At 43.9% G+C, this 121896-nt stretch overlaps 1 protein-coding gene and 1 long non-coding RNA gene across 2 annotated transcripts; one reads left to right on the top strand and one right to left on the bottom strand.

Annotated features, from left to right (window-relative positions):
- Window positions 1-340: 340 nt before the first annotated feature.
- MTMR7 (myotubularin related protein 7) lies at window positions 341-79681 on the bottom strand. Its single transcript, XM_036250271.1, has 14 exons — window positions 79606-79681; window positions 54336-54458; window positions 53082-53244; window positions 45640-45797; window positions 38242-38370; window positions 31744-31878; window positions 21240-21372; window positions 12083-12192; window positions 10661-10786; window positions 8884-8933; window positions 6293-6493; window positions 4933-5073; window positions 3412-3538; window positions 341-1043 (listed from the first exon to the last, which is right to left on the bottom strand). Exons 1-14 carry the CDS (start codon window positions 79627-79629, stop codon window positions 681-683), a joined length of 1983 nt encoding a protein of 660 aa, XP_036106164.1. The 5' UTR covers window positions 79630-79681; the 3' UTR covers window positions 341-680.
- Window positions 31043-53860, top strand: LOC118622779. The gene is made up of 4 exons (XR_004958132.1): window positions 31043-31137; window positions 34203-34395; window positions 37301-37477; window positions 53753-53860. It is a non-coding gene; the product is annotated as an uncharacterized LOC118622779 (long non-coding RNA).
- Window positions 79682-121896: the final 42215 nt, after the last annotated feature.

Genomic DNA, 121896 nt, shown 5'->3' with positions numbered 1-121896 from the left:
GCATTTTTTAAATGGTATGGAGAAATAAAAGATGCCCGAAAAAGGCAACAAAATTATTATAACAATTCAAAATATATTATCTAAGGAAAAGTTAAAGAGATCATGAAACCTGAAAGATAAGCAATTACAAAGCTCCTGGGTTACAGAAATATATCTATTAACCAAAAAGGGTGCATTTCAACAATGTCCTCTGTTACTAGAAATAGTTATGACAAAGTCAGGAAGGGAAGTAGCGTCAAATGTTTAAGGAAACAAAAGATGCACCAGGAAGTGAAATGAGGGGGAAGACTGAAGATGGTATCGGGGTATCAGGGTGTGGCAAGGGGTCTGCACTTGGAGCAGATGCATGCTGTGACGAGGAAGTTTGTGTTGATAACCTCAGGTGATGCTCGAGGTCATCGCTCTGCAGTGAATAAAACTTCCATAGTCTAGAACGATTTCTGAAATGGGATCATTTCCTTAATTTTTATTTGACAAAAGAAATGGCTACTTCCTGTTCTTCGACGTCTTAAGTCTTAAGAAACGATGAGTTGGACTTTTTCCCCATTTTCATTGCTATATTTTATAATTGTCAATATCATGTATCATTTCTTGAGTTATTTTTAATCTTAAATTGCACTGTTCCCTTATTTTTGGAAAGTGTTTCTGGCGTGTCCTTTGTTTGGAAGTCCAAAGGGAGGTCAGGCCGTGAGAAACACGGCTTCATCAGAGTCCCGATCCTTGCCGCTGTCTTCGCTGGGGGCACACTCGCCACCACTGGGGGACCGGCAGCTCAGGTCCTCCACCCCCGACTCCTGGTCGCTGTTGGCCGACAGGTCTGGATCCGAGCTTTTCAGATTGTCCTGGGTTAGGATCAGCGCCGAGTCTTCGTCGCCTTGGGAAGGGGTCCTGGACGGGAATGACCTGGCGTTCCCGCTGTAGTCCTGGGGGGTGTTGGCTGCGCTGTTGTTGCAGGTGGAAAACCCTGAGTGTTTGCTGGGTTCGCTCGGCTTGCTCTTCACTTCAGAGCAGTTGGACTGGACTTTCTGGATTTTTTCCAGTCTCTAAAAAGGAAACAACAATTTCCAGGAAAAATCAAATAATTTACCTTTTTTACATATGCATTCCTTTAGTAATCATTACCTTCCAGCTAGGTATAATGTTAAAACGTGATTTAGCCCTGGCCAGTTTGGCTCAGCGGTTAGAGCGTCGGTCTGCGGTCCGGAGAGACCCGGGTTCGGTTCCCGCTAAGGGCACGTACTTCGGTTGCAGTTTGTCCCCGGCCCTGGTTGGTCGTGCGGGTGGCAGCCACTCGATGTGTCCCTTCACGTCGATGTTTCTCTCTCTCTCTCTCCCTTCCTCTCTCTCCCTCCCACTCTATCTGTACAAAAAATGGAAAAATATCCTCGGGTGAGGATGAAAAAAAAAACAAAAAAAAAACGTGATTTAGATGGGCTTGGGTTCAAAGGTAGATTGTATGACCTTGGACAAAATGATTAGTTTCTTCACCTCTAATATAAGAATGGTAATACCTGCCTTAGCATAGGTTTTCTATAAAATGCAAAAATCGTGAATAACCTAGGCACAGCCCCAGGCGCTCTCCTTTCTGTACCTAGATGGATTTACAGAGCGATTTCATCCTATGAACTCAAAATGCATAGTTTTAAAATCAGGAATAAGGTGTTACCTAATTTTTTTACCTGAGATATAAGTCACCATAAACTTCGCCCTTTTAAAGTATACAAGCCAGTAGTTTTTAGTATGTTCACAAGGTTATGCAACAATTGGCCACTAATTCCAAACATTTTCATCCCTGAAGAAAACCCTACACTCATTAGCAGTGGCTCCCCAAACCCCTCTCCCACAGTTCCTGGCAATCTCTTAGCTACTTCCTGTGTCTGTGAATCTGCCTAGTCTGGGTGTTTCATGTAAGTGGAATCATACAATATGAGACCTTTTGTGTCTGGCTTCTTTCACTTAGCTTATGTTCTCAGGGTTCATCCACACCGTAGCATGTACCACATCCCCTTTTATGGCAGACTAACGTTCTGATGTGTAAATATCCCACATTTTGTTTATCTGTTGATCAGATGATGGACATTTGGGTTATGCAAAATACATTTTACCAGATTTCATCCTTCAGTGTGGGCTGGGGAGGTATTATAAGTCATATGTACCAAGTATTGATCTTCGTTCGGAAAGCATTCATGTGAAGTTGTGTGCAGAGGTACTGTGCTGGCAGTATGAGCGAGATAAACACGGACCCAGCCATAGGGACATTGTAGGAATTCGGAAGAGGCCAACGTCATTTCAGAGGGCGGGGTCATATGGTTGGAGGGAAGAGACCAGGGTAAGCTTCAGGGAGGAAGGAGCCCTTTAACAGGACTGAAGGAGGTCAGCGTGGACATGCTGGTGATGGTTAGAGCGTCTGGCAGGAGGGAGTGAGAAGAAAAACACGAAGAAGTGTCACTTGTGTACAAGAAGCAGAGAACGGTTAAACTGGAGCAAGGGGAACAGTGGAGAAGTTTAAAGGTAGGTTAGACTGGAGTGGGGACATTTCACATGCCAGGCGGAGGAATTTTGTCTTTGTTATAAGGAAAAAAGAGCAAAGGTTTTAAGTACTTTTAGAGGATTAAGTAATTTTTTTGTTTGTAGCATTTTAACAAAAGAATACTGGAATAGATTGATAGAATCCTCAGCTTTTCATAAAGCTTGGATGTCTTTAGGAAGGGTAAATAAAACTGGCCCAGTCAGCCCGGGCGGGTTTGGCTCAGCAGTTGGAGCATCGGCCCACAGACCAGAGAGTCCTGGGTTCGGTTCCCGCTGAGGGCATGTGCCTCGGTTGCAGTTTGGCCCCACCCCGGTTTGGGTCGTGTGGGTGGCATCCACTTGATGTGTCTCTCTCACATCGATGTTTCTCTCTCTCCTCCTCCCTCTTTCCCTCCTGCTCTATCTAAGAATAAAGGCAAAAATGTCCTCGGGTGAGGATAAAAAAAAAACTGGCCCAGTGATGACATGAGTGGACTATGAATGGCCAAGCTGTTTTCGCAGCTCTGAATTTCTCAAAGCCTAAGTTGTACCTCCTATTACTTCTCTATACATGTAGTTCAAGGTCTCAGCCCTGGTGACAGGTCACAGAATGGCACTCGAACATCTCCACCAGACTCTCTAGGCTCAGAGCCCAGGCATCAGGATTGTTTATATCATTATGCAATTACTCTTTAAAATGAAGAGTAAGTTTTTACTACAAGTACATATATCTGACTTTGTTCTTTCAGGTCGAATACCATTGCAGTTGGCCCTCATTTATCGTGGTTAATCAGTTCCAGACTCTACCACGATAAATGAATTTCCACAAAGTAGGATTCTTTATTTATACAGTTGTCCCTTGCCGCTTGGACTTCCGTGGCGAGGGACGACTGTGTGTCTTACCTCTTCCAGGGCCTCTAGTTCTTCCTCCAGCTGCTGGGTTTCCTCCTTCACTGCCATGAGGTAGTCTGTGACCGACTGTCGGGGCTGCAGTCCCTTCTCAAAGCGGTTGTACATTCCACTCCAGAACCTGGAAGGGAGGCAGAGCCTCGTGACACTGCTGGGTCACACCGAACTCACGCGCCCAGGTCCTGTCAGGTGTCTTCAGTCCCGCAGCCCCACAGCCCTGACAGTAACCAAGTGCACGTTCTGGGCTCAGAAAGCCGCTGACTTAAGGTAGTGACTTCATGTTGATGTTTTCTTTCTCTTGGGTCAATAAACTTCTTTCAGGGAGAGTAAATTCATGAATTTGTATATGTGGTACTGAATTAAAAGGCCTATAATTTTTTAAATAGATTGGAGCACCACATGTTACCATTTTATTTTTTCTATTTTTTGGTTTAAGAAAATGGCTCTTTGTTTGGAAGTAAACTTGGAAAATTTGTAATTGTATAAACATTTACAATCTTTCAGCTCCAAAGGGAATCTTTTAAATTTGAGGGTTTAGCTTGTTTTATCACAACCACCAAAAATTTGCATTTGCATTTGCAATGAACCCTCCCTTTTTTATCCTACACAACAATGCAAACGAGAGTTTGCATTTCCACAGGGATACCCATAGGTCCACACTTTACTTAGGAAGTACTCAGAGACAGTCATTCGTTGTCTTGTCCACAGTTCCTGACTGGACCCTCTATGACACATGTGCGGCTGGCTGTTCATACGAAGTTAATTCCAGCTGAATGCAGTGTGAGCAGCTCTCAAAACTGCTGTTTTACACAAAAAATGGAGGCATTTTTTTTAGTCTGAAAGAATTGATATCCTGCTATAAAATTCTGGGTAAATGATTAGTTTGGAATAATTCGGAATAAAATCTATAGAGGAATAAAAGCCGTAAAGTGAGTGTTGGGTGTGGGAAGAGAGAAGGAGTGGTTTCTCAGTCTATTCTGTGAATCTGCCTTTGTGTTGACCCCCGAGTCATCCTTCTGTAGCATACAGGCCTAGAGAAGGCAGCAAGAGACAAAAGATAATACCCAGTACTTACTAGTAGAATCAGTAGGATGCCACCCTTCTCTCCTCACCCACTCTACACAGTCTTAAGTAATTTATTTCCACGGGAAAATAGTTCCACTAGGACTTGATTCAGCAGAGAAAAGGTAAACAATGTTGTGATCGCTAAACTTGTGAGTCCACATTTAACTTAAAATTGGTTTATTCAGTCCGTTTTTCCTTCCCTCCCTCTTTCACTTTTAAATGAATTGGAACTTACATTTCAAAGATATCATCATTACAGAACTTCTAAGATAATTCCTTATTTAGGGGGAAAGTCTAGGGAGAGGAGACTGGCAGAAAACCAGGTCAGACATTGAAGCCACCCTCCTTTGGAGTATTCTGTGTCCCAGAGGCCTTGAAGCTCAGTGTTTCTTAGAAACGCCCAGGATCTGAGTTCATGACCATCCCGAGCACAGTCCGAGGTGTACGTACTTGTACATGAAGTTGCATGGCGCTGTGGGCAGACGAAGGGTCCCCTGGGTCTGGCTGGGGTCAGCTCTGAAGAGAGGGTTTTTGTAGTCAGCCCGATTCTTCCACAGGTGAGCCCATAAAGAGTATGTTCTTTCTTGAATTCTGTGGTCAAGAAAAGAAGCCTGAAAGGACCTATCTTGGTTCTTGTAAATAGTAGAATGTGTAATATCAAAGCTGGAAAGGGACCAGTAATTGTCATCTGAATATCTCGTGTCCGTTTCTGCAGCAGGGACATTTGCACACTCTGTCTTTGTGGTTGAACACAAGAACACTAATAATCTCAGCGCCTCTGTACTGGCTTCAACAAGATGTTTAATTCCGGAGTGTGAGATAGAACTGCTGTGTAATTTGGGGTTTTGTTTTTTACTGTAAATAGTCTTAAACTTTTATTATTTGCCAAGTATTATTTAAATGCTTCATATGTTTTCTCTCATTTAACCCTCACTGAATTTCTCTGAAATATGCCTGTTTTACAAATGGAAACTGAGGGTGACGGGGATTTGTATCCGACAGTCACATGCTAGTGAGTGGAACAGCCAAGAGTCAAACCAAAACAAATGCCACTAAATTAGCTGGTGTGTCCCAACGAAGCACAGAGCTGTCCAGGGAACGGGCAAGCTTGAGGGTCGCTGCTTCTAAATGACTACCAGCTGTCAGGAACCAGCTTGACAGTCCTGGGAGAAAACAAGCTAGTATCCACTAGAAAAAAGTCCTTTTCTTCTGTTCAGAAAGTGTAAAACTAGTGGAGTCCATTGGCTGTGAATTGACCGTTTCCAAAATTAAATCTGGTATTATATGGACCACTGCTAAAATCATATTAATTTATAAAAATTTCAGAGATGTTCTCTCACTTGCAGTTCATAAGTCACTTTGCTGTTTTTAAGTTTTTGACTTTATAATTTATTTAAAGTCCAAATTTCATCTACTTTTTTCCCCCATCTGGATAAAGGCAATACAGTTTTAATCTGAATAAAAGAGTGGCTTGAGTTTGCTTTCCCAGTGACATTTATATAATAACAGGTCCACCAGTGACATCTGCTTCCTTTTAAACGCAAAAATCGCCTTCTTCGACCCCAGGAAGTTTCCTTTCGATAGTAGTGTGTCACGTCTGCCAGTTCGTCTGGACATCAGGAGGAAACGGAAATGGGTGTACCTGTCTTTGTCAGTTGATATATTTATGAAGTGATGTCAGGAAAAAGAAAGAACATTAATCTGTCAGTATAGGTGTGAGTTTAAAAGGGTCTTCAGAATTATGAAAGGGCATCTGAAATTCTCAGTCACAAAATTACTTTAGATAAAAATTAAGTACCAAAACACTTACTTGAGTTCTCGTCTCTCCTTTTGGCTGTTACATAGGAAGTTTCCAAACTGGCAGGAATAGATGTGATGTTGAATGTGAATCAGAAACCGCTCATTGAACTCAAACGCACAGGGAAACTGTTCCATTAACTGCCAGACACACTCAATGAACTGGTCGATGACTGGAGAGATCTCCTTCGGGTCGCCGTCCAGGTTGCCGTATCTGCAGTGTCAGAGCATTTGCATGGCCAGTTTGTTTTTTTATTAGAAAGCTATAAATGCAAAAGCAATCATAAAAGCAACTCTTATTCCCAAGTAAATTTTACCTTATAAATCCAAAATGCAAAGAAGTGAAAAAAAAAAAACAACTTAAAATTCCAATCTCAAGAGAAACTTTGTAGTGAAGGTTTGGGTCAAGAAGGGACATATTCATGTTATAGCTACAAAAGAAAGTGTACTGCTAAAGATAAAATTAAAGGGAACTTCCCATGGACAAAGAGTGTTTTTTAATTCAAATTTTGTAAGTACATTAGACCTTCTGAAATATATCTTCACTTGGTTTTCTTTAGTGTCTAGAGAGTGAAGAAATATCTAAAAAACATTAGCATTTTTAACTTTTGCATTGTTTTGAGGGGTAGGAATAAGAAAGACAGCTTTAAAAAAATTGTGGTTTTCGAAGTTTCTAGGGATAGTTTCATTTCTAGAGCAGTATTATAACTTGCCATATAATTTATTTCCACAGATTCTAATATACCTTGATATCTCATAACTGTTTTTCGAGAGTAAGTCAGAGAATCTTGAAACAACGTTCAAGAGTGGGTTAGAATCTAAATGAAGACTGCCTAGTCCCTTACCCTGTCACGTGAGTTTTAGAAAGAAGACAAAAGGGGTCATTTGGCTGCCATCAAGTGTAAAGAATCCAGAACCTCATCTCAGCAATGGATACAGCTTGAGGACTAGAAATGAGCAAGGATCAGTTTAGGCGTTTTTCCAAGAGTGGACACATTAGAAATTGTCTGGAAACTTCTTAAAAGTTTCAGTTATGCTCACCTTTAAAAAAAAAAAAAGTTGCCTAATAATACTTTTTCCTTATAAAATAATTATCCAGCTAGTCTTCAGCCATTTCCATATTCTTTCTGTCCATATGTCCTCCATCTTGGAGATTCTAACTGTCCAGTAGATACAGTCAATAGGGCACCAAAACTGAAAATAACAACGATCTTAAGAAGGTTAACTTGTTTGGGGGCTTTAATTCTCTAGTAAAATGGAATTATTGCGCTTTCCTGGAAATGTAATTCATTATTAAAATAGAATTCCACAAAAGCACAGAATCAATGCTAAATACAAAAACTGCAAAAATAAACATGGGCAGTTCCATGAGCTTTATTTCAGGAGAACATATGGAAACAGTCAAAAATATCTATCAAGCCCTGGCTGGTGTGTGTGGCTCAGTCGGGTGATGTCCCATACATCTAAAGGTTTCGGGTTCCATCCCAGGTCTGGGCGCATACAAGACAACCAGCTGATATCTGTCTCCCTCCCTCCCTCTCCCCCCACTTCCCCTCTCTAAAATTAACAAGCATGTCTTCAGGTGAGTATAAAAAATTTTTTTTAATGTTTTTAAAAATGTCTATCAAGCCCTGACCAGTTTAGCTCAACGGTTAGAGCGTCGGCCTGCAGACCAATGAGTCATGGGTTCAATTCCAGTCAAGGACACGTACCTCGGTTATAGTTCATCCCCAGCCCTGTTCAGGGTCGTGTGGGAGGCAACCAGTCAATGTGTCCCTCTCACACCAATGTTAGTCTCTCTCTCCCACTCTCTCCCTCCCTCACTCTATCTGAAGATAAACAGAAAAATATCCTCGGGTGAGGATTTAACAAAAAGAAAAATGTCTATCAAAATATGTATCTAAATTATTAGCATACTGCCTAAATTTAAATTCTAGCACCAAAGGACTAGAGTACATCAGCTACAACATTTAACATTCAGAGATCAGAAAACACCAGAACACAAGTCACCAGGTATTATCATTAACACTAACAAAATGAGGCTGGTATCTCCAAACAAAACAATAGCTTCTGTTTACTGAAAGCCTAATATATGGGCCAGGCAAGGAGTTAGACTAGTTACATAAATGTTTTTTAAAACCCCTGCTATAGGGAGGGTAGTCCCATTTCACAGACACGAGGCCAATGTCAGAGGGGACGGACGCCCAAGGCCACACAGCTAGTAAATGCCACCACCTGGGGTTGGAGCTGGGTCGGTCTGGCTCCACAGCCTGGGCCACTGTGGTGGCGACGTCGCCTATGACAGATGCCTCAGGACGGCCTGCACTGACCCCTCTGTGGACACTCGGACTTCACGGCACGACACAGCTCGCAGCTGCGCTTCAAGAACGGGATGATGTAGTAAGTTGTTAACATGGATTCCTACCAAGAGTATTCAGAACTGTATCTATGACACCGTGTGTACAACAAAATTCTAACTTTCTGAGTAAGATACACAAAGACACTTTTTAGAAATAAAGGTATTTCCCCCCAGTTAATCGAGAACTTAAACAGATTTTTTAAATCCTAAACATTTGAAACTAAAGATTTTAAAATATTTCTTACCTGTGATTAAACTTATGGCCAAAGGATATCCAGTCCTTTTCAATTAATACCTACACAAGAAAGAATATAAATATCATGGAGAGAGCACACCAGGAAAAATAAGAGACCACAACCAATAATGTTGAAGGATCAGGGGTTCTTGGAGCAGAGGTCAGTTTCGGGGGCGGCCTGCAAGGGAGCGAGCTCCCGTTATCCACCATGCAGAGATGTGTGTCAGAAGGGCAAGTGGGAACGGATATGTGACAGTGTTACTGTACCCCCACTGAGTGCTTTCTACGAGGCTGTTCATATTGCTTGATCGACTTTCACTGTAGGACAGGTATTACCAGCCTCGTTTTACAGAGGGGGGACCACGGAGGTCGGATCCTGGCCTAAGCTCATGCTACTGGGGAGAGCCCCCACCTCATCGCCCGGCCCCACACCACACCCTGTCTCTTAACCACCGTGACCCGCCCCTCAGCACAAGGTCAAACACCAGCCTTTCGAACAGAAACAATTAGGAAGGAATGTTTTCCGGTGAACTTTAACTTGACTGCACTTCAGAAGAACCCTAAAATCCAGTGGTCTGTACTAAACATTAGAAGAATTCTGAAACATCGGGGGCGCAGTCAGAGTTTCAGTCCTGCTTTGGTGTTTACTCATTTCATATTGTCTTTGACGTGACATGAAAAAAATGTTTAATAATAAAAAAAATGATGGAAAAAATGTTTAATAATACAAATAATCCCTTCAATGATACCAGCGCTCTAAACTGGCCAGAGGTTTCCCCCCAGAAAACGGAGTGTTTAACGGGACAGCGTCTGAGCCAGTGGTAAAGGCGGGGTGAAGGGGAGGCCCCCTGGTGGTGTGCACGACTGGAATCCCTCTGTGTCCAAAAGAGAGCGAAGGGATCCAGCCGCCAGCCCCAGGCCAGGGAGGGCTCAGACGCACAGCACTCAAGTCTCGGTGCGGTCCCAGGTCACTGGAAGTTCTCTGACACTCCGAAAGGAAAAGCCCGAGAGAGGAAACCTGCCTCGTCCTCCTGCCCAGCGTTCCAGCTACCACTGGATAAAGGTCTTCCAGCGGGGAGAGCCCACTTGGGCCGCCTGCCGGCATCTCTCCCTGGCCCGGGGTCAGGGCCAATCATGGCCGAGAGGCAGGAACCAGCTCTCTCTGTCTCAGGAGGCCCCGCAGGCATTTTGAGAATCCAGCTTGGCCAAAGCTGCTCCATTCCAGACAACTGCACACATTCCGCAGTTGAAAGCAACTTGTCACATTTTGATACCTAAAAGGTGCAGAATCTGCGAGGATGTACCCCTAGTTTCAGCAAAGACGACAAAAACACTGAAATGTTCAATATTATTATCCAGAGTTGTAAAGGATTACTTTTAAAAAGCTGTTAGTGGAAGTTCTTCCTCTCAAGGACTTTTTGCATGCTCGATATAGAAGGTTGTTTCCAATTTTTTTTCTAAAGTGTTTTTTTTTTTTTTTTTACATATTCACGCTATCTCAAACTTGAAATACCTACGAGCAAATGCTGTGTAAAATTCAAAGTGGAAACTACTGAATGTATTTTATATTTCCCCCTTCACAGTTAATAGCATTGGTTTTCATTGGTTCCAGCATCTCAGAAATTCACCCCTTCACTCCAAGCCTATTTCACCTTCCCCCCTTTAACTCATCTTGCTGATCTACTAAGAGAAGAACAGTGTCGATGAGGGACACACACGAAAAGTTGCCGATAGCTCGTTCAGGGCCCTGCGGGGAAGGCCGGGGGAAGGCCGGGCAGCCGCCTCACCATGAAGCCCTTCAGGGTCCGGTAGTGCGGGTCCAGCAGGAGGCTGGCCACGGAGCACACCTGCGCTGTCCTGTCCCAGCCGTCGGAACAGTGCACAAGCACACTCGCCCCTTCCTCTTCGACTGCCTGAAAAAGGGTCAGCAAGAATCCACCGAGAATGGCCATGAACACGGAAAGTCTCATCAGAACCAGGTTCGGATTTATACTTGCAGAAACAGACAACAAACAAAACCAACAGCTGCGCACTCAGTGCTCATGCCCCGTCTGATCAGGGCAGAGTCAAGGTCTGGTGCGGGTAGCGAAAGCTTTCTCCCCACTGCATCCAGAAGTGACCGCGTGGCCACCACTACTAAGCATATTTACTGCGTAACAGGTACCACTTGCTGTGCAAACATCTCCATGACACATCTCTCAGCCCACCTTCACCCCCTCCCCCGCCGGGGTTTCCACCTAAGCCTTCCCCACATTGAAATTCTGGGGCTCCTACTAGCATTTGCCATTTTCTAAAACAAGAAATGGTAAAACTACGAAATTAGAGATAAAAGGATAAGAGCCAAGTAATGGATCCAGGGTTGGGAATGGGGAGAAAACAAAGGTAAAAATTATAGCAGCAAGTCTCCGCTACGAAAAGAATTTTTGTTTGCAAATGAGCGTGCAAAATTTTAGCTCAGCAGCTGGACGGGAAACAGACTGGAAAACGGAGGTTTTGTCCGCACTCGTCACTACCTGAGCTACTGAGTCAGCCTCGGCCCCCGCACCACAATGAGCTCTGGGAGGAGACTCAGTCCACACTGCGTCCTCAGCACCTGGGAGGTGCGGGCGCTGCGGAAGTATTTGTTGAATAAATGAAGTGTCTAATAAAGGGGTGCATACCATGTCATAAGCAAAAACATGGTTGTCTTTAGGTATAAATCTAAGCGGATTTTATATTTAAGAATAAAAACCGCTGAACCACCAAACGGTGCATCCAAACACAGTTGTATGAAAGCTGCAGCAAGAGCCTTCCTGTGGCCGAACGGAACCTACCTGCCAGGTCCGGGAACATGCCTTTTGCTTCTGCCATCACCAAAAAGGACCGTTTACTTAGATAAAAGCCTCAGGCCTCCATCCCTGAAGTGACCTATATTTGGATGTAGTCTCCTGCAGAAAAGTCTTCCCTCCATCTAGGACCAAGCCTAACTGCAGAGAATATTCTATAACTATTTTACCACTTGGCCACTTTGCTGCCATAACTGTCAACTGAGCACTGACCTCTCTTCACAAAGTCTCGTCTTCAGAGGGCAAACCTGGTGGAGGTCTGCAGAGCAGCTCCCCACTCGGGTGGCCCAGCTGGGCAGCCGATGCAGAGGAGACGAGTCTCCACTCTGGAGTCAGGGTGTGCTGGCTGCTCTGCCCTTTGCTCCTTTCCTCGCAACCACATACCTTGGCAATGAAGATTCCTGCATCCATGATGGCCTTAATGTGCCTTAACCAGCCAGAGTTCTCCAGTCCCCACAGGAAGTCACTCATGGAGGGAGACTTCAGTTCACACACTGCAAGATAAGTCGTGTTATGTAAGTAAAATAAAGGCACTCTCGTTGTACATGGGATCATATTTGCAGGTAGTCTTCACTGTAGTATTTCTTCATTTTCTGGAAGACTTAACATCTGGATAAATGCCTCAGCTAACTACATGTGGTTCTGTTCAACCATTTCAGGTAAGGTTCTATCTTTGGTCACTCAACCCATGAAAACTGACGCTCCGAGATGTTAAAAATGTTAAAACACACAGTAACCAAATGGAAGGAGAGCACAAGTATTCTGAAAAGCAAGTCTAGAGATTTTGCCGTGGCTACCTTGATGGCTTATCAAGAAATAACAACAATAATAAAATTTAGAGTGCTTACTAGATGCCACACACTCTTCTAAGTGCTTTATATTAACTTTTAAATCTTCATTACAATCACATGAAGAAGGTACTATTATTATCTTCATTTGATAAAAGTGGAAACCAATGCATAAGAGAAGTAACTTGTCCAAGGTCACCAAGCTGACGAGTGACACTGGGATGCGGTCTGGCTGCAGGTTCGTGCACCGAAGCAGCGCTTCTCAGTCTCAGTTATGTGCTTTTTCATAATTCACACTTGGCCAGTCAGAATGCTCCACGGCTCCCGCACATGTGCAGCTTCGAGGTTATGCATTTTATCACTTTCTCACTTAGCATTGCATAGTCCAGTGTCCTAACCACTTGTCACACGTGGCTGTTGGGCACTTGAAATGTGGTAAGTCTGAACTGAGAGAGCCTATCTCAAATTTCAGACTTTGAATGCAAAAACAGAATGTAGAATGTGTGCTGAGTTTTCATACTGATTACATGTTGGAAAGGATGCAAAAATAGAATGTAGAACGTCTTGCTGAGTTTTCATACTGATTACATGTCGAAACTATAATTTTGGATATACTAGGTTAAATACAATGTATTATTGAATTAATTCACCCTTTTCTTTTTACTTTCTTTAATGTGTCCCCTAGGAAATGTAAAATTACAAACGTCGCCCGCACTTGGGACGTGGGAACTGTTCTCCGGGACAGCGGATCCCGATTGCTCGCGGAGGACGTGCCTGGTGAGCCGTGTTCCGGCGCGTGCCCCCCAGGAACTGTTAAAACGATGCACCTCTCGGGCACCCTGAGTAACGTACTGTCATAAGATGGACGGTGTGGGAAAGGGCGCGCTTGTCTTTTGTAAGGTGGCAAGGGGGCGATTAGGAAGGGGAGGTGGCAAGGAGACAGACACCAGGACTGACTAAGGCAGGTCACAGTTCTGGGAGGAATTCACAGAGAAGTCGATGCTCGGAGCAGACCCCAGAAAGCCTCGGCGATCTGCCTTTGACCTGCCCCTGAGCTCGGGGGTGCACCCCTCCGAAGACAGACCTCTGAATCTGCCAGCGCCCAGTTAAAAGTAAGCAACCCCTGCCCCAGCCTGCCCCTCGGTCTGTCCTGGTGACAGAGCCGAGCAGTACCACCGGGGCCCTCTGAGTGGCAGGCTGGCCTCTGCCTGTCACACAGCCCAGGGGAGGCATGGGAAATTCCAGCACCTTCTGTGAGTTCTCGCCACTCCCCGGGCGCCTGCTGCTTGGCCTTTCTGCCTAACCCCAGGCCATGACCCAAGTGTTCACTTAATCCTAAAGTATACACATTCCACCACGTACAGTCTCCGGACTCCACTGATGCTTCCAATCTTCACGGGGAATGTTCTCTTGCAAACAGTCTTTTCACCAGCAGGCCAACTCTTCCGGTTGTTATGATAGGGCTTAGGGTGAGTCAGCGAAAAGACCAGGGAGCCTGAGGGATATCTTGGCATCTAAACTCTCAGCTCAGCCCAAGAACAAATGATCCTTTTCACCTTTTCTTCCCCACAAGGCAGGGAAATGACAGCAAGTTAAAAATAAAGCACCAGGCTTTGCATCACCGGTGCCAAAAGCAAGACCGGAATGATGGCTGGAGAACAGCCCTAAACCGGCCTGCCAGGGGGAACCTTCCAGCACAGGGAAAGCTCAGGCCCCAGGCCGCCCCGGAACGGCTCCTGGTTGAACATTTCTGCCTCAGGAGCATTACGCTGCACCTAACCTCACCAGGTTTGCAGGCAAGGTCACTGCTTTGCGAGCCCCGCCCCCGTTGTCTGGGGTGTTAAAAGCAAACAGTGCTACAGATGATTAATACACAGGGACAGATGGGGGTGCACTGGAGACTGGGACAATCAGTGCTGAAGTTTTTAAATACAAAACTGGTGGGTGTGTTTGGATAAACTCAGGATAAGGCAGAAACACTGATTTGTTCACTCTTGTTGCCAAACCCAAACCAATATTTACAAAGCATTTTGCTGAACGAAGTTCATTTCAGCTGACATCAGAGGCCTGTGCCACGGATTACAGAGCTGCACTAACTAACCAGCAGTTTAATGCCTAGGGCGAGTAGTGTTTTACAAAACAGGGCAACTTACCCCATAAACATATATAAATGACACTAGCATATATATGTAATCATGGAAACCAAGGAAATAAGAAGTTGACTTGGAAGAAAGTGAGCCTCAGATGATCTTCCTTGAGTGTTTCCCGCACCGATCTCACCTCTTCCTCTGGGGTTGTTGGGTGGGTGCCAGTGAGGGCGCAGGGACAATCTTCTTGAACCCCAGGGGACTGGTCTTGTCTCCTAAGATCTGAAGTTGACATGTACACGGCCCTGCCTTAGTTATCAGACCTGACACACAGCCGAGTTCTGCTAAGTGAGTTTTATTCCTTGATTTTGGAATCAATCCCCATGAAGTGGTCTTCGAAGAACTGGCAAAATGATAGTGACCTCCCTTCACTGAACATCCTGGCCAGTGAAACCATTCAGAGGACTTCATTATGGCTGAAAAATGGAAATGTGTGCTTAAGCCTGGTCACAGCCTCCCCTCCCCTTTCACTTGGCCACCGTGGTGGCAGGAGAAACTTCCGAGCCCTGCGGTGAGCTGTATTCAGTTCGTTAATGTTAGTGGTGCTCTTGTCCCTGCCTGTCTCAACAAACACAGGCCCTCTTTATAGGGAACTTTTGATGATGATTCTTTAAAACAATACCGGCTTGGCCCGTGACGCTGTTCTTTGGAACCGCTGTACAAGAATGCCACGAAGGCCGTTTTTGCATCACCTTGTTTCCTCTTAAAGGCTGACGATCATGTAAAACGGTAAGGCGCAATCAAGGCCGCGTTCTGCATACATTTGTTAGCATTGCCTGCGTCAGTAGCATAGAAAACAGTGTCCGCAAACACACACATGCACAAATGTGTGTGTCCAGAGACTAACAAACACGTGTGTGTATAAATGCATGCACCCACACAGGTTCCAATAAAACTAATGACCTCTGGCCTAAAGAAAATCAAGCAGCAGTTTCACCAAAGAATTTTCTATTGGCATTTATTAGCTTTGCAAGTGAATTTTGAGTCTAAAGACCCAACCTTCAGCAAACAAATTTTAAAATGTATGTGCCAATTTATATTACATTTGCCACGTGTAAGGCCCGGAACTTGGTTTTCTCTCAAACTCCCACATACAGTAGAAACTGTGATCTCACTTTAGAGAGGAGCAAAGGGCTCCACCATGGGTGGCCAGCAAGGACACTGGGATAGTAATCTAGTTCCCGGACTCCAATGTCCATATTATTCTCTCTACAGATAGAGTCTTAATCAGACTGAGCAGGATGAACAGGAACTGAAGTAAAGGTGGGGCTTATGGAGTGTCAGAGTCCGAACAGGACATGTCAAACAGATGGCAATGAGGACGTCCAGCCTGGGAGACAGTGCTGAGAGGCTAGGGAGTCGGGCGGATATAAAATACCAGCGGCAGCCACTGGAGAGAAGGCCCAGGAATCATGAAAGATGAAGATGTTGGCAGCGAGTAGCTGACGTGGAGACATGAGCAGCGTGTGCCACAGCAGGTGGGGACTCATTCCACACTAATCACATCAGCAAGGATGCTGCCAGGGCCAACACGCTCATCACATCTCAGACTCTGGTCCCTGGCCAGCAAACACAAAGCTGCTAAATCCCAACCACCACCTTATGGAAAAACAGCTCACCTTGCCACTAAAATTAATCATGTCTATCTTTAGTTTCATGGGAGACACTTTCTTCTATAAGCTCTCCTTTCATAAATATCCCAGTTATCCAAAACTAACTGTCATGATGAACAAAATATGAAACAATTTATATGAGGGTGTACATTTTTAAATTCATCTTTGAATGGTCCTGGTGAACAGCAAGATAAAGCAGAATTAGGATAAAAACAGCCACTGTTCCCTCATTAAATCACTTTGTTTTGTCCTGTGCTCTCCTTTGATAATGTCACCCAGAGCTGAATTTTGCAGCTTTGACATGCAGTTAAGACTTTCAACCACCCCTCTTACCCTGGGACGGCCCTCAGTGACGTTGCTAAGCCAACAGCACCTTCTCCTCCTGCCATGATTGTTGCTCTATATCAAAACCAGTTACTTCGCTTTGCGTTAATGAATGAAGCGGTTTTTCTATTCAATGCCTAACGTATAGACTCTCAATAACTGTCTGACAAACGGGTGAACGTCTGAAATAACTCTGTTAGCTCCTATGGACTCACTATAAGCAGGTATTGTGCCTGATCCTCTACCTGAATTATCTACCACATAGGGTATTATCTACTCCCAATTTTCAAATTGGAAAGTATGATTTAAGAAGGTTTACTAAGTCATCCATGGTGACACAGCCAGTAAATAACTGAGCTGGAATCCATTCCCCAGCACACATACCCATCGGGTCATGCTCATTCCTCTGTCCCTTAGTGCTTAAGGTATTATTGTCTTCATTAGCTGATACCACACAGCACTCATCAGCCACACTCTACATCTTCTTACACTACCACAGACAAAGGACACACTCTTGGTCCATTTCTTTCCTCCGAAGACCATGCTCTGGTAACTAGTGAAACCTGACAGGACACTCATTAAAAAGCCTGTAACTGTTATTGCTATGTGAAGCTATCTAGTTCCACTCTGGTGGAAAGAAACCCATGCCATGTCGCTAAATTTGTACGGTAATGACCAGAATTTCAGCCAGGTCTTATTGGCTGTCTTATATGTAATAGGTCAGTACTCTGAGGAAATTAACAATGGTAAAAAGTCAAAATATGGAGAACTTATTATAAACGAGTAACTCTTCTGTAGCCTTTCATGAGCACATATCTGGTAGAATCTCACAGTATAAACTTGTAGACAATGTAACAGGAAACACTGTAAAATGAAAAACTTAAATATGAATTCTCTATAATGGGTTGAACTCTTCCATTTCTTCCAGGTAGAATTAGCCATCACCTCGCAAAGACAGAGATGAGGAAGAAAGTGTCAAACAAAAAGGACATTTGAACTGATTAGCCACAACAATGACTCTCTGAGCAGAGAGCGATGTGTCATGGAAACCATGAAGCTGGGTGTAAGGGACTGTTCCCTTCTAGACCTGGTGTGCCCAAGTCAAGTTAGCAGGGAGACCAGAGGAGCTGCATGACCATAACTCCCACTGCAGGGACACCTCCCACGACAAACCGGACATTCTCTGCCTTCAACCATCCCTTCTACAACCAAGGAATGTTCTGAGTAATCGGGCCCCAGAACCTCCACACACAAGCACAGATCAGATACGATCGCTGGGGCCACAAAATGACCTCCATGGTCAATGCCCACAATTCCGGGGCGTAAGACAAACATGGTTCCAGTGTGGGGGCCGCTGCTTGGTCCCTTCACTGCAGGACTGCCCAGCCTGCGGGGGACACTGGCCGTGCTGCAGTGGGAGCCGCTCCAGCTGGCCGCGCCCGGCTGATGGTGCCTGGAAAACAACCTGCCGAGGAAACGCCCACGAGGCCTGGCCTGTGGCTCAGTAGACTGTTCTTCATGAAGTTGCTGCGCGGACTCGGACCCCACCACGAAGCAAGCACTTCCGTGCCTTGCACACTTTGCTGCTCTGCCCCACGACTCGCATAAAGGAACTGAGGAAAGTCACCTGTAAGAAGGCACAGGGCCTAGCAAACACTTGCCTGGCTGGATTGGTCTACGGCCCATTAGCTCACCCATTGTCCTCAGTGCTTACTTTAAAGTGCAGCATTGCTTCCCAAGAGCAGAACGCACGCGACGCTGGAAAGCACTTGATGGTTTGCAAGGAAACTTTTTAATAAGTCTGTGAGTTAGACTGTTGATATACTGCTTCTACTGCTTCACAAATACAGGAAAGGGGGTCTGTTCGTATTTACTCCGAGATTAAGGTAAGAACCCAAACAGAGATCCTCAGACCCTTAGGTCAAGCTCCCTTCTACCCAACCGCTCTCTGGAGAGGCCCAAAGCCAAACGGTAAAGAGGATGGCATCTGGATTCATACTGACTAGGTGGAAATCGGTTCTACCCCTTACTGTTGTGAGTTTGCACAAATTTCTTAGCCTCTTTGCCTCAATTTCCTCATCTGTAAAATGGGAATATTAAGAATAGCTACACCATGATTGCAATGAAGATTACTTCAATACATATATCTTAACATATTATGAGAATATAAAAACATCTTAAAATAGTAAAACAGATTAAGCATTACATTGCTCCATAAATGTAACACTATCACGTAGGGTGCTTATTTGTTACAAATATCGTAACAACAAATCGCCGAGGACCACTGGCACGCAATGGGAAGTACTAGGCTCTACTTCTGCTTTGCTATGTCATTCTAGGAAGAAAGTGTTTTTTAAAAGTGGCATAAAAGTTGTTTTTAAGTGCAATATACCATACTCTGTAGCCAGAGAGAGGCATGCCTTGAAAAAATAGCCTGCCGTGCTGTGGACAGCACTGGAGGACACCTGGCAGCAGCCTCTGGACCTGCGGGTGGCCCCCAGCTGACAGCCACCGTGCTCAGGCCCTCTTCTGAACTCTGCCCACATCCCGAGCAAGCCTGGAAGCAGACTCCCCCATCCCAGCATCCAGATGACGGTGCAGCCCGGCCGACACCTTAATGCTGCAGCCTTGTAAGACCCTGGGCAGAGGCTCCCTGGATCCCATGTATAAGATACATACCCAGACTCCTGACTCACGGAGCTGAGAGATGATGTGTACTGGGTTTTTTGTTTGTTTTCAGTGTAATATACCAACCATAGAGAGTATTTTATAAATAAAGAAGCAAGAAGAAAAAATTGGACAGTTATCCTTCCATGCTAATCTGATTATTTCTGGCCATTCTCTCCTAGTCTTTCTTCATGAGTATGATTTACCATAGTAGATCGAAGCGTCTGTACAAGGACGGCCGTCTGAAGGAGGACAGGCCTCGGAAGGTGGGCTGATTGCATCACCTCATCAGCTGAGGCTCCAGTGGTTTATAATTTACTCGGTGAAAACAGAGGCAAACATTGGTCAGTCCCCTGACAGGCACCCAGAGAGCTGTCCTTGCGCTGGCACTGACAGAACTGGAGAAGCGATGCAGGACCGCGGTAACTTGTTCCAGAAGGACTCGCTCAGCGGGCACGTCCTTCAGAGTCAGCCCCTGGGCATGAGGGCAGGAGAAATGGTCCCTGATAAGAAACCAAACGCAGGCTAATCTTAAAATGAAAGCCAAAGTGATGCTCTACACACTCCTGGGAGCCACTTTCTGCATAGGAGATGTGCGTTCTCCAGGGTCAGCTTGTGAAATTATTACTAAATGAAAAGTAGAGAGAATAGCAACCTCGATGCTTCTAAGAAAGATGAACACTCTTCACTGGCAGGACCAAGCAAGCCCAATGTTTCAAGCCCCCAAAGCACAGGGACAGCCAAACTGCCTAGGGCACTCTCCAGGGTTTGGGAAGCTCAGACAGGCATGCCAGAGCCTCCTCGCCACGACCTGACCTGGGCGAATTTCCCGAAATGCCCGTGGAAGTCGGAGACGGAGATGGTCTGGGCCCATGATGTCTTCAGCTGCAGAAAGAGATTTCTTCTAACCACTCAAATGCTCCAGGTTCAAGCGTCTGCACCCAGGGCATCAAATTGGAGATTCACAGCTGTCACAGAGGGAAGGGCCCTAGAAATCAGTCAGCTCAACCTTCTCATTCTACAGCAAGTAACAGAGCCCCGAGATGGTTCAGTTTCACGGCTGAGACGCCCCGAGGAACCCAGGAGAGAGGATGGAGACTAGGCCTGTCTGCGCCCCTCGGTCTCTCCCGCCCCTCCATCCGGCTCTCGCTGCGGCCTGTTCTGACCAGGCAGAGAACCGCCTAAGGAACTGACAGCAAGCGTGCATCCTGGGAAAAGTCACGCAGCACCTCCTTTGTCCCTCTTCACCCCAGCCCCCCGTCCTGTTCAGACAGCCACGGCCTGCACTCAGCGCCACCTCCCCGGGCTGACCGCCTCCGCAGGTCCCCGGACACACGTCCTCCTCGTTCCTGCAGTTCGGTTCCCACGAGCCCCAGGAGTCCTTGGCCATTACACTCACGGGGAGCATGAGCAGTAAATGAAGCTGGTTTTGCCTGAAATGCAGTATATTTCTGCTAATCAGCTTACAGCTTGTTTGGCCACATGAACAATTCCTCTGTGCTACATAATCCATCACTGTCGAGTCCTTCGCCGTGTGGCGGTGTGAGGCCCCGGTGCGCGTGACTGTGGGGTGCTCTGCTGTGGGCCTCGGCCAGGTCTCCTGAGGGGCGGGACCACGCCCCCTGCCCCCTCCCGACGGCCCTCGGCCACTCGGATTCAGCTTATGAACCTCATCTCCATGCAAGAGCAGCGGGTTGTCGCTGTGCCTCTAGGATTGCTTTATGTGGCTCAAACTGGTAGTCGAGGGAGGGTGCCTGGCTGCTGACCAGGTCCCAGGGACACAAAACTAAGACAAAGGCTGTGGAATGTTGGAGGAGTCACTGCAATATGCTAGTCTTCCCAAAGCATCCCCTGGAGGTAAACAGCATCATTGTAAAAACAAAACAAAACACACACACACACACACACAATTTTAACATCAAAAAGACTGTCCTATTCTGTATTGGCATTAAAACATTTAACTGCATTTTTAAAAATGTTGTGTGCACAGGAAGTGGTTTACCTTCCAGCATTTTCTGCAGACTGTTCCTCATGACATGGATGTTCTCTATCCCGATAAACTGGAACTTGATGTTGGAATAATTGTCTTCATTCTCGTAGCCTTTCCCAGCAGCACGGTTGGCCATGGCATTCAGCTGCAGGGGTCGGCAAAACAGAGCAGTCACCGGTGACATTCAGGACATGAAACCACAGCACGTGCTGTGGTTATCCCTACAAACTTGCAAAAGGACGTGCACAGTTATAACATGTTTTCCATCACTGGGGCACTGTACTGAGCTGTGTGGCTCCAGACGCCGTCCTCAGCTTGATTTTGACAACAAATTTGTTGACATGGGGAACATATTCTGAGCTGGGGAGCCGCAGTCTATGGATAAACCCTCTGGAGACACCTCTTGCAGTTCCCTGTCCCAAACTCCAAAGAAAACATGTCAGAACCAACCTGCCCAATTTAATACCAAACATTATCATCTGTAGATTGGTAGAAGAATCTCAGCAGACACAGGAAACGTATTAAATACAGACTCTGCCCTTGTCCTGCGTAACTAAAATCAGGAAGGGGACAGTCTTGCCTTAGCTCAGAAATACAGAGAATTCTAGGAATCTCTGTATTTCTGAGCTATTTGACCTGGAAAACAGTCACTGGCCGTTGTCTTCCTCTGTCCACAAAGGACAGGGGTTGTCCCAGGCACAGAACTGACACCAGGGACTCATCACCAGAAAAAATATCAATTTTTAGGACCACAATGCAGGACTGAGAGGATTTTAATAAATACTTTTCAAAAAGCTAAGCTAAGGCTAAAAAGTTAAGTAAAAAAAACATACATATTCTTTGATTATGAGACCCTAACACAATGAAAAGTATCAGCACATAAAGATAGATGTCCAAGAATGTTTATTGCAACTTTTTTTATAACAGCAAAATGCTGAAAACCTATGAGTATCTCAACAGGGCAATGACTAGATAAATTCATGCCCTGGCTACTAATAGGACCGAGAAAAACACACATTATGTAAGTATGTATATATGTTGCATGTATGTACCTACCTACCTACTATCTATCTACTGACAGACAGACAGACTTGGAATTGGCCCACAACATCAAGTGAAAAGAGTAGGCTACAAAATAATTCTGCAATGATGCCATTTGTGGTCAAACCAGCCAACCTACGGATATGTGCTTGTGTTTCCGCATGTCTGATGAGTAAACGGTATGGGAGACTGTACCAATTTGGCACGAGCTATAGCAGAAAGACAGGTGGCAGGTGATGGGGGCACCAGCAATACTACTTTAGGGACTCCTGTGGTCCTTGTTACAAAGATGAGATACTAGGTTTAGAATTTAAATGACGAAGTAAAATGTTTTAGAAGTGAGACATAAACCAAACAGCCACGTGGGGCTCCGGCCGGCAGACACGTCACATTTCCACAGCGGCCCTGCTCCGTGACGGCTCGTGACATCAGCTAGGTCACGTCAGTTTCTCAGGACCCCTTTTCCAGTGTACAAAAGAGTGTCACCTTCCTCCCAGTCATGCTATAAGAACAAAGGGCTTAGCCTTCATCAAGAAAAAATATTATAATAATTCTATTTTTAAAATATGTTTCTTTTTTTTAATCTCAGGAGAGGAAGGGAGAAGGAGAGGGAGCTGGAAACATGGATGAGAGAGAGGCATCGACAGGCTGCCTCCTGCACACCCCCTCCTGGGGATCAGCGAGCCCACCATCAGAGCATGTGCCCTGACCAGAACCCAATCAGTGACCTCCTGGTGCATGGGATGATGCTCAACCAACTAAGCCACACTGGCCAGGTTAAAATAATACTTTTTTAAAAATCCTCACCTGAGGATATTTTGCCATTAATTTTTAGGCAGAGGAGAAAGGGGAGACGGAGAGAGAGAGAGAGAGAGAGAGAAATATCGATGTGAGAGAGACACACAGATTGGTTGCCTCCTGCACCACCCTGACCAGGGCCGGGGATAGAACAAACCTGAAACAGAGGTACGGGCCCTTGACTGGAAATTGAACCCGAGACTCTTCAGTCTGTGGGTCGATGCTCTAACCACTGAGCCAAACTGGCCAGGGCAAATAATGCCATTTTTAAAACAACTTAACATTCATACTTTAAAATGTTTAAATATTTTAATTGTTTAAAATGTTTAAGTAAATTATCTTTAGATATTATTATTAAGAAACTTACTATTATATTACTACTTTGTATGAATATGTTTCAAAACTGTTCACTTCTCCTTTACAACAAGCTTCATAAAATAAAATGATTACTAGGATGATTGTAAGTATCCTCCTGTTACCTGAACTGTAGTTTTATTCTCTATCTTGAATAATTTAAGTTAAACCTACTCACCTCATGTTGCAGAGATACTCTTTTTAAACAGTGCAATGAATAAACCCAAAATACTATTATTATTATTATTATTGTTATTATCTATAGTTAGGAGTCTGTTCACATTTTTACATAGTCAATTACCTATAACCTGGGAGAATGTGCTGGTAGTCTTGAAAAGCAAAGAAGCAACATCAGATGGCACATTGAACGTCACTGGCACTTCTCAGAGTGCACAGGAGGTGGCACTATGTACCCTACCATCCAAAGTGTACTTTCTCAAGGTCTCCACATATTTCCAAGGACCTAACATGATAATGTGGCAAATATTAAGCAGGAAATACAGTTTTAAAATACATAAAAATTGAAGAAGTTATCCTGGACCTACTACATAATGTATATATATTATATAGAGATTCAAATGAAGTGTCCCTTATATAACAAAACACTATTAGTAAATTTAATTTGGTCCCGTCCTTTTGGCTGAGAATTTCATTTCACAACCAGAGGCAAAGCTATTCATTTCACTTCCTAAAAACCCCCAAGTAGATACAACAACGAAGGTAACAACATTCCCAGTTCCATTTATGCGTAAGAAACACTACAGACAAATGAAAAGTGGAACTGGATAAAAGTGCCGTTTCTAACCCCAGATCACTCTGCTGCTTGGTAATCTCAGCATCTTTGGTTGCAGAAAAGCGTATCAATGAAACAAAAGAAACCTACTCATCCCTCAACAAACACTTAATGAACACCTACTGTGTGCCAGGCACGGAGCACAGTAAAAAGACGAGTAAGAAGCGGTTCCTACCACCATGAGCTTATCACCGGGCGTGGCAGGGCAGCTCATAGCACCAAACAGCAGGCCTGGGCAGCAGCTGAGTGACCGGAGGCCGTGGCAGCTCCATGTGGCCTAGGGGGTCGGGGGAACGTTTCATGAAAGAAGGAGGACTTGAGCCAGACTGGAATAACGTGGAAGGATGGAGAGAACAGGAAGGGCATTCCAGATAAAACAGGGAGGACGAGAGGAGGCGGGGGTGAGCCACCAGGAGCAGCGGGGCAGGAGGTGCATGCGTGGTGGCAATACAAGAGAAGCTGGGAGATCAGAGACCACCAGCAGGCCTGGGCCACACATTTAGATGTTGTCTGTGGCACTGGAGAGCAACGGACGGGTTCTCAGCAGAACTAACGGCACAACTGGAGTGTCATCGTCCATGATGTGGAAGACACGATGGCGGAGGACACAATGGAAGGGGTGGAGGACACAATGGAAGGGGTGGAGGACACAATGGAAGGAGTAGAGGACACAGTGGAAGGGGCGGAGAACACAATGGAAGGGGTGGAGGACACAATGGAAGGAGTAGAGGACACAGTGGAAGGGGCGGAGGACACAATGGAAGGGGTGGAGGACACAATGGAAGGAGTAGAGGACACAGTGGAAGGGGCGGAGGACACAGTGGAAGGGGCGGAGGACACAATGGAAGGGGTGGGGTGGAGGACACAATGGAAGGGGTGGAGGACACAATGGAAGGAGTAGAGGACACAGTGGAAGGGGCGGAGGACACAATGGAAGGAGTAGAGGACACAGTGGAAGGGGCGGAGGACACAATGGAAGGGGTGGAGGACACAATGGAAGGAGTAGAGGACACAGTGGAAGGGGCGGAGGACACAATGGAAGGAGTAGAGGACACAGTGGAAGGGGCGGAGGACACAATGGAAGGAGTAGAGGACACAGTGGAAGGGGCGGAGGACACAATGGAAGGGGTGGAGGACACAATGGAAGGAGTAGAGGACACAGTGGAAGGGGCGGAGGACACAGTGGAAGGGGCGGAGGACACAATGGAAGGGGTGGGGTGGAGGACACAATGGAAGGGGTGGAGGACACAATGGAAGGAGTAGAGGACACAGTGGAAGGGGCGGAGGACACAATGGAAGGAGTAGAGGACACAGTGGAAGGGGCGGAGGACACAATGGAAGGGGTGGAGGACACAATGGAAGGAGTAGAGGACACAATGGAAGGGGTGGAGGACACAGTGGAAGGGGCGGAGGACACAATGGAAGGGGTGGAGGACACAATGGAAGGAGTAGAGGACACAGTGGAAGGGGTGGAGGACACAAGCTTCGCCAGGCGCTGTCGTTCTTGTTTACGTCCCCGACTGGGCACAGGACAGGCACTTGGTGAAGATTTATTGACTGGCTAACCCCCAAGAAAATATCTGAATAATGAAATGACGTTGACAGGTGAACAGTCTAAAAGTCTGAAGAAATCGAATCAGATTCCTCCCCTAACCCTAAGCCAACCAATCAAACATCGAAACCATGAAAACTTCGTCAACAATCGTCTGCTATCAAGTTAAAGGTCAGCCTGGTCACTCTCTGAGTGTTGGAGCCTCAGGTTTCAGCAGAGTACATTCTACACCTGAATAATAACAAGCCTATCTTCAGCGGTTGGGAAATGAGAATGGAAGTTGACCTTGGCAGGAGGGGGACTGGGCCACCTCTTAGCACAGGGTGTCAAATGATAGTCCTTTTCTCTCCCTCCCTCCATAACTGCTGCAATGAAGAACCTTAAACTGTAAGATAAACATGGAAATAGAAGATGATTTTATTTCTTGCAACCACGGTCCGTACCTGTGCTGGTCCAAACCCCCCTTTCCTACCTACTAAGGACATTGTAAGTGGAACGGAGCTAGGACACCACCACCCAGCGGGGTCAAACTCCAGTCCCACGTATGATGCAAAATAATCTTTCCCTCCCTACAGGCTATTTGGACTGGTGAGGGGTCTGCTCTGACCCCCCCCCCCCTTTTCTTCTTTCTTCTGCGCTCTGCCTGTGTCCTGGGAAAGGGGATCAGGGAGCAGCCATACGAGGTACACATATCACTCTACAGCTGGACAGCACGGCCACTCTCCCCCGGCAGTCATGGCTTTTGTGGTGAACACTTACTGACCACCACTGCCCCCTGGCTGAGAGGCCCAATGCTGACTCTCCTGGGCGCCCGGGGGCAGGAGGCACACAGGTCCCTGACGGGCTATCCGAGTTGACCTGAGCCTGTTCCACCCCCCTCGGTATTGCTCCCCAGCATGTAACCCACAGTCACTGCGGCGGGAGCCTCCCCTGGGCGAGCCCTCGGGGGAGGGGTACCAGCCTGACAGCGCATGTACAGGTGCAGCCCCCTTCCTCGGGGTTCACCTGACCCACGACGAAGTCCTTCCTCCTCGTCCCACTGAGAAGAGCAGACTGCTCCACCAGCGTCTGCCCAGTTCCCTCTCCCCTGCTCACTGCCACAGTGGCCATCAGTAAGGACACTCCATGCCCCCCAGAAAATGAGGGCCTAGCTTCTCCTCTTTGGGGACCTCACCGTTTCCAACTGATTCTCTTAGATCCCACCTCACAGGACTCAGTGAATAGAAACCACCTAATTACTGATTCCAGAGAAATGAGAAAAACGTCCAACGCACCACCCTATTACACAACTAAAAAATCACTCGGATGACAGAGAGAAACGATAACCACGAGCTGTCTTTGAAGGGGGTCGGGAGGCTGAGCATCGGAGGCAGGAGCCTGCGCCCCTCCCCCCTTCTCATATGGCTGCCCCTTCCTCCCGGGGTGCTGGCGTCAGTGCAGCCCAGAGCCCTTCCTGTCCTCCAGTCTCGGCCTGGTTTTGGATGAGCTCGGGGTTGGTTCTTCAGCTCAGAATCTCCAACTTCGTCGGGTACGTGCTCAGAGGGTGACCCTCCTGCGCCTGACAGTGGCCCCCAGGCTCCTCCGGAGAATTCTGTGGGCAGACAGCACCGTGGAAGAACAGGGGCCCGGGCCTGGGATCTGGGCTCTGCCTTGAACTGGGTGACCTCGTGTGAATTACTGAACCTTTCTAAATCTAAGACCTTAAGCATAAGAACACCTCCTAATTTGCAAGATTATTATAAGAATTAAATGAGAATGAGCCTGCCCTGGCTGGTTTGGCTCAGCGGTTAGAGCGTCGGCCTGCGGCTCAGAGAGACCCGGGTTCGGTTCCCGCTAAGGGCATGTACCTCGGTTGCAGTTTGTCCCCACCCCTGGTTGGTCGTGTGGGTGGCAGCCACTCGATGTGTCCCTTTCACGTCAATGTTTCTCTCTCTCTCTTCCCCTCTCTCCCTCCCACTCTATCTGAACAACAACAACAAAAAAAAATGGAAAAAATGTCCTCGGGTGAGGATAAAAAAAAAAAAATGAGAATGAGCCTGGCATTTACAAGCTCAGCAAAGTCCCACAAGTTGATGATGAAGTTATGATCAAGGCTGAGATAATATGATCATCTCTCACTTTATGATTCACAACTATGGCATCAACTCTATTTCATATTTTCCTAATGCTCTAAATCCTGCAGTAATAGATGACCTGTTGAATGGATATAGTTCTGTTGAATGGATATTCAGTACATGCTGAGGACCTCATCGCCTTTACCCTACCCCTAAGATTTTAATGTCAACAAGTAATTCAGCAGGTTTTCATCTGAACAGGCAGCATCTGGGGTGAGCCTTGCTCCAAGGACAAGAATGACCCAGGTTGCCTCCTAACCCTTTCTCTGTTTAATTAAAACTGTGAGCAACCTGGGCAGGATCCCATTAGCCACTGCCCACCACCTATAACAGACGCGGACTCCATCTCTGGGCAACCGGTGGAGTCTAACACTCTGGAACCAAGATCAACAGACATGATCTGTAAAAGCATGAGCGCTCTCAGCAAACAGTTGCAACCTCGTGTGGAGGGCGTGTGTGGGCAGGCAAACACGAGGAGAGGGCACCCCTGCCCATGATATCAATTTTCTTTAATGGATCAGCACGAAACTTCTTATCGCGGAGAGTAAACACACTCAGTGCTAAATATACTCTTCCAATCAAATACTTGGGATTAATTTATCTTAAATCTGGCATATGCCCCGCTCAACAGCTGCCACATTTCCTGGAAGGTTTACATAACATAGAATACACTCGGCTCCCTGGCCCTTAAATTAGCAGGCGAAGCTGCTTGCCTGTGTTTAAATCTGGGAAAACAGGAGGGGAGAGGGCATCCCAGCTGAGGAGAGCCCCTCTCTTCCTTCTCTGTTCTCATCTCGTCTTCGGTATAGCTGTCTGAGAAGCAGGCCTCCACGAACCCTCTCCTGACCATCCGGGAATCAGAACAGCTCCACTTAACTTTCACAAAAGGCACGATGATCAGGAGGGAAAGCAGTCAGGGTGAGAAGGACGGGGTCAGAGCAAAAGGAACCAGAAAGAAAGGCACAAATCGAAGGAAAGCAGGAAGTCAGAGAGCTTCTGGCATCCGTGGGTGAAAATCATCAAGCAGAGAACCTGTTTTAACGGGGTCTGAAGCACGTACCTACAGGTAGTGCTTTGAGAACTTATCTGAGAAGAAGGAATCCTCTCCACAGAGTCTGCTGGAACGTGGTCTGTGACACCTTCTCATCACTAATCACGCCCACGGCTCACCCACACCCACCCCACAGCCGCCTCCCATCAGCGGCACTGGGAACTTCTCTGAGGTCAAGGGTATGAGTACGCCCCTGATCCGACTCTAGGAGGACATCAAATTAAGTGACCCAGACCATGAATCACAACACTTGATGACATGAGACTCAAGGAAGCAGTGAAAATCACCAGGGTCTGAGGGTCTACACAATGGACGGTGTCCAGTTCTCACAATTTCTCGTATCACCCACGAGTACAGACTATGTCTATAATTACCTACTCTTTCATTTATTTATTTATTTTCTATTTTTTTAGAGAGAGAGAGAAACACTGACATGAGAGAGACACATCGATCGGCCACCTCCTGCACACCCCCTACTGGGGATGGAGCCTGCAACCAGGCATGTGCCCTGACTGGGAATCAAACTAGGCCCTCTCAGTCCATGGGACGATGCTCAAGCCACTGAGCCTCACCAGCCGAGCTATCATTACCTACTCTTAACACCAGTATATACTTTTAAATGATGGGCTTCTGGTCATATTTACTCTTTCCTGTTCTACTACGACTTACGTCCTTCTGTTCTTTTTTAACATTGCTCGTTGACATACGCTCAATTCATCCATTTAGTGTACAACTCAACGGTGTTTGGTATATTCACAGAATGATGCCACCGCCACCACAACCTATTTTTAGAACATTTTAATCATCCCAAAAAGAAACACTCTATCCAGGAGCTGTCACCATTTCCTCCTGTGTCCTAGCCCTAGGCATCCACCAATGTACCCTCTGTCACTACAGATCTGTCTGTTCTGAACATTTCATATGAACAGAATCATACAGTGTGTGACCCCTGTGACTGTTATCACTTAGGATAACATTTTCAAGGTTCATCCACGTTGTAGCATGTATCAGTACTTCCTTGATATACCCAAATAATATCCCATTGCATGGATATACTACATTTTATGAATCTCTTCTCAGATGAACATTTGATTGTTTCTGTTTTGGGCAATTATTAATAATGAATACATATTCATGTACAAGTTTTTATTTGGACATTATGTTTTGATTTCTGTTGAGTTAGGAGTGGAATTACTGAGTCATGTAGGAACTACATTTAAGGTCACTGTGTTCTGTTAGCCTTTTATCATTACAAAATTTTTCAAACTATAGTTTATAAAGTAAAGGTTTCTTAAATTCCTCCCTCATCCCAAAGGGAAAACCATGGTATTTAACAGTTCGATATATATACCCTCACATTTTTTTCAACGCATAGGACAATATATAATTTTTATAATGTAATAATTAATACATACATGGGATTACATTATACATATTTTCCCACTTTTCACTCTTATTGCTTAATAGTCTATCTTGGCCACCTTTCCATACCCATCTGGAGCGATACAGCTGCATGTACCTCTTTCTCATCAGTCATGGGTCAAGGTATATTTTCATTATTGGCAAGAAATTATACTGCCAAATATATTGATTAAGGGCCATTTTGATCTGTATACTTCATGCACATATATGTGATTTCGTTTCCATGTATTCATAGCATATCCCTCTGAGGACTCCATTTGTTGACTGGTTTACAGAAAGCGGATCAATGGAGTGAAATTGGGAATTGTCTTGGACCCAACGCTAACTACAGTTAAAATGTACAGCTGCCTGCAAGGTACGTGTGAGGCGGATCTGGCTGGCACCTCAATGCCGAGATCCATTATTCCCTGTTGGTTGTTTTATTAAACTATAAAGTAGTTATATGAATACCTGCATAATTATAAAATAATGTTTTCAAACGAGAGACAAATAGAAAGTTCTTACCTCCCCCAATCCTCTCTTCTCTATGGAATTTTAATAGGTTGGTGTTTATCCTTCTAGTTTTCTATTTTAAGAGAAATTTTTATATATCTATCATTTGTCTTTATTTTGTTTTTTGCAAAAACACAATAGTATACATATTATTCTGTGGCTTTTCTTAACATTATATTTTGTAAATCTTCCCTAGATAAAGATTATTACAAGCTGAATTTGAAATTGTATAGCTGAACACCTCACAAACATTGAACTGCGGAAACTCTATAGCAAATTTCATATTGTTGGAGGTAAGTTTATTTTATTTTATTGTATTTTTTATTGAGTTTATTGGGGTGACATGGGTTAATAAAATTACAGAGGTTTCAGGTGTACAATTCTGCAGTGCATCATCTGTATATTGTATTGTATGTTCACAACCCCAGGTCAAGTCTCCTCCATCACCATTTATTCCCCCTTTACCCTCCTCTACCTCCCCACCCCCTCTGGTAAGCACCATAGTGTTGTCTGTGTCTATGAGGTTTTTGTTTGTTTTTGCTTAAACCCTTCACCAAGAAAATGTCATTTCAGAAACAAACCAAACAGTAATTTGATATATTTAGGAGCACAGTCTCTAAAATGAAACCGCAGCTATGTGGTGCGTGCACGGTGTACCCGGCACAGTGCTAGAAGCAAGGGAACGAGCAGTACCGGTGTCCTCGGGAGCGCAGGTCGCCCAGGTCGCCCAGGTGCAGCCCTGCAGAGTGGCCACGTGCTGACCGCGCAGAGGGGACGCATCCCTTCACGGAGGCAGCGACCTGAGCGGGGAAGGCAGCCCACGTCGCTCTGCCTCGGTCCAGTCTCAGGACTCAGGGAAGCAAAGGCAGGCATCAGAATGCTGAACCGGCGACACTTACCTTAGGCCGAGTGTCGACGACGTAAATGAAGTCGCTTCCTGGGTTGGCTTTCCTGATGGCCTGGAGCATCTGCTCGTCCTCCAGGCACCGGGCACTGAAGCCGGACAGGGGCTGGCTGCTCCGGCAGATGGAGGCCTGAGGGGAGAGGCCATGGCAACACAGAGGGTCAGGCCACGTGCACCGAGCCGGCAGGGACCCACTAGCTAGCTGCCCAACAGGACCCCTGGGTGCACGCGTGCCCCTACCCGGGAAATTGGAATGTGCAAGGATGTTCAGATAAGACCCAAATTAGGACATTTAAAGCCATTTAAATCACCTACTTTCCTTTTCGCTGATGTTGATTCATTTTCCTGCTGAAGGTAGAAATCTAAAGTAAATAGTTCTGCTCCTAAAATGTATAGGATACTACTAACAGCAAGACTAGTAAATATATATATATATATATATATATATATATATATATATATTTTTTTTTTAAGATGCTTTCTGTCATATTTTACTAGCCCGTTTAGAAACATCACAAATACCCCAAATCAAGCTGAATCCCCAATGTCACTGTGAGGAAAGCCCACGCCCGAGGCATGGGCACCCGAGGGCGGCAGGCACACACCTAGGCTGACCCACGCGCGTTAGAAACAAGGGGTTTCTTTGGACCCAATCTGCATTCTATTCTGCAACTTCCCTGTTCCGAAACTCTAACAGTATGTTGTACTGTTAGACAAGACAGACAACAGCATGAACACTTCCCCGCGTTATTAACAGGCGAGTATAGGAACAACCTCACAGCTAAAAAACGTATACTTCTGTGGCCAAGTACCTTTTATGGATTTAGATTTTATTTTAATATTTACGTTAAACTCAAACCACCAAGTACAATCAACACCGGAATGACTCAAAGAATCTGCATGGAGGGCGCGAGCCCGGGGGCGCGGGCCGGCAGTGAAGCTCGGTGGGAAGGGAGAGCCCTCCTGCTCTGTGCGGGCTCAGCCGGGCACCTTTCTGCCAACAGTCCTGGCAGAGCCTGGGCCGGGCTGCACTGCAGGGCTCTCTCCAGGAAAAGATCCCAGCTGAGTCCAAGCACAGCTTAACTGTCCCCAGCGCTCAACCCAGGACAGGTCAGCTAGGGTTTCATTTCTGCATGAGAAGGCGAGCTCTGGCCCCGCATTAGAGAAGGCAGGGATGTTTCTCATTAGCTACACCAGCCTTGGGCCGAGGACCTTGTGACAGGACGGAGCAGCCCAGAGCAGCTGGCCACAGAAGCGGGCCGCTGTCTGAGGGTTCGGCCCGTTCTGTCACAGAGAGGGGAGCCGGCGGAATGGCTCCAGGATCTCGGGCCTGCAGTCAGGGGCAGAATTCAGGAGGGCAGGGCAGGGCAGGGTGACAAGGCAAGTGAGGGACTAGCAGAGTTGCTCCAGGCTTAATTCTTGATCCTTGGCAGCAAAAGTCCAACTGCCCCGTGGAGGAGAAAAGGACCCGAGGGTCTGAACATGGGTGAGAGGACAGCCTGGGAGGGGGAGGGCCAGGAGAAAAGCAAACTGAGGGTCGGGACCCAACAGGGCTGGAAACAAAAGGCAAGCTCTGCCCAGTGGATGGACAGCCGGTCCCCGCACCTGGTTCTCAGGGAGCTTCGCGCTCCGTCTGCGGCCTGGCCCTGCTCACCCTCAGAGGGACGGGGCTGCCCTGCTCCGAGGGGATTCTGGCTGCAGAGAACCCGAGCTGGGTTTATCTGATGCTGGATCCAGGTCAGAACGACTATGCAGGACAGCTACCACCGGGCAATTTCTCAGATGCCATCAGAAGAGTTGGATGGGGAAGGGAGCATAGTTAACAGATGAGAATTTGTCTGGAATGCACACAGCACACCTAAACTCACTTAGCTAGTGGGGCTGTAGTGACGAAATGAAGCCAGTAAGTGACAACTATTACCAACTACCTTTAACCTGAGAACCACTAGTTTTGGGGGTTTTTTTCCAATTTTTATTAATTTATTTTTGTTACAGATGTTTCTCCTTTTTCCTCCCTAGACATCCTCCTCCCCATCCTGCCGACCCCCCCCCCCAGCATTGCTGTCTGTGTCCACTGGTTGTGCATATATGCTTATACGTCCTTTGTTTTTAGTTTATCTTTATTGTTGAAAGTGTTACAGATGTTCCCCCTTTTACCCCCAGTCACTCCCTTCTCCTCCCACCGCCGGACCCCGCAGCCTTCACCACCCCGTTGTCTGTCCACTGGTCATGCACACGTGCATATACGTTCTCTGGTGTATCTCTTCCCGCCTCCCCTCCCTGCCTCCCTGCCTCTGGATCCATTTGTCCGTCAGTTTATTTTGAGAACAGCTAGTTTTAAGTGAAGGGGTAAGTCAGAACAGAGTTATACTATGAAATGTGGTCAATAAATTAAAGCAGATCTATTAGACTACATTTTAATATTTCACATTGCATTTTCTTAACACTCTAAAGACAGGCTCCGAATCGAATTCTCACTGACTGACTGCCCGCATGTGGTTGTCGACTTGTGCAGGGCAGGGAGGAGCCTCGAAGGCCTCTGTCCACCCTGCGATACCCCGACAGCCCGAGTGTGGAGGGAACACTGTGACCTGGCAGTTCTTCCTGATAAAACTCCTCACGGTAAACTGTCGTGGGAGCCGCTCGTGTAAGTGCTACCAATTATCCAGAGCCAGCATTTTGAAGTGTTTACTATGTGGTGCGCATTATTACAAAAACTGTTTGCATTCTTCTTTAATCTTCCCTTCTGCCATATACGGTAAGATCTGTTCTGTAGATGAGGCAACCAAGGCACAGAGAGGTGATGTAACCTGCTTAAGGTCACACAGCTGGTATCTGGGGAAGCTGGGAAAGGAACCCAGGGAAGAAAATTTCCTGATCCTGGATTATTAACCACAATAATACAGCGCCACAAACAGAAATAAATCAGGAGACATGACAGGGAATTAAGATGCCACATTCAAGAAGACTTGGCTTTTAATGCCAGGATTTGCTCACTTGCTTTAGGACCTTGGTTTGTTTACCTACCATTTCAGAACTTTGGTTTTCTCATCTATGATACCGGGACAATAATACCCAAACTACTGGATGTGGTGAGGTCTAAAACATGCCTAGAACTATACCTAACACATAGATTTCAATAATTTACTATATTGTCTGTATTTTTCTAAGGAAATTGCCTCTTTGGAAATCTTGCAGAGTTTGGTTTCCCAGAGATCTGTACTATGGTTTTGGGAAACCATGTTATTAACCAAAACTGCTCTGTTAAAAGCAGTTTTAAACGTTTAATAAGACATAACAAAGGACACAGTAATTCTAATGGCTTGTAAATAAACACCCCAGCCTTCCAAACACAAGTGAGCTTTGTATGTCGCTCGCCATGATCTACAAAGCCGCCAATAATGTGATGTCCGAAGGAAGTTCTGGATAGCACGACATGATCTGCGTGGTTAAGGCCTAAACTGAAGAGCATGTGCTGCCTTGACATCGGGTAAAACCCTCGTTTTACCTCCAAGGACTAACAGCGAGTCCCCCACACTGTGCTCTCCTGGATAAAGATTCTTCTCCCACAGACCAGGCACAGTTCCTGCTCATCCCAGGCAGAGGGTTTTGGTTCCCTGCCAGCCCGTGGAGTTCCTCAGACAAGCCAATCACATCCTTCCGGGGGACCCAGGGGTCACCTCATCCACGAGGTACTAGAAGGCCTGCCTTCCAGGATCCCTGTGGTTCTCAGTCTGCTCCTGAGAGCGGCTCAGCGGCCCTGCCTGGTGGGCAGTGTCCTCCACCCCGGGCAGTGAGTACGAGTAACTGATACACTGCCCAGTGCCGGTGCCACGTGCTCAGCCGTCCCACTAACGCTGCGGTGGGATTCCTAACCTCACCGAAATGTGAACAGGAAGTGATTAAAATACAACGTATGATCAAAGCTGACCTCAAGAGAATCATGCTCCACCAGCAGGGGCATTGATTTCAAGAAGACTTCTGGTTCATGAAATGATGTGCCGTTTCGGCTTCTCTTAATCTAATCATCACCCACTACCCAACACTAGTCATCTTACCATCAAAACCCTCAGTGTGCCTTTGGTAACCCAGAGATAGGTGGGGGAAAGTATTTTAACTAAAAAACATGCTATTCTTATTCACAAGTATAAGTTCTGTTGGGGCAGGAATACCTACGCAAATGCCTGAAATCACAACATGGAAGAAAGAAAACCCAGCAAATGTATGTCACGTGTACCTGTTTACTTTCTGTGGAAGACTGCCTGGTTCAGGTGTGTTCTACTGAGCACTGACCACAAAGGAACACTGCTTTGACATGTCACGCGTCTTCCCGTGAACCACAGAAATCCACCTTCAGTGATAATATTTCCCTTTGTAAAAATCCCTAGTCATAGCAGAAGCATTTACGTAATTAACCTTGATAGTAAAACCTACACATTTTTATAAAACACAAATGTGATCATTATTCCACCTGCAGTATAGATTCTTGTCCATGGGGAGGAGAGCGGGGATGTGTGCTCATTAAGTAATTCCGGGGAAACCCAGAGCATTCAGCAATGAAACACATCTCTGCTCTGTACTTGTGGGAAGAGCTGAAACTTCAAGTACTGGCTGCTTCCAATTTGTTTAATGCAGGAAATCGACGACTTTAGACTAGAACCGACTGCGGTGTGAGTTCACTTGCAGGCCTGGGTGTCAGATAAAGAAAAGCACACGAGGGCATCCGTGGGGTGACAAGGGGCTAAGGTGGCAGGTGGAGAAGCTGAGCTCTGCGGCCTAACTGCTAAAAACCCGATCCTATTCTGAGACATCACACACTTGCCCTTTACCATCCTCACACACACAAGAAAACCCTTCTCAAGACAGAACACATGAGGCAGGACAGCACTCTGTGCACCCCACCTCCTCACAAGGAGAGAATCGGACCCCTTCTCTTCATCCACGGGCGCTACGAGGAGGTAAACGCTGCCGGCGTTCTCGTTTCAAGTACAACGGCATGAAATTCCCTAGTCATCTATCATTTTTTTAAAAAGAGGGAGTTCACATCTTCCTTTGCCTCTCACCAGTGCTCCAGTTCTGTGTAGGTTGACATCTATTTGGAGTCAAGTAATACAGACATTAATAAAGTGTTTGCCTTCTTCAGACCCCGTTTCAGAGCATAAGTGTGTCTGGCCTTTCAACGAACCGGACTTGAAGCTAAATGGAGGTTTGCCTTTGAGGCAGGCCACACCGAGGCCTTTGCTCTCTCGGAGGTTGAAGGAAATTTGGAAGCCTTCTTTTAGACTCTGACACAGACACTGCCCTGCTCCCTGCCTGCAGGTGCACGTGTGCCAGACACACTCACACACCTGCTGGAACTGTCTGTGGCCTCCCCTGGCGCTGAACCCAAAGCCACATTATCTAGCTGGAAACCCAACTTTTGCACCTGGCTAAAGTCAAATAGTGAAGATCATTCTTGTCTTCCCAAACGTGTTTTCTTGTCCTCCGCAGAAATGAAACTACAGTTTTTAATTGTTCACATAAGACTGTATTTTCTCATTTATCCTGCGCAGTTCTGACCCATGGATGTGAGCAAAAGTGTCGTGTGAGTTTCAGAAACCTTCCCCAAAAAGCCGTGAACGCACCACGTGGAGGCGATGGCTGGTACTAACGTCTTCCCCACACCACGCAAGGAGGGCCACGCCTAGGATGGCAGACCGGACACGTGCAAGGGGCTTGGGTCCCGACAGGTGAGTGATGGGCCAGGCCACCAGGCCTGGACTGCCCACCTTTGGAGTTTTATGTGAGAAAAAATATAGTTCTGTCCTGTTTAAGCCACTGTTGTGTGGTTCTGTTAGTGGCAGACAAACCTAATTCTATAGGTCTGTCTCCATAAACAGAGATTTCTTATGCGGAGGATACTCCAAAAATGCCATTAAAAGAAAGGAGGAACCCTGGCCGGTTTTGCTCAGTGGTTAGAGCATCAGCCTGCAGACCAAAGAGTCACGGGTTCGATTCCGGTCAAGGGCACGGACCTCGGTTGCAATTCTTCCCTGGCCCTGGTCAAAGTCGTGCAGGAGGCAGCCACTCAAAATGCCCCTTTCATGTCAGTTTCTCTCTCCCTCTTCCTCTCTCTCCCTGCCACTCGATCTGAACAAAAATGGGGGAAAAAAATGTCCCCAGGTAAGGATTTTAAAAAAAAGAAAGGAGGAAGAAGGTGCCATGGATTTGGGGGGCTTTCCAAAAGTAGGCACAGCAAAGGATCTATGCGAACAGGCAGAGTGCCTCCCCACCACTCACCTGGACGGTTAAGTTTACCTATCTTCTGACTCTGTCGCATTACTCTGTCGTCAACTGCGTGCAAAAGGTCAACTTCTCCACGAGCGAAGGTTCGAGCACGCGGCGCTGTCGTACACACAGCAACACCCACCCGTCTCTCGGAAGGACCGCGCGCGCAGAGGACTGCTAGGAAAGCGGCGCACGAGCCAGGCCACACCGAAGCCTCGGCACTTACGTGGTTGTCTCTGCGGTAGTAAGAGAGGGCAGGAAACCGCCGTCTGCTCCGGAACTTGGAACTCCCCAGTATGATGTGCGCCGTGGCCGCTCTGGGAACGTACAGTTCGGTGGGGTAAGAATCACAGACCTGCCACGGAAAACACGGCGACGTTCAGGCTCTGCGACCTGCCACAGGAAGTGCCCTTCACCAGGCTTACAGGTGGCAAGGCCACGTTTTCGTAACCAAGTCCCGCAGGAGGCTATTTTGAGGAAAACCAAAGCCACTTCAAAAAAATGAAGGGCTGCTGAGTCTATGAAATCAGATGAGATACTCCTGAAACCCTGCCTTGCACACTGTCCTTTCTAAGGGCTCCCTGTGGGAGGCAAGACAGTGGCAAATGAGCAGTTCTTTCAGCAAAAAGGGACACGTCGCGGTCCTGCATCCTGGTTGCATCCCGTCCCCGAAATGCCAGCACCACCAGCAGAGTCCCCAGGTCTCCTTTCTGTCCCCGGCACACACTGTGTGCACGCCTGCCTCTGAGCCCTCCTTGGATACTCCTTCCCTCGACCTCCCCAAACCTCACCCAAATCCACCTCCTTCAGGCCGCCTCCTGTGAATTTCTGGATCCGACTTCCTACCACGCAATACAAAAGCTTTATTTTTGTTTCCCATGTGTCAATTTTACACGTGGTAGAAATCATCCGCGGTCACCCTGCACCCCTGGCAGTGATTCCCGCAGCGCAAACTGCCACCTTAAAATGATCTTGCAGTTTAGTCGGAAATCAGCACTTCAGAACCTGGCTCTGACCTGCCCACTTCATGACCTTCAGGAAGTCAAACTACACTGAGCACTTTGGTTTCTGATCTCTAAAACGGATATGATACAGAAACAGTATCCCCCAGAGCTGGTATAAGGATGAAATCAGGTAACTCCGTGACCAAGGGCTTTATAAACCATTAGGTCGGACATAGTGTTAGTGGTGGCAACAGTAACAGCAGATTTGTTGCCAGACACATTTTGCTTTGACATCAGTCCGTCTCTTTGCAGTATGAAGACAGTGCAGATGGCAGTTCCCCGGGCTTCACTGGAGCCCAGGAAAGTCAAGCATCTTCTTGGGTGTTTCAAGAGGATTCCTCGAGCCAGTAAAGCAACAGTGGAAATGCTTTATCTGCATGTCCTCTGTCCATCGTCACCCACCTTCCACTCTGGACAGATGGACTAAAGGGAATAAAAAGCCACCCTAAGTGAGATTCAAGCCTGCGAGCTCATACAGTCTCCGTGACGATGCCCCCTGTGCCCGCATGTCTCTGTCACCAGACTGGCGAACATCGAGCAGGAGGAAAAAAAGGGTCTGAAATGTAATTTCAGCAGTTCTGTGAAAGACGTTTTAGGGAAGATTCCCAGACTTTAATGTGGGCTCTGGCACGGATGCTCTGGAGGAAAACCCCGTTTCAAGAACAGATGGCCCAGCCCACTTGGACCCAGACAGCTTTTACTGGGACCTCGGCCACAAGACTTCCTTCCCTGTGCAGAGCTGGTGTCTGACCCTCCCTTAGTCAGTGAGCAAAGACATTACGACACAGACCACACCTGCTTGTCTGAGGATCTAGAGACATGTAGTCATTGCATCTGACCAACAATATTTTCTTAAAATAAGTTTTGAAAGGGAAATTGGTAAGTTTTCAGTAAGTTGGGAATTACCTACTTTCTTCCTTACAACAACACTGAAGAATTGCAAAGTTTTTATGATTACATGAAATAAGAACAAGGAAGTGATGGGTGAGATGCCTCAGCATGCCTACTGCATCCAGCCTGTCTGAGTAGCAAGAGGGGAGCTAGGAGCTCCGGAGCTTCTGCCAGGGCCTGATGCCCAGCATGGGCCAGGGCCGGCCCTGATGTGCACCGTACCTGGGAAGGCACCCAGAGAGAAGACAGATACCCAGAGCCCACTCCCCTTGATACCCTCAGCCCCGCCCTACTTAGGGACCCGACTGATGGCCATCCACTCAGGGTCTTCTTTCTTCACAAGGAGAGGAAGCTCCTGGACTCTCTCTCCAGAGTGGGAAGAGGCAGACCTCTGCGGGCCGGGTACGGGGACCAGAGGCTCAACAACAGTGGTCAGGCTTGCACCAGCCTCATGGCTCCCCTCCAAGAACATAGATAGCACTGCCCGTCACGGGCGCTTGCTCTCCTGCACTGGGTCTGGGGGGAGACTCCACGGGTCTGAGCTTGGATATGGGGCATTCCGACAAGCACTTGCATCGGAAGCTCTGACTGAAGCCAAAACACCTTTGGAAAAAAGTCAGACCCAAGGTGCCAGTTCACTCGGGTTTAAAGATAGAGCTTCCTAACCAAGCTGGGGAGAGTACATGTTTCCTTTGTTCATGAAAGCAGTGCTTTTCGGTGGAAATTAAAACAACACGCCTGGATGGCACTGACTACCGTCATTGTTGCAATGAGCTCACACAGACATAGTCAAAATTCTGAAAACGAATAATGCACTGCAGTCTATGCTACCAAATTCTGAAACTATCAGTGCAGCTCCCGAAACTCTGTCGGGCTTGGAAAATCACACACAAATTAGGAGAGATTATGAGAAGTTCAGAAAAATGGAAAATGGTTTTCTTTTTAATTTTCTTTACACTGACTGCCTTGGCCAATGAAAGTGGATTCAGTTAAAAGGCTTCCCGCACAATTTTTTTTTTTTATTAATAAGGAAATGATTTTCTTTGTCCCCTACCACATTAATTAGTACCACATTAATTAGTACCACATTAACTACTGCCTGGAGTGCTGCACGTCTTCGCTGGCCTTGCCGAGGGGTCTTTTTGGTCATTCTTTCACTCACCAGACACGTGTTACTGAATACTTACCATGTGCCTACAGTATGTCAGGTGCTAGGGCAGTAACAAATACAAGTGTTGTTGATTTCAAGGCCTGACCTTTGTTGGCCTGATTGTCACCTTCCAGTAAATGTATTTTCCATGGCAAGACAAGATCCATCTGAGATGCCACCAAGGCATCTTAATCAGATCTCTGTATTTACTGAGGATGAATCACTCAATTGAGTACTTTTTTTTAAAATCCTCACCTAAGGATGTTTTTCTATTTATCTTCAGATAGTGTGGGAGGGAGGGAGGGAGGATTGAAGGGAGGGAGGGGGAGACAGAGAGAGAGGGAAGCATCCATGCGAGAGGGACACACTGATTGGCTGCCACCCACACAACCCCGACCAAGGCGAGGACAAACCGCAACCGAGGTGCGTGCCCTTGACCAGAATCGAACCCGCGACTCCTTGGTCCATGGGTTGATGCTTTAATCGCTGAGCCAAACTGGCCAGGGCTCAATGGAGCACTTTGAGGTAAGAGTTGGTTGTCAGGAACTGAGATGTATCTACTGAGATGTATTTCTTCTTCAACATATAGGACCTAAAATTTATTTCAAGAAATTTATGATGTAATAGGAAGAAGAAGAAGAATATGAGCAGCATTAAATGATTTATATATAAATAAAATAATAACACATAAAACATAGCTGTAGAGAACTAAAATAAACAAGATTTTTTTTTAATTACTATTTTAGATTATACTTTAAATTTTACTCTGAGAAATAAATTAAAATTTTAACCTAGTTAGTACTGAATGTCAATTATGTTATTTATATAAAGATAATTTCAGCAGTTGGGTACAAAAGAAAGTCTTACTTTAGAGAGTTAGACTACCATTCACAGTGTCTCATAAACAAAACCGGGGCAATATTATGATGATAGGGATGATGATGACAATAATGATAGCCTGCCCGAGACCTTGTGAACAGAAAGCGGCCGAATGGGTTCTGGAAGCTGTCCCTGTGTCTGTGTGAGGTGCCATTTCCACCTTGGCAACAGCCTCCTCGCCATCGATGATACCTCCAGCTCCAACGACCTCAAAGAATTTGTGAAAAGAGATAACTCTTGTAAAAGAAGGAAGAAAAGAGTAAACATTTTCTCAACCATGAGTTTAAAAGCCAAAGTAATGGCCTGGCCAGTGTGGCTCAGTGGTTGAGCATTGACCCATGAACCAGGAGGTCACTGGTTCAACTCCCGGTCAGGGCACATGCCCAGGTTGTGGGCCCGATCCCCAGTGGGGGGCATGCAGGAGGCGGCCAAGTGATGTTCTCTCTCATCAATGGAGCATTAGTCAAATATTTTTGAAAGAAGCAACTGTTTTATATTTCTAAATTGGTAATAAATAAAGGTACATCATTTCCCCCCAATTTCAATGATATTTGTAAAATCAGAAAATTCCCTGGGTTTTCACCTTTTCTGTTTCAACACAATGGTGTGTTGTTAGTTTTGGTTTGCTGTGTGCTGCTGTTAAAAAGCAGTGCTAAGTCACTCATGTTTTGCAGTCCCTACGGTGTAGGACTTAAGTGACTAAATCTGAGTCACGTTTGTGGTGCTAATTCCAGAGGAAAATCTCATTGAAAATAGGAAGAACCTGGGTTCCCAAGAAAATATTATTCCACAAAATTTTCTTCCTTACCCAAGGGTGTGTCATATTAAAAAAGAAAATAAAATAAAAAAGAACTTTCAATTCCAATTTTCTTTGGTAACCTTGGGTTTTCCTCTTTTTCATTTCAAGGCTAAAAATTCACTGCCGAGGTTGGCTTCAGCATGAGACCAGCTCTCTGGTCACAGTAGCCAGATACTTTATAATAATTAAAACAACAAGGCCCCAAACGTCTACTTACAGTGTAAGGTTCTGGTTGTTAGATTTAAGTGTAATTATGAAGAAAATTCAGTATCATGAAATCATCCATTCTATCCCAACTAATTTATACATTTGAGACATTCTGAAGAATAATCTAGAAGGACCTGCACTATGGAATATCAAGATTTATTACAGAACTATAACAACCATAATAAATAAAAATGTAATTATTGAAACTATACAGTGCCAAACTGTATTATTAATAAAAAGACAGATATTTTTAAAAGACAATATACTAAACCCTGGCCAGTTTGGCTCAGCGGTTAGAGCATTGGCCCACGGACCGGAGAGGCCCGGGTTCGGTTCCCGCTAGGGGCATGTACCTCGGATGCAGTTTTCCCCGGCCCCAGTTGGGGTTGTGTGGGTGGCAGCCACTTGGTGTGTCTCTCTCGTATCCATGTTTCTTCTCTTCCCTCTCTCCCTCCCGCTTTATCTCAAGATAAATAGAAAAATGTCCTCGGGTGAGGATAAAAAAAAAAAGACAATATACTAAAACACAAGCCAAATAGGAAAGATTGACAACTCAAAACTTCTGAGGATCAAAAGATACGTAGGAACAGTAGAGAAATCTCTTCTGAGAGGAGATAGTTACAACAGCTCTACCTGCTAACAGATTATTATCTAGAATATACGAAGAACTTCTACAAATCAATAAGAAAAAGACAACCTTGTTGAAAGAAGGATCAAATATAAGACAAGGCAATTCACAGGAAGAGTCGACTTGAATCGCCCATGAACACAAGCCCAGACTTGCTAGTGATGAGGGGGTGCAAAAAAAGCCACACTGAGACCCACTGTACACCAATCAGATTGGCACTGTTTTCTAATTTAACTGTATGATTAGTTAATAAACTCATATGGTTATAAAAATGAGGAATCAAAATATCTAATAATTGGGAATACTTAAGTATATTATGGTACATTCATTTGATAAAATGTTATATGGTCATTTGACCGACTGATATGCACGCTATGTAGCAATATAGAAAGGATGAAGAAAATAATCAGGATTCAAAATATGTAACCAGAAATGGCCAATTAACAGGAGGTAAGATATAACTGGTCAGTCAGCACATACAAAGCTACAAATTAAGAAATCAGAGCATGCATATGAAATTAAAATGAGAAATCACTTGTCTCAGTATCAAGTTGTCGAAAGAATTTTTAAGACACGAACTCTTTCCTGGTTAGGGCACCAAGAATCAAGCATTCTCACACACAGCGCTGAGAATGTCTAGAAACTGGCACCGCCTTTCTGCAGTTTTTTGACAATATGCCCAAAAATGCGTATAAACCTCTTGACCTAGAAATTCCAGCTGTAGGAGGCTCTCTTTAAAAAGGGATTTTTTAATGTGGCAAAGATATAGTTACCAGAATGTTCTCACTATGTTATTTAAAATAATGATAAATAATAATCTAAATGTCTACAGAGTGGAACTAGGTAGACTGACTGTGATATAGTCATATGAGGTAATACGGTACAATGTTTAAACAATATAAAATATATTTATTGGCAGGAAAATATGGTATGCCATGCAAAAAAAGGCAGAACACAGCCATGTGTAGCATGATTCCATTTTGTTGTGTGTATTTGAATGGTTCTGTTTCCTCTTCCGTTTCCAATTTAAACAATGAAATACATTACTTACATAAAAAAGTTATTCAACTATGCAGAAGAGAAAAACATCTGAAGGCAAATTTTTAAACTTAATTGAAGAATGTTAGGGCAATAGGACGGTGAGTGTGTTCTCTCTCTCTCTCTCTATTAGATATGTTTTTATTGACTTTTTAGAGAGAGAAGAAGGGAAAGAGAGAGAGAAACATCGACTGGCCACCTCCCACACGCCCCCTACTGGGAATGGAGCCTGCAACCCGGGCATGTGCCCGGACCGGGAACCAAACCGGGACTGCTCAGTCCATGGATGACACTCAATCCACTGAGCCACATCTGCCAGGCTCTTTTTTTTTTTTGGTAAATTCTCTGCAACGTTCTTGCATGACTTTTATTACTTAAAATACGTTTTTTAAATGAATAGGGAGAGCAGTGCGGTGACTGTGGGGGGAAGTGGAGGTGGAAGAGAGCAAAGAGGGGATAAATGGTGATGGAAAAAATAAAATAAAAAATAAAGATGACCAGGGAAACCAGCACTGATTTGTACCCATCATTAGGGAGGACATGGGCTCGATTCTGCCTCTGCTGCTTCCCTTCCTCTCCGTCGTCCCTTCTGCAAGTGGAGACGCCTTTCTCCACAGTTCTCCAGGGAAGGCTCTCGTGACCTTGTGTACCAATCAAGAGTTCATGAGTACAGAGCAGAGCCGGTGCCAAACTGCCATCAGTGTCTCTGTGGCTTCCCCACTCGTCACTCGCTGCACTATAAAAAGACTTGATGGGAGCAGAGGTCCCGGCCGGCTCTCCCACCACATGGCTTGGCCAGTTTCCATCTCCCCCCGTTAGGCAAGAGTGTGGAAGGGATGGTCTCCCAGGTCCCCTTGTTCCAACTTCCTGATTCTAGAAGCAGGTAGGAAATATGGCCAGCAGCAACCGAGGAAGACGTAGAAGTCCATACATTTGTACCTATAAAGAGCTACCAAAACGAAGGGGCTCGGGCAAGGGGCGGGCGAGGCTGTGTGAAACCATGACTGCTCGCTACTGCCCCCACTTACTCTGTAGTCTCTGTTCACATCGCTGAGCTGCCAGTGGTCGTTAGGGAGGCCCATGCGCTTGTACTCCTCACTGAGATCGAGCAGCAGCCAGCCTTGCTCTCTTTCTTCTTTATCCAGCTTGGGGTTGAATGAAAAGCAGTATAACTCCTCATATTTAACTGCAAGAAAAGGGAGAATAAGGCCTCATCAAGTTTAGTCAAAGCCAGAACCGAATCTCTCTAAACCTCTCTGTCGGGCTGGAGCACACCGAGAGGCCAGCCCAGCTCCTCACCCGGGGGGCCCGGGAACACCCACCTCCTCCCAGCAAGGGCAGGAAGACCCGGGACCAGCGGACTCAACTCTGCAGGAGCTTCTCCCGTGTTAGAAACAAGGCTTTCTCCACTGCGCGCTTTCTTTGGAAAGCAAATACACTTTCCAGACCTCATGAAATGTAAAGCATGAATATTAATTAAGAGTGCTTGCATTCATTAGCCGTCAAGTTTATGTCTATGGAGCTTGGGTTTGGGAGGGGCTCTGGGCAGGGGGATGCCCAGGCCGCTGCCACACTTTGAGTCTCACAGTATAAAAAAAGAAAACGGCTGGAGCGCTGTGGGATGTATTTATATGTTTGCACAGAAAACATCTGAACTTTTTATGACCACATAAATGTCATGATTGTACTGCTCATACAATATTTATAGGATTCATTAAAAAAATATCAGTTCACAGTCTGGACCCCGGTCAAGAGGGGCCAGTTGAAGGATGTAAAATGAAATTCTTTCAGTTCTGCCGGGATTGTCTTTGCCTTCTATGCCTGCGAGGAGACCATCCGCCCTCCCCCAGGAAGATCTGGGACTGGTTTTCTCGCTGGTTTCCTGTGTCTCGGGCAGTACCTAGGCCAGCGCTATCCAACAGAAACAAACAGGCCGAGCACATCATTTACAATGTCCCTGTAGCCATTTTCTCTGGCGATGAAAAGGAACAATGATTAATTGTTTCTAATATAATTTTACTAATACAATTTATTTAACCCAATATATCCAAAATATTATCATTTCCACATATACCTAATGTAGAGCGTATTGACTGGTATTTGTACATGTTGTTTGGTACTGTCTTTGAATCCCATGTGTGTTGCACACTCGCCAGCACAGCTCAGTTCCTTCCGGCCACACGCCAGCCAAGCTCGCACAGCCAGGGGCTGCCATGCTGGATGGTGCAGCTCCAAGCACTTCTGGTGATGATAAATCAGGGCTGACAACTCACCAAACCAGACTTGTTCTAATTAGTGCATTAACCCATTTAGTAGGCACCACGATGGGTCTCATCTTACAGGGGGAATCTGAGGCATTGCTGAGGGAGGGTGAGGAATGTTCCCAGGATCACACAGCCAGTCGCTGGGGCGTCTGCACTTGCATCAGGCAATCTGGCTGTTCACCCCATGCTCGTAATCACCCCACACACGACTCCACCAAAGCACATCCTTCTCTCTCCTGCCCAGATGGACACTTTTGTATCTTGTTTTTCCTTGTTCCATATCCTTAAGCATCCTGTTTTTCTCTAATAGATGTCTTTCCCCTCACAGTTTTCTTCGGTCTCACATATGCTCCTCAGTCTGCTGAAGCACTCGGTGTGGACAGTGGAATGCTCCCAAACATGTGTATCCTGAGGCCCTGTAAACAATCTCACACCAACACACAGGCAGCCCGAGATCAAAGCTCGGTGTCCAGTGCAGTGTGATTACTGCAGAGATAACTCATTTACAAAGGAGAAGAAAGACAGGGTTCGTATTTGAACTGCCAGACTTTTCATTAGATGTGCCCTCTTTCTTGGAAAAATGAAGTCTAAAGACCGTGGTGTTTTACTGAGAGAAGCTACGTTCTGTTTCAGTCCCTCCTGATGTCCTATCTCTACATTCAAACTTTAGAATCCGGGTGATTTCAGCAAATGAGAAAATCCACACACACAGACATGCACCCACAAACACAGAGTAGACACCTTCAGGGATAAGTGTTACTTGCAATCTTAGCAGATAGAGCAGACGGCATATAGAATTGAGGTTCTGTTCTGGGAACAGTGGGCTTGGTACTGACACGCCTTTCCCATCTCTAAGTACTATTTTCATGAGTCAGGTTTCCGATGTCATCATGCCGACCGCAAATGCAACTGGGTGAAGATGCCAGAAGAATCTCTGAGAAAGACTCAGTTCCCTGCGTGAAAGCAGAGCTGAGGATAAGGAGTAATATGGAAGTTAAGGTCCCTTTGTTAAACACTTACAAATAGGTTTAAAGGCAGAAGAATCACAGTCTATGACTACTGATAGTGTTCTGTCATTGGCAGGAGGCAAGGAAACTGCATACATTACAGCAAGAATAACTTGTAAGGGGCATTAAGATCACTCTTGAATTGGGAGACATCAGAATGGATTTCCAGGGGAATTCTGAAATTGCTGCTTTCAGTTATTTTTAAGGAAAAGGGTGATCAACCACCCCTCTGGCCGACTTTAAATTCTACACCAGGGCAGACACCTCCGTCTCTGCCAAAGCACAGGCAGCTTCTCCCCAGAGGCGCGCCCAGGAGAAGCCTGCAGCGAGGACGGCCACTCCACTCGGGGAAGTTACAAAGCACCACTAACACTGTCATAAATGTGACAAATATTTCTCATTCACAACATTCTGTTCCCCTCCCCTCCACCTCCTGCAAAATACCACAGACTGTTGAGTAAGTTAAAAAACAAGAGCAGATCTCCAGCCTTTACAGACTCTGAACTGAGAAGAAATATCTGTCTGCTTGGGGAAGGTCAAATCCCTGGTTTGTCACCGCTCTTCACACAGATGTGCTAAGTACTCCAAGGGCTTTTCCCATCACCACGTCTGGGCCACCCGTCCAACATGAAATGTCTTCGTCTGCTGGATGGCAGGTGTCCGCAGGGGGGCAGGAGGGCCTCGGGCCAGGCCCGGCGCCAGGAGGACACGGCCCCTCGGGAAGCAGACACTCAGCGCCTCGGCCTGGACTAAACCGAACGGGCAGCTCTAATGGGGAACTTTTTTCAGGGAGAGTTAAGTGTCAATGATTCTCTATGGATTGCGTTGACCTATTTAAATCATACAATTGCTAAACAAAGGCAGACTTGAAGGTTTTTCTGTCTAGTCAGAAAGAAAGATGGCAGTTTCTCAAATACCACATTCAGTTCAGAATGAACAGCACTCGGGCCATGTTTCTAGAAAAGCCGAATCCGCGTCTCAGGACTCAGGAGGCACAACAAGCACCGCTGCTCATCTGGAACACAGGCGGCACGTGGGCCTGCGGGCACGTCCACGCCCACGCTCCCACCGCCTTGGTCAGCAGACCCCCCTGCCCCCTGTCCCCCTGTCCCCCCGCCCCCTGGAACCGCCAAGCCTGCAGATGGCCTGTCTGCACCCAACCTCAGCTTCTTCCCTCCCACAAGGAAGGAAGAGGCGCTCATTCCCCCGAATCAGAGCCGGTGTACAACAAAGCACGTAGGGAAGAGAGAAAACTAACCCAGCTCGTTCCCCAAGTAGCAGGCTAACAGTTATGAAAACAGAATATTCAGGGGAAAAAATATGGAGACAGTTTCCTCTTATTATAGACTAACTGGGAGGAAAAACAGTAATTTAATATTAAAAATCAAAGGGTAACTTGTAACAATCAATGTAAACACTGAACAATACAATTACATTATTGATTGTTTCCCTTAGACAATTAAAAAAAAAATTGAAAGGAAAAACAAACATGAGTCAGCATCAGCTGAATGGGAAGGGCTGTGAGGGAAGGGAAAAATCATCAGAAGGACAGAAATGTGGGTATTTTAGAACCAAAAGTAACAATTGAAAGCTAAATTGCTCCGGATGGTCTGCTTAATTTGGGCAACTTAAAATAAATGAACTTGAAAACCTTTTAAAAACGGGTTAGAAGATAACACAGCTATTATTGGACTTTTGCATACTTAAAAACAATGAGACCTTTCCTATTTATATTCAACAAACAAGTGTTCAAATTAAACATTCAGAGCGAGGAAGCTAACAAGTAGGGGAAAAGACCCAGTGGACTCAGAGATTAGGATCATCAATGAAAAGGAATTACCATGGTAAACAGTGTTTACAGTAAATACTGCTTACGCCACAGCAGCTGGGACAGACAAAAAACTGTATCAGGCAAATGGCACTGTATCGATGATGTGATTGTAAAAGTCATAATGAACAGCAGAAGAAATGGGGGACTTAGATAACATGAAAAAATAGTTTAGTGAAAATGGGGAAATAAAAGAGATGGTTTAACCGTTAAAGGGCCCACAAACAGAGAGAGGGAAAGATACTGGAGAAAAAGTAACAGCAGGAAGCAGAGGGAGGGGAAGGAGAGAACGGGGGAATGGAAGCCCTCGGAGATATTAACTGGGCTCATTTCATCAGAGCAGTGCACAGCCTGATGAGTACTTTGGATCGAACTTATCTTCTCATTTGGGCCACACCATTATTTATTTTTATCCTCACCCGAGGACATTTTTTGTTTTTTGTTCAGATAGAGTGGGAGAGAGAGAGAAACATCTAAGTGAAAGGGACACATCGAGTGGTTGCCTCCCGCACGAGCCAACCAGGGCCGGGGACAAACTGCAACGGAGTTGGTCTCTCTGGACCGCAGGCCAACGCTCTAACCGCTGAGCCAAACCGGCCAGGGCTGGCTACACCATTATTTTAACCTAAGCTATTTGTTTCTTATGAATCAAGGAACTTACTGAATTTGGCTACATTATTATTATTTTTTTATCCTCACCCGAGGACATTTTTCCATTTTTTGTACAGATAGAGTGGGAGGAAGAGAGAGGAAGAGAGAGAGAGAGAGAGAAACATCGATGCGAAAGGGACACATCGAGTGGCTGCCACCCGCACGACCAACCAGGGCCGGGGACAAACTGCAACCGAGGTACATGCCCTTAGCGGGAACCGAACCCGGGTCTCTCCAGACCACAGGCCGATGCTCTAACCGCTGAGCCAAACTGGCCAGGGCGGCTACATTATTTTTTTACTGCGATCTTTTTATAGTCCAAGACCAAATTCTTACCCATCTTAATTCATAAAAAAGGCAAACCAATGAAATCTTGTCAATTTTTTTTAGTCATTAGATTTACCCGTATTCCAGAAAACCTAATTCAGAGAAGAGAAAATCTAGAGAGCTTTGCAAATATCCCCTTCGTAGGCTTTTGACTTAAATGTTCTCCCAAACATTTCTTCTTTTGTAAAAAAGAAAAGAATATATAAAAAATAAATTGCCCTGATCAGGACCTTGTGGTGAACTGTGTCCAAAAGGGAAACTGAAAATATGTGATTTGTGTTGGTGACTAAGTACAGAGCTATACTGTACCACTAGAATTCAAAGTATACCACACACACACACACACACACACACACACCTCTTCTGATTTATCTGGAGGAGGCTGAAGGTGTATTTTGTGAAAGATCCTTCGATGCTTCTGATAAGCCATCCTTACCCTCAGCCGAGACCCTCTCCACCATTCCCCATCTCCACCCAGATTCAACACCCTGCTTCCAAGGCTATAGGCTGCAATCTGTCTTAATTTTGGCATTGCCTTTAAACTTAAACTCTGAAACTGCTTGGGTTCTATTTCATCTCTCTGTGTTTTATGTAAACTATCATTTCTAATTCCAATATTTCAAAATCTTCCTGGCTTTTTTTTTTTTATCCTCACCTGAGGACAGTTTTCCGTCTTTAGCTCAGATAGAGTGGGAAGGAGGGAGGGAGGGAGAGAGAGAAACATTGATGTGAAAGGGACACATCGAGTGGTTGCTACCCGCACGACCCATCCAGGGCCGGGGACAAACTGCAACCGAGGTATCTGCCCTTAGCGGGAACCAAACCCGGGCCTCTCTGGACCGCAGGCCGTCACTCTAACTGCTGAGCCAAACTGGCCAGGGCAAAATCTTGCTGGCTTTTTAAAACCGTTTAAGATAATGTCTTTAATTCAATTCGTTACTATGGTTTCCTTTTTTGCTCTCTGGCTGTGTCTAATACCTAACTCTCAAAACTTCATTTTTAAGAAAAAGTGGGTATTTTTAAAATAAGGGGAACACAGTGATTTTCCTCCCTGGGGACCTCACAACGTGAGTTCTGGCTTTGCCCTCGTCAGGGGCCAGAGCGCTCACCACCCCTCCCAGTTCCCCAGGCTGTTCCTAACTCCCAGTGATCCGGTCAGAGCACACTCACTGTGCAGTACACCCATCAATCAGCGACACAGAAACTGCTGGCCACACTGTCCTCACATGTTCAGCTGCATGCAACCTAACGTACATCTTCCCAGACCTCTGTTCCAATTATAGTGCTGCCCCCAGAAGTTCAAGTGCTTCTCTGGCTAACTCTGCAGTTCTTTTCGACGCAGTAAAATGGAAAAGCTTCAACCAGCTGCCTTCAAAGAGCAGCAAAGAAAGTCAACATCATCACATTCTGACAGCTCCCTGGCACCGTTTTCATTACCTAACTGTAGCTCTTAGCTGTCTACAGATGATGTGGTCATAGATAAGAAACTGAGGACTCCACCCGATGCCTTGAAGAGTTTATAATCATGCCTCTTGTCCTGAATCACAAAGCATTTAGCAAAGTAACGGTAAGCCCATATCCTATTTCCTTACTAATGAATTCTGGGTACCGCTACCATGGATATGACTTTTATATAAATGACCTTTTTTCACTGTATTCTCCCAAGAAACTTAGACATGTATTTCTTTTCTGCAAAAGAACCCATAGCTCACACAGGCCACACAGGGAGACAACAAACACTTCTGTTGAAGTGCGTAACAGGCTAGAAATCTGAAGCCCCACGATGGTGGATGGAAAAGGAGAGTAATGAGACCGCATGCTTCCCAAAGCAACCAAGCCGCCTTCCCAGGACACTTAAGGAGATTCTGTTTAGGGGATTCAACAGATCCATACTCTGAATATTCACTGATGCTAACAAAGCTTTAGTTATACCAACCTTGGGAAACATACATCACTATTCAAAAGCAACAGACACCAAACCATAAAAGCCCAACCATGGGGAAAACTGCATTCTAATTGTTTAATATAAATGTTTTCCATACGAGACAATTTGCCGGTTTGGCCTTAGGCCTCCATCAAGGTTACTTGATTATCACAGTATCAGGAGGGCATAATTTTAAGATGACTTCACCCTGAAAGGAAAACACACACACTTATAACCCCCCCGACATAAACTGAATACTAAGAATAAAGAAAGGTTCATACAGGAGACGACCCAGGGAGAGATCCTCAAAGGCAAGGACAGTCATTCAGATGTCTCCGCCTCATCCGAGGCCTGGGGTGTGATTCCTGAGACACTGCATAATGCTCAAGCACTAACTACATTTCTTGAATGTGATTTGTGAATTTCTTGCAAGTGGGTCCACATGAAACGCCACGTCCCGCGGCCCTACCTGGCCTCGCGAGGCGCAGCAGAGAGATGTACACATCGTGGCAGTCTCTCTCCTGGGGGATGATGACTTGTAGCAGCTGAAAGTTCTTGCAACGAATAAGCAGATGGCATCCAGTAGCAGTTGTTGCCTGTTTTTCAATGGTGGAAATCTGGCTGTGGAGAATCTACAACCAAAAGTTAACGGGGATAAGCTAGGCACACATGACTGACGAACACGACAGGGAGCGACACGGCTCTCTGAGCCACGCAGAGCCGGCAGCACGCCCCGCCTTCACACAATAAGAACTGAGATGTTTTGGGAAAGACCCCACTGTCTAAATTCACCATTTTATTTTTCAAATGCCGAGCTTTCTGATACCCAGGCTCATTATTTGAACTACTCAGCGTACTTGTTTGTACAAGTGCAGGGAAGGGAACATTTTGGTGGTCAAATAGTGATTGCAGTTAATAGCTAAAATGAAATAAGGTCATGAGAAGTTAGTAAAGGAAATCTTGCAATCAACAAAAGTTAGAGACGACGCCACCGGGAGGGGCCACCACGCTTCTGAATTCCACATGGGAGGCTCAAGTTCAATAGCAACGTGCACTGTGTTCTACGCTGTTGGGGGTCAGGCGGCCTGCAGAGGATATTTATTTGAAAGGAAATCACGCTGACGGGCACTGTTGTTTCAGGAGGGTCTCTGCTCAGTCCTCAGCAGCAGCATCTCATCCTCTAAATCCCTGTCCGGTAAGCAGTACCTGCCACCTCCTGCCAAAACCTAACAGTATCCGTGGACACCGAAAAGGCCAACCTGCAACTCAGCAATTCTGGCTCCGGTCCTTACATCATGGTAAGTGGGCTGTATAAAATAATGGTCTCATAATTAAGAAGCAGAAACACCTGATGATAAGACTCCACCCTAGCTTTCCTTTTCTTTTTTTGTTTTTTACATTATCAGAAAACTGGAGACAACAGAATAAAAGGACTGTAACTGGGGTACGGACATTAAGGAATCTCTACTCAAAAGCTATGACCCAAACCATTTGTATCTCTGGCTATTTCTTGGTCTATCTTTGATGATGGTCAAATAATTAGTGTCAAAAATGAGTACGTAGATGAAGGAGATTTGACTCTGTAGAGAAAAAGGTGAAGTCCACATCCCCGGAACAGACCTCTGAATACCCAAATACCAAGAGCCCACCCAGCTCACCCAGGGACAAAAAAATGCACTTTTCACTTCAAAACAACGAAAAGCCCAAAATAAGGGATGCATACCCATGTTTCCTTTCTTGTGTCAGGCGCATTTTCCACGAATATGACATGAGTAGCCGTCAAATACAAAGTACCTAGGGCTGCTTTTTTGGAAGACATTCGATCTACCAAGCGCACATTCTCCACCTAGGAAAAGCAGTTCAACAGTTATGGTTAAAGTACCAGAGCCAGTGACGAAAACAAATAACAAGTAGGTAATCTTGTACTTAGTCCAAAATACAGTTTTGATCATTCTTCCAATACGAAAAACCAAAATTTGCCCCTTCAGTTAATCAGATCTCAGAATGAATCTGCATATCAAAAGATAAAAATTCACCAATTATTTAAATATAACCTTAAATGCACCACAAAAGATTTACAGACCCTCTTTTTTAAGGTTACCCTTTCTGTGTTTTATTTTTATTTTTAATATTTTTCCTTTATTGATTTGAGAGAGAGAGAGGAAGGGAGAGGGAGAGAGAGACAGAAACATTGATGAGAGAGAACATCGATGGGTCGCCTCCTGCACGCCCCCAGCTGGGGATCAGGCCCACAACCTGGGCATGTGCCCTGACTGGGAATTGAACCAGAGACCTCTTGGTGCATGGGTCAATGCTCAACCACTGAGCCACATTGGCCGGGCCCTTTCTGTGTTTTAAATAGGTCAGTGTTTTCATTTTACTGTAATTATATAATTCTAAGGCAGGAAGTGTGTGCATCCAAGTTCCAAGTTTACACAATAGCTGTGTATGAATTATTTTCTATTGAAAAGAAAATAATGTTCTTTCCTATGTGTTTCTCAGTTGTAGACATTGTCTCAAGGCTGTTTGCTCCCACATAAATGGAGCAGAAAATATAAACATATATCTGGGAGCAAAAAGTATCAGAGAAATGTTCTGCACGTTTACAAGGAAAACCTCCCAAATGAAGATGCTCTAATTTATAATCAAAACTCTCTAATAAATGGAATCTAATAAACGGAATTCTCACCACTGAGCTCATATGAACTGTTAGGAGAGCTTTCTTGGAAACAGTTTTTATCAAGCCAACATTTTCTTATGTGCAAAGCGATTTCAAGGGTGTGTGCATAGGGATCATTTCAATATGAAATGCAATGGGAATGACAAGACAATCCCCATAGGGCAAGTGAAAACTGAAGACAGACACTGGTTCATCTCTCATCCCTCAAGTCAGGATGGTTACTTGCTTCCATGAGGCAGCTTAGGGACTAGAGAATCATATTTGCTCCATTCTTTGGCCCGGTGTAGAAGCTGTAGTCCTTAAGTAATTGGAAAACCCAAGGCTATCAAATGCCCCAGGGAAGACCTAGGTGGGTATCCCACCTCATGACCACTCCTCAGGACAACTCCAAGGACAAACAGCACTCAGGACACCCATCACCTCAGTCCTCTGAGCCCTTAGAACCACACCAGCCTTCCCGGTCCCCTCCCACTTCTTCCCAATTTCCAAGGATCTAAGGAGATGAAGGAAGAACTAGGTATTTAAAATATTTTCTTTGGTCAGACCCTTTGCTCCAGGGTGGCTGCATAGCTCCTGAGGCCTTGTGAATGGCCATGATTCTTAAAAAGATGTTCATTTAAGAACCTATCAGCTTACAGTTTTAAAATGTCTTTCTTCTGTTACTGATATGCTCCACATTCTTTCCATGTGTGTTCATCCCTGGGTCTCGTTTGTAAATGGTCTTCATATCATTAGTTTACTTTCCTATTATGTGATCATCATTTCTTTCTTTCTTTTTTTTTTTTTTTTTTTTTGTGGTACATGCCCCTAGCGGGAACTAAACCCAGGACACTCTGGCCCACAGGTCAACACTCAACCGCTGAGCCAAACTGGCCAGGGCCATTTCTTATATATTCATCAGTATAGTTTATATAGTAAGGTTAGTAGCCAATCTCTTTTATTGGTTCTAATAATTTTTTCAATAGTCACTTGGATCTTCTGAGTAGAGAGGAGTATTTTCTATAATAATTTGTCTCTTCCTTTCCATTATTTATACCTCTTTCTCCCTTGTTTAGTGACATGAATTAGAGCCTTCAAAATAACAATGACAACTGTCAGTCCTGTGTGGCTTTTTGTTTGTTTTTTCATTAACAGCTTTATTGAGATATAATTCACATTCCATACAATTCACCCATTTAAAGGATACTATTCAATGGTTTTGAGTACATCCACAGCATTGTACATATCATCATTCACAAGCATTACCGCAATCCATTTCAAAACACTGTCATTGCCCTCACAATAAAAAACCTTGTACCCATTAGCAGTATCCCCGAACCACCTCACCACCAAGGTACTTATTGTTTCTATGGATTTGCCTATTCTGACCGTTTCCTATAAATGAAATATGTTGCACTTTATACCTGGTTTCTTTAACTTAGCATCATGTTCTCAATCTATGTTTTAATGCAAATTCATCCATTTGGAGAATGCATTAGCACTTCATTTTGTTTTACTGCCAAGTAATAGTCTATTATATGGATATACCACATTTTATTTGTCCATTTGTCAGTTGATAGACAGTTGGGTTGTTTTCACATTTTGGCTGTTGTGAATGTTGCTGCTATGAACATTTTTGTACAAGTGTTTATGAGGACATATGTTTTCATTTCTCTTAGGTGTAAATATATACGTAGAAATAGAATTGCTGGGTCAGATGGTAACTCTTTAACCTTTTCAGGAACTCCCAGACTGTTTTCCAAAGTGGCTGTACCATTTTATATTCCCACCACCAAGTATGGGTTGGTTCTACTTTTTCCACAGAGTTGCCAATACTTGTTATAGTCTCTTTTTGATTACAGCTATTCTACTAGATATGAGAGAGTATTTTGTTGTGATTTTGATTTGCATTTCCCTGATGATTAATGATGTTGAGTATCTTTTCATGTGCACCTTTATTTTTAATGGAAACATTCCCAATATTTCACCACTGAGTTTGATGTTGATATTTTTTTATCACATTGTGGAAGTGATCTATTTTTAGTTTACTAAGAGTTTTGAATTTTGAAAATCAGGAATAAACATTATGACATTTTAATAGTATTTGGATGTATATTTTGCTTTCTAATTTTAGTCCTATGTTATCAATAATAGCAATAGATGTCTTAATCTTCAAAGAAGTCCTAGATCTTGGTATATGACCAACTTGGAATTGGTGTATTGATGTTTTAATATTGCTTACATTTTGTCAGTGATAACTATTTCATTTTGTTTTCACTTGGTCTTTTTTTTTTCATCTATGCTTTTAAGAGAGACTGGCTATTGGTGCTACTTTTATTAGGTGAATTCATCATAGCTACGATTACATCAACTAATTAGAAAGAGTTCAACACACAAATTACTTATTTGAAACAAATACAGATACTTCTTTATACATAATTCTTTAATAATTCTTTCAATTTCTTACATGGTTATAAATCTATTCAATATTTCAATTTCTTACTAAATATGTTGACATCTATTTTATTTACAAATTATCTTCTAATTGCTGATTTTCAAATTCTTATGTTTTAATTCTTATCTGTAGGTAAATGTCTATCTCTTCTCTCACTCCTAATATTATAAATTACGTTCTTACTTTTCTGTGGTTAAGATAGGCAAAGATTTTTCTTCAAAGTAACCAGTCTTAGATTTATTAATTTAATAATTTTTCTCTTGCCTGGCTGGTGTGGCTCAGAGCGTCGACCCATGCACCAAGAGGTCACTGATTCGATTCCTAGTCAGGGCACACGCCCAGTTTGTGGTCCAAATCCCCACTGGGGGTCATGCAGGAGGCGGCCAATCAATGTTCTCTCTCTTCGATGTTTCTCTCTCTCTCTCTCCGTTTCTCTTCCTTTCTCTCTCAAACCAAGAAAAATATTTTTTTTAAAAAATAATAATTTTTCTTTTCTAATTGTTCATTTCTGCCCATGCTTCTTAATAAATGTTTCAACTTCCTTTCCTCAGGGATATCATGTGGTTTTTGTTCCTTTGTTCATTTCTAAACTCTCAGGTTTAATAGTCAGCTCATTAAGTTTTATTCTTTTTGTTTAGCAACAAAGTTTTAAGTCCAATAATTTTCCTCCAAGTAAATCTTTGGCTGCATGTTATGAATTTTGCTTTCAGAATTATCATTCTTAATTTCTAGATGGACTATAACTGGAGTTTTCATTTCTTCTTTGATCCAAAAGTTTTTAAGAAGTCTATTTTTCAATTCCCATGTGATTGGATAATTTTATTTAAACTTTTGTCATTAAACATTCTATTTTAAACTAACTACAACAAAGATATCATGAAAGAGTTGTGGGAAGAGAGAAGCAAGGGGATATATTATTCTTGGAACATGTCTACGGGAAGAAACTAATCTGCATGCTAAAATGTGCCTAACTAAATTAAGCAGAGCTCCAGGGGTGATGTACTAGTTAACAATATCTTAAAAAAATGACATGTAAACCATTTTCCCTGCACTTAGGACTAATGAAACAAAACTTTATTGAGATAATCATATTGAACATATGGTAATATTTTGAGACAAAAATATTTAGCATGAATTCTTCTCCCTATAGAAGTGAAGGAAGCTATACCACTTAGATTAGTTTTAGAAAACCTCAGTAGAGCTGAACAAGGATCTTAGATGGTGGTAGATCAGAATACTTGGTAAGATTTTTTTCCCCCATGTCTTCATGTTACCTCTGGAGACTGCTGCAGAAACATTACATTTCAAATTTTGGGAAGAGTTCTTACAGGTCCCACAGCTGTCAAAAGTAATTTTGAAGTAGAGGACGGGAAAAAGAGACAAAAATAAAAACAATTAGGGAAACGCCAACAGCATGATTTCCCACTGCTGTGTAACATCAAGAGAAATGGGTAATAAGAATGAAAATTCAGTCGTCTAAGAAATTCTGGGAAGATCAGGAGCCCTGCTCAGTTCCACCACATGGTTCACGTTAAGGTAGCCAGACATTCTTGACTGTGACTCTGGAGTCAGTCAACTCGAGATCAAACGCGATAAATCTCAAGAATTTTGCCACCATCTTGAAGACCCACTGGCTCAATAATTCTGCCTCATTGTTCAGCTAACTTAATTCTACCTCATTGACACATATAATAAGCTATATGGTAATAAAGCCTCTTTCATACTAGAAGAGAGAAGACCCTTAGAAAACTATCAGCTTCTCCAAAGTTATTGCAACTTAGTCGCATGTCCCTAGGAACACCATGCTTAAGACAGACTAGCTGTTCATACTCAGCAAACAGAACTCATCTAGGCAAAACAGGGGACAATTCCTGGGCGTACCTTTTTCACATTCTGACATTTCTGAAAATGCACCTCCTGATTACCATGGAAAGAAGCCATTGTGTCATTTCCTTGGCTGTGCTTTTGTCTGTCTTTGTGCAACATAAAATCTTGGTGCATCTTACAATCACTGATGTCCTAGATTTGCTGAAATGCAGTTAAGTCTGCAGTCATTGGCATATAAATGGCATCTGAAACCATCAGGCCAAAAGAGATTCCCTAGGGAGAGCATGTGGAGGGAGAAAAGAAGAGATGTGAGGAAATCTAATGTTTAAAGGTTGGATGAAAGAGAAAGAATCAGAAAAGCAAACAGTTAGGAGGAACACCAGGCGAGCATGATGTCAAGGGCAGTGTGCAGGGGCAGAGGTCTGAGAGAGAGGGAGTGTTTATGTCAAACTTTGCTGAGAGAAATATGAGGCAAGAATGCCCACGGAATTCAGTGACATGGAAGACGCTTACCAGGAGTGGACCTTAACCGGAGTGGTCCTGGGGCCACTGGCATCAGAAGCTGTAACAGCAGCTGGAGGAGCGAGCTCACGGGAGCTGAGAAAGGAGAGGTTCTAGGCCTGCAGAAGTGAGGCTGGAACTGGGCAGAAGCCAGAGGGGGACAGCCTGGCCACTCAGACTCCATCCCAAAGCAGCCAACAGCCAAAGCATACAAAGAGCTTTCCAGAAGCAACTGGCATGTCAAGACGTTTTCAAGAAAGAAGCCTATTAATGTTGCCAGTGAGCGGGCATCTCGAGTTGAGATACACATGGGGAAAAAATAACTCCCATTAGGAGAAATTTGTTTCGAAGGATAAGAAAAAGGAGATGAGGACCAGTGGGCAAGCATTTATCCTGCTTATGCTGAAGTCACCCCAATCCTAAGAAGCTTTCTCCTCCAGCTTAAAAAACTGGTCTTCTAAAAAAGTTTTGAGACTTGTTTATGTAATGTTCTAAGATTCAGAAATATAGAAGGAAGGAAATAAAATCACCCCTGGTCTCATAATTCAAACACAAACACTGTTCGTCTTCGGTGGAGTTTAGAAAACGTGTAGACCTCATTTTAAGCGTTGCTGGACTAGGCAGTGAAGGGCCGGGGCGATGCTCCCCGGGGAGGGGAGGAAGCGTCTAATCTCAGGCTTTTGCTTTAGGAACCTTTCCTTTGCCCCTGGATCTTCAGCAGATTGGGCTTTACACCTCAATGCCTTGATGAGCTGGGGAAGGCCGTGCAATTAAGGCGTGGGTTCTAATTCTGCACAGCTGTGTCGTGACAGAGGCGCACACATGTGCGAGAACAATCTATAACCTGAACCAATTCAGTGGAAGCAGATCCTGCCAGAGGAGACCATGAAAACACAAACCTCCAGGGGCCTTGGCAGGAATTCTGGGGCGAGAGTTGGACTTCCAAAGGGAATGGAATGGGGGTGTTCAAAATAGCTTTACCAAATTCTCATGGATCGGGCCAATCCCAGCTGTCATTTGGCTTATGTAAAAATGACCAAAATAATAAAACAATAACAAATATGTTTAGAGTACTGATCTATGCCATGACCTGTGCTACCACTTTGTATACCTGACCTCAGTGAACCCCACGATCACCCCAGGAGTGCGGTCCTTACACAATCCCCACTTCACCGTGATGCTTACAGGCCTGACAGATTTCCCCAGCCTGGAGCTAAGGTCTGCCTAACCCCAAAGCCCACGTAAACCAAGGCAGTGAGCACTGGTGGATGCCTCTGAGGTCACTGTTAGCCCTGCTATTATTCAAAATCAGTATGTTTAGGATAATCAATTAGCAATTATTTTAAGCAACGTTATGAGTGAAATTAGTATTTGAAAATAGAGTGCTTCAAGACAAAATCATACCGTAAAACTACATTCACAAACCACTCTCAGAACATGCTCTGAGATAAACCCAGACAGAAAGCCTGGGAATGGGGTACATGAGCCCAAAGGCCGGCCAGGGAGCCGGTCAGGATTCTCAGCACCGAGCACGCGAGGACACCAAGCATCCAATTCCATTCAACAAACGCCGGTGTGCAGCCTCGTGTTAGGGTCTGAGAGGAACAAAGGGTGAGAACGCGCAAGTCTCTGTCTGTCCTCGAAACTCTACAGACCCAGTGGAAAACACTGCCCCAGTTAACAGCCTTTTCATTCCCATCCCTGCTCGGCTGAGGTTAGATGGGGGGGAAAATAAAAAGTATGTTGGCTTTTCTAGGCCAAGACTGAAAAGCTTCCGTGAAAACCCCGGGCCCCACACAGCAACGCCAGGCCTGACACAGGGCCCTGGCTGCGGTTCTCACTTGCACCTAGAATCAGGAGGCCCCTGTGAATCACCGACACCCGGAGCCTCTGAGCCATTCCCAACAGGCCATCAACTGCAACCTTCACAGAATAGGGGCGTTTACTTGGTCCCCTGCAGGCCGAACACTGGACTGCTGACCACTGTGGGCTCCAGAATCGTCTCGGACCATCTGGAAAAGTAAAGCTGTTCTGCAGGACAGGAAGCCCAACATGCAGGGTAGGGTTACCTTGCAGAGAAGCAGAGGAGAAAAGCGTATGGCACCGGCCACTGGCTTCCCTTGGGCCGAAGGTGCTCAGTACCATACAAATGAGGCTGTTGGTCACTGTCGTTGGGGGGAGAGACCCTGAGGTTGCTGAACAGGGACAATCAAAAAGTCTGCGGCAGCCAAAACCTGAGACAAGTTTATGTTCGAATCTAAGAAAAGCAGCTAGATAAATAGTTTGTCGTGCTAAATTTGGTATCATGACATTTTCTAACTCTACCAACACAAAGAGTCAAGTACTTGTCTGAGTCAGGAGGCCTGGGCCCCGGTTCTGGTTCTGATTTGGAAACTGAACTGCTGGGCACAGGCAGCTGCATTACTGTCTCTGGGTTCCGATGTCCATAAAGGACCTGACCGGTACTTAATGCCTTTCTCCATTCGAACAGGCCACAGCTCTAACTCGGTGGTGCCGTGGAGAGGGGCATGAAGCACACAAAACTGCAACTGTGGAAACGCAACAATGACCTTCCCGAAACCCGCCCTCAGCAGTTCAGCCGCTCTGCAAGGTGGCTGGCCCACAGAGCCCTTGTCATTGCCCAAGGACAGGGCGCACCAGCCTCCGCTGAAACAGATGTGGCAGAGTCTCTGGGGGAGGCTCAGAGGCGGCACTGATACCCGGGTTCAGGCCAAGGAGCCCGCTGAACACGCCCGCCCCGGCACACCACCCCGTGAACACGCCCGCCCCGGCACACCACCCCGTGAAGCGTCTTATGCAGTGCTTGAGAGAGGGCTGCGGCTGCCCTTCCTCAACAAAGGACATCAGATTGCTTCTTTTTAAAAGTATTATATTTGATCTGGATGTTCATAAGACTCTTTAAGATAAAATCAAAACAGGATTATGTGAAAGGTGTGTGTACATCAGAACGCCAACCTGATTTCTGAAACCATAATATTTTAAAATCTATGTATCTAGCCATCCATCTATGATGATGATGATGATGATGATGATGATGATGATGATTACTGTACAATTTAATGATGCTATTCAGGCTATCTGGCCTACAGAGCAGTCTGGCTTTGCAGTGCCCACCCATCGAATTCCCACGCCACTGGTCAGAAGACGGCTAAGCAGCAAGGAGGACTCGTGCAGAAGCCAGACTGAGACCATCACAACAACGAGAAGCGAAGAGTAAAGGCAGAGTCCATCCTAAAATGTTCCGTTGTAAGCAGAACACATCATGGGCCACAAAATGAGCACAGCACACAAAATGGACATGAAAACGGCAGTTTAAAACACACAATCATTAACATAGGTCCATTTCACTATGCGTGATTGGAGCACCGTGACCAGGAGACAGTGGTGAGGGGCCCAGCTGGGCCTGGACGCTCCCAGGGAGGGCAGCCGCCCTGGGCACCCACCGTCTGGGCCTGGAGGCTGTCCCGGCTTTAAGCACACCCGCTGCCTTCCCCCGCCACCTAACTGCTGAGAATCACGATCAGGCCAACCCAGGGCTAATTTTTCAGAAAAGCTGATGCTAAAGGGAAGCACAGTTGTGGTAGATTCCTTTCAGTAAGGTCTCCATTGAGCAGACGGGAGGAAGAAGGAAGTGTAAGAATAAGAACAACACTACCTTTTACTGAGCAACTACTGAGTGTCGAGTACTGTACTAAGTGTTGGCCATACACTATTGATAACCCTCGCTGGAAGGTAGACATGGTCATCCCATTTTACAAATGATAAAATAGAAAAGGTCATGAAGAGTAAATCAATGCCCAAGGTCTCCCAGACAGAAAGGGGCGCAACCAGCTTTCAAACCAGGAGTGTCTGACCTCGGTATCTGCTTTCCTAGACCTCTCCTGAACTTGACCTCCTCAGTCCAGGCCTAATGCTGTAGAGTAAGGAAAGGCATCTTGGCTCAAAGCCTCTCCTCCGCTTTCCCTAAACCTTCCATTAGGGAGGAATATGGTTGACAAGGAAAAGGCTCTGGCGAAAGCTACAGTGTTGACAATTGGGTGGGGCATTTGAACCCCTGCCTGTTCACTCGTCTTGTCTGGAGGGGCAGAACCCCCACAACACCGAGGCCGGCCTGGAGGGCCTGGGTCCCCAGGTGGCCCCAGGACTGGCTGGCCCGTCTTGAAATGTGCACTGTTATATTTCAGGTCATAAAGTGCAATGACCAGAAGCACGGGGGGACCACCTGAGGAATCGAGTCTCACTTCTAACCAGTGATGCATGAGCAACTCGCAATCGCTTTATCATGGCAGATGCCCTGTGTCGCTAAGATGTTGTAAGCGGGAACCCACAGCTCCCGGACAATACACGATTCCACCTAGGGTAACTGCATGTGCCAGAGAAAATGGTACGTCTCAGGAGTTATTAATAAACAGTCATCACTGATAATCCACAAGAAAGACGTCAGAGATGTAATTCTGGAAAGATCACCTCCCATCTGTGACTTCATTTCCCGTTACAGCAGTAAAACCAGAAGAGTCAACAAAGATGGGCGACCCAATGACAGTTGCAAAGCACCTTGACACAGAAGAAGTGAGACAATAAAAAATTATTCAGAATATCAGAATTGTTATCATCTCTTACACTAGCAGGAAAACAAATCATTTGATTTTCCAATTTAAAAAGAAGCACTTTCACTTCTGTATTGTATATTTGAAAGTTGTTAAGAGAGGAGATCTTAAAAGTTCTCAAGAGAAAAGAAATTTACTAAGTGAAGTCATATATCTTAACTAAACTTTCTAGTTATTTTTACAATGTATACATATATCATATCATTATGTTGCACACACCTTAAGCTTACATAGCTCAGAAAAACTGAGAAAATAAAATCATGTTGTAAAATATTATATAATAAACTTGTTGCAAAAAAATTTAAGAATTAAAAGAAGTACCTTTTTTTCCTACTCACATAAAATTGCTTAAACAAATAAAAGTCACGACACTCAGGACTGGAACACCAATCCTCCCAAAAAGCAGTAATTTAATCTGTTTAAAACTATAAAACCAATGAAAGTATTTTCCCAGGACTGTTTATTCTGAGGTCAGATATTGAGGGAAGGGCAAAAATCACAAAGCCTGCTCCAAGAAAATGCCTGACGTGCAACCACAAGAAACACAAGACTCTGCCCTTCATAAAGCCCATAAAGTATCTCTGATATAACACAGAGACAAATGCTCGTGGGATACACACATTGGGACTGCATGAAAAGAATCCTATTTTCAAGCTGCCTGATAAATGAACTCTTTTAAAATGTATTCTGCCTTAAAGCTACATTTTTTTAAACACAAGATTCCTGTGAAAGACCCTATGAAAATTAAATAGCTGCCATCATCAGTTTAAGCCATTTCCATTTAATTAACTTATTCATTAGTGTTACTAATTTGCTGAGTGTCTACTCTGTACCAGGTACCCAGGCTATTTATCAAAAGGCTCCTAAGCAGTAACAGTGCCTACAGATTACCTGACTCTGCCACTACCTGCCGGGGTTCTTCTAGGAGCAAGAGGGAAATCTCAGCCTCATGTGGCCTGAGCCAAAGGGGTTTTATTGGAGTATAAATATCCAACAAGAGCAATGCTGCGCTGGCTTCAGACTCACTAGGGGTTCAACACACCCAGCTCCTCACCCTTGTCTCTCAGTCAGCCTAGCAAAGACTCAACGCATTTCACCAGGTCAATGCTTATCCTAAAATCAGTCAGTGTGGTCACAGGAAAGGCATGGTGGAGGGGCATGCCACACCGGAAACACAGGGACTCAGAGCAGAGCAGGTACAACCTCGCGGAGGGAGAACGGATGATGGCAGCCCAGCCCCGGCATGTCTACCGCAGTCTATCCCCGGGGCCGTCACCCAAGTAGTCATCCCACCACACACCTTCATCGCATCGCTCCCTAGTCAAGGCCTCGATGGCTCCCACTGCTGTTTATCAGGGCCTTCCACAACGTGGCCCTAACCCTAACCCCAACCCTGTTAGCAGGTTCCTTTTAATACCCCAAACCATGGCCAGTATCGTATGATAGATGCTACCTTCCAAAGACACGTTGATCCACCAGAATGTATATGTAGGAGGTGAATCCTTCATTCTGCTTCTTCCTCGATCAATATCTACTTAGCCGAGAGGGCCCACGTCGTCAGCCTTCCCTCCTCAAGCACCAACTTTGCTCTGGACGGAGCAGCTTCAGCCTGGACACCAGGAGGGGGAGGACTGAGATTCGGGAAGACTGAAACACAGTGGGAAACAGACTCCTAATCCGAGGGGTCCGGACAGACCAGGGGTAGATGTTGGCAGAAAAGTCCATCCTAGTCACCTTGATCTAGTTTTTCAGGTAAGGTGGAAAGGAAGGATGGGCTCATGCAGACTGCTTGGTTACGCCGACTGCACTGAAACTGCACGGAAAAGGACTGAGGACTCTGCAGCTGTGTGCCTGTCAGGAGGGTCTGCAGTGTGTCAGCGTCCCGAGTCTACACGTTTGCTGGAAAAGGTCAGTCCTTTCTCCACACAGGAAAACGGGGCACTCGGTGCACATTATTTCTGTACATTTTTGAGCCATCTACGTATCTCCGACTAATTCCAAAACATACGGTTATACTCTGTGGGAAATGTGAGCTTTGCAAAACTTGCTTTTCAAAGAAAAAACAATTAGTTCAATTTCCTAAACAGATAAAGATATTGTATCCAGCTTACGTCAAGGTGAAGAAAATACCTCGATGATCTCAGTCTTGAATGCCTATAAGTGGGCAGGTTGTTGCATTCTATCTACCTGTATAACTGTTCAAACAGGAGATGTGACTGTCACTGAACTAAACTTAAAAAAATTTCCTGAGAGGGAGAATAAAGCTAAAATGGTTAGTGACACGAAACCATGGCTGCTTATGAAATGAGAGCGCTAGGGATTCTTGGAAAAGGCAGAGCAGAGAAAGGGAGCCCATTTTTGCCCAGAGGACTCTATAAACACCATGCCAGCAGCCAACTGTCATAAATAGCAAGCCAGGCACTTGAGAGTTTTGTACGGGGCCCATGTAATTTATTTTGGTAGGTTGACCCTGGATGTGTAGGCTTCAAAGAACATGTGCTCTTGAACGAGCGGACAGTCCCAGGATTTATTTCAACACCACCTTAAAATAACCTCCACCAAAAATATCATTTCCAACCAGCACAAATAAGAGAAAAAGAGGAAGAAAGATGCTAAGAGGAAAACGAAGAGCAGATGCCGGGCCCACTGTGACCTAGAGAACAGACCTATGGAGCGACCTATTGAAGATAGCTGGTTGAAAAACAACAGTCATTCAAACAAATAAAATAGTACGGAAGAGTACGACCTTGCCAAGACTACAGAAAGTCAAAGGTGGATTTGCGGTGACGATCTCCCTGTAAAAGTACTCCTAAAATTCTAAAAACGTTCTGAGGTTGACATATTTTTGACAAAGGCAGCAACAGCAAAGTCGACACCGTCTACTTATATAGCTCTTTGGGAACGGTAAGAAAACATTTTCCTAAGGCCAGGTTGTGCCAAATGGAACTCACTGCTGGTCCAAGGAAAGGTCGAGACAGCCTGGGCACAGAGAACCAAGTCGCCTTCCCCGCCTCCCACCATCTTCTGGCAAGTCCCAGTGCCAGAGGACGGAGGGGCACAGCCCGCCCACGCAGGGCAAGGCCAGGTTCCAGGTCATTTACACATTCCCAGGCCTCACCCCCGGGCTCCAAGTCCCCGAGGACAGACTTCATAATTGGCACCACATTTTTCTCCTTCTCCTCTTGCCGGACAGCCGCCTGGAGCCCATCAGTTCCGTTCTGGGAAATGAGCAGAAAGCAGACACAAAGATGGGGCCTCTGGAGGCCCAGCAAGAAAGGCTGCACCACTGCCCGGTGGCGTGAGCCTGGGCCACGGGAACGCCGCGGACTGCGCTCGCCCAGCACGGCATGTTCCCCGGCCTCACGCCCGGGACGCCCCTCCATTGCCCCTTCCCCTGCCCACGGTGACGCGCTCTAGCCTCTGAACTGCGGCGACACCTCTGGTCATTAGACCTACTTCCCATGGATCCTCCACGGCCATTACATTCTGTTTACTGTACCACTCTACTTGTTCCCGAGAACACACAGGGCCAGCAAAAGTAGGTGTGCAGTTTGAGTACACGAAACCGAGTTTACTCTTGTATTATTATTTATTCACTACTGTATTATTTTCCATAGGAGCAACTGTAAACCTGCTCTAGGTTTCCTCTAGGAAGCACCAGCTCTCCTTTTCTTTGGTGTCTTGTTTTCCCTGCAGCACCATGAGAACGCTAGACCCACACGGACATGGGAACTTCCGTTAGAAGAAGGGAATAGGACAGAGTCCTCGACTCATTCATTGGCCTCCTCAAACAACAGACTGGAACAATGATTTCAGAGACGTAACAACCTTTATCTGTAGGATCTTTAAGGAAAGGATCTTTTTTACCTTTTTATCCTAATGCCTAGCACATGCCTGTGCTCAGGTCTCTGTCCAGTGAGTGACAATGGACCCCGCAATAGTAAAAACAAAGCAAATGAGGGCTCTGAGGTAGGAACACACATGATGACCCAGGACTGCTTCGTGATTGAGTTTGAATTTTTAGGCAAGAAGGTTAGGAATATTCCACTGTGGAAGAGGTTGCAAGTACAAGAAACAGAATTTAAAAATTGCATCTGCAAATGTGAAAACGAAACGCCATGTAACTAAAATGGACCGGAAACTTACTTTTTCTGTAGCTGGGGTACAGCACGCAGCTGCAGGGGGACAAACGGTCTCAGCAGCTGATGTGAACGCAGCCAGCAGGTAAAAATAAAAGCTGCACCATTAAACCAGATTAGAGGGTCTTGTGTGTGTGTGCGTTTCCCTTTGCCCTTTTAAATCCAATTAGTCTTCATGCTGGGTAGAGGTTTCCCAGTTGGTGTATAATCTGAGAAGTTTCGGGAAAGTTAGTTTATCTTTGCTCTAGGTCATAAGTTCCTTGTGTGGTTGCCATATACGAATACATAGCTCTTCATAAGTCTTTATTTGGGAATTTGAGACTCTTCAAGACACCAGTGTCCTGCCAGTGGAAGGGCACACTGTGGAGCTGACCTCGAGTCACTGTGCAAAACGTTTCTGCAGGCTGCCGGTGGCCCTCGGCTCTGTGAGAATCCTTGGGATTCAAGTTTTGGTGGCAAGGTTTTTAACTTTATAGCAAAACTAAAATTGTGGGGTTGGACCAAGTCCAAGTATACCATTCCTATTGAAAGCCATACTTATGTTTTCTTGCAAAATGCTTTTGAATTACTAAAATATTAGCATAACTATGTAAAAAAACTAGAGGAAAAAGAAGAAGAGCCAAGGCTGAAGATACTGAAGTGTGGACACATGTCACGTTACACCATGTCCTTGGTTCAGGGGATAGTCACTGTGCACCTCTCCGCTGTGCCAGGCCCTGCGTGTTCTGGGTGCTGGGGATTAGCTGTGGACAAGACAATGTCACTGCTCACACACGCTCTGCCTGGGGATGCATGGGCAGGGGGACAGGCAACAAACAATACACAAGTGTAAGAAAACAGGACAGACAGACACACGTGCCAGAGGTGCTGGGACGGAAGTGAAAGCAGGATGAGCAGCTGGGTGTGGAGGGGCATCGACACGTCCAGGGAAGTCGTCTGTAATAACATGACTGGCTCTTGTAAGAGAGAAGCAAAGTCAGTGACAGGCAGCCACGAGGAACTCTGGGGAAGGAGCATTCCGGGCAAAGGGAACAACACACGAAAGGCCCTGGGCCGGAACTGCTGGGACAAGTTCAAGCTCTATAAGGAGGTGGAACGTCTGATGAGCGTCTGTTGGGGGGGAGGAGGGCAGAATAAGAGACGAGGTGCCACAGGTAGCCAAAGCGATTCTAAACAATTGCAATATTATTTTATTTTTTTGTCGTTTAATTCTTTTCTACAATGTGAGTTCCGTGGAACTAGGAACCCGGTCTGTCTTGTTCACCATTGGATCCCCAGGGCCTAAAACAGGACCTGGCATCTAGGAAGCACTCAAGGGACATTTGCTGAAGGCTTAAGTACAAGAATAAATGTACGGATGGTGCATTGAATCTATCCACTTAGCTCGAGAAGGCAGAACCCTTTCCTCCAGTTGCCATGACTCAGGCTGGATGGACAGTCCACTGCGGTGTGCGCGTGAGTGTGCATGTGAGTGTGCGCGTGAGTGTGCGCCTGCACCTCCACACGTCAGTACCTTGAGCTTGGCCGCAGGCCCTGTGGAGTGACACTTCCTTTAAGAGCCTGGCGATACATGTATATCTCCGAGACTCTGATAAACAGAGTTTTAATAAGTGAAAAAGAAGAGAAAAGTAAACATACAATTTTTATAAAGTTGTCATAGCCTGCCACAAAATTTTAAGTGAGGGTTATTTTTAAACTATTTTAAATGGCTGTGGGAGGAAGGGTTGGGCTTATGTCCTGGGAAGTACTTCTACTCCCAAAGGCTTCAACTAGCTGTCCACCAGGGGAAAGGGCACTCGAAAAAAATAGTTCAGACTGTTTCTGGCCTAAGAAATATGAGACAAAATGAGCTTTTGGACTCTCTCTGAGTGCAATATAAGAACACAAAACTGAACCATCAGCTGGGACAAAGTCATGGAATCCTGAGTGTTTGGTCAAGAGGTTTAATTTCATGCATACTTCACAGCTTGTCCTGTTCAGAATGGAAAAACCAATAAAAATCAGGATGAGAAAATATATGTCCATCTGCACTGTGAAAACAAGCATGCCAGACACTGTTTTGATGAGACAGAAGTGATGACCAAAATGAATTGGTTAATGCTCTAAGTTCAATGGGAAATGTTGAAACTTGCTAATAAGTAGGTAAAGTAGACAAACACAGGAGGTTACAGTTACATGTCTTTCTCATTCTTCACCCAGGTCTCAAGGTGTACAATCCCTGCACTGGCTCTCATTTGGAAGCTTTAACTGTGGCACAAATGTTACCATGTTACTTTCACCCATTGAGACACACAAATTACCAAGTATTAGAGTGGAATAAGATATAAATAGATAATTTGAAAAGTAACAAAATGGTCAATAAACATATTGTTGAAAACACATCAACCTCACTAGTAATAAAAATATGATGAAATAACAAGATGTTATTCCCCCTTACATTAGCAAATGTTTTTAAAATAATAAAGCAATGGTACAATGAGAAAGACACTATACCGTGTTTCCAAAAATTGATACAACTTTTTGAAAAACCATTTGGCAACACAGATCAACCATAAAACTGTTCATCTCTGTGAAAGAGTAATTCCATTTCTGGATCTATCCTAAGGGAATAATCACATATGCAGATAATTAATAAACAAAATGTTGATCATAACATTGCAATGGCCTTCTGGGGAAATGGTTAATTTGATAATGATATTTCCATAGGATTAAAAAAAATCAGATAGTATTCTAAAAGCATGTTTTCAAAGATCACAATATAGTAAATTAAAAGAAGCATACTATAAAACTGAACTGGGTGGTCCTAAATCTCTAAACAAAAAGTTTGAGTAGCCCTTACCGGTGTGGCTCAGCGGCATGTCATCCCATGGACTGAGAGGTCCTGGTTTGATTCTGGGTCAGGGCACATGCCTGGGTTGTGGGCTTAATCCCCAGTAGGGGGCATGCAGGAGGCAGCTGATTGACGTATCTCTCGCACAATGATATTTCTCTCCCTTCCTCTCTCTCTAAAAAAAAAAAAAAAAATCAATAAAAACCTATTTTTTAAAAGTAATATACTTTTATAACCTAGGAACTATTTGTTAAAAGAAGATAAAAGAGAGAATGCTTAGTGCAGATGGTATAGTGGTGATGAATGACACAGAAAAAGCTAATCTTCTCATGCCTCTACTGAGCTCTCTCCATCACAGAGAAAACTTGCAAATGAGACCATTATTTTCAAATGGATGCCATGGAATTTTGTAATTACAAGATGGTGAGTTTGACATTAATACTAGGCAAGATTCTAAAATGGGTTTCTTTAATGGAATTTTGTATGACCCTAGAAAAAAAATCATCAATCAGCAGAAACATCAAGGATTCACTCTGTGATCACTGAAGACTAGTTCGTTTCTTTCTTTGAATAAGCTCATTGAAGAGGTGGTGGAGGACAAGTTCACCAGATGGTAAATGACATCAAGCTGAAAGAACTGGTACATCTGTTATTAGAATCAAGATGCTGGGAGATGAGGGCAAGCGGCCTTAGTCACCAAGAAGCCACATCTGCCTATCTAGTTTCTTCCCTGGATAAAATCACAGATGAGGTCATAGAGGGCAAGTTCATCAGTGAATGGTCCCAAACTGAGAGGAATAGCAGATGTGTATCAGGATCTAAAAACAGAGCTAGGGATTAAGCAATAAGCTAAACCCATGAGACAATATTCAACATAGATAAGTGCAAGATACCATCCTTCAATAAAAGAGCAGGGAAGACTTCCCAGCATAAAGTGTGGAGACAACTTCTGGGTTCTCTTCCACGGTAAGCTCACCAGAAGGCCACTGAGCCGGGACACGATGATATACACAATTAAAAAGTAATTACCAAACATTACTCTCCCAATTCAACCAAAACTAAAGTCATCCTGTGTTTCTGTAACCCACTGAGTAAAGTAAACAGGATGGTAAAGGGACTTAAAACCAAGGCACCGGGTGGTTGCCAGACAGGTGGTACTGAGCAAATGACTCAGGCAGGAGGAAAGGGTTCAGAAGATGCAGCATCAAACGAAATACTTGAAGGGCCATTTCCTGGAAGGAGGGTTGATGTATTGGACAATATCCCAAGGGACCAAGCTGGACCCAATTACTAAAAACTACAGTGAGACAGATGCTGACAATATAAGGAAAACGTAACTGTGAGACCTGTCCATGGTCATTAGGGACTGCCAAGGGACACAGTGAGTCTCCTGCATCAGAAGTATGAATCTCAGGGTAGCTGGGCACTTGGCTCAGAAGAAATTCAAACACGATTCTGGTCCATTCTCCCTCTGGATGCCTGAAACACCTCCATGTCTTCTCTGAGGAGTCAGCCCAACTCTGCTTAGACACCTCCAGTCCTTCAAGAGATAAACTAATTTCTCTTATACGAACACATATAATTGCCGGGGGGTGGGAAGGTACTTCTCTATATCAAGCAAAGACCTTCTCCTCTGCTCTTTGTTTCTTTTTTTTTTTTGTACAGATAGAGTGGGAGGGAGAGAGAGGAAGAGAAAGAGAGAGAGAGAGAAACATCGATGTGAAAGGGACACATCGAGTGGGATGTGAAAGGGACACATCGAGTGGCTGCCACCTGCACGACCAACCAGGGCCGGGGACAAACTGCAACCGAGGTACATGCCCTTAGTGGGAACCGAACCCGGGTCTCTCCGGACCGCAGGCCAACGCTATAACCGCTGAGCCAAACTGGCCAGGGCTCCTCTGCTCTTTGGAACTACAAAGAATTTGACTAAAACCTGGACCATATGAGAGGCTTTCAAATACTGAAAGATAGCATGCATTAAGGACCCTTATAAGGCTGTTCCTACTCTCAGTCATTCTACCCTGAGTAATATACATTAATAAAATTGTACCAGGGACTTTCATAAGGGCAAAAAACCCAAATCCCTATACTGGAAACAGATTAAGCAAACTATAGACAAATTAATAATATGCAATCATTAAAACAGTGAATAAATGGATGACTTCTGAATCTAAAATATATACGTACAAAACAATAGTGGACAAAAGTTCACTGAGAGAAAAAACACACTATTTATGACTATAAAAGGGCACATATTAGAAATTAGAAGTGAATTTGTAGTGATATAAGTATAACTGCATGCTCATTGGGTTTTCTCAAAAATTGTTTAACTGTATAACAATAAAAATCTGCATTCCCTTTTGATGTAAACCTATCTATTTGTGCCATTTAAATAAGTATTTCCAAAGACCTAGGTGCTGTATTCTACATAAATCATTCTATATTGTTAGATACATATGAAGAGGAAGAATTTAGTCATGTGATATATAAGCCCTGGCCAGGGGTTAGAGCATCAGCCTATAGACCAAAGGGGTGTGGGTTTAATTCCCGGTCAAGGGCATGTGCCTGGGTTGCTGGTTCCATCCACAGCCCTGGTTGGGGTCGTGCGGGAGGCAGCCAATCAATGTGACTCTCTCACATGTATGTTTCTCTCTCTCTCCCTCCTTCCCTTCCACTCTATCTAAAAATCAATGAAAAAATATCCTCAGGTTAGGATTAACAACAAAAACAACAACAACAACAAAAGATGTAATCACAATTTCCTCAAAAATTAAACATAGACTTTCTATATGACCCAGTAATTCCACTTCTAGGGATACACCTACAGGAGTTGAAAACTTACATTCACATAAAAAAACAAGTATAGCCCCGGCCAGTTTTGCTCAGTGGTTAGAGCGTCGGCCTGCGGTCCAGAGAGACCCGGGTTCGGTTCCCGCTAAGGGCACATACCTCGGTTGCAGTTTGTCCCCGGCTCTGGTTTGGTCGTGTGGGTGGCAACCACTCGATGTGTCCCTTTCACGTCAATGTTTCTGTCTCTCTCTTCCTCGCTCTCCCTCCCACTCTATCTGAACAAAAAATAAAAAAATGTCCTCAGGTGAGGATAAATAAATAAATAAAATATAAATATAAATAAATAAATAAACAAGTATATGAGTGTTCATAACAGCACTGTTCATAACAATCCAAAACTGTGAACAATTGAAATGCCCATCAGGTGATGAATAGATAAACAGAAGGCTGCATATCCAAGGAATGGAATATGATTCTACAGTAAAAAGGAGTAAATTACCAATACATGCTACTGGATGAACTTAGAAAAGATTATACTAAATGAAAGAAACAAGTCATCAAAGGCCACATAGTATATTATTAATATAAAATATCCAGACTGGCCCTGGCTGGTTTGGCTCAGCAGTTAGAGCGTCAGCCCATGGACCAATGAGTCACGGGTTTGATTCCGATCAAGGGCACGTACCTCGGGTGCAATTTGTCCCTGGCCCTGGTTGGGGTCGTACAGGAGGCAGCCACTCAATATGTCCCTTTCACGTCAATGTTTCTCTCTCCCTTCCTCCCACTCTATCTGAACAAAAATGAAAAAATGTCCTTGGGTGAGGATAAAAAAAAATAAATACCCAGCCTGGGCAAATCTACGAGACTGAAGGCAGACTAGGGGTTGTCCTGAGCAGGAGAATGCCATGAGCACGACGAGCAGGTGCTGGGTTTCTCCGGGAAGACAGCGGGGACTGCTGCACAACACGGCAAGTGGACTAACAAGCGCTGAACTGCACACTGTAAAAGGACTGAAATGGTGAATGCTATCTGAATTCTATCTCATTCAAACTATGTATCATCACAAAATGCATATCATTATAGATACACCATACATTTCACGTAACATATTGACCCTCACAGGTCCTGGCACTCGTCCGATTAGAAGATTCACAACACCGTACTTAGTCACGGGTACAATGCACACAGGGCCTGGATTACTACAGCAACACTGAAAATAGAACTGCTAGAACCGGGACCTATTCATCCCGTCCTTGATTCGAATGTTCCTTTACTTAGCGTGTGCTTGCTTGGTGCCAGCAGCTGGGTTAGGTGCTGAGGATACAGGGGTGAACAGGATATGATCCTCACCTTTGTGGGGCTCCTGGTTTAGCAGGGGAGATTGACATGAAACAAACCATCACTCAAATAGAGAACGTGTCCCCAGGCCCGTGATGTGAAGCACGGGGCTCTGCAGTAGGATGTAACAGGCAGATCTGATTTAGATGAGGAACTGGGCAGGAGCCTCTCGGAAGAAATTACACCCAATCTCAAAGGTGAGAGATTTCGCCAGGTGAAGAGAGGACGGAGTGTTCCCCTGACGAAAGGACAGTGCAAAAGTCCTGGGGCCGGAAAGAACCTGACATTTGAGAAACCCACGAGGCCAGTGGTGATCAGTGGGAAGTAAATAATGAGAAGACTGTCACAGAATGAGGCCAGGGAAATAAAAAGAGGTCTGTCCACACAAGGCCTAACAGTCCACTCTGGGGATTCTCACTTTATATCCTGGGTACAAGGGGAAGCCACCCAAGAATCTGAGCAGGGAAGTAATATAACCAACTTGAGTCAAAAAAGGCATCACCCAGGCTCCCTCCGTGGAGAAGGGAGTAGAGAAGAGAAAAAAACAAACCAACCAGGCCAGTTAGGAGGCAATTAGTCTAGTGGCCTCAGACTTGGGGGGGCGGGGGGGGAGGAAGAGAAGACATTTTTACGATCTGCTTTGAAAGGTCATCACATATTCCATTTTACAACTCAGATTTACACATTTGGAAAACATGTCTTCCAGAAAGACCAAAGTACAAAAAGTGGAGATTAGTTAGCCAGGCTCCTTGGACCCATTAACATCCCATCCAGTACCAAACCAAATCCTACAAACATGTCAGGCTTGCCCTAAACTTTTCATATAACTAAGTAGTACTTGAACCTAAATGATCCCTGCACGGTAGTCTCTTATCGGCAAGTTTTCAGAGTGGTTGAAAATGCCAGACAGTGAAGTTCACGACAATGAGTCCAGGTAATGCTTGGTGTCCTCACTTCAACCTAACTACAAACTAATTTGTCTCTGGAACACTGATTCTATACATCAGCGACTTTCAACTGGTGTGCCATAACAATTTTTAAAACACACAACAGCTGTTTAGTTAGGGACACTGACCTCTTTTCCCTTAGATTGTCAAATACAAAAATGACAACAGCTAACACAACAATAGCTATATGGTGTGCATGAATCAAAATTATACCTATTTTTTGTCAGATCAACAAAAATATATTTTTTGGTGTGTTGCCGAATTTTAGCAATTAGTTTAAATGAGATGAAAAAGGTTGAAAATTGCTGTCTAGAGGAATTGTTCTGGGAGAAACACCCTGCTTTGCATATGCTCTGTCAGAGCCTTCGGTTCAACACACACACCCAAGAAGAAACATGTGCAAAGCATTTCAGCTTGTTCAAGTGCGTCTGTCTCCTTAAGTTGAACTCCTGAGCCTGAAGCAGAACACAGAGGCTGTGACAGACACCACAGAGCTTACTAAGGGCGAATGAATGGCTTTCACTGTAGTAGGAAAGCAACTGTGCATTCATTACGCACCCGTGCATTTCTTTAAATAAACCCATGCTACCCACATGGTGAATATCACTTCAAATCCAGAGTGGGTCAGATAGACAACTCTGCGTAAACTCCTTATAAGCCACCTAAGACATGAAATTGTGAAGTTTAAGGCAAGCTACCTATTCAGCACTCCCAGAGTATGATAGAAGCACATAATAAAGATGAGAATAACCATCAATAATTATATATTTTGCAACACACACTCTGCCAGTAGTCTCGTTCTCTTTTTCATTTATACCATGAAAATCATTTTGCCCTTAAAAATGTAAAATGAAAAGAGAGGTTGTTTAACCTTGAGGGGTCATTTCATCATTTCTATCTTTCTCATCCTTAAGGTTCTCAGCTTCTTTAAGGTGGTAATTGATTGGGTACATCATATTCACACAATGCCTGACAGCTATCTCAAATGCTCCTGATACTCCTGACTCCGGGCATGTATGACCCAGCTCTTCTACGAAGGCTTCCCTCCCCCTTTATGGTAGAGCTCATCTTCCACCCATTCTCCCCACCCTGCCTGCTGTCCCTTGTACATATGTCTGTCCAGATTTACAACAGTCTCCTCTTGCTGACTGGGAGCTCCCTGATGCTTCATGCTCCCGGGACCTAACACAGAGCCTGGCAGATGAAAAGTTCGCAAATGCTTGTGGAATGAAATGAATGAATACACGAATCAGGTCCACCCAACCTCTATAGTTTATTTTTTCCACCTGCATTATCCTAAATGTGAATAACCTTCAATTCATTGACATTTCAGGCAATTCTCCATTTTCCCTCATTTCTTTGCATTGCCTCATAGAAAGAAGTACTGATTTGAAGTACTACACTGCTTAGAAGGTGTTTATGAAATCCAGTTTTAAGAATAAGGGAGAATATTGTTGCTGCTCAGGGTTACACACATGGCTCTGTATCGAGTGAGTCTGCATATGGACTAGAGGAGGCCTTTGCTCCCCAGATTCATATTCTATCGGACAATGACAAAAAAAGGATGCCCTTGGCAAGGGCAGAGAAGCCATGAGTTAAATTCATCATTCCGGAGTAAATTATTTAGCAGTACTTAAACCCTAAAAGCTTCGAGCCATCTATCTTGTGGTTTATGGCACTCCCTTCTACATTTACAATTTCCTGATTGTGAAGCAACAATTTAATCCCATCGTGCAAAATAAATACAATTTAAATTTACTGTTGGAACTGACAGTCTCTAGCAAACTAAAAGATTTGTTTCCCACTGACATGAGATAATTATAAGGTAGCTTTTACAAAGAGGTACTTAGGAGCCATTCCAGAATTTAAAAATGAACTCTTCTTACTGGGTAAGTAATGGTCCCCCTGCCCTCATGAGATGAGTGGGATCCCTGGCGCTACCCAAGTTCTGACCACTCAGACCCAGCTTAAACGAAAGCGGCTGTGGTGGTAGTAAGGAGAGATGGCCAGTAGACTTTTCAAATAAATTCTTTCACTAGTTTATAAAGTTTTTATTAGACAGGGATGTGGGTCATCTCTCTACTCTAAATTATATTACAAGTACACGACAGAGGAAGGGTTGGCACAGCCGTCAATGTTTGCAGCGTTAACGGGAAGAATCAGGATCAGTTGCTTTCACCGAGTGACAAAAGCTGGTGTTCCACCCACACCAGTGGACGAATCTATAAGTTGCACTCTTCTCCCCAATGAACGAAACAGGCTGGAAAAGTCAAGAGGACGAAAGGATTGATAACATTGAATCTGCAGTGGATATTGATCATCGCCCCGCGTAAGGTCCACTGCAGCTCACAGCCTGATGATGTGGAGGCGGGAGGGTGAGTTGGGTGAGTCTGAACCCTTAGATTCAACAAGCTTCCCGAGTGCATTCAATCCAACCTGCTCATAACTAGGTTTCTTGCACTTGTCGTTAGGAAGGTTTGTTTCTCTTTCAACTGCTCTGAGCAGAAAAATTTTAAAAATAATATAAATAAATAAATAAATAAGGCAACAGTAACCTAGTGCGGGATCACAAGGAGCATTTATCAGATCAGCAACCCAACTGCTCCACAGACAATTGAGGTTCCCTCCCGTCCACCCCTACATGCACTGCGCACCCCCAAGGACAAGAGGTTAGATGCAGCATCAGCCACGGCTAGGCCTGTGAGGCAGCAAGAGAAAGATGAAGCGCACAGGGAACCGGGAGATGCTCAGGTTCGGCTGCCTCCTCCTCGGATCGCGGTGCAGACTGGGCCAGCGCCCCGCAGGGAAAGCAGGCCTCCGGCCAGCGCAGCATCCATCCTCCCGCTCCCTCCTCCGCCCGCGCCCGCGCCACCAACCTTGGGCGTGCGGATGTGCTCCATGGCGGGCCCCGTCTGCAAGGTCCGAGGTGCACGGCGGCTCACGCACCTACGCGCATCTACAGCGCCGCGGGAGGGGCGTGGGGAGGGGGCTTCGCGCCGGGAGCAGGCGGCTGCGGGGCTTGGCTCCGCCTCCAGGTGCGGCGGCTGCAGCGCACGGCGGGCGTGTGAGCACGAGGCGCCCGCGCGGCCCTAGAGCGTGCGTCTGCGCGCGCCGGCCACCTGCCCTGCTGCCACCTGCCCAGTCCGCCGCCGCCCCACCTCGTCCTGGCTGGGGTCGCCCGAGCGATAGTCGCTCGCTCCTTTTTAAGAGGGGCAGCCAGCGAGATACTGCGGCGCTACTGTTCCCCAAGACACAATGGGGGCCCTGTGTTGGGTGTGGCCTCCGGAGGAGAGATGGGGAACACGCCGCTCCACAGGCCCATCGGCCTCCTTCCAGAGCGTCCCAGCATAGGTGGGACTTGGGGTAGAGCCCCCAAAATGCTGCCACCAGGTCCCCCGGTCCAGCACGGCCCAGTGGGCTGTCTGCATGGCTCAGCGCCCCAGCCGGGCATAGCACTGGGATGAGGGTGGAAACAGCAGCAGCCGTGTTAGAGCCCAGGGGGTGATCTGTGAAGTCAAGCATCTCTCATCACCTTGCGAGGACGCTGTTGGCACTGTTGGAAAAGACGCTTTTCCTTGGCACAGTGTTGGCTGCTCATCTGTCATCTTCACTTACCTCTAACTGAACTGGAAGATATAGAAAAAAAGCATCCATTATAAGGTATCATTTTTTCATTTACGTTAACAGTAGTTGTCGCCATTGTTAGCATTAAGCCACTGGGAAAAGCCAAAGAGAAGACGCGCGGTCCCCCACCCACCCCACCCCCGCACGCACACACCCACCGTTTTTCCTGTAACCCTCCACGTACAACAATCCACCATTACTAAAATTCCATAAAACTGGGCATAGGTCTTAGAATAGCTATTCCATGTTTTTCTAGCTCTTACTCACCTCTCTTTCCAACTGGATTGTAAAGTCTTTGACTATAGAGACTTTTTAACCTCTTCCCCCCCAAAGCCTGGTAGGCAGTTGCAGTCTTCCAAATACAGTTTTCTTTAATCATTTATTTTTGAATTTCCAGATCTCAGATCTCCTTCATGTATTTTTTATCATTTCATCCTCCTACCACTTTGGGAGGCTGATAGGACAAGTACTGTCTGCTGACATTTGTATATGACAAAATTGACCCAGGGCTATAATTTCTTCCTTGCTAATAGAATATTTGGGTACCAACTCAACACTAACTTCAGTCTCCTCAGTTAATGAGGATGAGCTCAAAGGTAGCTTCTGTCTCCAAATTCCAGCAGTACTAGGAATCCTGTATCCGTTTGGGGGAACCCATTTTGAGTGGTTTAATGATGTTCAGATTACTTACATGCTTTGAAGGCTCTCTGTCCCTCTGCTGGTGACTAATCAAGAGTTTGCTCTACTTGGGGAACAGATTTTGCATACAACTATGTCTGACCTGTTGCATATTAGCGTATGTTATTTTAAGCACCCAAAACACTAATTGGTAGGTGACAAGATGTAAATCCAAAAAATTTAAGTAGCCTAATGCAAAATAAAAACGTCCCGATTAGTTAAAAAAATATATATAGCTTTTGCAAACCATAGCAATAAAATCTACATTAACTTAAAATGAGTAAAGAATTATATTCATATTATTAGGATCTATTAACATACAGCAAACTAGAAATAAAATAACAATAGGGAAAGAAGCCTCTATAAATAAACATTTTATTTTGATCTAACAGTCTTCTCAGGAAACCTTTTTGACTTGTCCCTCAGCCCCAATCACTGTCCAGGTTATTAGATCACCAACTGTGATGCCCTCTGACAGGCATTCTGCACTTTCTTGTACTTATGCTGCCTCAGATCCTCAAGTTTCACTGTTTCTCCAAACTACCAAATGGTAAGAGTTGGCAAGGAGCCGTGAAAAAGAGGACCTAGAATAGATTGACTTGGCTGACCATGTTGATCCTAAATTTGGCAAAAAGTGAAACTAGCCATTAATTTACTTAAGAAACATTGATATTAATTGACTTATGGTCACACCCAAGGTACGGTGGCAGATGCTGGGCTATTGAAGGGAGACCCAGAGGAGACAGACCAAGTTCAATGACAGTGATATGGATAACACCAAGAAGATGAAAAGTGAACTAACTAGATGGACAACAGAGCATGTGGAAATGCCAAAAGAAGCCTCAGGGCAATTAATCTACTTCCTACATTTTCTGTTTTAACTATACAGAAAATAATTGACAGACTTGAGATCCTTAGTTCTTGAAGTTTGATATCTGGTGTGTCTGGCATGAACCACAGGTCATTTGGGTGGACGCTGCATCTCGGAGTCCTCACACAGCAGAAATCTCTCCCTCTGGCCCCAGAACCAAGAAGTGAGAAGGGAGAAAAACTTTCTTCCAGCAACTACATAATTTGCAGATGGATACACACCCAAGTTTACACTACATCGGCCTTTACCCAGGGGCTTGGAAAGTGGCTATTGATCTTTAGTATTTGTGAATCGTGGATGGAAAATAAGTATATTTCAACAAAACTATTTTTACCATCAAGTGAAATATTAGACAATAGGGTGAAGACCTAGTTACCTGCACATTCATCAAATGACTTCCCTCACCATGGAACACCATAACTGTGCCCTTTTTCTTCAGTGTGAGGTTTCAGTGATTTTCACCTTTGTGAAAATGGTAGGTAGGTGTGACTCTATGTGTCAATATTTAATTTCCTTCTTCACAGGCACACAGGAGATTACACTCTTCAATCCTGATACTCTTGGGTGGGACCATGTGACCAGTTCTGGACAAATGATATGTTATTTTTGGGCCAGAGCTCTGCAAAATGTGTGTGTGTGACTCTTCAGCTTTCTCCTCCCTGGTCTTGATATTTGGAGGACACCTGTTGAGATTATAAAAAGAACAATGATGATAAATTCACTCTGTGATTGTGGCCCCAAACCATTCAGCATTAGATTAAAATGAATAAAGAGAGAAATAGACTGTTTCCTCCAGTCATTCCTTGGGAGGGAGCTATTCTAAAGAGTTACAGCAGAATCCTTTGGAACAAACACTTTTTATGGTGATTGTTACATGAGAGCCAGTGAGATCTCAGGGTTAAGTTTTGTACCGTGCCTAGCCTGTCTTTGTAGAGAAGGGAAATCAGAGAGTCAAAATAATATGGTCTCTACTTCTGTGTTTCTGATCTTTTTAAAGGGGTTCATAAGCAGGGTGGAGGGAGTTAGTAGGCGAAAAAAGGGGGACATCTGTAATACTTTCAACAATAAAGATAATTTTTTTTAAAAAAAAAGCTCCAAGCATACATGTCATATGCCAGGTCCTAATCTATTTTATTGTGTGTTGCCCAACTTCCTCTGGAAAACATCTTCTTAGGACATTTTTATCACACATATATTCTAGTTGCAAATAAATTGCTATAGGGATTTTTAAAGAAAAACTTGATATTAACTGGGAACTGTCCCAAAATCCTGTGATCTTCAGCGGCCTGAGGAGACTTGGATATTTATCAAAAAAACTTGCAAGACTTTTTCCAGAATACTTACATCTCTCCTGAGGCAAATAAAACTTGTGATCTGGCCAAGAAATGCTTCCTCAGTAGGTAGTGTTGCTAACGATTACAAACTCAGTAAAATCCTAGTCAGCAGCATTAAACCTCAGTGGAGGGCACACATCTTCGAACAAGCCCGGTCTCAGCTAGAAGCACATTGATACCCAGTATGATATGGTTAGAGCTGCATTTGGGGTTCTGCCTGGAAAAAAATAGCATCCTCACCTTCAGGATTTTTATAAACTCGGTGATGCAAAGTATTGATGTCTTCTTTGGCCTAGCCCTATGCCAGATATACCAGGCAAGGACTTCCCAGACAGCAGACGGTCCTGCCTTTTTCCCAGGAACCAAGAGGGAAACTCTGGGCCAGCATCAGTGGAGCTTACTCTGGGGACAGGCAAGGTTTTCAAATAGTCTCTTCCGTCTTGTTCTCCCTCTGAGAAGGTGCATCACTCCAGCCCAGGTGTCTGTGCTCCGACCACTTATTATGTTTATTTCCTTTTGACTGCCATCCCCCTATTAATATTTCTAGTCCTGAATTCTCTCTCTGTCTCACATAGTATATTTCTATTTACCATCTGAGTACCTCCACCAAGATGCCCCTCAATGTCACACATGAAAATCAATTAAGAATATGGGCTTTGGCCCTGGCCAGTTTGGCTCAGTGGTTAGAGTGTCGGCCTGTGGACCAGAGAGTCCCGGGTTCAGTTCCCGTTAAGGCACGTACCTCGGTTGCAGTTTGTCCCCGGCCCCGATTGGGGTCATGTGGGTGGCAACTAGTTGGTGTGTCTCTCCCACATCGATGTTTCTCTCTCTCTTTCATCCTCCCTCTCTCCCTCCCTCTCTATCTGACGATAAATGCAAAAGTGTTCTCAGATGAGGATTTAAAAAAAAAGAATATAGGCTTTGAAGGCAGACAGGTGTATATGCACATCACAGCTCTTGCGGGTATCCACTGTGTGACCTTAAGCACATTTTTTTTTTCTTTACTGATTTTAGAGAGAGAGGAAGGGAGAGGGAGAGAGAGATAGAAACATTGATTGGCCACCTCCTGCATGCCCCCCACTAGGAATTAGGCCCACAACCGGGGCATGTGCCCTGACTGGGAATCAAACCCGCAACCTCTTGGTGCATGGGTCAACACTCAACCACTGAGCCACACCCAGCGGGCTTGAGCACATTTTTAAACCACTCTCAGCTCAGCTCTCTCACCTGTGAAATGGAGATGATGATGATATCTGTATTGCTTTGTTTCTCAAGCTGAAAAGTTGGTATCTCTAATACGAATGCTTATTCTGTTAGCCTCTTTATTGTTGTATATGCCTGAGGTCATTCAAAATAAAAAAATAGGATTGATAGCAAAAAATGGGGGATAATAACACCTTTCTCTTAGAGCAGTCAGATCGAGCATTTGATGTGTGGTGACAAACCTTTATTGAATTACTCACCTTGTGCCAAGCACTGGGCAGACATGGGCGAACCAATGCAATCCCAGCCCCTGCCCTCAAGGTGCGTCTGTCTAGTACCAGCTGTTATTATTATTATTACCTTCTACCTAATACCAGATGCTCCTCTTGACTTCATTATTTCTTCTGCTGATCTCAATTACAAAACCTCGAGTTTGTCTCTCCTTCACAACATTGTTACTCCTTCACAACATTTCTTCCACCGGCCCTTCCCTTTCCTCCTTCAGGTCATTACTCTAGTGCAAGTCCCCAGTGCCCCCTCCTGCCGGGACTGTTAGCCTCGGCGGCCAGATTAATCTTCATAAGAAGCAACTCGAATCGTATCGCTCTCCAGCTTAAAAACCTTCGTGGTTTCCAGCTGCCTTCGGAATGAAGTACCATTTCCTTACCCTGTCCTTGCAGGCCCAGCCACACCCTACCGCCCTCGTTTACAAACTCAGCGAAGTAAGTCAGTGGACTTCCTAGGTGCTCAATAAATAATTGTTAAGTGTATCAATCAGTCAACCAATCGCTTTCTATACCCTGCATTTGCTCATCTCTCTGTCTTTGCTCACACTGTTCCCATCCATCAAATCCTTTGTGGTTCATTTCAAAATCCGCTTCAGCATTCCCTCCAGATGGCATTCTTCCAAAGGAACTCTGTTCATTCCAATAAGCGGAGATCATAGGCAGTTTATTTTCATCTGGAAGTGTAATTTTATGCCTCTCTGTCACTATTGTCCATGGGGGCCTGGATCAGACCACGATCCCAAGAAGACCATGCTGGCCACTGCACTGACAACATCGTGTCGACTAGATCTTATCAGCAAAAAGTAGCAGGTGCCCAAGATGCCCAAGCAAGGCACACGTGCCACAGGGTGGGAGATGCATTCTGGGAAAATTCAGGGTCCTGCCGTCTTCGTGAAGTGTTTAGGGATCCGCGGCAGTGAGGGACATGTTGAAATGGCTTCTCCAACATGGAAGGCCAGCTTCTTCACTTTGTACCCCCACCACTCTGTGCTCTAACCTAATGCTAAGCTAGACGCAAGGGCCGCCAGCTCTGGGTGGGGTCTTAGTGAGAAAGGCTCGGTCTGATTGGAGTCGTAGTGGAAGCAGATCAGCTACAGCGGCCTTTGGACCCCAGCAGATCCAGATGTGCTCAGGTATCTGCAGTGACGGGTGTGGTGCAGCGCCTCCAGCAGGCTGCGTGCGAAAGCACACGGGTTACTGGCACGGCCCACTGCTAGCCAAACGCTGCTTATGTGGTCTTTTTTTGTAAGTTTTTTGTTTTATTAAGTGTATTGGGGTGCCACTGGTTAATAGCATCATGTAGGTTTCAGGTGTGGATTTCTGTTACAGGATCTGTATATTGCACTGTGTGCCCACCACCCAAAGTCAGCTCATCTTCCATCACCATTTCTTAGGCCCCCTTTCCTCTGGCAACCCACTGCTGTTTGTGTCCATGCGTTTCAGTTTCAAATCCCAAGTATGTGTGAAATCATATAGTTCTTAGCTTGTTCTGCCTGACTTACTTCACTTAGCATAGTATTCTTACTGTAGTAAAATACCCATAACATAAAGTTTGCCATTTTAATCAGTTTAGGTGTAGAGTTCCGTGGTTCTCACAACAAATTTTTAATCCAAAAAGCCAGATACAAAACTGTATATACAATATAATCTGAATTGTGTTTCAATGTGAGTGTGGGCACATGTGTGTATAGATGTGAAAACAGACAGAAAATAGGAGAAAGAAATATACTGATACAACAATTACATCTGTATGGTGCATTTGTGGGTGATTGTAATTTTTTTTAAAGTTTTTAAAAAATATTTTACAAATATTTGTGTTGCATATTTTAACAATTATAAAGAATGTGTATTTTTAACAGTCTTTAAAAAAATAAAAACATTTCAATTAAGAAATGTGTCAAACACATTTGTGGAGGATACATTTTATTTTTAGTTTTTCAAAGCAAAACGTAAATTGGATATTGAATAGTTGAGAGACTTTCAAAGTGTATACTTTAAAAAATTTCAATTCAAAAATAATTTTTCTGAAAGTAATCCTTTTTCAAGGATAAAACCAGGCTTACTTTCCATGAGGAAACCATAAAACCAAATATTCCAAATGTATAACAATCGCTGGAAAAACATGAGAGGAGGGTGCTCCCTCCTGGGTTGTGATCTTGGCAGTGCTGTTCTTACAAGCAAAAAATCCCGAAGACTTTCCTGTGAAGTTCAGTCCGGTTTGGAGGAACGTGCTATGGGGCTTTAAAGCCAATGTTCTACAAAAATTACTGAATTGATCATTATCTGTTAGTGAAAGGCTGAAATGCATCTTTGGTGTTTGGGCAATAGAATGAGAAATGGAATTTGAATAATTAATAAAACCTTACCTTAATCTCCCTCCTCTTTTTTATGTACACGTAGATGCTAAATATTGGCAAAATGCACAATATCGTGGATCTCGGAGCCAGGGCAATTTGAGATTTCTAATAAACAAATGTAAGAGTTGTTCTTGGGTTACATGAGGGTTTCTTGTGGAGATAATGAGTAATTTTAATGCTGGCTCTGCACGAAAATTCTTTCTTCTTTTCTTTGGCAGAGAGACTATTTTTGTAAACAAAAGCAGCGGACAAGATTTGTTCAGAATGGTGAGCTAACAAGGGTGTGATCTGGATCTAAGTTGTCCAGAACCACCTGTGTTTGCATTGGGATCCGGCAGCCTTGGCTTGTCGCTGCCAAGACCACTCGAAGAGCTTGAACACAGCACGAAGTCGGAATCCCATTATTTGCAAATAGAACAAATCAAGTTTATTTTCATTGTTTTGTTTCTGATCATTCTGCCATTTTACAGAGAGTCTCCATAGTCACAAATGTATGAATGAAATGTAGTCTAGAAATTAGGTTGTAAACAGATTGTTTAGTGCTCAGATTTTTAAAATGATAACTAAATTTCTGGACCATTCCTCATAAGGTTATAAAAATAATGGTACCAATTGTGCTACTACTTATACTATATCAAATTCCCATTATTACCATCATGTCTACATTTAAAAAATGCATGGGGTCTTTTTGTTGTTGTTGTTAATCCTCACCTGAGGATATTTTTTTATTGATTTTCAGATAGAGTAGGAGGGAGGGAGAGAGAGAGAGAAAAAAGAGAGACATTGATATGAGAGAGACACATTGATTGGTTGCCTCCTGCATGACCCTGACCAGGGCCAGGGTTGAACCTGCAACCAAGGTGTGTGCCCCTGACTGGGAATCGAACCCAAGACCCTTCAGTCCAAGAGCTGACACTTTAACTGCTGAGCCAAACTGGCCAGGGCCATGGGGTCTTTCTTGATCTTGCCTTATAAAGAACAGACCTCCTACCTCCGCCTTAGAAGCAGAAGGCAGTGTGGCCTGGGCAGCCCTAAGCGATAGAGATGCCAACAGAGGGGGCTTCTTGAGAAGACCAGTATCTCAACTCTTTCTTCTTTAGGTTGCTAGGTTAAAGAGCAACTGGAAGTCATTACACACTTTAGATTCCATGGTCTTTGCAGACTATAAACAATATTCTACCAAGATATAGGATTAGTATATATAACTATATATGTGACTACTTTTGCAGACATATATAGATTCTATATCTCAACCACAATAATGTGTTAGTAAAAGATCCTCTTCATAGACGGTCCCTGAATTTTATGGTGATATTTGTTAGCGATTTATTTATTCATTTTGGACTTGAGAGCAGCAAACACAAAAGAGTTTAAGAAAATTTATAGAAGAAGAAATGTTAAATAGAGATAATTCTATTAGCTTTTTCTGAAAACGGAGAAAAAGGACTGTATTCTATTTTAACTAGTGGTATCCTGGTCCAGCTTTTGATAGCATTGTCTAAACTCTAAACATTTGGAGTTGAAGAACAGAGAAGAGGAGGGAGAACAGAGACAGACTGAACAAAGACCTTCTGTTCAGTGACCCACCTTTGTGTGTCCAGGATCCCAGAAAACCAATGTAGGACAAGAGACTACAGTAGACTAGACAATAGAGCTTCCACTACTAGAAAACTTTAAATATTACAAATCCCCTAAGTGTGGTACAAAGGAATATTATCTGTCTCTTTGCAGGATGCATAATGCATGCAATAAACACCAAAACATAGAGTAAATACCTAGAGACAGAAAATAATTTTTAAGTGATTTTTTTTATCTCACTTCTGATTTGCTCGGGTCATTTGAAACGACATTCTCATAAACAAACACAATTTGTTTTAACATTAGGAGAAGCTTGCTAGAAAAGACCTTCACCTAGGATTGAGCAGGAGAATGTGACAGCTCTCAGTGATGATGCTGAAATATTTATCGAGTGAAAATGGAGCGCCTGCCCTGTGTGCTTTGCAAGGAGAGGCTGGGTGAGCCATACCACTGTAGCGGCTCTGGGGACTTTCCCAAGCCTTTGGGCCTCTGGAGTTTTCAGTGATATTCCCAGTTTTTAAAGGTGTTTCCATTTCCATTGTGAAGACACTTGACATACCAGTCATGGTCTTCAACAGTCTAGTTCTCACAGTTTGGATTATTTTCTTTTCCCTCACAACTCGACACGCATCAGACAGACACATTCAGAAGTCCTGTACGCACTACAACTAACACAAAACTCACTATTTACATCTCTGCAGTTGTAGCACTGGTGACATTTTTCTTTTACTAGTTATTCAAAAGAATGGCAAAATATGAGAAAATGTTCAATAAATATTCAAGTAATTCTACAACACTTCTGGATAAATCAAGAAAGCAGCATAGTTTAAAATAATTTGTTGACTGCCCTGGCCAGGTAGCTCAGTTGGTTAGCGTGTCATCTCAATACACCAAGGTTGTGGGTTAGATGCCCAGTCAGGGCACGTACAAGAAGCAACCAATGAATGCATTAGTAAGTGAAACAACAAATCAATGTGTCTCCCTCTTCCTCTCCCTACCCCCCTCATCTCCCTCTCTCTTCCCCTCTCTCCCTCCCCCTCCCTCTCTCTAAAAACCGGTAAATAAAAATTTAAAATAATGAAGTGTTGCCTGGCCAGCAGGGTCATTGTGAGATACCTCTTAAATGTGTGTGCATCAGTTGATAATTAAAAGTTCAAAGCCTTCAAATTGAGGTCATATTATGGAATATAGAAAAGTGCGGGTGTGTTAAAGTCCTGTAGGTTATTTGTAAGTCAAGTTTTACTTTTACTCCTTCACCATCCTTTAAACAACACAGTTTACTTTTTTCCCCAAAAGATAAAATTTAATGTCAAACTTTTTTTGTGTGTGGTATGTGCCCCTAGCGAGAACCGAACCTGGGCCTCTCTGGTCTGCAGGCCGATGCTCAACCACTGAGCCAAACTGGCCAGGGCTAATGTCAAACTTTTCATTAGAATACTATGGAGAGGGAATGATCCTTCAACATAAATTTATCTCTATAAATAGAAGATATAAAAGACATGTACATGTACACATACAGTATTCATCCACTTTGGTGGGGGGTCATTCCCCATAAACCTAATTGTAGAGTAGTGTATTTGATGCTGCTGAGATTATTAATACCATCTTCAAATTGTTTCCCCGATAGCATAATGGGAGGCACTACCCAGGAAAATTACTTTACTTTACTCTTTTGAAGCTTTAACAACAACAACATAAAAAAGAATTTCCACTCTGGATGGTTTGGCTCAGCAGTTAGAGCATCGGCCCGCAGACCAAAGGGTCACAGGTTTGATTCCTAGTCAGGGGCACATGCCTTGGTTGTAGTTTCGATCCTGGCCCCAGTCAGGGTTGTGCAGAAGGCAACCAATCAATGTGTCTCTCTCACATCGATGTTTCTCTCTTTCTCTCTCTCCCTCCCTGCCTCCCACTCTATCAATACAAATCAATGGAAAAATATCCTTGGGTGAGGATTTAAAAAGAAGAATTTCCATTTATCATTGGAAACTCTAAAACCACTTATACTCACAGTGAGCGTTTTGTGTTGTTGAATTATTTTTGCCTAATTTTGTTTTGCTTTGTTTCACCTTAGTGGGGGGCAGGATAAAGGAACACTTAGGAGCATGGTACTCAGGAGCCAGGCTCCCCAGGCTGGAATTCAGTCTCTGCCACTAATCAGCGACATAAGCCTCGGACGTGCTTACCCTCCCTGTGAAATGGGAGCTCCTAACAGGGTGGTTGTGAGGAGTCAAGGAGGAGGGCACTCAGAGCCATTAGCCAGGGTCTGTCAGATGTAAGCCCCCCACACACCCTCCCCCCGGGCCCAGCTTCTCCTCGGCATTTCTCTTTTCTAGCTCCAAATACTCCGAAGTGAAAACACAGCATTTCTCCTTCCTGGGCACCGGGGGCCAGAGCCACACTGGTCTCCCACGGAAGTGGGGGGACGGGTGCCTGTCTTCCCAGGTCTGGGTCACATTCTTCTGAGCTGTTCGCCAAGCAGCTCTGCGGGAGCCCCGAGTCCACAGACTTTACCATGAGGCTCCTAGCATCTGGGGCTCACCCACCTTTCCACTGGGGCTCAAACCTGTCTGCTTAACCAGACGGGGAGCAAACAGTGTGTTGGTCATGCTTCCTACTCTCCTCATCTCTAAAGAAAGTAAAAGCAAAACCCCTTATTTTGGTGGTTAATTTCATGTGTCAGCCTGACTGGGCTGAGGTGCCCAGATGTCAGGTGTAATGCCAGTCTAGACGTTGCTGTGAAAGTATGTTTTATTTGTTTTGTTTTTTATCCTCACCCGAGGACATTTTTCCATTTTTTGCACAGATAGAGTGGGAGGGAGAGAGAGGAAGAGAGAGAGAGAGAGAAACATCGACATGAAAGAGACACATCGAGTGGCTGCCACCCACACGACCCAACCAGGGCCGGGGACAAACTGCAACCGAGGTACATGCCCTTAGCGGGAACCAAACCCGGGTCTTTCCGGACCGCAGGCCGACGTGCTAACCGCTGAGCCAAACCGGCCAGGGCTGAAAGTATGTTTTTTATACGATTAACATTGAAACCAGCTGACCTTGAGTAAAGCTGATTACCCTCCAGAATGTAGGTGGGCCTTATCCAATCAACTGGAGAGCAAAGACCAAGGTCCCAGAAAGAAGGAATTCTGCCTCCAGACTATCTTTGGACTCAAGACGGCAACATGGACTGCCGCTGGGATTTACAGCCTGCCAGGCTGCCCTGCGGGTTCAGATCAGCCGGCCCTACACTCACAGGGGCCAGATCTAAATAAAAGGAGTAGCTAGATATATAGAACAAATATATAGAATATATATAGGATATCCTAATAGGATACATGATAATAGAATATATATAGGGTAACAGAATAAGATTCTAGAAATATAGATATCCTATAATATCTCCTCTCTCTCTCCATATATACATACACACAGGCGCGCGCGCACACACAGACACACACACATATATATCCTATTGGTTCTGTTTCTCTGGAAAACCCTAACTAATAATCTTATCCTATCCTCTTTCAGATAACCTAAAAGTACTCAGTTATAGCAACTCAAATAAACAGACGCCCAGAGACATCACCTGCTTGCAAGGTCAGAACCAGACATTGGCCGATGACCATTCTGAGGTCCCCTGGAGCGTCATGTCATGGTGTCGGTAATGATGCATAGGACATACAGGGTGGTTTGGGACACCTGTCTCGGCTTCTCTCGCCCGGGACTCTGAACGGGTGCTGCTGCTGACCGGTCCAGGGCTGTCCTCTCAAGTGTCCTCTCCCCGGCCAGCTGGCACTCCCAGGTCCACTTCTTCAAGAACATTCCTACCACCACGCTTTCTATTTCCACGACTACTATAATTAGCTAACATGTAGTGACCATTTCTTCTTTAACCCAGATGTCTGTCCGCTGGGGTATACTCACTCTGAGATAAAATTAGCTTGAATCCACAGTCCATGCCCCATGAAAGTCCAACTTTCTGCAGATCTGTGGGTGGAAAGGAAAGTGAACATGGGTTCCAGGGTCCTGTTGCCCCCCTTCCATGCTGTGCCATCTTAGACGTACCATTCAGCTTTGTTTCTCTAGTTCTATCTAAAATAACTCAAACCAAGTATTTGGCACTACACAGACAACACTGAGGATTTTTAAAGAATTTTTAGGATTGCTTCTACCACATTACCCAACACAGTACAACTCATCTAAAAACACATATTAGTGTAGTGAATTATATTTGAAATAGTAATTGATGTTCCTTTTCTTTACATTTCTGTTTACCATCATCTTTCCTCCCACAATTTGAAGCAGCTGTAACATCTTTCATGTACTCTTAAGAGGAGGTCAGCCCTGGCCAGTTTGGCTCAGTGGTTAGAGCGTCAGCCTGCAGTCCAGAGAGACCCAGGTTCGGTTCCCACTAAGGGCATGTACCTCGGTTGCGATTTGTCCCCAGTCCTGGTTGGGGTCATGCAGGAGGCAGCCATTCAATGTGTTCCTTTCATGTCGATGTTTCTCTCTCTTTTCCTCCCACTCTATCTGAAAAAAAAAAAAAAGAGGAGGTCAGGTATAAGCTAAGACAAAAAAAGGTCTTTGAGTAGCAGAAACTTGATGTGAGAGGCACAACATGGATTGGGGGGGGGGGGGGGATGCTTTCTGAATTCCACACACTTAGCTTTATAATTAAAGAACCAAAGCCTCAAGGAAGAAGACATGAAGTTTACCCTTAAACAATATATGGGGAGGAGAACAATAAAGAGCCCATTTTAAGCCACACAAGAAGAGGATAAAAGACTTTGCATGGTTCCCCAGCCAAAGAACCTCAAAGGGGAGAAGAAAGCAAGAGGGAGTGTGTGAGTGTTTCTGGGCCTGGCTCTACTCCTGGCCTCGGCCGAGTCCAAGTGGGGAAGGCCACTGGAAATCCAAGATGAGTTTAGGGGAAATTTGGGTTTAGGCAGGAAAGGACTGGGCCTTCCTTCTCAGAACGCAGCCTGGGAAGTCTGGGACTCTCTTGGAGGCAGTCTGCATGCAACCTGGCACCAGCAAACCTGAGATGCCCAGACATTGGCCCGAGGGCAGCCCCGGGTGATACGGGGACAGCAGAAGAATGTTCCTGTGGCTCTGAGAGGTGGGTGGGCATGGCACCCAGGCCACTGGCGGTGGAGGAGGCCGGGATCTATGCCCCAGTGAGCAGGACCCAGAGTGGCCTGCATTGTGCTGGTCATCAGGAAGGTGGTCAGGAGGACAGTGGGCATTTCAGCAACACTGCAGGACATGCGCCCAGGGGCCGGGATACCTTGCAGCTCGGTGGCTGCCAGAGATGGGCGCAGGATAATCCAGGACCAGGCCTCCTCCTCCCCTGAGCTGGATGACAGAAGTCTTCCCTTCTCCATCTCCTGTCACCTCCGGGGCGGAAAGCAGGAAGGACTGGAGGGAGACGAGGAAACACCTGAGAGGATAGCCACAGTCTCCCGAGCTTCGAACCCGAGATCCTGAGCCGACCTTGAATCCGAAGATTACTTTTGTCATCACCCATTAAAAGGGGGACTCGAAGTTTAGTTCAATTATAGGTAAAAGAAGAAAGTTCTAGTCCTGCACACCTGTGCGGTACATGGGCCAGGTCTGTAAGACTCACTGAAAGGCTCTGTCGTTCCTGCTGGCCTTTCACAAGCCTTTCTTCTCGGCACTGACTCTGGTCTCGTGCTCGGCTCTGCTCTGGGAACTGGGAGTCCTGTTCTGTAATGAGCAGGGCAAGTCAGCACCCCCGGCCCCTCTCATCACAGACCAACCAGCTAAGTCTTCGGCAGCTCAGCGCCTTTCCATGGAACGGGATCTGTCCTCAGAGGTCACTCAGGGTTATGACTAGCATCTTTCTCCTTTCACAACTATGTGCCAGCGATGTGCCAGTTGCTTTATGTACCTCACCTCACAATCACACACACACAAAAAAACGGATCGGGTCTCAAAAGATATGAGCCCTGGCCGGTTTGGCTCAGCAGTTGGAGCATCGGCCTACAGACCAGAGAGTCCTGGGTTTGGTTCCCACTAAGGGCACATAAGAAAGAACGAAAGAAAGAAAGAAAGAAAGAAAGAAAGAAAGAAAGGAAGGAAGGAAGGAAGGAAGGAAGGAAGGAAGGAAGGAAGGAAGGAAGGAAGGGAAGAAAGAAAGAGAGAGAGAGAGAGAAAGGGAGGGAGGGAGGGAGGGAGGGAGGGAGGGAAGGAGGAAGGAAGGAAGGAAGGAAGGAAGGAAGGAAGGAAGGAAGGAAGGAAGGAAGGAAGGAAGGAGAAAGAAATAAGAGAGAAAGAGAAAGAGAGAAAAGAAAATGAAAGGAGACAGGGTGTCAGAAATTGCATGGGCAGCCCTCAGACCCTGGTCTCCTATCCCCAATCCTACCCTATCAGCCACTGGGTTGCAAAAACTTATAGTCTTAGCTTATGTGCTTACTTAACATCCTTGAGGATTAAGTCTTGATTCCAGTTCTTCCAAAGGCTTGGATTTCTTCCAGTAGGCTTCGCCTGACTTACTGGTTAATGAAATGGCTGATAGCCGATTGGCTCTGTCTCTCCAACTCCAGAGCTCATTATCTGCCTTCTCACTTTGGCAACTTTCTCAATAATGCAATCCTGAGGGAATCTTTTAATTCCCCTTTGATGAGAAGAGTCATTTCCTGTCCCAAGTTTCAACTGAAATTGGATCATGAACATTTCCTGTACATCTCTCTGGGAACAGTGGCTAATGAGTAATATTCTTGTTGAATTCTTTTATGTACCACATTCCCTCCAAACAGAAAGAGGAAAAGAGTTGTGTACACAGGTAGAATCACACAAAATACTTTGCCCTAGACTAGAAAATTATGTATTTGGAAATACCTAGCAGCTCATGAAAAGTAGAGAATTCAGATACTTTCTCATTTCTATAAAGACTGAAAAAAACATATTTTGTTACATATTGGCAAACCAATTATCATTATGAATTTTATCTATTTTAAGATTAGTTCACCCTTAAAAATGAACAATTTTTAAGCTATATTGAAAACAATTATAGCTAGAAAAATAATATTTCATGAGTTGATAAACTGTGCCATAATAACTACGCAGTAAGGTAGACTAAACTAAAAATTAACTTGATAAATTTTTGTTTTATAAAGTCTATCCCATGTGTGCAGGTTGCTTTAACAATGGAAAAATCAATATCATTTACCATATTATCAGACTAAAAAAGTCTATGTTATCATCACAATAGCTGTGGAAAATAATTAGACAAAATCCAACATCCAATCTTGATTTTTGAAAAAGCTCTCAGCAAACTAAGAATAGAAGGGACTTACTACATCTGATAAGTCATCTACAAAAAGTAGAGCTGACGTCACTCAATGATGAAAGACCGAAAGCTTCTCCCCCAAGGTGAGAGCAAGTCAAGGACATTCGCTCTCATTGTCCCAGAGGTTCCAGCCAGGGCAGCGAGGCAGGAATAAGAACTCAGAGATGTCCAGATTGAAAAGGAAAAAATAAACCTGTCTTTATTTGCAACTGACATGATTCTATACATAGAAAATCCTATAGAATTACACAAAAATAAAAAGCTATTAGAGCTAGCAAGTAAGCTTAGCAAGGATACAGGACACAACATCAATACAAAAATCAATTTTATTTATATACATTAGCAACTGAAAATGTGAAGTAGGGATAAATATAACAAAATGTTATAGTTGGGATCAAAAACATTGTACTCATAGACAGAGAGTTGTTGTCGGGATCTGAGGGGTGGAGGAAATGTGGAGATGTGGCCAAAGGTACAGACTTTGGTTCTAAGATGGGTAAGTTCTGGGGTCTAATGTACAACATAGTCACTGTAGTTAACAATACTGCATGGTACACCCAAAAGTTGTTACAAAAGTAAAGCTTTAATGTTTTCAACATAATAACAACAAAATGGTAATTGTGTGAAGTGAAGGATGTGTAACTAAACTTACTGTAGTAAATATTTATAAATATATGTGTATCAAATCATCACATTGAACTCCTTAAACTTACACAGTGTTATAGGTCAATTTATTTCAATAAAGCTGGAAAAATTTTTAATAAGAAATGGGCAAAAGTTTAAACAGGCACTTCACCAAAGAAGATAAATAAATGGCAGAAAAGCCAAATACAAATAAAGAATGGATAATTTAAAAGATTAATCATATCTTGTGTTAGCAAATGTGTTGAGCAATTGGAACTCTCATTTACTGCTGATGGGAATGTAAAATGGTACAAACACTTTGGAAAATAGTTTGGCAATGTCTTAAATAGTTAAACATATAGCTTCTGTTTGACTTGGCCACTCCACTTCTAGTATTTATCCAAAAGAAACAAAATCATATGTGCATACATGAATGCTGACTTATTTGTAGTAGACAAAAGCTGGAAACCACCAAATGCCCATAGACTAGATGAATGGATATACAGCCGTGGTATATCTATGCAATTGAATACTACTCGGCAATTTAAAAGATGCATTAACTCATGCAACATGGGTGAATGTCCAAATACTTCTATTGAATAAAAGAAGCTGGACCCCTCCCCCCCCACACACACAAACAATACATACTGAATAATTTTATTTATGTAAAATTCTAGAAAACACAAACGAATTGATAATGACAGAAAATGGATAAGTGGTTGCCTGGCGATTGGGTGAGGGTGGGGGTTATTTGGACAGGGTGGAGAGGAACAGAGTAAGGGATTACAAAGGGCACATGGAAACTTTTGGTGGCGTTTGTTATCTTGATTGTGGGGAAGGTTTCATATCCCTCAAAACCTATTACATTGTATACTTGAAACATGGAAGTGTTGTGTATCAATTACCCTTCAGTAAAGCTCTTATACAAAAACCTTTTTACTGCTTTTAATTTATTCAGTTAAGGAAAATATGAATTATTTCTATATCCTATGTTTTAAAATAAAAAATGAAATGCTTCAAACAGTCCTTTTATAAGAACATTTATACGCTTGAACAGTTTGCCTGAAGAAGTAAAACTACACAGTAAGATTTCTAAAAGGCAAATGTGTGTGAACAAATGATCTGACGTCAGTCAGTGTAACCGGGGTTATGCAGGGGATTATAGGCCTTGTCTCTAGGGACTCAGATTTGCATGGGTCAGGAACCCTGAGGAAAAGCTGAGTCAGGAGAACCTAGGACTGGTAGCTTGGCCCATGGGGATGGGGGACAAGTAGGCCCAGGCTGTCCACGGAAGTGTGCCTCTGCAGTCTTGCTCCAGGTCTCGGGGTTGACTGTGCTCCTCAGCCCGTCCTCGCCTGCCCACGCACTGGGTGAGGGGACCCTCCGACAGGGCTGTGTCTGCTTGGCTCTTCTTTCTAACTGGGGGAAGGCGACCACGACGCCCCATTCTGGAGAATGAAAAGGCCATGATACAGAGATGTCTCCTGTTGTGCATCCCCAGAAAAGCCAAGAATGGGCCTAGATGTATGTTCTGGGCCTCATTTTTGGTTTTCCGCCAATTTCAAAAAAGATCCAAGGTACTGTACTCAATAAGACTGTATTATAAACTAACTTCAGGGTTGCTAAGAGACTAGATCTTAATTGTTCTCACTACAAAAAAAGAAGTGATAATTATGTCACATGATTGAGGTGTTAGCTAAAGCTATGGTGATAATCATATTGTAATATGTAAATATATTAAGTCAGCATGTTACACACCTTAAACTCAAACAATGTTATATGATAATTATATCTCAAGATATTTAGGGTGGTAGTTGCACCGGCCATGGTGACAGTGGGAAGGGCCACCTTGTACCTGTGGTCCCAACAGCAGTGACCAGGAGCAAATTATTCTGGCTCCAACCAGCCATGCACAGGAGGGCTGGCCACAGCGAGCAGGGCCAGGCCAGTGATCAAGACGATGTTCAGAGGGAATGGTCCACTCCAGTCAGAGGGAGCGGACTGAACACTGGCTAATTGCTGCAGAGAGATACTCTGGGGTCTAGCCACGATGACTCAAATGTCACACTGGAATGGGACATTTAACAATTTCCACTGAAGGGGATCCAGCCAACCTCACAAAACAGAGTCATCTAGATATTAAGAAGAGAAAGGTAAAGAATCGTGAGTTTTTCTTTGAAACCTCCTCAGAATTTGCTTTTACCTGTCTAATTGTCTTATGTGAGATGTCTTCAGAAATCTGATCTGTGATAGCATTTTAGAAATAAATATAATAGTTTAAACCACTGTAGCACAATATGTCCTACACAATGATATATTCTTCATCCGCACTGTCCAACATGTTAGCCACTTGAAAAGTGACGAATGTGAATTAGTTCCTGAATTTTTAACTTCATTTAATTGTAATTTGTATTTGAATAGTGACATGTGGCTGGTGGCTACAGCGTCAAACAGTTTTGACCTGTTCTGAGTCAGTGCATTTTAGATGGTGGGGTCTAATGTGCCCTGTCTGAGTGAAGTTTAAGAAATGAATGAAACTGCTACAAAGAAAAAGACCGGTGCCTTTGTATTCTGCGTCGGAGAGCACCTCAAAACTGACACCTTTTTTTTTCTTCTTCCCGTTGTGATTTTTAGTAAATACTAACAGAGAGATTTAAACAGGACAGCACAGATGTTTCTTTTCTTAAAAAAATCCACTGATGTCATTAAGTTAAAGATTCATTTCTATCCACTTCTACGTAGTGAGCAGACGTCATTTTGCTCACTCAGCATCGATTCACATTTGTCCTGGTAACAGGACAACGGGCTGTTTGTTTTTCTGAGTAACTGTCAACACCACCCCAGCGCCCATGTCTTTCATCTCTGTGCTATCACACAAACGGAGGTGGAGGAGAATTAGTTGTGTTAGGAACCTTCTCCTCATCCCATCAGAACCAACGAAGTGAAATGCGATTTCCGCAGGGACTGGAGAACCGCTCCTGTCGCAGGACTGCTGGGAAATGAGCCTGGTGGGAACCTGGGGGGTCCATGTGGAGCCTGAGGGAGTCACCAGCAAACAGGAAGGTGGAACAAAGAAATGGAGAGAAACTGAGTCAAACGATGATGTTCAAACCCCAATATCCAGTCACAGATGAAACCTGCCCTGGAGATTTAAAAAATAACAGCTTTAATGAGGCATAATTCACATATCATACTATTCACCTGTTTGAAGTGTACTATTTAGTGGTTTTTAGTGTATTCACAGAGTCGTGTAACCATCACCACAATCAATCTTAGAACATTAGCAGTTACTCCCCTTCCTTCTCTCGCCCCAGTGCTAGGCAACAACTAGTCTGCTTCCTGTCGCCATGAACTGGCCTATTCTGGATGTTTTATATTTTTAAAAATTATATATACACTGATTTTTCACTTGATATAATGTTCCCACGCTTTATCCATGGTACCTTACTGCTTTTTAGTAACAAATATTAAAAATTTAAAATTTTTTTTTCATTTTGGTATAATTTTAGATTTACAGAAAAGTTGCAAAGATGGTATACCTAGACTTACCCTTCACTCAATTTCTCCTAATGTAACATATTCCATACCATGGTTCATTTAAGAAATATTGTTAACTAAATGACAGACTTTATTTTGATCTTTCTTCCTTTCCTTTTCTTTTACAAAATGTCTTTTTTTGTTAGTTTGTTCAGGACCCCAAATTGCATTTAGTTGTCTTGTCCCCTTAGTCTTGACCTTGACACTTTGAAAGAGTATAGATCAGACATTTTGCAGAACTTCTCTAAATTTGGATTACTTTCATGGTTCCTTTTATTTTTTTTTTCATGATCATACTGGAGGTATGTGTTTTTGGTAACACCACCACAGAGGTGAGGTGCTGTTTTCTTCCCGTTCACATCCTGGGGTGAATGACATCCACATGGGGAGGCGAACCTTGGTCTCTTGGCTAAGGTGTTGTCTACCAAGTGTCTCCTCTGCAAAGTTATTATTTTCCCTTTGCATTCTCTATATTTTGGAAATGAATCGTAAATTCATCCCACACTCAAGGGTAGGAGAATTAGGCTCCACTTTTTATAGGGGGCAGTATTTACATATATTATTTGGCATTCTTGTATAAGGAAGATTTTTTCCCCTTCTCATTCACTCATTCATTCATTCACTTATTCATTTATTCAATCATTTATTTACACCAGAATGTACTCATTGGTACCTATTATAATTCAATACTGTCAGTATTGATTTAGTTGCTCAAATTGCCCCAGCTTTGTCCACAGGGAGCTCTTTCTGGATGGGGCCTATGTCCTTTGATATACACCCTCCATTCTTCTCTTTCTCCTCCTCCTCCTCATCTCTCTCCTCCTCTTCTTTACTCTTCTTCTCCCTCAGCCCTTCCTTAGTTTCTGACACTGCAGGATACTCCAGGCTCATCTCGTGTTTTCCCTGCCCCAGTACTAAAATCGACCATTCCTCCAAATCTGGGCTCTGGATGTGCTTATTGCTGTGGCCACTGATGTTACTGCTGATATATATGTTATTTATATTTTATTTATATATATTATATATATTCTTGTATTATTTATTGTTGTGTTATTTTTTATACAAACAACTAAACCTACTTTTTCCCCCACCCTATATGTATATATATTAATTAATGTATATACATATATCTAAAATTATTTCTAGTTTTATCTATTTGTATATATATATTAAAGTAAACAGTAATTCATACTAACATCTCTGGCTCTAATTCAGACCACAGGGTTCATTCTAGTTTCCCCTATTACTTCTTTTAAACTTTTTATCTGACAGAGAAATCTGGCTTCCACTACCTACAATCTATTTATTCATCTATTCAATTCTAGTCCACACGTAAAGTGGTTTCAGAATTGCTGATTTTTACCCCTGTTAGAAATCAATTTACCAACTTGGGAATACTATTTAGGCACAGTTTTATTGTTGTTGATGTTGTTGTTGTTTGTTTTGTTTTTTATTTCTAGCTTCTTATTACCAGTTCAATATATTTCTTTTTTTATGAGATTTGAATTGGCTGCCCTGATACCTTAATCTCTTGTAACATAGCTTATAGGCATTATAAACCCTTATTTTTTTTAACATAGGAAATTGCTTCTATTTTACAATGTTTCTTTGCAATATATTTTGTGCTGATGCTTGAAATCCATTCTAAGGAATCTAAATCCGTGATTAAATCCCTGCAACCTTACTTCAAAATGAAGCAATGAAAGAGCCAGAGCTCGCCTCCTTACAGCTTTAAAAACAAAACACCAACACCCATCTAAAAGGAACAAAACAAAATTATGTGGTGACATTGTCATTTGATTGTTGTGATTACTTGAGTTGCAAAATCCTAATGTATACAACAGGGAAACATGTGGTTACGGGCCCATATGATTAATATGTGTTGGATGAATAGTGGAGGGTTGATAGGCCACCATGACATCTGTAACCATCGCTAAAAGCAATTTATAGCTTGCAAATGCCTTTTCACCTACACTCACATTCTTTATTTTTTTACACCAATACTGTGAAGACAAATATTATTATAATTCTCATGATCATTATACCAAATTTTCCAAGAAGAACTATAGCTGCATAACTTACGTAAGTGTTGGAGGAAGTTCTCAAGGGGATGGGATTGCTGGTTGACCCGCAAGCTGGATCCAAGTAATTGGAGGCTCCTTTTCCCCTCCCCTGTCCTTGGAATGTACATTCCGTCCACTAGGAACTGTTTCAAGGCAACCTTGAGACCATCTGGACTGGATATGTGACTGAACTCAGTGAAGGCCTACATGTAAATTCCTAAGATTCTGGCAGAGGGTGTGGACATCTGCTGATCTCAGGGCCACCCAAGACCAGCCTAATATGTAAGTTCCCTTGTTTCTTAAACCTGCCATCTACCGACCTGGAGTGGTCTGCCTCTTCCTTCCTTCTCTCCTGGCTCTTCACGTACCGGGGCCAGTCTCAAACTTCCCCCAGGAACCCCTGAGTATGTGGGCCGAGGCTACGCTAGATTCAAAATAGGTTATCTGACTCAAATTCCCATGCTCTATCCTTTCTACTAGGTTACTGATAAGGTCATTGTATTAATGGGGATACGGACATATTGACGTCACGTAGATTGCTGGGCTTTTGCAGACAGAAGCTCATGTCTGGTTCGAGAGAGCCATGGGAAGTAACTGAGTCCTGAATTCAGAGAAACCATCTCCCTTTTGTCATCACACCATTAGCCATAAATCTATGCCATACATGGGAATGCTGTTAAAGAAATGGAATATGTAAATATTTAGGTTTTTTTTTAAAAGCCCAACAAATATTTCAGTCTCTTCTACCTTCTTCTTCTTTTAGCCAAATAAAAAATTTCAAATTATTAACTGATAGAAATAATCAACTCATCAATAAGGGCTGACAATTTTTACATTTACTTGACTTTGGTTTACGCCCAGCCTTAATGACAAACCTGGAAAAGACACAGGGTCTATGTGAGTTCATTTCACAGGGTAGCTGCCTGGTAAATGTTTGTTGAATTGACCAATTATTCAAATCACCAAATATTTACTGAACTAAACTCTGTAGAGGCTCCAAGAAGAAAAGGTCTCTGTCCTCAAGGAGCAATGACCTTGTTGAGGAAATTAGGCATAAACACCTGCTCATACTGAGAGTCAACAATACAAGAGTTCAGAATAATAAGGAAAGTGCTAGCATGCAATTAACTACCGATAAAGAGATAGTGAAGAGTTTCTGAGCAGAAAGAAATTATTCAAGGAGAAATGATCAAGTAGGTGTTTTACATGAGAGATGGTTTAAATTTCATCTTAAAGGGTGGCTAAACTTTGAGTGGATAAAAGAATTGGGAAAAGCTGCTGTGAAAGACATGAGAACAGAGAAATGCAAAGATTTCCCATCTGAAAGCCTGTTTTTCCATTAAAAGGAGAATTCAAGGGAAACTTCTAAGGAAAAGATAAAGATAGAGTGCAAGGGTGTGGGGGTAAAGTTATTTATGTCAGAGCAATCAGTAGTCTTTAATTATTGATCTCAAGGAAGCAAAATGTCTCAAGTACTCTCTAGGACTTTGGAGACTAAAATAAAATAAATTAACTAAAATTCAGATTTTAAAAAATCAGATAATTGCTCTGTTCTGATTTTCTTCAGCTACTTTTGAAACTATAAAGAAATATAATTTGCTCCCTGCCGGTGTGGCTCAGTGGTTGAGCGTCGACCCATGCACCAAGAGGTCATTGATTTGATTCCCAGTCAGGTCACATGCCCGGGTTGGAGGCCAAATGCCCAGTGGGGGGCATCCAGGAAGCGGCCAATCGATATTCTCTCTCATCAATGTCTCTCTCTCTCTCCCCCTCTCCCTTCCTCTCTATTTAAAATCAATAAAAAGAAAAAAAATTTTTTAAAGAAATATAATTTGGAGAAATAATTGTCTTGGAGTTTAAATTGAAAGTTTAGCTACAGTCTTGGTGTTTATGAGTTAAAGTTCAATTGTGAATGGATTCATTTTTTTCCCCATGAACATGAGTGAGCATAATAACTTCAAATATGATGTGTGTTTTAAAAATCCCAAGTGTTTTGCCTTTTATAAACCATGTTATTTTTTTCCACTTCTACATTTTTAATTGAGATTATGTGCTATGTGGAGAATAGTTTTCTCTTTATTTCTCTTTCATTCATTAGCAGCATATCGGTTTTATAGATCGTTCCTCTCATCCGGTAACTTGAGGTTTAGTTTGGTTTCTGAAGTCTGCAAAGAACCATTGAACAAGGCTGTCCCACCCAGAACATGGAAGCTAAATTTCCTGCCTATGTGCCTATCTGTAAATATCAGCAAATTAGTTCTTAGAAGTAAATTGCCTGGCTTTGAAATATACACTTTATGTCAAGAATAAGACCAGAACAAAACTTGCTGAGGGAATCTAATAAAACAAAATGAAAAGAAGCATATCTATTATTGGAGAAAAATTATCATCTTTTATTTCCCAAAAAGCAACAGAGGCACATGTCAAAGCATACTATGAAAAGCAAAATAAAAAAGTCTTTTAAAAAATTTTTTGTTTTTTACTGTTAATGTAGCTTGTAGAAGGCAGCTGCAAATCTTCACTTTTATGGAAACAATCCCACACCCTCATTCACCCCAAAGAGTTATTTTCTTCCAACTGAGAACAGATTTTTTTCCTTTCATAAGATCATAGAATTGTGTAAGCTAGAGATCATGTAGTCTCATTTTATTAAATAAAAGAACAGACAAGGATAATGCAGGAAACTGAAGGGAGAATCTGCCCACATACCCCCTCTCCCACCCTTGTACCCCCTGAAGCTAACTGCACTCGGGGGCATTAAGCTTGTCTGAAAGATCTGGTGATTCCAGGACTCCACATCTTGGCACGAGCAGTTCCCTTGCCTGGAATGACCTTGCCAGCTCCTTCCTCATCACGAACACACCTCCTCCTGCGAGACCCATTCATTCATAGGCCACCTCCTCTACAGCGCCTTCCTTTTCCTCAGCCGAGTGCTGTCGTCGGACCCCGGTGTTTTCCCAGAGTTCCCTGTTCATACCTCTATCATGGCACTTATCACGGTGCATTGCAACAATCTGTTACATGCTCAGACTCTCAGTGAACCATGAGTGACTCAGTTTCAATTCTTAATTTTTATATATCCCTTGCCTAGCATAGTACTTGCCACATAAAAAGATAATTACTAGCTGATGATTGAATGATCGGCCAGAACTTGTGTGCAGCTGTCCTGCCTCCCATAGACTGGTTACATGTCCTCCGATCTGTTTCTTGCCTCATTTGATAGATTACTTGAATAATGATTCCAACCCTCATGCTTTTTGAATAATACCCTCAATTAGCATAATCGCTTGTTTCTAAGCTTCTTTGATATTTGTTGGATGAATTGTTAACCACAACCAACTATTCATTAAATTGAAGGAGTATATGGTCATTCAGACTTCACCCTAGAAAAAAATTAATCACTGGACTGAGCCAATTGAGACTGAGAGTTTGATAGTTTTTTGCCTTTTCTAAGAAGTTGCTTTGTCCTTTATTCACTAGATATGATTAGACTTCATAATCGAGTTTTTGGAATCTCTTACCCTCCTGCATGGCCCTGGGAAGTTTTCCTTCCCTTGGAAGGTCTCTCTCCAAGTATTTTAAGAACTAAGATGGATAGAGAGAAATATACATGTATATTTCTAAAATATTGCCAAGTATAAAATGTCAAAATTATTCAATTTGATTTTTTAAAGTCAGCTCTTATCTTCCAATCCAGTGATAAAGTGGAAATTATTTACTCTGGGAACTCGGGCTGCCTTACTGATGGGTCATGGCTGTGTGACCTGAGGCCCTGGGTTCCGTGCGGTCTCACCTTCGCTCTCATGGCTTTTATAGGTTTTTAAAATGAGCCAAACTGGTGCGCACATTTCAGCCCTGAAGGAAAGGCTGCTGACCTGTCCGAAAGGGGAACTCATAAGGAGTTTTGGACAAACCTTCTGGGTAAGATCAAAGGCTTCTGGATAAGATAAAGCTTGGTGTGGGCAAACTTTCTGAGCACGCATGGAGCCCAAAATAAATGCTGTGTATTGGCAAAGGCTCCGGGCTCAGAAGCTGGGCTTTGAAACTTCTGGTCCCTGTTTCAGACTTTCCGTGTACCCTGAAAACATCAGGATCTGCAGTTCGTTATGGTACCAAGCAGTTGTTCCCACGAGAGGAACACAGGCATTCTAAATGTTATTCTTATCTATGTTTCCTCCATTAAGCCAGTGGTGTATTTTTTTTTTTTAGATATAGAAAACACAGTCTTTAAAATTTGCCTTATAATTTCCTGTAGAGAGTCTTATAAAAGGTAAAATCATATCTCTGCGTGTATAGTACTACCATGTGTTTTCTCCCTGAAACCCAAAGAGATTATAACACTTGTATATCCCTGGCTTTGGACACCAGAATGTTTTGCCTTCTTCCTTGTTTGTCATAAACAAACAAACATGTATTTATGTGTGTGTGGATGCGTGTGTTGTGTGTGTGTGTGTACACACATATCTATATATGTACAAATATACAGGTGAAGAAGGAGAGAGATCTATTAAAATTACATTTTAAACAGATTACCAGATAGATCTCACTGACTATCGAAGGCCTATGACAGCAGCTGTGGAATAAACCACCTAATAATAGCACGGGAAGTGTGTTCTCTCATGCTGCACCCCAAGCGTACCTACGCACTCCATTTCACCTGGAAACAAAAGTGTAGACACTTATTGGGAAAAGATATGTATACACATATTCCTGGTCAGAGCAGGAAGCAACTCCGAAAAATCCCATGACGGCCTTTCTTGACACCAAGCCAGGCCAGTTTGGTAGATTCCAGATGTTTATGAGCTTATTATAAACTTTGAATTGTTATCTGAACCCTGACACTTGCCATTATTTCATCCCTCTCCCACCCCCACCCAAAGATTTGAGGGCAAATGTCTTAATACTTTGGCCTTAAAGGGGGGGGGGGTCCACAAACCACCCGTTACCCCAGCAACACTCTTAACCAAAATCCTTCCATCTAACTCTTTACCTTCTCTTTAAACCAGCAAAAGCACCAGATTACCACTAAAGTTTTCAAAATGTAAGTCCTAGTTTTCAGATATTATGTTGCTGTGAACCCAGCTCTTTGGGGAACTGCTTTTATGATTGGAGCACCGGTTTGCTTTAGCCTCTGAGCGAAAACACCAGGAGCCGGCTCTGCATATTCTACACTGGATCCCCAGCCTTCTGCTGCGCCCCTCTCTTAACCCAAACTGCCGCAATGTGGAATACCAGTGACATATTCTCCAAATATATATTTTTATATATGGGTCTTGCAAATAAAAGGGAGAAAGTCCTTTTCTCCAGGAACTGTTCTCTGGGTAGCTTTCTATACAATGGAGAGCAGCAGGCAGGACACTGATGCCTGGAGATGGAATAGCATCTGGCAATTCGCGGGAGCCTGTCCCCTTCCTCTGAGGACAGTGACATTGGTGACTGGACGTGGCCTGAGCTCCTCTTCCTCTGGGAAGTTGACCATGTGTAGAAACTTATCTACTGTCAGGTAGTTCTGTTCCAAGAGGAGAGTCACTTTAACTCTAACTTTGTTTCCACTCACTGATTGCCGTACCCAAGGCCACTGAAAGTGCCTCACTTAGCCCCGCTTTTCAGGACATGTGTCACGCGCCATTTGACACTGTTCAGCAGAGTCAGCAGTGTGACTCAACCCCAGTCAATTATGGGAAAATCAACAGTCTTCCATCCAAAGTTTAGAGGGAAAGAATTGCTTTAGAAGACGGAAATCTCACTCTGAAGAAAAACGGTGTACCTCATTAACAGTATTTATTAAATAAAATGTGTGTCTTTTTATCTTCAGAAATATTCACTTTCTAATGACCATAGCTCAATATAATCTTTGTGACAAGATAACAGTTTTAGGAGGAACCGGTTGACAGCAACTATATTTTTTGTCCCCTAACCAATGATTTCCTAACAACTGAGGTCCTTTGACCCCTGGGAGAGCTATTTTCAACTATTGCTGACTATTTTTTGTCTTGTTGTGTGTTCTTTATGAGAGGTTGAGAAGAACCACTTTGAAGACCAGTCCCTGTCATAGGTGAATGTCTCCCTTTCCAGACAGGTCTGACAGAAGCGTGTGAACTGCGGAGTGGGAGGAGCCTGGCTACCAGCTGCCGAAGCAGCAGCACCAACCGATCACACAGCCAAGGGATCTGGGGACAGGAAAGGCCCCCTCACTGTCTCACAGCAGGTAGACTTCCAGGCACCTACGGCATTCACTGCTTTGGAAGGCAGGGATCAGGAGAAAATTCAGATATAGTTTCAAAAGGAAATTCTGAGATTGGAAAATATCCTCCAAAAGGGGAAGCAGTGTTTAAAATCGCTATGAAATGTTTACAGGCAACTATGAAGTTACTTAAGTTTTTTCTTTTTCTTTTCAGTTGTATTGAGATATAATTGACATACAGCACCTTATAAGTTTAAGGTGTATGGCAAAATGGCATACATATATTGTGAAATGATTACCACAACACGTTTAGTTAGCATCAGTCACCTCATAGTTACCCCCCCAATATTTTTCTTTGTTATGAGAACTTTTAGAATCTACTCTCTTAGCAACTAACAAATATGCCATATGGCAGTGTTAACTACAGGTGGACCTAGAGGTTATTATGCTAAGTGGAATAAGTGAGACAGAGAAAGACAAAAACTGTATGATCTCACTTACCTGTGGAATTTTTTTAAATCATAGAAAAACAGCCCTGGTCGGTTTGGCTCAGCGTTTAGAGTGTAGGCCTGCGGTCCAGAGAGACCCAGGTTCGGTTCCCGCTAAGGGCACGGACCTCGGTTGCAGTTTGTCCCCGGCCCTGGTTGGGTTGTGTGGGTGGCAACCACTCGATGTGTCCCTTTCACATTGATGTTTCTCTCTCTCTCTCTCCCCCTCTGACTCTATATGAACCAAAAATGGAAAAATGTCCTTGGGTGAGGATAAAAAAATAAAATAAAAAATAAATCATAGAAAAAGAGATTGAATTTATGGTTACCAGAAGGGGAGTATGAAGAGGGTGGAGGAATTGGGAGAAGGGGTCAAAAGGTCCAAACTTCTAGTTATAAGATGAATATGTACTGGGAAAGTTGCTGAAGTTTTGTGATGACTCAACTTTGCCCTTTCTCCTGTGTCTCATTTCACTAGGGTGTTAAATCAGAGTCTGCCTTGTGAAATGCAACAAGAGCCAAGACAAAGAACTAAATAAAAACGTAAAGAAAAACCATTTCTTTTTTTTTCTTTTAATTTAACTTGTTTATTTTATTTTTTATTAATTAATTTTTGTTACAGATGTTTCTCCTTTTTCCCTCACTGATTACCCCTTCCCCCTCCCTCCCTGCCCTGTCCCCAGCTTTGTTGTCCATGTCCACTGTTCATGCATGCATGCATATAAGTTCTGTGGTTTATCTCTCCCCCACCACCACCTCTTCTGGGGATTGTCAGTCTGTACCCCACTTCCACGTCTCTGGGACCACCCCATTCCTCAGACTGTTATGTTCATTATATTCCACAAATAAGTGAGATCATATGATACTTGTCTTTCTCTGTTTGGCTTGTTTCACTTAGGATGATACTTTCCAGGTTCCTCCATGTAGTCTCAAAGGATAAGAGATCTTTCTTTCTTACAGCTGTGTAGTACTCCATTGTGTATATGTACCACAACTTTTTTATCCATTAGTCTACTGATGGACACTGGGGCTGTTTCCAGATCTTAGCGATTGTAAATAGTGCTGCAACAAACATGGGGTACATATATTCTTTGTGATTGGTGTTTCAGGCTTCTTAGGGTATATTCCTAGAAGTGGGATCACTGGGTCAAATGGCAGTTCAATTTTTAATTTTTTCAGGTAACACCATATTGTTTTCCATAGTAGCTGCACCAGTCTGCATTCCCACCAGCAGTGTACTAGAGTCCCCTTTTCTCTACACCCTCGCCAACACTTGTTGTTTGATGATTTGTTGATGGCGGCCATTCTGACAGGTGTGAGGTGATACCTCATTGTTGTTTTAATTTGCATCTCTCTGATGATTAGTGATGATGAGCATTTCTTCATATGTCTCTTAGCCATTTGTATGTCCTGTTTGGAGAGGTGTCTATTCAGCTCCTCTGCCCATTTTTTAACTGGGTTCTTTGTCTTCCTTTTGTGGAGTTGTATGAGCACTCTATATATATTGGAAATTAACCCCATATCTGATATATCATTGGCAATTATGCTCTCCCATACAGTGGGTAGCCTTTCCATTTTGATGATTGTATCTTTCACTGTGCAGAAGCTTTTGAGTTTGATGTAGTCCCATGTGTTCATTTTCTCCTTTTTTTTTTGTATTTTCTTAGGTGATATATCAGTGAAAATTCTGTTGCGTATGATGTCTGAAATTTTGTTGCCTACAGTTTCCTCTAGGATTTTTATGGATTCATGAGTCACATTTAAGTCTTTTATCCATTTTGAGTTTATGCTTGTGTAGGGTGTAAGTTGATGGTCTAGTTTCATTTTTCTGCATGTAGCTGTCCAATTTTCCCAGCACCATTTATTAAAGAGGCTGTCCTTACTCCACTGTATGCTCTTGCCACCTTTGTCAAATATTAATTGAGCATATTGCCTTGGGTCCATTTCTGGGTTCTCTGTTCTGTTCCACTGGTCTATATGCCTGTTCTTGTGCCAGTACCAGGCTGTTTTGATTATGGTGGCTTTGTAGTATAACCTGATACCTGGTATTGTGATCCCTCCAACTTTGTTCTTCTTTTTCAAGATTGCTGTGGCTATTCGAGGTCTTTTGTGGTTCCATATGAACTTTTGAAGTATTAGTTCTAATTCTGTGAAGTATGCCGTTGGTATTTTGATGGGGATTGCATTGAGCCATTTCAATAACATCTGTTTCCAACTATCTGAACCTGAGCAGCCCCTGCACAGTGTAATTGACAGTGGGCACCTAAAGGTGCCGTGTGTTCTGTGGGAAGGAAGCCACGTGTCCTCCGTGCTCAGGTTAGAAGAGGCTGAGCACTGTGGCTGGACGACAGCCTGTGTGTGTGTGCGTGTGCACGCGTGCGGGGGGTGGGGGGCGGGCTGCAATGGGAACCAGTGAATACATAGGAAAAAAACGAAATATCAGAGGATGTTGGGTTCATGGACCATGCAAAATATACAGAGAATCAAGCCAAACCTTGCAATGAGTTGCAGTACATCTGGAGCAGAGAGATGGAACCCAGTGAAGGGTGGAAGGTCAGAGGAAAATGAGGGAGACGCTGTGGGGTTAACACAGAGACACAGGCCAAGGGGTGGTGGCTGAGCTCCAGTAGTGAGTCCCAGTTTGAGTGTGTGGAGTTTATCTCAAGTGAGCGGCAGATCCGAAGGCGGAGTGCCTTTGGGCCAAGGAACTGAGGACCATGGGCTGGGCTTTCACTGTGAGTGCTGGGTGGCACTGTGAGAGCATCAGAGTTCCGTGGCCCCTCTATGTCAGTTCAGTGCCGCCGCTGCTTCTGTTGTCACTTCTCAAAGACGAGGGGAAGAGAATGCGGAGCAACAACTGGCAGAGAGAGCTGTTCGGAGGGTTTGGACCCAAGCGGTTGGTGGTTCCTAACTCTTGTATGTATCAGTTGCAGTGGTGGGGAATGAAGAAGCTGGTTTAAAATATAACGCAATCCAGAGATCCTTTTTCAACGGATCTGGGGTAAGAACGCAGGAAGCTGTACACATACCCAGCCTTCCAGGCCGCTCTGATCAGGCGGGCGCCACAGCGCAGTGCGGCGGTTAGATAAGGCGCCTCTGCTGGGCGGACCAACTCGAAAGCTCTCCTTCCTCGGGCCCCACACACTCCTGACGGTCAGTACTTCTCAGACCTCTGGGCTGGTGGCCTTTCAGCCCTGGCTCCTGCCCACGCGGCTGGTCAGGGTGCAATCCACAGCCTCCTTCTGAGGCCCTGCCTCGTTGAAGGTGGTCCTTGAGACAGTGTGCAAAAAACCTACTTTAATTCAATATTTCCCGAACTGCCTGATGATCACAACGTCCTGGTGACGTATTAATATGAGGAGTCCTCGGGTCCCACCCAGAGCCTGTTGAATTAGACTCCTCAGAGGCACAGCCTGGGGTTGGTATTTTTACCAAGTGCCTCTGTCCTTCTGATCCTCGGAGAAGTTGGGGAGCACTGATTTGAGGGGAGATAAAGCCTTTGTTCTTGGTGTGCTCGCTCACCTGGGGAAATCAGAGGCATCCTTCCGGTCCAGAGCTTAGTGCTTCTCAGAGGGAACAGACAGGCATGTGATGTGGACGAAGAGCAGACCTGAAAAGTGTTCAGGAAGGTCCAAATGCAGGGAACGGTGACGACCTGAAACGAGCTACCTGTTTGCACGGAAGAAGAAGTTGGGAACATTTCCAGGCAGTTTTAGGCTTAAGCAGCTGCAATCACAGGGTTTTCATCCACAATGTCTCTTCCAAATTGTCATACTCTGCCAGACTATGGATGAGATCAATTCGCCATTTTCATATCATCACCCCTACACATTTTTAACACTTTAAGTTATAAGTTTATTTGATAATAAAATTTACTCATACAACTGAAAGACATATGTCTATTTTCACTTTGTTTATATAAAACAAAACAAAAATACTCTATCCAGGAAAGAACAATATTAGAAGTGAAGAAAAATGTTAGAAGTGAGTCTCTGTTTTAAGTATGTTTGTTTCTTAAACATCTTTTTTTTTTTTTTATCCTCACCCGAGGACACTTTTTCATTCTTTGTTCAGATAGAGCAGGAGGGAGAGAGAGAGAGAGAAACATCGATGCGAAAGGGACACATCGAGTGGCTGCCACCCGCACGACCAACCAGGGCCGGGGACAAACTGCAACCGAGGTACATGTCCTTAGCGGGAACCGAACCCGGGTCTCTCCAGACCGCAGGCTGACGCTCTAACCGCTGAGCCAAACCGGCCAGGGCTTAAACATCTTTTTTTTAAAAAAACACCAGTAGACATGTGAATGGAACGCATGCTTTAAGAGTCTGGTAGTTTTCAAGTGGTGACTAAATACCTGTCACATGTAGCTTTGGGGGCGGGGGGTCACAATATTCACCAAGACCTTGTTCTTCTAACACTAAAAACAAAGCAGAACTAAAAACCCTCCATTATGGTGACTTATGAAAGTTAGATTCCACTCTTAAAGGTTTTCTGGCCAAGAACTGGATATGGGTAGATCGTTGAAATATGAGTCAGAATAACTTCTCAGTGTTCCTGGCTCCTATTTGTGACAAGCAGGGTCTCTGATTATTTGATGGTCTAATGACCACTCCTAACCAGGCCTGGAGCTTTGGTTGACATTTTCAGATTTTGTGTTCTTCCAGCAGACTTAACAAAATCGATTCCTCATGAATATAGATGTTCAACTGTATTTCTGGAGGGGGTTGCCCATGCTGTGAATATTTGTTGAGTGATCAACATGAAAACCCACCATGAAAAGACCACATTCTAAGTCAACAGGTCTGCTTTTCGAAAAGACAGAATTCTTTGTGAGCAGCAAATAGCAACCTCGCCAACTATCTGATTAAAATGCCAAAGGTTTGAGTGACTAAACTCTGTTTATGGACTAAGGGTGCCACAGAGGCTGCAGACATTGGAAAGGCCTCTGGCCAGGCTCCCAAGGGCGTGGTGCTAAGAAACGTTTGGCCACGCTGTCCCGACGCTGCTGACAGGAGGAAATGAGCGGACCCCTCCTCCCAATAATCAACAACAGTTTCCTTCACTTTTAGATCAGTTTCTCTGAGAAATAAATGTCAGCCCCTTTCCTTTCTTTTTGTAATCAATCTTTTCAAGTGGAAAATAAAGAGCATATATTTTAGACTTGGTTGCTAAGGCATTTATTTGTTTCTAAGGCGCTGGGTTCGCTCCGCCTCAGCTCGTCGTGCGGCAGAGACTGGGGTCCCCCGTTACTGCCCAGTGTGTGCCCATGACACCGATCACAGGTGCCCTGGGGTGGGTACTGCGGCTACACTGGTGGCGAGGCTATTGAAAAATAATCATAAGCAAGCAATAAAGCGAAAACGAATCCTTTCGAAAGCCTGTGAGTGTGGAAGTTCTGTAAGTGAGAAAAGCGGTATCAGTCAGGGAGAGTCTGGCTTGGGCTGAGCTCCAGGCTAGTGTGCCTGGCACTGTGGTAGGCCTGCCTTTACGCACATGCTTTTCCCTTCCTCCTCTTCTGCACCCCACAAACGACCAAAACTCAGACAAGATGAAATAGATAACTTGAGAAAGAACTATCCAGGACCAGATGTTTCCACTGGAAAATTTTACCAAACCTTCAAATAATTAACACCAATTTTGTGCAGTCTTTTTCATAAAGAAGAGGAATACGTCCCAGTTGCTTGTACAAGGCCATTTTTACTCTAATACCAAAGCCAGACAAAAACAATACACACACATAAAACTACAGGCCGATAGTTCCCACAAACTCAGATGCAAAAATTCTCAACAAAATGTTAATAATCCAACAATGCATAATAATAATAATAATAATAATAATACACAATGACTAAGTAGAATTAATTCCAGGTATACAAAGCTAGTTCGATTAGAAAATCAATGTAACCCACCATATCAACAGGTTAAAGAAGAAAAAGTCATGTGATCATATTAATGTCTCTATTTGCAGATGATGGCATTGTCTACATAGAAAATACCTAAGAATATACAAAAAGACCCTAGAACCTAAAAGTGAGTTCAGTAGGGTCACAAGATGTAAACCAACACACAAAAAGTTAATTAAATTTCTGTATTATACTGACAATAAACAAATGAAACCAAAATAAAAAATGCAAAACCATTTACAATTGCTCTAAAGAAAATGAAATCCTTAGGTATAAGTCTAACAAAACTTGTATAGATCTAATGAAAATTACAAAATGTTGATTAAAGAAATCAAAGAAGATTTCAACACTTGGAGAGTATTGTGTTCAGACATGTAAGACTCAATATAATAAGATGTCAATTTTCTCTAAATTGACCTATAGATTTAACACAATTCCTGTCAAAATCTCAGCAAGTTTTTTTGTAGACATAGACAAGCTATTTTAAAAATTATGAGGAATGGGAAAAGCCCTAGAATAACCAAAACGATTTTGAGAAAGAGGAATATGTTGAAAGGAATCACTGTTCTAAAAATTAAGGTTTACTACATAGTTACAGTAACCAGGACTGTGGTGGTACTGACCAAGGTATAGACCCAGATCAGTGCAACAGACAGAGACCCAGAAATAGATCCACACAAATACAGGGATTCAATTTATTTTTGACAAAAGAGCAAAGCAATTCAATGGAAGAGATACAGCCTTTTCAATAACCACTGCTGGAGCAATTGGACATCCATAGGCGAAAAACAACAAAACATAAACTGTAGCCTAAACCTCACACCTTATGCAAAATTTAACTCAGTATGAATCATGGAATTAAGCATAAGGCATAAAATTATAAAAGTTCTGGAAAAAAGTAGGATACTGTCTTTGGGAGTGAAGACTAGACGAAGAGTTCTGGACTTGATAATAGATGTATAATTGATAAAAGGAAAAATTGACAAGTTGGACCTCATCAAAATTTAAAACATTTTCTCTGTGAAAGACCCTGTTAAAAAGATGAAAAATAGCCTGGCCAATGTGACTCAGTGGTTGAGCGTCAACCCTTGCACCAAGAGGTCACCAGTTCGATTCCCAGTCAGGGCACATGTCCAGGTTGTGGGTCCAATCGTCAGTGGGGGGCATGCAGGAGGCAGCCAATTGATGTTCTCTCTCATCAATGTTTCTATCTCTCTCTCCCTCCCTCTCCTTTCCTCTCTCTCTAAAATCAATAAAGAAAACATATTTTCTTAAAAAGATGAAAAATAGAAATGACCAAATGGAAGAAAACATTTGCAAATTGCATGTCCAACACAGGACTTGTATCTAGAATATATAAAGAGATACAGTCTTTTTGGAAAACAACTTGGCACACATATTTTCCAAACCTTTTTACCTAAAGGTCTCCCTTTAGGGAACTCTAATGATATTATCCTCAGGAAGAAAAAAAAAAAAAATATGCAAGAAGACATTTTTCATGGTGTTATTTGTAGTAACAAACAATTTTGGATGCAATTTTGATTTTCCAGCACAAGTAGAAGAGTTAATGGCATTAAGACGAGTATCTGTCCAGTAAAAATACCAGCTATTATTAAACATGGTGGTTAAAAATACAAAGTGGCCAAAGGCAAAATGCATATGCATTCAAAAAACCAACACAATGAGGGTGCCAGATTATCTCCATTACATTTATGCAAAAAAAAAAAAAAATAGGATATAGAAATATACAAGAATGATACATGTCAAGATGAGGAAAATTTGGAACTTTTTGCTTTTCTATATTTTATATGCATTTTCAATATAATTTTGTTTTTTAACTCAAAATAAACAAATACAATTTCCCACCCTCCCAATTTCTAGAACATTTATCATGATGAGTAGGTTTAAGTGCATGGCTTTTGGATAACACCTTGGCTCTGGGTGCTTGGTGGGAGGGGCAGAGAGGGCAAGGGGCACCAGTCACACTTGCCTGTTTTTAAATGTGATCTGGGGCCAGGCCAGCATCAGGGGAAAGGTACCCTCTGCCTTCTACTTCCTATTTCACTCAGCCCAGAACTCAGCTTGGCACTAACAGTCATGATCCAGCTATGCTAGGGCTAATCTATGCCATGTGAGCTGGTCTGGGCCCCTAATCATCATTCATTACATCGTTTCTGAAATCTAAATCACTGTCCACAGAAGTGAAAAGCACCCTTGTACACTGTTGGTGGGAATGTGAAATGCTACAGCCACTGTGGCAAACCGTACAGAGGGTCCTGTTATTATATGTCTGATAAATACAAGTCTTGATTCTCCCCACTTCATAAAATTCAAATATGATTTGAAAATATCACATGTGACTGCAGCCAAGCCCATGGAAATTCATTGGGTGTCCTGGATCAACGATGTTTTCCTGGAGACAAGCCAGACGACCAGGAGATGGGTGTCAGGCAGTAACAGTGCTTACAGTATACTACTCTTTCCTCATAGTGTGTTGTAATTCATAAATACATATTCATTTGTGTGATTGGCTAATGTCACTCTCCCATTAGATCTGAGCCCCAAGAGAACATGGTCATGCCCCTTTCCTTCACTCCAGTGTCCATAGTTGGTACCTGACGGTATACCCTGAAATAAAAAACGTGATGGTATAGGTAGATAGGACATTTTTCAGGCTGTTGAGTAGAGAAAATAAAATGAATATTTATGAGACTCAATTATGTGTTAGGAACTGTGTATGCTTTCTTATTCAATTCTTGTTACAATCCTCCAGTGAGCTACATAGTTGCATTTGAAATGACCAAATTGAACTTCAGAGAGGTTGAGCCATTTACCCAAGGTTAATTTTGGAACCCAGGTCTATCTGACCATAAATACTTTGTTTTGTTTTATTTTGTTTTGATTGAATGATAAAATCTCCTTTAGACGGGACTAGAAAATAATTGTGGGGTCATCTATGGAACAAGCTTAATGGAGAAAAGAGACCAACCAGGAAATACGTATTTGATGAAGTCCTTGCCTGGAAGGGCCACATACTGCTGCCTGAGTTGGCCGAGCCCCAGCCACCATCAGGTGGGTGAAGAAGTGACAGAGAATCCGGTCCTAGAAGCACCGTCTTTGAGGGAGAAACTTCTCTTGGGTTAGCATGGAATGTTATTGATGCCACAGTAAAAATGTCCAGTAAATTTTTCTCGGTTACTCTCCTGAATTCCATTTTGAAAAACATCTAAAAAATTTCTGATGCTATAATGATCTGAACAGTTAAAATAGTTTAAACCTCCTGCAAAACCCAGAATCAGATTTACCGTTATACCTCTGTGTTTTCCCCAAGCACGTCTACTTAAACTGACTGTGGGGACACTTGTACTGTATTGAGGAACAGAAACAAAGGGCAGGGTGCCAGTCACCTGGGCGAGACCAGCCATGCTCATTCCTTCAGTTAAGAGTCTTTTGTACCACGTGTTGTGCCCAACATGGGAATGCGAGGCTGAAGAACCCAGTCTCTGCCTCCATGCAGTTAACACTTCAAGTAATTATAAGCAATAACCAAACTCAGACCAAAGTCACTAAACAAAAGTCTAACAAACATCTAGGAATGGGCATTACTTAATTCTATAGCTGACAAGTATTTTTACATGAAGAATTAGAGAGAAAGGTAATTGAATACGTGATGGTCCTCAAGGAAAGAGCAGATTTCTCTTTGCAGGCCACATTTCTTCTGCTTCCCTTGAAAAACAATGGAAGCAAAAAGGCAGTGGGCAGAAGGAAGGGTGAGGGTTTATTTGTCTAAACCTTTTGTACTGCTTGCCCATGGCCAAGAGATAACATACCAATATGTGTTGTCACACAAGTTCAGTGAAATTCCTTAGATAGTTTAAAAATAATTGTGTAGTTAAATACAATCCAATTCTTTCTGTGAGTTCTATTCCATAAGGATACATATGGTTTAGAAACTGCTCAGACTTCAAGAAGCTCCAGCAACTACAGTTTGAGGAGTTGAGTGTAAATGAATGAGAAACATATGGATTTCATTTGCTCTGTAATCCACAGGAGCTTAAAAGTCAAGTGGAACAGCGGTGGTCAAATGTGTTTTGAGAAAAGCTGGGTACAGTTTTTCTCTCAACCAAACCCAATGAAATTCTTTTCATTTATATCCTTAGTGAATTCTAGTAAAAACTTGGCACAGTGCTGAATTTTACTTTTCACTATTTTAATGACTCATTTGAGGATGCCCCTTATCTAATAACCTCAGGCTTTATAGACGAGCCTCGCATTGCTTATGCTTTTCTATTGAATAGATACTACTGAAGGAAAAATCTTGTGTTTAGACTTACTAATTTAAGTGGAAATAAAGTTGACTATATCTGTTTCCTTTTGGGGTATAAACAAAGAGGAGAATAAAATTTTATTTCTATAAAATCGACTATTGTGTTTGAAAGAATGAGGTTCAAGAATGTGGATCTTGCATTTTCTCCCTTGGTCAGCTGTAGGGTTTCATATCTAAAGTTTTTTCTATACATTAACTTGATTATTTTCTATTGAAAACACTTGAAAAGTAGACTAAGCTTTATCTGCTTGTATGGTGTGTAAAAAGCCCCATATTTCTCCCTGAACTAGATGATGATCAATGAAACTGTATTAAGAGAATTTTCAAAGCACTAATAAGTCAGTCAGAGAAAGACAAATACCATATGATTTCACTTATATGTGGAATCTAAAGAACAAAATAAATGAACAAACAAACCAGAAACAGACTCATAGATACAGAAAACAGACCGATGGCTGCCAGAGGAGTGGGGCGGTGGGGTGGGGTGAAAAGGGCAAATAGGGGGAAGTGATTGAGAAGTAGGATCGGCAGTTACAAAATAGTCACAAGATGTAAAGTACAGCATGGGGAATATAGTCAATAATATTGTAATAACTATGTATGGGACCAGGTGGGTACTAGAAATATCAGGGGAACACTTTGGAAAGTATATGATTGCAAAACCACTATCTGCACACCTGAAACTAATACAAAATAATATTGAATGTGCCCAACTGGTGTGGCTCAGTGGATTGAGCATCGTCCCATGGACTGAGAGGTCCCAGTCCAATCCCGGCCAGGAATTCACTAAGGGTTGAGGGCTTGATCCCCAGTGTGGGGAGTGCGGAGGCAGCTGATCGATGATTCTCTCTCATTCATGTTTCTAACTCTCTCTTCCTTTTTCTCTCTCTAAAATATCAATAAAAACATATTAATAATAATAATATTGAATGTAAACTGTAATTAAAAATAAAATAAAAAAGGAGACTTCCGGTCAAGGTGGCGGGTAGGTAAACGCAGTATCTCGTCCTCCCACAACCACATCAAAGTTACAACTAAACTACAGAACAACCATCATTCAAAACCGCCTGACATCGAGCTGAATGGAAGTCCTACAACTACGGAATTAAAGCAGCAGCCACACTGAGACTGGTAGGAGGGCGGAGGGGACGGGCTGGTCCCACACCTACGTGTGGCGGATAAAAATCAGGAGGACACCTCAGCTGGGAAGGTCCTCCCTGAGGACTGAGGGGTCCCCGTCCCACACCAGGTGCCTGGCTCAGGGTTCCAGTGCCAGGAAGAGAATCCCCATCACTTCTGGCTGGAAAACCAGCGGGAACTGAGGCTCAGGGAGGCTGAAGCGGCTGGAGCCCCAGGCAGCTCCTTAAAGGGCCCGCGCACGGACTTATCGGACTCTCTCCCTCTAAGCTCGGAGGGGAGGCAGCTCGAGGGGCACCAGAGACATACAGGGAAGAACTGAGCTGTTTGGCACTGGAGCGAGGGCTGGAGAGGGGGCTTTCTCCGGGACAAACGTGCTGTCAGAGGCCTTTGTTCCTTTGGTGAGCCCTTCCCTGGGGCGGCAGACAGTCGCCATATCTGGGACTTCAGCAACCTGGCTCACACTGGTAGCCCCGCCCTGCTGACTCCCTGAGGCCCCGCCCCACCCAACTTTCAGGCCCACCCAAGCTGTTGCCAGTTGCTTAAGCATAGGATTGGCCTGTCTTGGATCCTGCTTCAGGTTTTTCCTAAATTCTTTCAAACAAGCAGCATCTGGTCTCAGCGAGCCCCATACCTCTCATTAAGTAATACACTGAAACAAACACAGGGAGGCAGCCAAAATGAGGAGGCAAAGAAACAGGTCCCAGATGAAAGAACAGAACAAAACCCCAGGAAAAGAACTAAACAAAATGGAGATAAGCAACCTAACAGATGCTGAGTTCAAAATACTGCTTATAAGGATGCTCAATGAACTTAGTGAGAACCTCAGTGAACTTAGTGAGGGCCTCAAGAGCCTAAGAAAGAACCAGTCAGAAATGATGGATGCACAGTCAGAAATGAAGGAGGCACTAACTGAAATAAAGAATAATTTACACAAATTCAATAGTAGAGTACGTAAATCCAAGAAGCAAACCATTGATTTGGAATATAAGGAAGCAAAAAACACCCAATCAGAACAGCAAAAAGAAAACAGAATCCAAAAAAATGAGGATAGTGTAAGGAGCCTCTGGGACAACTTCAAGCGTGCCAACATTTGCATCTTGGGGGTGCCAGAAGGAGAAGAGAGAGAAGAAGAAATTGAAAACCTATTTGAAACAATAATGGCAGAAAACTTCCCTAACTTGGTGAAGGAAACAGACATACAAGTCCAGGAAGCACAGAGAGTCCCAAACAAGATGAACCCCAAGAGGTCCACATCAAGACACATCATCATTAAAATGCAAAAGGTTCAAAACAAAGAGAGAATCTTAAAAGCAGCAAGAGAAATCCAGTTAGTTACCTACAAGGGAGTTCCCATAAGGCTGTCAGCTGATTTCTCAAAAGAAACTTTGCAGGCCAGAAGGGAGTGGCAAGAAATATTCAGAGTGATGAAAAGCAAGAACCTACAACCAAGATTACTCTATCCTGCAAAGCTGTCATTTAGAATCAATGGCCATATAAAGACTTTCCTAGACAAGAAAAAGTTAAAGGAGTACATCACCACCAAACCATTATTATATGAAATGATGAAGGGTCTTTTTGAAGAAAAAGATAAAATATATGAACAAACAAAATGGCAATGTATACATATCTATCGACAATGGAATCTACAAACAAAATGAAC

Source organism: Molossus molossus, unplaced genomic scaffold (assembly GCF_014108415.1).
Source record: "Molossus molossus isolate mMolMol1 unplaced genomic scaffold, mMolMol1.p scaffold_m16_p_9, whole genome shotgun sequence".
In the NCBI taxonomy this organism is placed as follows: Eukaryota; Metazoa; Chordata; class Mammalia; order Chiroptera; family Molossidae; genus Molossus; species Molossus molossus.
This window is presented reverse-complemented; position numbering and strand designations above follow the sequence as displayed.

Bases quoted from the DNA above. Each gene is read 5' to 3' on its own strand.
- MTMR7 (XM_036250271.1), bottom strand. From the start codon at position 79,629: ATGGAGCACATCCGCACGCCCAAG. The intron at 38,371-45,639 runs GTAAGTGGGGGC...TTTCCGTGGCAG, and splicing joins ATGTGAACAGAGACTACAGA to GTCTGTGATTCTTACCCCAC. The intron at 6,494-8,883 runs GTAAGAAATATT...CTGACACTGCAG, and splicing joins GGCCATAAGTTTAATCACAG to ATACGGCAACCTGGACGGCG.